The sequence below is a fragment of the Rhinoderma darwinii genome, chromosome 1 (assembly GCF_050947455.1).
Source record: "Rhinoderma darwinii isolate aRhiDar2 chromosome 1, aRhiDar2.hap1, whole genome shotgun sequence".
Taxonomy (NCBI): Eukaryota; Metazoa; Chordata; class Amphibia; order Anura; family Rhinodermatidae; genus Rhinoderma; species Rhinoderma darwinii.
This window is the reverse complement of record NC_134687.1, coordinates 17415015-17559193: the sequence shown is the minus strand read 5'-3', so window position 1 is coordinate 17559193 and position 144179 is coordinate 17415015.

Sequence of the window (144179 nt, the reverse complement as noted above, 5' to 3'; positions counted from 1 at the left end):
CAAAAAATGGAGGCAGTCACTAACCCCACATATATGAATCACATAAACAACACAAAAGTTTGAACAGCACATTCCAACAAAATTATACAAAATGTGTATACAGGCGCAAGAACGCCCGTGACTGCAAATTTATACAGCACACAAGAAAATGGCGACAGCACACTGCAAACACTAATACCACCTAAGCCACTAAATATAAATAAAATAAATATGCATTACTGCTAAATCTACTTACAATAGGGAGGTTTTTAGCCCACATTTTGATCAAATTGTGTGAGCCCACCTGCCACGACAAGGCGACCTCAATGAGGTGGGGACCTATGCTGCACATACACCCAGAACTGGGACTAAGCCTATATATACTTGGGGATTAGAGGGACAGCGCCACCTCCTCCTGCACTATAATTGTACCTGTGTCTATAGGACACAGGTACAATTAGAAGCAATGAATGGCCGGGTACGTTCCATGCCCGGCTATTCAGCGATTTTGTAACAGTGAAGCGACTGGTACCTTTTGTACCAGTGAAGCTTCCGTCCGCGCTAAATGACAGGCAAAGTCATCCTGCCCAGCTAATCAGCGCCTTTCATAGACGCTTTGTTCAACCCCCAGGAGACATGCGCATAAGAGAGCAGGTCTGCATTGCTGCCGGCCGGCGTGGGAGCGGGAATAAGGTGAGTTTGAATAGTTTTTTTTTTTTATTGTAATAAAAAAGTGTGTGGATGTATCTACAGGGGGGGCTTTATATACAAGGGGGACTTTATCTATGGGGGGACTTTATCTACGGGTGGGGGCTTTATCTATACGGGGGGGCTTTATCTACACGGGGGGGACTTTATCTACAAGGGGGGGACTTTATCTATGGGGGACTTTATCTATGGGGGGGCTTTATCTACACGCGGGGGGCTGTCTATCTACAGGGGGGGCTATATACTGGGGTGGGCTATCTATGGAGCACCATATATAGGGGTGGGCTATATCTACAGGGGGGCTATATAAAGGGGTGGGCTATCTGTGGAGCACTATATACAGGGGTGGGCTATATCTACAGGGGGCTATATACAGGGTTTGGCTATACGTGGAGCACTATATACAGGGCTGGGCTATATCTACAGGGGGCTACATACAGGGGAGGGCTATCTGTAGAACACTATAGGGGGAGATATTTGTGCGACACTATATACAGGGGTGGGCTATATGGGGGCACTATCTACAGGGGGCTCTATGGGGCACTATCTACCGGGGGCTCTATGGAAGACACTATATACAGGGGGCACGGTGTGTGTGTGTGTGTGTGTGTGTGTGTGTGTGTGTGTGGGACACAGTGTATGGTGCTATTATAATTAGAGGTGCAGTGTATGGTGCTATTATATTTAGGGGCGTAGTGTGTGGTATAATGATAACTTTATCTTTATTTATAGGTGTAGAAATGTTGGAAAAGTGAGAAGCTGAAGACATGTGAGCGACAAACTGCAGAAATGGGCTGTGACCGGGAGAAGTCATCATAGAGGTCTGGACCGGATGGAGAAAAAGAACTAGAATCTGAGACGTCACCGGTGAGTCGCTTAATGTAAATGTTCATTCTGCCTCTAATCAGCACATTAGTCACTTTATGATCTGCAGCGAGATGATGGGTGGTATGATTATGATATGATTTATTTTTTGTGAAACAGCAACTCCCAGCATAGCCTTACCATTGTTCGGGCCATGCTGGGAGCTGTAGTTTTACGCCGTACAAACCTGTACAGCAGGGGTTGCACTAGATTGAGCTGTATTTGTGCTGGTGCTGTATATATGTATTGAGCTTTGTTCTGGTGCTGTATATATGTACTGAGCTTGGTTCTGGTGTTGTGTATAGAACTATATTGCTTGTAAAATGTACAAATGTTTTTGTGTTCGCGTTACATAAAAAGAAATGTGGAAAAGAAATGACACGTCATTGATTGGTAGAGAAAACAAACACGGCGAGGGGGAAGGAGATGTCGGGAAAGAGGTTGGGGGGCCGCCAAACTGAATCTTTGCCCCGGGTGCTGGAGAACCTAGCTACGCCTCTGCTGTAGGATATACTCCTGTGTGTGGCTACAAGACCTCTAATAACACAACATGTATTAGGTCCCATATATACTGGATTAAAATAATTTTACTTGTCTATCTACATCTATCTATCTATCTATCTATCTATCTATCTATCTCTCTCTCTCTCTCTCTCTCTCTCTCTCTCTCTATCTATCTATCTATCACACAAGAAAATGGTGACAGCACTCTGTGAACACTAATGGTTTCTAAGCCACTAAATATAAATAAATATGCATTACTACTAAATCTACTTACAATAGGGAGGTTCTTAGCGCACATTTTGATCAAATTGTGTGAGCCCACCTGCCACGACAAGGCGTTCTCTATAGGTAGGAACCTACTCTGTACATACACCCAGAACTGGGACTAAGCCTACATATATCTGGGGATGGTAGGAACCAGCATTAAACTAATTAAAATCACCCAGGGCAGAATGGGAGGAGTGCAAGAACAAAAATGGAGGCAGTCACTAACCCCACATATATGGATCACATAAACACAACAAAAATTTGAACAGCACATTCCAACTAAATGATAGAAAATGTGTATGCAGGTGCAGGAATGCCCGTGACTGCAAATTTATACAGCACACAAGAAAATGGCGACAGCACACTACGAACACTAATGTCACCTAAGCCACTAAATATAAATACCAACACCACCAGACCCCTGTGCACACCTATGCCCAGACGTCTTGCCCGACAGCCCACATGGATTCCTCCCCAGTATAATGCTCCCCATAGCTGCCACCGCAGTATAATGCCCCTTATCTGCCCCCGCAGTATAATGCCCGCCATAGCTGCCCCCACAGTATAACGCCCCCATAGCTGCACCCACAGTATAATGCCCCCATAGCTGCCCCCACACATTATAATGCCCACCATAGCTGCCCCCACACAGTATAATGCCCCATAGCTGCCCCACACAGTAAAATGCCCCCATAGCTGCCCCCACAGTATATTGCCACCCATAGCTGCCCTGACAGTATTTTGCCACTCAAAGCTGCCCCATACAGTATAATGCACCCCATACAGTATAATGCCCCCCATACAGTATAATGCTCCCTCAGCAGCCATCATATCAGCCCCCTCCCATACTCAGTATAATGCCCCCATATGTGCCTAATAGAAATATAATAACATAATTACTTACCTACCCCTGTTCCCCCGACGAGTGGAGGATCCCTCTTCTCCTCTGCACTGTAGAAGAGTGTATTTAGAGGACGCAGATACAGTTGGAAGCAGGAACAGCGCTGTGTGGCAACGGGGGCCCTGTGGGTCCTCCAGGCTTAGGGGCCGGTCGCAATTGCGACCGCCGTGACCCCTATACCTATGCCACTAGTGCTACCTGTAAAATGCTTATTCTGATTGGTTGGACATCTACCAGCCAATTGCAGACGCCTCATTTCACTGATATCAGAACTTTAACCAGTGATGGATCAGAGCAGTACAAGTAAGTATTCACCTATAATTACTTACAGCAGTAGTCTGCAAGCTATGGCTCTCCAGCTGTTGCGTAACTACAACTCCCAGCATGGCCTGGCTGCACTACTGTATACAGAGCTATATCTCATGTATATAAGTGTTGAATGGTATTGAAGGGAGTCTGAGCATTTGAACTCCCAACTTTCTCAGAGGTGAGTGGACCGTAAAGGGACGCAGAAGAAATGCAGTGACAGGGAACTCATCCATGTAGATCTTGCCAAACAAAACAATATATATATATTTTTTTAAAGCAATAAATGTTACTAGTAATAATATTCCTGACCACATGGTGTGCTATCAAGGATCAGAAGGGCAGGGCCCTTTTTATAGTTCAGGGTGATCAGGGAATAATTAATGAATTATTTACATATGCGCGCGCTGGCCCTTTAAGACCGGGAACCAGCACGCGCGCCCTCTAGTGATCACTACGGGACAGAGCGGGCGCATGTGCCGACGTCTCTGGAGAGGAAGATGCTGGTAGGAAGAGGAAGATCTGCGGGAGGCAGGTAAGTGAAGGTCGCAGTCTGTATATGTAAAATAATATTGTAAAGTTCCACCTAGTGGTAAAAAAAGTGCAGTAATTTGCATTTTCTGCTTAGGGGTTGTACAGGTTTAGAAAAACATGGCTGTTTTTTTTTTTCTAAAAACAAAACCACACCTGTCCACAGGTTGTGTGTGGTATTGCAGCTGAGCCCCATTCACTTCAATGGAGATGAACTGCAATACCAGACACAACCCATAGACAGCGGTGGCACTGTTTCTGGTAGAAAGCACCCATATTTATCTAATCCTGTGAAACCTATTTCAAATACATATTCTCATGATTTACCCAATTTATGCAAAGGATAAGGATAATAACTTCTTAGTAACCAGATCAGATCACTTGTTTGTTTGTACAACTTGCCTTACAAAAAGTGTCAGACTGGGGTACATTGTGCTAACCAGAGGAATTGATTCTGAGGGCCTATCTTCTAACTATGATAACACATTGCCCAGTTAGTTCCCCTTTTCCGTACATATAAATAATGCCACCATATAGTGTATATATAAATAATACCTCCATATACATAATAACACCACATATTGTACACATAAATACCTCCATATACTGTACACATACATAATACCACCTCATACTATACACATGAATAGTGCCGCCATATACTGTGCAAATAAATAATGCCAATATATACTGTATACATAATGCTACCATATACTGTGTACATAAATAATACCCCCATAAACTGGAAATATAAATAATTCCACCATATACTCTATATATAAATAATACTTCCATATACATAATATCACCATATACTGTACACATACATAAAACCACAACATAATATACACATAAATAATGTTGCCATTTATTGTACAAATAGATAATGCCAATATATACTGTATAGATAATACCACCAGATACTATACATATGAATAATTTCACCATAAACTGTAGACAGAAATAAAACCGCTATACATGATATACATAAGTAATGTCAGTATATACTGTACACAGAAATAACACTACTTTATACTGTGCACATAAATAACACCCCCAAATGCTGTATATATGAATGATACCTTTACATGCTGTACATATAGATATATATTGTATACAGAATCCTGCCATATACTGCACATATTAATGATGCCATATAATTACAATATATTGCCAAACTTGAATAAAGAATACGCAACCACATACATATATAAATCTATATACAGTACACACACACACACACACATATATATATATATATATATATATATATATATGCACAAACACATACACACATCAATAAATACATGCCTAAGTGCACACATTTACAGTATGTATCTATACATATACACAAACATGTGTACTCCTCAATATATACACACACACATATATATACACACATACTGTATATACAGTGTGTATATATATATATATATACAACAAAAATTTGAACAGCACATTCCAACTAAATGACATAAAATGTGTATGCAGGTGCAGGACACCTGTGACTGCAAATATACAGCAGAAAAAGAAATGGCGCAGCGCACTGCGACACTAATACCACCTAAACCACTAAATATAAATAAATATGCACTAAAGCTAAATCTACTTATAATAGGGAGGTTCTTAGTGCACATTTTGATCAAAAAGTGTTTGCCCACCTGCCACGACATACAGACATCTATACATACAGACATACACGCACACATATATACTGTCACATACTTACCTAGACCTGCTCCAATTCTGCTCGCTCGTGCCGTGAGACCCCACTCTGATCCTATTGCCAGCAAAAATACTGCGCGGCGCATGTGTCGTGTGCCAGGCCACCTAGCAAATAGGAAGCTTGTAATCCTTGTTCAGTCAGCTGACAGGCAGTCCACAGGACACGGTCAGCAGCCCAATCCGTGAGCTCGGGACTCTATCTAAAACCTGGCTACACTGCTCTCCCTTGCCAGCTTTTATATTATATATCCTGGCTCCTTAGCTGTTTCCGTATATTGTATCCTGTATATTGACTCGACTTCCATTGACTACTCTCCTTGTCTGCCAGACCCGCTGTTTGCCTGCCAATCTGTCACTTACAGTACTTCTCATATCACCCGGCCCTGTTTTTGGCTTTTGAACACCCTTTGGCTTGACATACTCTCTGAATGCTAGGTATTGACCCATAGCTTTGTTTTTTATCCCTTGCTTTATTGCTCCACCAGTCAGCGGCTACTCTGCAGACGCAACCTGGGAATTTGCACCAGCAAATGTCTCCCAGAACAGGGGTTGAAGGGTGAAAACCTGTTGCCACCTTAGACTCTGCTCACCAGAGTAGCCAGCGCAAACTCACTGTGGTAGGGCGCTACTGCGAGACAGGCTGTCTGGTTCCATACACACACAGAGGATTCTCCGGTGGGCCAGTTCAATGCTGTACAGAAAGGACAATCTGATTGGTTGCTAATTACATAGTTTGTACGGTTGAAAAAAGACACATGTCCATCAAGTTCAACCAAGGGAGAGGAAAGGGGAAGGAAACATTTCTACACGTTGACATAGGAGCTGATATTTTTTTGTTCTAGAATTATCTAAGTCTTTTTTAAAGCCATCTACTGTCCCTGCTGTGACGGCTCCTGCGGTGACTATTCCATAGATTCACAGTTCTCACAGTAAAGAAGACTTGTCGCCTCTGCAGGTTGAACTGTTTTTTTCTCCAGACGGAGGGAGCGCCCCCTTGTTTTTTGAGGGGGTTTTACATGGAACAGGATTTCACCATATATTTTGTATGTGCCATTCATATATTTATATAAATTAATCATTCTTTTAATCTTTCCTCATAACTTAGATTCTCCGCGCCCCTTATTAGCGTCATTGCTCTTCTTTTATTTTTCATCCTCTCTATGAGCTGGAGCCCAGAACTGAACTGCATATTCTAGATGAGGCCTCACTAATGCTTTGTAAAGTGGTAATATTAAATCCCTGTCCCGCGAGTCCATGCCTCTTTTAATACACGACAATGTCTTGCTGGCCTTTGAAGCAGCTGATTGACATTGTGCTGTTATTTAGTTTATGATTTTCAAGTACACCCAGATCCTTCTCAACAAGTGACTCCCCCAGTGTAGCTCCCCCTAGGACATATGATGCTGCAGATTGTTGGTACCCAGGTGCATAACTTTACATTTATCTACATTAAACTTCATCTGCCAAGTGGACGCCCAAACACTTAGTGTGTCCAAATCAGCTTGCAATTCCCAAACATCTTCCATAGACTGAACTATATTACATAGCTTGGTGTCATCTGCAAAAATAGAAATAGTGCTATTAATCCCATCCTCTATATCATTAATAAATAAGTTGAATAATAGTGGTCCCAGCACTGAACCCTGGGGTCACCACTTATAACCGGGGACCATTCAGAGTAGGAATCATTGACCACAACTCTCTGGATCGGTCCTTGAGCCAATTCTCAATCCAATTATAAACAATACTTTCTAAACCTATAGTCCTTAATTTACCCATTAGACGTCTATGAGAGACAGTGTCAAATGCCTTTGCAAAGTCCAAAAACACTATATCCACAGCGGCCCCTGTGTCTTGGCTTCTGCTCACCCATCATATAAACACTATATCCACAGCGGCCCCTCTGTCTAGGCTTCTGCTCACGTCTTCAGAAAAACAAATCAGGTTGCTTTAACAAAAATAAATCCATGGTTTGCTCAGGAAAGAAATAAAATAGCCACACACACTTTGGAATTACCATCTGCAAGCTGTCAGCAAATGCTATTAGAGACTACTCCAGAGACGCGACCTGCACAACGTTCATACCATCATGAGGGTTGTTTTACAATGAAAATCACAAAATCCCTTAGATACCGGCACCGGTTTAGTCCTTAACCAAATCTAATTGTGACACCGTGGGATCACTGTCCTGTCCAGATGTCTGACCGTTTTGAAATATCTGGAAGAATCCGAGTAAAAAATAGTGTAGTACCGTGTTAGCCAGAAACAATATGCAATGTTATACCTACTATACTTTTGTCTTTTTTGACACAAAAGTATTTAACATTGGAAGAATTCCAAAAAGAGGAACTCCTGGACCTTCGGCAGAGGTCTTGTGGAGTCCATGCCTCGACGGGTCAGAGTTGTTTTGGTGGCACTAGTGGGACCTGCACAATATTAACCCGTTACGTACCTGCGCCGCAATAGTACGGCACACGCCGCTCATTGAAGCGGACCAGCGCCGTACTTTTGCGGAGCAGGAATAAACTGTCACTATGTGAAATCACATAGTGATAACGAAGAGGCGGCAGCTGTCATTGATAGCTGACCGCCTCTGTTGCTGGGCTGGGGACAAATCTGCATGCCCCCATGCCGGCGATTGCTGTGACTGGTCAGTATTTAGAGACTGACCAATTATAGCCATCTATGACGTAGGAAACAGGAGAAAGTTCCAAACACCGGCCCTTTATAGTGCCCATATGCCCTTTATAGTGCCCATCAGCCCTTTTATAGTTCCCATCAGCCCTCAGTACTAACAATAGAATATATATAATCTTCTTTACTGCCCATTATGGCCCACTATCCCTCTTTAGTGCCCACCAGCCCCCTTTAGTGCTCATTTTCAGCTCATTATAGTGCCCATCAGCCTTCAGTAGTAACAATCAAATATATATAATAATTTTCTTTAATGCCCATCAGTATATAAGCCCCCTTTAGGGCCCATCAGCCCTCTTTACGGCCCATCCTTTAGTGCTGCTATAGAGCCTACCAGCACCTTTTACTGCCCACCCTTTAGTGACGCTATAGTATCTGCCAGCACCCTTTAGTGTCCACCAGCACCCTTTACTGCCCATTCTTTAGTACTGCTATAGTCCACCAGCACCTTTTAGTGTCCAAAAGGACCCATTACTGGCCACACTTTAGTGACGCTATAGTGTCTGCCAGCACCCGTTAGTGCCCACCAGCACAGTTTACTGCCCACCCTTTAGTGCCCAACAGCACTAGTTCAACCTCACCCACTACTAACATATATTTGAGTAGTAGTTTTGTGGGGTTCTTTTTTTTTTTTTTTTTAGTTTTATCTTCATTAAAAAAAAAAGACAAAAAAATTTTTTAGTCATTTAGGTTAGCTTAATAATTTTGTAGTAATTTTGTGTGCTACTTTTGCACGTCACAGTTTCTTTGCCAATACTAATTCAGGAATTTAGTTTTGCACGTCAGGGTTAGTGCAGTGTTATTACACACCCATAATGTCTCGTCTATTTAGCGTGGAGGAGGCATATGGCATTTTATGTTCAGATACGGAAAGCGCCAGTGAGGATGAGTTTTTGTTATCCTCCTCCACTGATGATGAGGACCCCCCTCAGAAACTAAGCAGGGCTAGTGATCCGAATGAGCCCAGCACAAGTGACCCCAGCACGTGACCCCATATGGCTACCGCCTACCTCTTACACACCTCAAATTCCTGAGTTTACCTCTGCCCCTGGCATAAAAATAAATCCAACTGACTTTCAGGAAATTGATTTTATTAAATGTTTTTTTCGGATACTTTAGTTAACCTCATGGTTGTGCAAACAAATTTATATGCACAACAATTCTTAGCCAAAAACTCCACATCCCATTATGCCAGAACCCAAGCTTGGCATCCAACCAATCCAAATGAAATTGCAACCTTCTGGGGGCTCTTGCTCCACATGGGCCTTATAAAAAAAGCCAACCATAAAATCGTATTGGTCCACAGATATGTTGTATGATACACCTATATTCCGTGTTGTGGTGCCTCGAAAACGTTTTGAGGCCCATTTAAGGTGTTTACATTTTGCTGACAATGAGCAGTGCCCACCCCCCGGATCATCCAAATTTTGATCGGCTGTTCAAAATTAGGCCCATCATCACATATTTTAATTTGGTTTTTGCAGAAGTTTATGTTCCTGAAAAAAACATAGCCATTGACAAATCATTAGTCCGTTTCAAGGGAAGGCTTCATTTCCGTCAATATTTGCCAAACAAGAGAGCCAGATATGGCATAAAAATATATAAACTGGCCGAGATCCAGTCTGGATACACACACTCCTTTCGTGTGTACGAGGGGAAAGACACACAGATGAGTCCCCCAGAGTGCCCTCCAGTTCTTGGCACAAGCGGTAAAATAGTGTGGCACCTGCTGCATCCTCTGTTGGATAAGGGGTACCACGTATACTTCGACAATTTCTACACAAACGTTCCGCTTTTTAAATGCCTTGCTGAAAAGAAAACACTGGCCTGTGGCACTGCTCGCAGGAATCTAAAAAACCTTCCAAAGCTTTGCTGAAAAACTGGCAGTTGGCGAAACCAGGGCACGATACAATCAAAATGGGCTCCTGGTAAAATTCAGGGACAAAAAGGAGGTCCTCATGCTCTCCACAATCCATGAAAACGCTACAAACCCAGTTTCAGTGCGTGGAATAAGCACCACTGTTTCAAAGCCTGTATGTATACAGGCCTACAACAAACATATGGGAGGGGTGGATTTGGGAGTTCAATTAATGAAGCCATAGTGTGCCATGCAAAAGACAAAAGTATGGTACAAAAAACTGTCCGTATATTTAATTCAAATGGCCCTCCTCAATTCTTTTATTTTGCACCGAAGTGCTGTCAATCGTTCTAGGTACCTCGAGTACCTTGAAAAAGTTATTAAAAAATTAATTTTTAAAGACCAAGAGGAAGGAGCGAGTAGCAGGGCTTCAGGAAGTGAGGCAAGCAGAATTGTCCCTGGCCAACACTTCCCAAGTCAAGTACCCCCAACGGAAAAAAGGAGCCATACACAAAAACGATGTCACGTGTGCGCGAAGAGGGGTATCCGAAAGGATGCGATATATCAATGCAGCACTTGCCCCTCCAAACCAGGGCTTTGCATGAAAGAATGTTTCAGAATTTACCATTCTTCAATGGATTACTAATTTTTTTCATGCCTTTTGCCATTTTCAGGATGTCCATATAAACTTCATCTTAAATTTTATGTCACCTTCATTTAAAAATTGTCCACTTGTGCACCAATTGGATATATAAAACAAAACAAAAAAATCATTATACCTATAGATGAATACCACCATGGTGGCACAAAATCACCCAAGCAAAAACGAAGCCTTGAAGAGCCTCATGGTACACCTTCACTTCTGGGCCCCACCGTGTGCCTGTACAATACAAAAAGGTCACATATAGGGTGTCAATGAACACAGGAAAAAAACTGAATTAGTTGTGAGTTCTATTTTTTCCCCATTGGTGCTTGATACATCCCCAAGATGTTTCATCAAACTCACAAGTTTGTAAAATAAATAAAAAATAAAATTCTACCAATTTTGTTTTAATTCCTAATCTGAAAAGTCAAATTTCTCACTATACCCTTAGAAGAATATCTTGAGCGGTGTAGTTTTCTTAATTGTGTCACGTCTTGGGAGTTTCCTCTATATTGGTACCTCATGGGCTCTGAAAACACAATATGATGCCTGAAAAATATTCCAGCAGAATCTGTGATCAAAAACCAAATGGTGCTCCTTCCTTTCTGACCCTTGCCATGTGCCCATATAGCAGTTTACAACCACATATGGGATATTGCTGTAATCAGGAGAAAATGGGTAACAAATTGAGCAGTGCTCTTTCTCCTATTGCCCCTTGTATAAAAGAAAAGTTTTGGGCTTAATCAACGTTTTTTTTTTCATTTTCACGACCCAATGTTTATGACTTCTATGAAACACCTGTGGAGTCCAAATGCTCACTACACCCCTAAAACAAAATTCTCAAGGGGTGTAGTTTTCAAAATGAGGTCACTTCTTGGGAGTTTCCACTGTACTAATACCTCAGGGGCTCTTCAAATGCAACATGGCGCCTGAAAACCATTACAGCAAAATCTGTGCTCCAAAATGATGCTCCTTCCGCTCTGAGCCATGCCATGTGCTCAACCAGCAGTTTATTACCACATATGGGGTATTTATATAATCAGGAGAAAATGCTATACAAATGTTGGGGTGCTGTTTCTCATTTATTCCTTGTTAAAATTTTAAAATTCTATGTTTTTTCAGAAAAAAGGTAGATTTTCATCTTCACAGACTAATTCCAATAAATTCATACCCCTAGAAAAATTCCTTAAGGGGTATAGTTTCCAAAATGGGGTCACTTTTGGGGGGGTTTCCACTGTTTTGGTCCCTCCAGTGCGTTGCAAACGTAACATGCCACCAGAAACCATTCCAGCAAAATCTATGCTCCAAAATCCAAATGGTGCTCCTTCCCTTCTGAGCCCGGCCGTGGGTCTAAACAGCAGTTTATGACCACATATGGGGTATTTCCATAATGATGAAAAATTGCTTTACAAATGTTGGGGTGCTTTTTCTCCTTTATTGACTTGTAAAAGTTTGAAAACTCTATGTTTTTTCAGAAAAAAAGTAGATTACAGCATAAAGTGACACATGTCAGATTTGAATAAATGGGTCTGGTCCTCAAGGCCAAAATGAGCTTTGTCCTCAAGGGGTTAAGCAAGTCATTTTAATGTTATGGCTGAGCGATGTATATAACTAACTATAAAACTTGACAAAGAATCCAGCATCCCATCATTATAGTTAAAATTTAAGAATTTAATCGACATTAAATTTAATTTTGTGGAAACCACCGCTTACTCTTTAAGGTGCAAGTGGCCCTTACTAATTTATAACACTATATATAATAACTTCATAGTAGCATCTGCCATATATACGCTAAAAAACAAAGTCTGGATTAGTTTGGTGCTAATTCTCTAGCATAATTATATCATGTAATTAACATGAGATGTCATCACAACTCCACAAGCCCATCTCTGGGACAGCTGTTCTCATATGTGACAGAACATCCCCCGTGCCCCTAAGGTATAAGGGCACAGGTGTGATTACACCCCCTAAATAAAAAAAATACAAAAGAAAAGAAGGAAGCATACAAAATTATGATGGTCTAATTTGGTAAAAGGTACAAAAAAAAAAAAATATGTAAAAATAAAATAAACCCTCTTGTCATAGTCAGTGCTTAAAATTCCCTAACTATCGGTGTTAATCAAGGACAGATGGTAACTATGTAAATGTACAGCATGATAAATGCTTCTGTAAATCACACAGTAAAGCGCAGAGACGTGCTCTCCGCATAGCAATAATTGGCTAAGGGTTGAATCTCAGTAGACAGAAAATCTTGTGCTCCTATACTTTAATAAAAATGACACAAATTTGTACAGTAAGAACTGAACACCTGGATCCCCCTGACATCGAACATAAAAATAGCAGATATATAAACATGTACTGACTCTATCCAACTTTGCAAGCAAACCCGAGACAAGTCTGACACCTGGAATAATGAAGAAGAAGCCAAAAATTTCAGTCTTTGAATTTTTTTGAACTTTACATTTTGGGGTTATAAGAATATATTTTACTTTATCGGAGGTAGGAGCTGGAGATTCTGAGTTATAGGAGAACATACTTTATTATTAATTAGGTATTCCATTACATGATTATCTGACAGGTCAGTCAACTGTGTTAGAAGATCACGTTGGTGCAGTCCAAAAAACTGTCCAGAATGAGTGGGCCACAGTGAAGGTATTTCTTGTATGGACACCTCGCTATTAAAATCAATAATGTCTATAGAAATCCATTCTCTCTAATATAGGACTGGGTGCCTTAGGCCCCACCAGAGGAAATTAATCTGAGGGTCCTTCCTCAGGGGTGGGACAAGCTCTGTTGTTGCCTAAAGCAGTGGTTTCAGAACCTCCTATTGGTCCCTGAAGTTAAGAAGGAAATCTGTCAAATGGAAAATTATTCATTTAAATGTCCCCTGTTTCTCTTTTTCCCCACAATCCTTAGTGTCCTTGTTTATAGAGAAAAATACTAATTGTCAGAAAATGTAAAAACAGAACATTGTTATTTTTCTTTTTATTTATCCATAACTTGTGCACCCTTCCCCTCAATGGTGCTCTAGTAACATCCTACCCTTTATCCCACCCCTGGGGGATAAAGCTAAACAGACCATGTGCATATAAAGTTGGTTGTTAATTTTGCTATACATATAGGACATGTGGCTCTCCGAAGCTCTGCCCTCACCATCATTTGAGGGTGCCGGCTTTATTACACAGCCAATATCTTGCTCTAATGAAGGGATCAGAAAGAACTCTGATCCCAGCTGTTTAATGCATTAGATGCCACATTTAATGCTGTTTGCAGAATCTTTGTGGTTTAGAGAGGGTGGGGGCCCCCTCTGTCAGCCCTTCTACCCCCAATGCCCCCCTCCCACCCAATGTGATTGTAAAGTGCTGATTGGTTGCTATGGCAGCCGAGGTCCAAGCAATGGCCTCCAGGTCTTCCATCTTAGCACAGAGGCAGAGCCTAATAGGATGTGTTATGCTGACAGCCATATAATACACAGCAAAACAGAAATATTGCAGTGTATTATATCAGCAATCAAACGATCACATAGTCTAGTCCCCTAGTGGGCAAAAAACCCAAACTAAAACAGTTAAATAAAATGAATAAATGTTGTTTAAAAAAAAAAAAAAAAAAAGAAAATAAAGATGTAAACACAAACTCCCCAATTAAAATGTTTTATACTGTAAGGTGAAAAGATGTAAAAAAAAAAAAAAAGGACACGTTATTGGTATCGCCTCATGTTATCCGACCCATACTAAATATGATCCCGTTATTTATCCTGCAAAAGAAAGAACTAAAATACAATGCCAGAACTGAATAAAAAGCGATCAGAGACGTATGTACCCCAAAAAGGTACCAATGGAAACATCAACTCATTCTTCAAAAACTGCCCTCATACAGCTACGTCGACAAAAAAATAAACAAGATCTGGAGTATTGCAACACAAAACAAATAATTGCAAAAGTAATAAAACAAAAAAATAGATAAATTTAGTATCACCATAATCATACTGATTTGCCAAAAACATAAATTATCACCACTGGGACCCCCACTGATTGTTAGAAACCCTGTTCCTCCTCATTTCTCGACCGCAGTGAGGATGAGTTTGAACTGAGCACCGGTCGAGCAGGCGTCCACCACTCCATTGACTGTCTATGGGAATCACAGAACCAGCCGAGCGCTGTACTCGGCAGTCTGCATCATTCCATTAGACATAAAATGAAGCGGCAGCATGCAGCCTCGACCACCACCTCATTTAATCTCCTCCTCACTGCGGTCGAGCAATGAGGAGGAACGGCGGTTTGGGCCCCACGTTCTAACGATCAGTGGTGGTTCCAGCGGTGTGGGCCCCAGCGATCAGAATATTATCACTTATCCTGTGGATAGTTGATAATTTATGATGTGGGGAAGACCCCTTTAACATTTCATTTAGAGCGCATGGTGATCTGGATCCATATTGTCCCCATAGTTCCCCATGGTTTCTCTATTTGCAGAAGAATAATCCCCATCTCCGGCAAGCACGCTAAACTCCCAGCAAAACCCAAAATGGGCGATATTGTTGGCTTATAAGGTGCAAGAGGATTGGTGTCAAAATGGCTGGTTGCAATTAACTCTTTATTTTCTTTTGTTTTGCGGTAAATAAACTGGAACAACAACGATGGCAGAAATATGGTTAGCTTCAAAATGGGCGCTTGATATTATTTGCAACAATGACAGCACCAGGTTATAGCCCGGCCTAGTGGAACAGTCCAACTGTACAAAAGGTTTAAGACAGATTCTGTAATGGCTGATGTCTATATTTTCTTCTAAGTTAGGCCCCATGCACACGACCGTGCCCATAATTACGGTCCATGATTACAGGCATGGCCGGCCGCGGACAGTCATCCGACTTTTGCAGATCGTGCTACCATTATAAAGTATAGGAGCACGGTCCGTAAAATAAGAAAATATAAATATGTTCTATTTTTTACAGAAGGTTTCTAACGCACGGACACCTTCCCGTAAATATATGAGAAGGTGTCCGTCGGCCATAGAAATGAATTGGTCCATAATTACGAACAAAATCTACCGTCGGGTACATAGGGCCTTAGTCTGTACACCAGGTACACTTTATCTTTGGTCTGGTCATCGAATATTAGCTCAGAGCTCCATCTCCGTTTTCCCCAGGTACTCGGACGGACTGTAATCTCCTCTGCTGCCTCCCAGATCAGGCCGTCTCTCCCTCTGTGATGCAGCTTCTGTGGCAGGCCGTTTCTCTCCCTGCAAAGCGGCTCCTGTAAGAGGCTGTCTCCCTCTCTGTAAAGCAGCTTTTGTAGTAGGCTATTTTCATTTCTGCAAGGCTGTTTCCCACTCGGTATAACTCTTACAGCTGTCTTTCTCCCTCTCTGTAACACAGGTCTGCACATGTGACGGAACAGTTCTGTAAATCCCCTTCCTGTCTGGCGACCTTTGCTGTGCAATGCAGCTACATATGAGTTAGAAGATGCAGCCACATCTCCCTGTGTTACAGGCTCATCTCTAACTACACCTATAGTCAATTACTATATAAGTGCCACCTATCCAAAGAAACACTTAAGTATCACAGGTAAAAACTCTGCCCTTTAGGCCTCATTTACACGAGCGTAATATACGCGCGTGCGACGCGCGTGCTTTTCACGCGTGTCGTACGCACCTATATTACTCTAAGGGGCAGTGCAGACGATGCGTGAATTTTGCGAAGCGCAAGTGTGTTGCGTAAAACTCACGACATGTTCTATAATCGTGCGTTTTTCGCGCATCACGCACCCATTGAAGTAAATGGGTGCGTGAAAACCACGAAGGTCGCACGGAAGCACTTCCGTGCGAACTGCGTGATTCGCTCAAGAGCTGTCAAACTGAATGTAAACAGAAAAGCACCACGTGCTTTTCTGTTTACAAACATCCGAACGGAGTGTCTTAGACATGAGCGAACCGAACTTTACCGGGTTCGGCCGAACTCGTTTTGACCGAACCCAGCAGGAGACAGTCACTGTGCAGGGTGCTGAAAGAGTTTAAACTGTTTCAGCACCCTGGACAGTGACTTCCGATTCCAATATACGTGAACGTGTAAAAAAAGTTCTGACTTACCGATAACTCCCGGCTTCTTCCTCCAGTCTGACCTCCCGGGATGACAATTCAGTCCAAGTGACAGCTGCAGCCAATCACAAGCCAAGCACAGGCTGCAGCGGTCACATGGACTGCCGCGTCATCCAGGGAGGTGGGGCCAGATGTCAAGAGAGGCGCGTCACCAAGGACGCGTCACCAAGGCAACGGCCGGGAAGTTCTCGGTAAGTACGAACCTCTTTTTTTTTAAACAGGTTACTCTATATGGTGATTGGAATTCACTGTCGAGGGTGCTGAAAGAGTTACTGCCGATCAGTTAACTCTTTCAGCACCATGGACAGTGACTGACGTCGACTAGCCTCATCTCTATGATGGCGGCTGCGTGAAAAACACGCAGCCGCGCATCATACACGGATGACACACGGAGCTGTCAAATGCCTTTTGCGCACGCAAAACGCTGCGTTTTTTGCGCGCGCAAAACGCACACGCTCGTGTAAATGAGGCCTTATACAAAAACATTCAAGAAAAATATAACAAAACCCTACCTATCCCATTATAATCCTGCTCGCTCATGTTGTACATTGTAAAATGTGCAGATCCTATATGTCACAATATAATTAATGATGGCTAAACTGGGTCAAGTTTTGGGCCTTTCTGGGCTGGTGCACAGGTCCCCTATTGAAAACAACAGACTAGCAGATAGAAATCCAGGGTAAATGGAGTTTGATTAACTTAAAGAGCACCTGTCACTAGGTCATATAAGTTTAACTGGTTATCTGACCTGAATACCGCTGTCTCCTTGATTCCAGCACTGTTTTTCTTTTTTTCCCTGGACCCCCCCGTTCCAGAGATATGGCCCACTCTTGTGTTGACTCCCTTTATGCTAATTTGCTGTAGTTAGCCAACATGGTGTGAACTACTCTCTATCTGCCTCGCACTTATTGGTCAGCATTAGAGACAGGAAAGCTAGCTCCACCCCATTGGCTAATGACAGCAAATTAGCATAGAGGGAGCCAATACAACACTGGGCCATATCTCTCAAACGGGGAAGTCCAGGAAAAAAAGGACAACAGCTCTGGGATCAGGGAGACAGCATTAATTAGGTCAGTTAACCAGGTCAACTTATATGACCTAGTGACAAGTCCTCTTCAATCAACACACAAAATGCATTACTGGGTATAGGCAGGTTTGTCACCAGGTTGTCAGAAGTTCCCGGTTGTTCAGACAATGGAGAGTCGCCAGACCTATATATATATATATATATATATATGCAGATATTTCACGAATGATGTATCTGGATGTGCCTCAATTGTCATGCTTCTGGCCCTTTAAAAAGGTTGGCTTAATAAGATAACCCTTTTCCATATGGTCTATAAGGGCATATGGACATCATAAAAGGGAGTCAGTTGCTCAGGACTTATCCCTCTAATATCTACAGTGGACAGTCGCTAACAAAGAGCAGCTCTACGTCTGAAGGACTAGGCCTGGCTACCGATTACATGAATAAATAGTCGACATGTAATACTTCATTTCCCCTGCAGTGGCCGCTATAGGAAAAAATATGGTCAGGAGTAACTTCTCATGATGATAACAGCATATTTCAAGCAAATACTTGTATTCCCCATGAAATAGCAATCTTTTCTTAGAACACTGCATGGTGCCGTTCCTCTGTTATTCATCCTGGAAATGTATCAATAAATTGATAAACAGGTGATACCATTCCTCTTATTAATAGAGTGTGTCCCGTCTCACAAACCAAAAGACACATGTAATTAGTGTAAACACCCAAAAATAAAAAATCAGCTTAAAAAAGCTTTATAAGATAAACTGCAGGCTATTTTTAAAATCAATTAAAAACAGATACCAACTATGGATCCAATATATATATAAAACTGGTCCCACTGCAGTGTGTCCCTACGCAGTCTGAACCTGTCAGTACTGGATAACAAGGAGAATGGTAACACCCAGTTGTTAATTTATTTAAACATTTCCAGGAGGAATAACAGAGGACCAGCATAACTCAGATTTGTAAGAAAAGATTCTCCAGCATTGGTATCTCATGAGGAAGGCAAGTATCTACTAAAACAGACAGAGAGGTCCTCCTTAGGGCATACAGAACTCACTTGCCTTGTAGAAAGGTTCGGCCAACAACAAGGTGCCAGGAGGAAGCAGGCAAAGCAGCCAACAGATCAATAATTGCATCTTCCTTAATTGTGCTTTCATAGCAAAAAGTTTTTGCCACTTTGTAATTTTCCAACAGTGGATTTATCCATTTGTATTTGTTGTAATAGACTAAATACTTGTTTGTATATATCTTAGCGTGCTGGTAATTAAGAAAACCAGAACTATTACGAATGTGTCTACAAAATTACATTCTTTGAATTCATTATTAATTGTTTTCAAGTAGAAATACCATCAACATAAAAGTAACGACGGAATCATCCAGCAGATTATCATTTTCATATACAAAACACTTGATTCATCAGCCCAGGCCGCCTTCTTCCATTGCTCTACGTCAGGTCAGTATGGGCACACTTGAGGCTACGCAGACCCAAATATTTCAAGCTGCGATGCTCTTCGTGTTCTGACCCGATTCTATAATAGCCAGCAGTAACTTTTTATGCAGTTTTTGCTACAGTAGCTCTTCTGTGAGATCGGACCAGACGGGCTAGCCTTTGCTTCACATGTGCATCAATAAATCCTGGGTGCCCATAACCCCTTCGCCGGTCACCGGTTGTCCTTTCTTGGACCAGTTTTGGTAGGTACTAATCACTACATACCGGAAACACCCCACAAGACCGGCCGTTTTGGAGATGCCCTGACCCAGTTGTCTACCCTTCACAAGTTTGGCCCTTGTCAAACTCGCTCAGATCTTTACACTTGCCCAATTTTCCTGCTTCCAACACATCGACTTCAAGAACTGACTGTTCACTTGCGGCTTAATATATCCCCCCCTTGTCAGGCGCCATTGTAACCATTAATCAATGTTATTCACTTCACTCGTCAGTGGTTATAATGTAATGGCTGGACAGTGCAGATTTCTTTCTTCATAGAAGAGACTTATCCAGCAGGTATATCCACCGCTAAACTCTATTTCATAGTTGTATTTATCTTGTACTGATCCTGAGTTACAGCTTGTACTATACCTTAATGCTGCAATCACAATTCTGTAAGGCTTCAGACCTGAAATCTCCCAGCATTCCCTGCTTGTTCAGTGTCTGTACAGGTTTTTTTTTCTGGTGATTACATTCTGTGTAGTGAAATGTAGTCTGTTGTAGGATAATCTAACTTTACTATTTACAATAGTTGCTCTTCCTTGTACCAACAGTGTCTGAGGTGTGGGAGAAAGTCGCGGCTCCGGTGCAAGCGAATTCTTACGAAACGTCAGGTGGGGACCTGGAAAATGTATGTTAGCATATTTAAAAGTGGAGGCGTTCAGCTTCCATATTTTCAGTCATTTTTTAAAGCGTTTACACCCCGAAAAACTTCTGAATATAAGCCGTGTAAACATGACCTGGCTTGACTCTCGGCTTCAGAAGTCTCTACATTCCAGCAAATATAATAAGTCAGTCCGTGAGTGCCATTAATGGCCGGACACAGACAACTGAGGGTCCCTGTACAAGAACAGCCTGTAGGCCCCGCCAACTGACTTCACATGTAGTGGCCACACCGTAACCGAAGACTTCCCGACCTGCAGTTTTACCGCAAGTCATTGCACTGTTTTTAAATTGATTGCTAATAACGGTGGGGTTTTTCAGATGGCCGCTATGTTTGAACTTCACATCTTCTCATGTTTAAAATACATCACTGGAATACTAGGTAACGTTCCTAGCAGTTTGCAGTAGTGGTCTAGGGCAGTAAAGAGGTTAATGATAGCATCCCTGGTATGGCAGCGAAAGAGTTAATGACAATATTCCTGGTTGTCTATGGTAAAAGGGTTAAATCCCTGTATTGAAAACGTACCTAGCTTTTCACATTTTCAGAATAAGCTATCATATATATTTACATGTGAAATGACATTATTTCTGGCCATTATATGACTTGTAGTCTGCATTATTTAGCAGTTTTCCCCGCTGCAGGCTCGATCTCTAATTCTCAGTTGTCTCAAAACTAGTGGGTGGAGCCTACCAGCTATCATATCATTAATATACTGCACACATACTAGAGGAGAATCCTGCTATCCAATGTCTAGCTATCACACAAACATCTATCTATCTATCTATCTATCTATCTATCTATCTATCTATCTATCTATCTATCTATCTATCTATCTATCATCTATCTATCTATCTATATGTATATATATTAAAAGCTGCAGCAGCATAGAGCTTATACAGCAGTAACGGGCAGTGTAGCTGAGAGTCTGGCACTGGGTGACATAGAAATCTTACCAGCACTCTCTCTTTGTCTCTATCTCTGCTCCTACTTCCACCCCCTACTCACCATTCCCCTCTAGATAGACTTACATGGAGCATGTTTTTCTGAGTCACACTCTCTCTGCTCACTCCTCCCACTCCCCCCCTTCTACATAGACTTGTATAGCAGGTAGTGAGGTGAAACACCCTCTTATGCAGCCATTAATTCTGCTCTGTAACCAGGGACGGACTTTGCTTGACAACAGGGGTTGGACATCAAATTACAGGAAGGGAGACACCTAGTGGCAGTAACTTCACACAATATGTGCACGGATAAAACAACAACATTTTAACTACAAAGTAGTTTTTATATCAGATATACTGTTAGATTAGAATAAGTTGTTTGAAACGTAAGTGTCCATTTAAGGGTGCAGCACTCTTTCCTGTTGCCCCTGCATCTATGACTGTAGACTGTTCAGACACACAGACACTGCGTCATCAGCTATCAGCCAATCACAGAGTAGCTCAGACAATCATATAGGCTTTTTGATTGGCTGACTGAAATGATGCAGTGTCTCGGAGAGCCATGCAGACTATGAACAGACGGTGGGGACATGAGAAGCATAGTACTCGTTTGAAAAATGTAAACATTTATTCACTTTTGCCCTTTTTATGGCATCCTTGACACTTTTGTGAAAGGGGTGTGGTTGAACAAAATAGGCGGTACACCACAGCACAATAAATTCATTATAATTTACACAAAGTATAAAATTGACTACTTCTGCCGACAGCCACCACTAGGAGGAGCTTACAATCTTACTGTATACTGTTTATACATTGAACTTAATTAGAACACAGTTTGCAGTAGGCTCATAAGCTCCCCCTAGTGGTGGTGGCTGCACGTAGCCATGTTATCATTTAACTCTATGTTATGACCAGGAGGTTTGCGGACCGACTGGGCTACTCCACCGGTTTGTCTCAAGGCCACCACTAAGGGCGTTGTCTAAGTAGACTCCCCAGTTTTCACCCTTCAACCCCTATACAGGGATCTAGTCTTTGCTGCGGGGAAGTTACCAGGTCGTTATCTCTTGAGGGGGTCCTGGCAGTGTAGCAGCTGGCCAAACAGACAAGACACAGGCACCGGCACATGGTACCTTGAAGGTTGGAAGCAGACAACGGATAACTGGACACAGGCAGGTAGCTGGATACAGGCTGATAACAGACAACTGGATACAGGCTGATAACTGGTAGCAATAGCGGACTGGATACAGGATGGTAATGGACAACTAGATACAGGCTGGTAACTGGTAGCAATAGCAGACTGGATACAGGATGGTAAGGGTCAACTGGATACAGGATGATTAACTGGTAGCAATAGCAGACAGGATACAGGCTGGTAACAGACAACTGGATGCAGGCTGATAACTGATAGCAACACCAGACAGCATATATTTGCATACAGGAACCTTGGCTGCATAACACTAGGTTGTTTCAATATTGCTCAGGCACCTGGATAGCGAAGATGCCTTAAGTAGTCCTGAAGGGCAACAGGGATTGGTGAGAAACTTTTACATTTTGCACGTGCTGTCCCTTTAAGAGACTAGGAACAGTGCGGCTGCAAGCGGGGGAACACAATCAGACGCCGGTGGCCTGGAGGCTGCCAGACAAGGTACGACACCCGGCGACTGGGACTGCCAGAAGGAGCGGGACCCGCCGCCAGCGTAACACTCTATCACTATGTAGGAGATTTGAAGCTCTCTATAAAAAAAAATGGACTGTGAATGTTATTAAACTTTATCAAGAAATTAATCAGCACAGGATTTTGAAATGAAAAATGACATGATGGCAAAAGTTGGAGATTTCTGATTTTATTTCAGTATTTTGTAGCTACAATGCCCTAAACTTTCAGAAATCATGGACAGTAAATTCTACACAGTCCCTATATTAATCACAGCAAACTATTGACTTTTCGACCAATTAAAATAAAGAGTAATGGGGGGACTATGGCATCATTAGTCATTGTCCTGTGTAGATAATTATTATTTCATCATTGTGTGATGGGGACGATGCAATCAATATCTTGCTACTGAGGATCTGGCTTCGGTTTCTATGTTGGGTGTCTGTATATAACATATTGCAGCATGAACTTGTGTCATTCAGTCTTCTGTCAATAACACACTGATGGGATCATATAAAAAGATGAATAAATCCAATTCCTTGGTAGGAAAATAATGAAGTAATGATGGTTTTCTTGAGATTTTTTAGAAAACAAACCCTTAGATTTTAGATTTCCAACAAAAATATCTAATGCACCTATTTTATTTAGTCCCTTATTTTTAGTCTCCCTCAAATTTTTACTTTTATGTAATAAATGTAATTAAAAAAATGTTTCGTTTACACATTTTTTCTTATTATTATTTTACAAATTTGTTCCATTTTTTAAAGATTTTTTTGTCATTTTCGTTCAAGATTCTGGGCTTTATAATATGATATAGCTAAGCTCTAATCCTTCTAGTCGCGGCAAGTGTTTAAAGTCATGACGTATTACATACCTTCTCTATGGCAGAGCAGGAAAATATCCGCTTCCTGTTCTGCCATTCACTCCTCCTGGAGTGCCGGAATCCCCAGCCAAAGTGTTGCCGATGCCCTGGTTAGGGATTCTACTCATAGACTGAGCCCCTGACTTCACTGTCCATATAAGGGCAGTGATTTCAGGGGCACCTCCTGCAGCGGAATCCCCGACCAAAGCGACGGCAATGGTCTGGCAGGGGATTCCCCTCCTAGAGGGAGCCACAATGGCTCTATCTACAGGGTAGGGGGTGGGGGTGGCACTATCTACAGGGGGAGTATGTGGAACTAGCTACAGGGGGGCTGTGGGGCATCATCTACAGGGGGCTGTGTGGCATCATCTACAGGGGGGACTGTGTGGCATCATCTACAGGGGGGCTGTGTGGAATTATATACAGGGGGGGCTGTGTGGCTCTATCTACAGTGGGCTGTGTGGCTCTATCTACAAGGGGCCATGTGGCTCTATCTACAGGGGGCTGTGTGACACTATCTACAGGGGGTTGTGTGGCACTATCTACAGGGGTCTGTGAGGCACTATCTACAGAGGTCTGTGTGGCTCTATCTACATGGTGGCTGTGTGACATGATCTACAGGGGGGCTGGGTGTCTCTTTTTACAAAGGGGCTGTGTAGCTCTATCTAACCTTGAACTCTTTGTCATGTTCCTCATCATTCCTGAACAATGTTTACAGTGTGGCAGGGACATTATCCTGCTGAAAAACACCACTGCTATTAGAGAATGCCATGAAGGGGGGCACTTAGTCTGCAGCAATGTTTAGGTAGGTGGTGTGTCACATCCACATGAATACCAAGGCTTCCCAGCAAGATATCTTCCCATAATGCATCCTGATGTCATCTCTTTACTTAGCAAGCGACAGACACGCACCCAGCTTTCCACATGATGTTTACACCCCCAGACGAAGCCGGGCAAAACACGTGTCGGGGAGTGTAACCCGTTGGTCTATATGTTCCACTTCTCCTGTATCTGGGTATTTGATTGGCTTATTGTACGCACTTTGCACATTACACTTAACTTCAGTCCTAGTATACTTATGTGACTTACATCGATTGTAGCATTTTTTATATGGACTGTATCTGATTGACTATAGACCTTGGGGTTAATCCTTCATGGTGAGTATGTTTACATTTTCATGTATTTTTATATGTCACAATAAAGTTTTATATGAATTTATAATTATTTTGTGAGTGTTGCTGTCATTTAACATCTAGAGATGGTAAAAGTGATTTTCCAGGTTTAAGAGTTGCAGCTAATCAGAGTGATTTACTTGTTGGAGGATCAATGCAGAATAGAAATGTTATTGATTTTCTCCTCACCTTATATTACAAGGTATTTAATAGGGGGGGGGGGTAACTGGAACCACTTCACCCCTAAAGAGATTGTCCAGTTTAGAAAACCCATTTTCATATACTCCATTAGGGAATTCTCAGTTAATAGAGGGGGGTCCTCTGTCCAGGATCCTCATCGCTCGGTAGGACCTGTCCTGTACTGCGATACACAGACAAAACATTGCTATGAATGGGCACTGTGTAATGATTCATTTCCCCTGTGGTGGCGCTGCAGAGAAATGGAACACTGACAGATAACAGCTGATCGCTGGGGGTCCTAGCAGGGGGTAACTTTGTGATCTGCTTATTATCAAGAAACCCTTCTAAGACGCAGGGATTGTCCAAAGTGGAGAACACCTTTAAGGCCGCTTTAGGCACCCATGGCGCAGCAATTCTTTCTTTTTTTTTGGATAACCTTCTTTTGAGATTCATAGCTTTTTTATTTTTCAATTGATAAAGTCAAATGAGGGCTTAGATGGTTCAAAAGACAGGCTCCTCCTTCAATGCATCCTCCGCAATTAGATGGCGCTAATCATAGATATCAATACTGACTTGAAAAATATATGTTTGTGCCCTCTAATGGCTGCTCACATGCATCTTCCATGTCAGAGAGAAGGCAAAGAGCAACACTTCAGGTTTGGGTAAGTACTAATGGGGCACTGTGTGGTCAACACTGTAATGCTTGGCTGACCCTGTTATGGAGGAACTATGTGGCTGATGCTGTTATAAACGGTACTGAAAGGCTGGAAATGTTATGGGGGTGTCAGGGATCATTACCATGTATATTGTTTGAAAAATATTATCCTTACATATATATATATATATTCAGTATATTACACAAAGAGATTGGATTCATGGAGCACAAAGAGCAAGCATAACACGCCTATGGAAGACACTGCCCCCTGGAATGCAAAGAGGAGTGTGCAGAAGAATGTACAGGAGAACTTACAGCTGAGGAGCCAATGGGACTTAAGCGAGTCCCACATCTCTAGGGAGGGGCATGTGTCTTTTCTCTGTGTGTTTCTTTGTTCTGAATAAAGGGCAGTTCTCCTCCTGTCTGATCTAGGGAAAGCTGTGTACCAACATCTTTGGCTGGTTTACTTCTTTCCAGGCATGCCTACAGCTTTCAATTTACAGAGGTGGTTACTCGGTGTGAAATAACAGGGAGAAGGGAGCTACCCTGATATACGGACCTGACATTTTTGGCACCCAACGGGGACCTCACTCGAGGAAATATCAAAATCCGGATAACCGACAATCACAGGACCCAGGATTTCCCACTGATAAGGAATTTGATCACCTTCACAATAACACGGTAAGCGAGTTGATTTTATGAATCTTCGTCTTATCTGTGTTTGTGGACGGTCTTGTGGCGATCTGTAGAACCCTTTTGTTGATTTCCTGGATTATCTCAGGCGACAGAGGTGATATTTTCCGCTGTGAGGTCGAAAACCTGTGAGACCTTAGTCGCGCCCGACTAACCATCCTCTGGGTAATTAGGGACTAGATAGAAAATATAACATGTCTTATACAGGGGCACGCGGGCACAGTACATGTGTGATAAGTCGTGGATAGTATTATAACCTGTCTTATACAGGTGCACGCGGGGTGTGTCTAAACACTGATAAGTCGTGGATAGTATTATAACCTGTCTTATACAGGTGCACGCGGGGTGTGTCTAAACACTGATAAGTCGTGGATAGTATTATAACCTGTCTTATACGCGGGCATGCGGCCACGGTAAACTGTACGATAAGACGTGTGATAAGTCGTGGGACAGGCGCATGCGGGGTGCAACGCACTGATAAGTCGTGTATTAAATTGTAGGTAATATATTAACCAGGTCAGAGAGTTGTAGACCGAAAATTGATATATAAATTACGTGTATAATATAGACTGTTAGAATGGATGGTTTACGGTCCATATTCAAATCTCCAGGATCGTCCGTTTCCGGACAGTCCTATTCGTATGATTTAGTGAAGCGAAGGGAAGGGAAGCAGTATGTGAGTAAAATGAAGAAATTGATGGATGTGTGTGGGATCCATAGAGGAGGTAGGCTCCAAGCCGCAGATTGGGCAAAAGGTATTTGTGAGAAAAAAGGGAAGTTAGAAGATAGTAAGTTGATGGAAAGTGCTTTAGCATGGCAGCGAACAGCCATAGCGGTCAGCAAAGAGGGATTTGAAGAAGCAGAAGTTAGGAATAAGAAAGGCATTATATTATGTTATATGTATTATACAACAAAGGAGCAGCCCCCACCTTATAATGGCTGCAATCCCTCATTTTGGGTGTGCCCTTATTGTGGCCACCAAAACCCTCTTACAATTGAACAATGTGTTTCCTGTGGGAGAGGCCGCCCCTCACCCCCTCATGAGCTCACGTCCGGCTCAACCAAATCAGCCTGCCCAAGCCCAACCCCTAGACCAACCCCTTACGCACCCACCGACATGCCCAGTACACCCGGAACTGACATCTGTACGTCACAGGAAGTTCCCACCCCCGGCGGCCATCTTACTACTCCACATGAAGCTACCATACAGTCACCATTACCACTATACCCAGTCCTTACACCAGATGGTGCCTATTATGTCCCGAAAGATTTTGTGCCCCTTTTCCCTATTGTCCCCCCAGCCATGACTGGGCGCTTCCCATCCATAGATGACTTTCTTAATAGCCCGGCCTTTCAACGTGAAATGGCGAAGAGAAGGAGTCAGTGTGAACCGGATGAAGACAAGGAATCCCAGCATGAGTTACATGCTGTGAAAGAGGATTGTACGCTCCCCCTCCCGGTCAGTCAGATCCCGGGCCGTGTCACATTTCACAAACCAGAGTCCCCACCAGTGGAAGAGAGGGATACTTTCTCTGATGCAGGACACCCACAGTACTGGGAACCATTAGCAAAAAGACTGGTGTGGCCTACTGACACTTTGTTGATAGCAGGAATGGGCGATATTGTCACCCAGCGAGTGGATGCAATTGTCAATCCAGCTAATAGTAAGCTCCGCCATATGCGAGGGGTGGCCAGAGCAATAGTACACACCGGAGGTGTCGGAATACAACGTGACAGCGATCTCATAGTTCAGGAACAGGGCCCACTTAGAGTGACAGATCTGGTATCCACAGGCCCAGGAAATCTCCCCTGCACCCTGATAGTACATGCAGTAGGCCCTGTGTATAAGGCCGAGAATCACGAGCACTGTGTTCAACAGCTTCAAACAACTGTCCGCAGGATTCTGGATTTCGCCAATTATAAACGTCTCACAACCATAGCACTCCCAGCTATTAGTGCAGGAATTTTCGGGTTCCCACCTCAAGCATGCGCACAGGCAATTGTTCAGGCCATACTGCATCACCCAGCAGTGCCGTCCCTGGAGGAAATCAGATTAATTAGCAATGATGATGTCACTGTCCAAGCACTGAAGCAGGCCGTGCAGAACATGTCCAAGCAAGTTATCCCCTCACCTTTATTTAAGGAGATGTTCCCTTCCCATCCGGATGAACTGCTACCTGGCCTACCCCGCCCACCGGTCTACCCACCCCCTCCTACAGCCTTACCTCTAGTTCCCATATCCACACCCATCATGGTACTCCCCGATGCGGCACTGCCTCAGGAGATCGGGATTACCACAGCCGTTTCCTCTGCCATCCCCGGCTCTCCTCCAGTCCCTGACCCACCTACGACCACGACCACGTCCCAAGGTGACGCACCTAACAAATATGTGGCCTTCAATCCGACGCAAGTGAACCAGATTGTGAGCCAACTCCCGGACCCGGACAGGAATCCTATGCCGCTCTACAGGAGACTCAGACAAATTCAACAGACATACTCAGCAGCATGGAATGATTTGCAACTCATCACTAGCATCAAGGCGGGGGATAGTTTCTGGCCCATAATCCAGTCTGCCTTAGATGATACACAAGTACCAAATCAGGTAACTTATGAATCAGGAGATGTGTTTTGTCACCAAATACAAGGGTGGGCCAGGGATAGATTAACGGAATCTTCCACGAGTATTTCAGACTGCACCCAAGACACCACGGAATCAGTGGAGAAGTTCTATGCAAGGATACAATCCCTTTTCCAAGACCAGGGGTTTGATGTTAAAGTCAAAATGCAACAGGTGTTGTTAGTGACCTCCTTTGTTAATGGTCTCAAGGAGCATATCAAGAAGAAGGTGGTGGAGGGAAGGCCGGAATATGTTGACATGGATCCCAGGAAGGTCCTCCTCATAGCTAAAACTATTGAAAAGCAACCAGCCCCCACCCCACAGGAGTCTACAAAGGTGGCTGTGTGCCAGGATATCAATACAATTATGTATGCCGGACCAGCAGAGCGACGCCCCCCTCTCTACCCGCAACAGGCTTACCGTCCTCCTCAACGATCTTACGAGCCCAGACCCATACAAGCGAGACTAACAAGGAAATATCCTGATGCTCAGGGTCCCGGAAGGGCCAGTGGAGACCTCGTCTGTTATGGATGTGGGGAACTGGGGCACTTTAGGCGGCACTGCAGAACTTTTCTAGTGGACACGGGTGCAGCCAGATCAGTCATAAGAACTAAAGATCTACCTGCTGACAGTTTCATATCTGAAGATTATATCTCCTGCGTTGGTGTAGACGGCAAGCCATCTTCTTCTAGGCTCACCTACCCCCTACCTGTTGGGGCCCAGCAAAAGATTCTCTCCAGATTTGTGGTTTCCAATACCTGTCCTCTCAACCTGTTGGGAGCAGACTTGTTACAAAAACTTCACACAATTATCCGCTACGAAGACTCTGGAATGTACCTCAATTTGGACACTCCTCTGTCCCAGGAAGAGACCTGTCAGATCAGGGCTATCCCTTTGCTTCTACACCAACCCCCTCCCACCCCCATTACGGAATATTTCTACAATCAGATCCCCGATTCTTTGTGGTCCACAGGCCCGGAAGATATAGGGAGATTACCCGTTCCACCTGTTCAAGTGTTCCTCAAAGAAGGTGTGCTCCCACGATATCCTTTGAAGGCTATACAAGTAGCTTCCTTGGGACCCCAGATTCAGGGACTACCACGGAATGGCGCCCTTATCCACTGCATATCTCCAGCCAATACCCCCCTCTTCCCTGTGAAGAAGAAAACTCCGAAAGGTGAGCCCGATAAATTTCGCTTGGTCCAGGATCTGAGAGTAGTTAACGCTGCCACGGTACTAGAAACTCCAGTGGTCCCCAACCTGCATACTCTGCTGAGTAACATTCTGCCCGAATCTACATACTTCACGGTTATTGATTTGGCCAATGCTTTCTTCAGTGTCCCTCTACATCCTGATTGTCAGTATCTTTTTGCGTTCACCTACAGGGGAGCTCAGTACACTTGGACAGTTATGTCACAAGGAGCACAGAACTCACCCAATCACTTTTCTCAGGCCCTCTCCATGTGCCTGGATCCTTGGATACAAACTCACCCTGAAGCCACACTCCTTCAATACGTGGATGACCTACTCCTTTGTTGTCCGGACAAACAGACAAGTCATCATCTCTCTCTACGCCTGCTCCAGTTTCTTGCGAAAATTCATTGTAAGGTCTCTCTGAAAAAGCTCCAGTGGTGTGCCACCAAAGTTGTTTTCCTAGGACACTGCCTTTCTCAGGGGTTGCGGTACAAAGACTCAAAGACCTGATTGTCTCCGCGCCAGCCCTTGCCATCCCCGACTATCAGCGACCATTTTTCCTCTTCGTGTCAGAATACCACGGCCATGCATCCGGAGTGTTAACCGAACTCCATGGCGGGACACACCGTCCCATTGGATATTACTCTTGTAAATTGGACTCTGTCTCACAAGCGGCCCCTGTATGTCTCAAAGCTGTGCTGGCCGCCAAGGAATTGCTGGATAAAACGTCTGACATTCTTGTAGGACATTCAGTTACGATTTTGGCTCCACATGATCTCAAAGCCATCCTTGATCAAAGCCAACAAAAGCATCTCTCTACACCGCGGCATATGAGACTCCAATGTTCTCTTCTTCTCCCAGAAAATATGACCCTACAGCGATGCACAATCCTGAATCCGGCCACACTGCTTCCTCTCTCTCAAGGGGGGATTATACAGATGGGTTTTCTTCTCACACTCCTAACCCCCCGCTTATGACGGATCATGATGATCCAGATGCCCACGAACACGACTGCCTCCAGGTAATGCACCATGAAACATTGCATTTGCCCACAGTGACTGAATAGATGATAGTCAATGCTGACCTTACCCTCTTCACTGATGGATCCAGATATGAGGATGAATGGGGGTCTTTCCACACTGGATATGCCGTGGTGTCCTCTACCACGGTCATTACAGCCGGATGTCTTCCGCCGCACATGTCAGCGCAAGAGGCGGAGCTGATAGCCCTAGCTGAAGCCTGCAGACATGCAGAAGGACGAACCGTCAATATCTATACTGACTCTAGATATGCATTCGGGGTGGCGCATGATTTTGGTCAGCTATGGGCCATACGGGGCTACAAGACAGCCACCGGATCTCCTATCAAGAATGCAGAGGCGGTGGAGAATTTACTGGAGGCCCTCCAGCTCCCCCTGCAAGTGGCAGTAATCAAAGTTAAAGCACATGGGAAAACCCATACGGCAGAAGCCCAAGGAAATCTGTTTGCGGATCAAGAGGCTAAGCAAGCAGCCATAGGGCCTCGAGAGGAGGCAGGTGTGTACGTAATGACGAGGAGGGGTAAAAGCAAGGAAGAAAAGCAGGAGGGGAGAAAGTGGATAATCCAGAAGTCAGGACCCTCCAGGAATTTCCAAAACAAGCCCCGACCCACGAGAGAGAAGAATGGCTCAGAACAGGGGCAATACAATCGTTGCAGGATGAACTCTGGAGAAAAGGGAACAGAATATGTCTACCCAGAGCACTTTACCCATCTACAGTACAATGGGCCCACGGAATAGTACACAGAGGGAAGAATCAGATGATTGCTGCCATAAACAAACTATACGTAACACCCGGCATTTCCACACAAGTTAAGCAATACACCCAAAGCTGTGAAATCTGCAATACCTGCAATCCAGGAAGAACTGAACCCACTCCAAAGAAACACTTGGCAAGACCATTGTACCCGTTTCAAAGGATACAGATAGACCATATGCAATTACCAAAGAGTGGAAGGTATGAATATGTCCTGGTGGTGGTGGACATGTTCTCAGGATGGCCTGAAGCGTACCCAGTGTCCAACATGACAGCAAGAACCACGGTGAAGCGACTGCTGACAGAGTTAGTCTGCAGATTCGGCATCCCTGAAGTCATAGAAAGTGATCAGGGACCAGCATTTATTGCAGATGTGACCAGAGGCATTTGGAAGATGGTGGGTGCAGATCTCGGACTACACACCCCGTACCACCCTCAAAGCAGTGGCAAAGTGGAAAGAATGAACGGTGCTTTGAAAAGTAAAATTCTTAAAGCCACTAAGGAACTGTCCCTGCCATGGCCCGAAGTATTGCCCATTGCTTTGTACTCGGTTAGAAATACCCCCAAACAGCCAACAGGACTCTTTGGGGGTCCTCCCAGAATGGGATGTTACTACCCACAACAGCTTAGTCTAGGAAATGATAGTCTTGTTAATTTTGTTATTTCCCCCAGTAAAGAGTTGACAGTAACACATGCTGCAGTGTTTTCTTCCATTCCAGATCCAGATTCTGTCTCAGGGGTGCACAAGCTACAACCAGGAGACTGTGTACTGGTGAAAAGACACGTCAGAGGGGCCTTAGAAGCCAGATTCGAGGGCCCATACCAGGTCCTCCTGATCTGGCCCACTGCAGTTAAGCTGGAAGGAAGGCCGACATGGATCCACGCCTCGCACTGCAAGAGGGTCTTTTCCAAAGAATGACTATCCCCATGTACATCCTTATCCTTTTCCGTGTTATTGCACAGAGGGCTTAGGGGGGACATGTAGGAATCTCCCAGGCTGATTGGGTGACCACTTTTTGGTATAATTCTTCTAGTACACATGTAGCTACATACCAGTTTGAATTTGAGTCTGTAACATCCTTCAGAAACAAACATAGATGTGTCAAACAAACACGCGGATATTGGAATGCTTATCACCTGTGTGATCGAGGCACTCAATATATATGTGTAACAGACAATTATTAGGGCAATCATTGTACATCCTGGAAGGCGGTGGGCTGGAACACGTGGGACCATTGGGGATATCGTCCACAGAGTGCCTTAGAAAAGAAAGACATTAATGGGAAGTCACTTCTAACTAGAATGACGTTATCAAGGAAAGCCTGTGGTCTGTCAGGATTAGACTTGATCCTCCCTATAGAAACCCCTAGTAAAACAGACCAAGACACATACATATTAGGGACCTATGGGGGAGTAAACAGAGAAATGGGAAAATTCAAACTAAAAGATATGGTAGACTCCCAAGAATGGAGAAAGTTGAACCCTGAGAGACTGATAAAAGTGTTGCTATCCCAAATACAGATGCATAAAAAAATGATGGCCATGGCTGACCCAGGATTGGAAGACACTATGGCCGTAGAAACCGGATTTGGGGACCATAATGTCTGGTTAGAGTGGGTACAATACACAACATGGAAAGTGAATAAGTCTAACTGCTATGTGTGTGCAGGAGCCCGGCCACACCTAGGGATAGTACCACTTAATATTCCTGACGATGCTGAAGAATGTTTCCTAAGCCTATACACCAATATAACATTAGACCACACAGTATGCGAGTCCTGGAAAAAGGAATACCCCATAGTCACCACGATACCCAAACAAGCCCAGGGACTTACCATTTACAAAGGCAACTACACATGTTACACCAATACAGAAGGGAATGGCCGGCTCCTAGGGAACTTTCCGGAAGGGTACTGTTCAAAGTACAGCTCATTAAATGCATCTATCACTCAGAATCAGGTGCAGTTTTTGGGCGATATATACTGGATATGTGGGGATATGAAAATCAGAACCAGACATGAGGGGCAATGGAAAGGAGAATGTGCATTGGCTAAAGCAATTATGCCTTTCCACATTCTTGGTGAAGGTTCAGATGAAGACCCAATGAAAGGATCTTACCACCGCAGAAAGAGGGAAGCATCCCCAAGGGGCAGCTTCGATCCACATGTATATATAGATACGATTGGTGTCCGGAGGGGGGTGCCAGACGAGTTCAAGGCCAGAGATCAGGTAAAGGCAGGATTTGAGTCTCTTATCCCAATTATTAATGTTAATAAAAATGTAGACTGGATTAATTATATATATTACAACCAGCAGCGGTTTGTAAATTATACCCGAGATGCTTTACAAGGGTTAGCCGACCAACTAGGGCCCACCTCGACTATGACATTCCATAATAGAATGGCTCTTGATATGATATTGGCTGAAAAAGGTGGGGTATGCCGAATGATAGGGACAACCTGCTGTACGTATATCCCCGACAACACCGGGCCCAAAGGGAAAGTCACAATGGCCATACATAAGTTGGAGAGCTTATCTCAGGAGTTGAAAAGGAACTCAGGTATTACCGACCCATGGGACAAGTATTTTTCATGGATGACTGGATGGCAGAAAATATTAGCACAAATAGTAGTAGTAATAGTGGTCTTTTTAATACTATTCTCTGTCCTTGTGTGCTGTGTTTTCCCTTGTATCAGGAAAATGATGACGAAAGCTGTAGAACAGACTGTTCACACAAATGTTTACACAAATAGACGAGGTGACACCTACAGTCCCTTTAAAGACAACCATCCTGTATACTGAGGAGAATAGGGACAGTTAGGACCATTCAGAAACCTTGGAAGTCCAGGTACAAATGAAAAATATTATCCTTACATATATATATATATATATATATATATATATATATATATATATATATATATATTTATTTATTCAGTATATTACACAAAGAGATTGGATTCATGGAGCACAAAGAGCAAGCATAACATGCCTATGGAAGACACCACCCCCTGGAATGCAAAGAGGAGTGTGCAGAAGAATGTACAGGAGAACTTACAGCTGAGGAGCCAATGGGACTTAAGCAAGTCCCACATCTCTAGGGAGGGGCATGTGTCTTTTCTCTGTGTGTTTCTTTGTTCTGAATAAAGGGCAGTTCTCCTCCTGTCTGATCTAGGGAAAGCTGTGCACCAACATCTTTGGCTGGTTTACTTCTTTCCAGGCATGCCTTCAGCTTTCAATTTACAGAGGTGGTTATTCGGTGTGAAATAACAGGGAGAAGGGAGCTACCCTGATATATGGACCAGACAGGGGTACTGTGTGGCTGGCACTGTTACAGAGGGAACAGGTTTGGGTAAGAACTAATGGGGCACTGTGTGGCCAACACTGTAATGCTTGGCTGGCTCTGTTATGGAGGAACTATGTGGCTGATGCTGTTATAAAGGGTACTGTAAGGCTGGAAATGTTATGGGGTTACTGTGTGACTTTTACTGTAATGGAGGGAACAATGGGGCTGTAGAGCTTTATTTTAAGAAAAAAGCAAACCAGGTAAAACTATTACTGTATTATGCCTGGTACGGACCATGACTGCTATTTTCTTTGATGCTATTTGAAATCCTGAATCATGAAAAAGAATATACCATAAATGTTTCTCTATGAACTCTTCTCTGGAGTACCGAACATGATAAAGGACCGCATTCTCCTGAGATTACACATTTATGGCACATGTTGTCAATATACAAAACTTATTTCAGATGGGAATACCCTTTTGTTTTATTGTAGCACTTGGGAGTAGTATGTAATGTCCCCCAAGACATTACTTGTGAGATAATGTGTTGTAAATGTATTTCATGAAATTTTTGCACTATTAGGTACTGTCCCTTTAAAATAACAAATGTGAAGTTACAATGCACTGTGTTTACAGCCTATGCAGGAGGGGCTTAGAAGTTTCCAGAAGGTGGGAGGAGCTTAGGACATAGAGGGGTTTCCGGGTCCAGTCAGAGTGGCAGTCACAGTTGGAGTTAGGCCTCATGCACACGGCCGTGCCCGTAATAACGGCCCGCGATTGCGGCCACGGCCGGCGCACGGGCCGCAGGCCGCATTCTCAGCTTGTTCACCGATACAAAGTATGGGAGCACGGCCCGTAAAATGCAAAAGATAGGCCGTGTCCTATCCTTTGCGGTACACATTGTCGACAACTTCTATGGCATGCACATCTATCCGTAGCGATACGGAAAGGTGCCCACGGCCAATAGAAGTGGATGGGTCTGTAATTACGGAGAATTTTTACGGTTGTGTGCATAGGGTCTGAGTGAGCAGTTGGAGGCAGTTGACAGTGAGTAGTGACCAGTTCTGCTGGGACCACATTTCAGTGAAGCCCCTGAGAACAGGCAGAGCAGAGGAAAGATAAGAGAGAGAAAGAGGCGGACATTACAGGACAAGAGTCTGGATTCAGGGCCAGAAAGCCTGACAGGTCTAGGAGGTTCTGTTCTGGGTCAGGAAGCCCTACACAACTTATACTCCAGGTTCAACCACAGGTAGCCTCAGGGTATGTTCACACGGCTTACTTTCAGCCGTTTTTCGGGCCGTAAACGGCCTCCCAACGGCCAAGAAATCAGAACCAGAACGCCTCGAAACATCTGCCCATTGATTTCAATAAGAAATACTGCGTTGGTTTTTATACGTGGCCGTTTTGAACAAACGGCGCGTAAAAAGACGCCCGCGAAAAAGAAGTGCATGTCACTTCTTGATCCGTTTTTGGAGTCGTTTTTCATTGACTCTATAGAAAAACAGCTCCAAAAACGGCCGTAAAAATCGCGAGTGGCTTAAATAACTTCTGAAAATCAGGTGCTGTTTACCCTTGAAAACAGCTCAGTATTTTCAGACATTTTTTGCTAAGCGTGTGAACATAGCCTTAGGCTATGTTCACACACAGTGAGCAAAAACGTCTGAAAATACAGAGCTGTTTTCAGGCGAAAACAGCTCCTGATTTTAAGACATTATTTTAACAACTCGCGTTTTTCGCTGCATTTTTTACGGCAGTTTTTGGAGCTGTTTTTCAATGGAGTCAATGAAAAACACCTCCAAAAACGTCCCAAGAAGTGACATGCACTTATTTTGACGAGCCGTGATTTTACGCTCCGTATTTTGACAGCGGCGCGTAAATTTACACCTCGTGGGAACAGAACACCGTAAAACCCATTGCAAGCAGTGGGCAGATGTTTCTAGGCGTATTAAGGGCGTTTTTTCAGGCGTAATTCGAGGTGTAAAACGCCCAAATTACGTCTGAAAACATTGCGTGTGAACATAGCCTCAGAGTAAACTAGTGAAGGGAAGGAGCTGCCATACTTGTATTACATTGTGTTATAGAGTGACATTATCACAGTACCGTGTACCTCCATTCTGTGTGGACTCGGAACTAATATTGCACAACCAAGTAAAGTCTGCTGCAATCTGAGTCTGTTATACTGCCACTCCAGCCTCCGGTCTTATTTTGCACCCATAACATTAAGGACACCCCCCAAAACACCATCAGGACAGGAGCAGACACAGGGAGTGTCCCGGGGGATATTCAGAGACTACCATCCTCATTACCCAGTGCAAACCCCCTCATCACTAGCTGTGAGCAGCCCCTGAGAGAAAGGGAAGGCCTGTTGGCCATCGTGATCCACACTGAGAGCCGAGCCGGCTGACAATTTGTGGGCCTACGCCTTTCCCATCACTTCTCGGGTCACCCGCTCGCATGCTACAGGTACAACTGACAATGTGTCCCTCAAAGTAGAAAAGTTTGTGCCACCTTGATATAAAGGATGAATCCAAACTCTCTATATGTAGGGAATAGAATATCGCAGAGGAAGGACTGGAATTGCATGAAACACAACTTTTACTAGGAATATTTGATAAAAAGCTAAACAACACAACGTAGCAGTAATAAATAAATAATTAATAGTGAAAGCATTGTAACCCAATGGATGGTTTGTAACAAGTTACCCCAGATGACCCTGGTAAACTACGCTAATTGATAGGCAGGTAACCGCCCTGACAACGGCAACCCAACACTGCAGCACTATCACTACATTTATTTCTGAATGTCATCCCTACATGTTTAGTTATGTTCATCAGAGGACAAGGACTTCGGAAGTGGAAGGAGTCTTTTATATATAAGTATGAAATGATGCCTTGTAGTATGGACCAAAGTCCCATATTTAAAGCACAAGCCATACCCCCTGGAGGACTCCAACATGCAGACTAATCAGAAAGGGTTATCCCTTACTGGAATCGCCCCAGAGGAGCTAATAGTCACTCCCCCGAGGTGGAGCCTTTCATTGGTTATTTGCAGGTGGATTGTCGTATACATGTTCTGACATCTTCTACACCCGTGGAGCACAGGCCTTTACTATCTCCACTATAATACTGGACCATATGTCATCACAAAGATTTTTTTAACTCCACTATACAATATTGTGTTGGTATCATGTCAAAAGCCCAGCCGGATGCTTTTCAATATCCCCTTGGTTACGCCGGATCCGGACAATCAGGTTGCGTTCTCTTCCACTCCATTTGTCCCTCTTTAGGAAGCTGAGATATAGGTAGCTGTTTAGTGGGGCTCGTAGACTATAGAGATGCAGTAACTCTGCTGTAAGATGGAGGGATCATTGTGGGCACAGGGACAGCTAATGCAGCTCTACCGTGTGAGGACTCCATCAAACAGCACCACATATCTCAGCATCCTAGACCCCTGCGTACAGATGTAGCCATCTTTACCATGACTTTTAATTAATTAAATACACAGTGTCAAGAAACGGTAAAGTGATTTTTTTTAAATGGCTTTTCAATGGCTTTTGTTGTGTGATATCACGCTGCAGCAAGTTATCGGAGTCCAGATATAGATGGCTACATCCGCATGTGTGACGTCAGTGGAAGTGGGATATAGGGATTAGCCAAAGACGTCACACCTGGAATTTCCGGCTTTGAGTATAGTCAGGCATTAAGTAAATCTGAATATACATTACAAAGAGGCGCAACTAGAAGCTCCAGGACCCCAAGTCAAAATCTTCCACCTGCAATGTGCCATTAATAATACTAGTATTTTTGTGTGGCAGGGCGGCTTTTGGGCCCCCTCAGGCTCTTGACTCCCCCCCCCCCCACCACAAAGCTACCTCACTGAAGAGTTATCATAAAGTTTATTTCTTTTACTTACTGACTAAGACAACAGTAAAACCGAGGAGATAATAAGCATAATACTGAACAATACATATATATATTCCAGGCAATGGATTATTTTATAACATTATGCAAATTACTTTAAGTGCACTTAATAACATTTGACTGTATCCCTACCTGAGTATCTTTTCAGCTAAATTGTTATTTTAAAAAATTATGCGATTTTAGATGTGAGAGTAACTGTTGTTATATCATACTCCACACGCTCTTAAAGGGACAGTAAACAATATCTTCTCTATATTTGCTCTGCAGTTCAATACAGTCTAATTTTTTTTCAATGGTATACAAAGAGGAATCCCAGTAAGATCCCTGCGCCTATGGTCACCACTTAATGTCACACATCTCCAGGAATGATATCTTCCTGATACAGATGTAGCCATCTTTATCTTGACCTTTAACACATTAAATACACAGTGGCAAGAAACTTTAACTTGACTTTTTCAATGGCTTTTTTTTGTGTGATATCAGGCTGCAGCAAGTTATCAATGTCAAGATAAACATGGCTACATCTGTTCATCTACATCCATATGTGTGAGTCATATCAGCTGCTCCTCTTATTACGCTGCTGCACTATTATAAGCTGGTGATACGTATACTGTTCCTTTAAGAGGAAGCTTCTATTAGCTTTTTCATTCAATCAGGACTGAGGCATCAGAGAAATGAAGGAGATGCCCTATTTTACTTTTGATTTGGGCACAAAGAGCCTTTTCACAGGAGGGTCCCAATTTACAGGCTGCATCTGTTGGGAGAGACAGAAGGTTTGCAAGAATGCTAGACAGAAATTGTGCCAGATGTCCTGGTGGCCAAGTATCCAATGTCAGCTCAACTGTTCCGGTTTAGGTCAGTAGAATAAATCTTATCCTAATGACTTTATATATATATATATATATATATATATATATATATATATATATATATATATATATATATATATAAAAGCAATTAAAGCTTCTATAAATGTAGCTGAGCTGAGTTTGTCAATTGTTTAGCTCATTATGATATCATGATATGTAATCTTACTACAGTTTCTGAACTTAGTAAGCCCCGTAGTGTAATCGTAATGAAGGGAACCTCATGATAGAGGGAGCAGTAGCTGGAGAAAAATGTGTTATTAGAAGGGTTGTGATGTAAAGGGTTAACCTGGGGTAATGTTTTGCTTAGGCCTCATGCACACGGCCATGCCGGCCACGGACAGACACCCGCATTTTCGGCCCGTGCTCCCATGTAAAGTATAGGAGAACGGTCCGTAAAAAGGAAAATATAGGACATGTCCTATCTATTGCGAAGGTTTTCTACGGCCCGGACAACTTCCCGCAAATATATATGGGAAGGTGTCCGTGGTCAATAAGAATGGGTCCTTAATTGTGGACCGTAGGTACGGTCTGCAATTACGGACAAAATCTACGGTTGTGTGCATGGGGCCTTTAGGAGAAGTTTGAGTAGGTAATAAAATGGGGGGCAGTGGGGGATAACAGTCCTTTCGTCCAAGGAGCTGCAAAGAAGAAGATTCCCGCTCGCCCTACTACACAAAAAATGAATATATATATATACATATATAATATATTTTAGTTTGATTGTGTTATTGCATACATTTCTACGGCGAAGTATGTTTTTATGTGATTGTGCGGTTGCATTTAGTTAGATCTGTTTCTTCCTTTGCCAGAGCAGCGAGTAAGAGCGGGGTCTTTGAAGGCAAAGTGGAAATAAATTAAAGTTAAGAATGGTTGTTGGGGCGTGTCAACCCCAAACAATTGTTTTTTGGACTTTTGTGCCTCGGTGGATAATTCAGTCCTGAAGGTTTAATTCCTGTGGGCAAGGTGTCCAGGGTGGGTTACAGGTCTTAAACAAAGTTGGTGTCCTGGGGTCAGGTGCAGAATGGTTGAGGGCAAGGGTAAGACCTGTTTAAGAATAAAAGGGGGATACGCCTTCAAGGACCTCTCAGCTGTAAGATTATATAAAGTTATTTATGGTTATTTATGATTACAACTGTATTGTAATCCTTGTTATATTGTGATATTTTGCTGTATGGCACTACTATATGACAACATTCTGCTGTTTAGCACTTCTATAGGGTGGCATTCTGATGTTTGGCAATACTATATTGTGGGATTTTGCTGTTTGGCACTATTATATGGTGACATTTTGCTGTTTGGCACTACTATATTGTGACATTTTGCTCTTTGGCACTACTATATGACAACATTCTGCTGTTTAGCACTTCTATAGTGTGACATTCTGATGTTTGGCAATACTATATTGTGGGATTTTGCTGTTTGGCACTATTATATGGTGACATTCTGCTGTTTGGCACTACTATATTGTGACATTCTCCTATTTTGTACTACTATGTCATGACATTCTACTGTTTGGCACTACTATATGATGGTATTCTACTGTTTGGCACCACTATATGATGGCATTCTACTGTTTGGCAATACTATATTGTGACATTCTGCTGTTTTGTAATATTATATGATGGCATTCTGCTGTTTTGTAATACTATATGATGGCATTCTGCTATTTGGCACTATGATATGGTGACATTCTGCTGTTTTGCACTACTCTATGATAGCATTCTGCTGTTTTGCACTATTATATGGTGACATTCTGCTGTTTGGCACTACTATATTGTGACATTTGCTGTTCGCACTATTATATGATAGCATTCTGCTATTTGGCACTATGATATGGTGACATTCTGCTGTTTTGCACTACTCTATGATAGCATTCTGCTGTTTTGCACTATTATGTGGTGACATTCTGCTGATTGGCACTACTATATTGTGAAATTTGCTGTTTGTCACTATTATATGATAGCATTCTGCTGTTTGGCACTACTACATTATATTGCAACATTTTACTGTTTGGCACTATATGGGGACATTCTGCTGTCTGGCACCACTATATGATGGCATTCTGATGCTTGGCACTACTATATTGTGACATTTTGCTCTTTGGCACTACTATATGACAACATTCTGCTGTTTAGCACTTCTATAGTGTGGCATTCTGATGTTTGGCACTACTATATTGTGGGATTTTGCTGTTTCGCACTATTATATGGTGACATTATGCTGTTTGGCACTACTATATGGTGATTCTTCTGTTTGGCACTACTATATGGTGACATTCTCCTGTTTTGTACCACTATTGTAATGGCAGGAAGGAGGTGAAGGGAAAGTGAGCCCTAATCTACCCACCGCCCTGTCCCTGCCTACTTGCAACGACCCGCCCTAGGCGACGAGGTACAACTGGGCGGCGGTCCCTACGCTGTCTAAGTGCACAGGAAAACAAACAGGGAACACGCAAGGGAAGGGGCAGTAGCCACGGAACGCCACGAGGAAACGGAGCGGCGAACGAACAGTCAGGACCAGGACGAAGTGAGTACACCCGAGCGGGCACGGAGAACGAAGCAAGCCAGGGGCAAAGCAAAGCAGGTCAAGCAGAACTGCAGCAAGGCAGAAGCACGGCAGAAGCAGGCTGGAGCAAGCAGCAGTGGGGCCAGGAATCCAAAAGAATTACAAGCACTGAGGGAGAGAACAGGGCAGGTAATAAAGGACAGGGGGCGAAGCTAACTCCGACAGACCAGGCCGCGATAGGCTCTCCCACTCCTGAGCCTGCCACCCTGGTTGGTGGGAGATGGTGTCAGTCGAACAGGTCTGGCCTCAGGTGTGGATTGATTAATCCCAGGAGTATACCTAGATGAAGTACCTGGCAGATCCCTAACAGTACTCCCCCTTTTATGAGGGGCCACCGGACCCTTACTAAGGGGACCCGGTTTAGTGGGGAAGAGAAGGTGGAACCTCCTGATCAATACCCCAGCGTGAACATCACGGGCAGGTACCCAAGTCCTCTCCTCCGGCCCGTATCCTCTCCAATGGACCAGGTACTGGAGGGAGCCCTGGACCATCCTACTGTCCATAATCTTGGCCACCTCGAATTCCACCCCCTCAGGGGTGAGAACGGGAACAGGAGGTATCCTCGAGGGGGACCAGGACGGGGAGCAGCGTTTAAGGAGGGAGGCATGGAAGACGTCATGTATGCGAAAGGATGGGGGGAGCTCCAGACGGAAGGATACAGGGTTGAGGACTTCAATGATCTTATAAGGTCCAATAAATCGGGGAGCAAACTTCCTGGACGGGACCTTAAGGCGCAAGTTCCTGGACGACAACCAGACCAAATCCCCGACGACAAACCGGGGGTTAGCAGAACGTCTACTATCCGCCTGAATCTTTTGTGCGCTCTGGGACGCCTCTAGGTTCTTCTGAACCTGGGCCCAGACAGTGCACAGTTCCCGATGAACATCCTCTACCTCAGGATTATTGGAACAACCAGGGGAGACGGAGGAGAACCTTGGGTTAAACCCGAAATTACAGAAAAACGGGGAGACCCCTGACGAGTTACTGACCCGGTTATTCAGGGAAAATTCAGCAAGGGGAAGGAATGAGACCCAATCGAATTGACAGTCAGAGATGAAACACCTTAAATATTGTTCCAGGGATTGGTTGGTCCTTTCCGTTTGGCCATTAGTTTCGGGATGAAAGGCGGAGGAGAAGGACAGATCAATCTCCAACTTTTTACAAAAAGCTCTCCAAAATAAGGAAACAAATTGTACCCCTCTGTCAGAAACGATATTGACTGGGGCCCCATGGAGACGCAGGATGTGTTTCACAAACAAAGAAGCTAACGTCTTGGCGTTAGGTAGCTTCTTAAGGGGCACAAAGTGGCACATCTTGCTGAAGCGGTCGACTACCACCCACACCACCGACTTGCCCTGAGATGGAGGCAAATCGGTGATAAAATCCATGGAGATATGGGTCCAAGGTCTCTGGGGAATGGGCAAGGAACGTAGTAGGCCCGCAGGTCGGGACCTAGGGGTTTTGGACCTAGCGCAAACCTCACAAGCGGCGACGTAAGCCCTAACATCTTTAGGCAACCCAGGCCACCAATAGTTTCTGGTAATGAGGTGTTTGGTGCCCAAGATGCCAGGATGACCAGATAGAGTGGAGTCATGGTTTTCCCTGAGTACCCTCAGCCGGTATTGCAGGGGAACAAACAGTTTGTCCCCAGGGACGTTCCCGGGAGCTGCACCCTGATCAGCCGCGATATCAGAAGCTACATCAGAATCCGTGGCAGAGACGATTATACCAGGGGGTAAAATACAAGCAGGATCCTTCTCGGAAGGAGGATTGGCCATGAAACTACGTGACAGAGCGTCAGCCTTAATATTCTTGGACCCAGCCCTATAGGTAACCAAGAAATTAAATCTGGTAAAGAATAGTGCCCACCGAGCTTGTCTAGGATTAAGCCTCCGGGCCGATTCTAGGAAAACCAGATTCTTGTGATCCGTAAGGACCGTTACCTGGTGTCTGGCCCCCTCCAGGAAGTGCCGCCACTCCTCAAAAGCCCATTTAATGGCTAGAAGTTCGCGGTTGCCAATATCATAGTTACTCTCCGTGGGCGAAAACTTCCTAGAGAAGTAAGCACAGGGGCGGAGATGGGTGAGGGAGCTGGTACCCTGGGACAAGACGGCCCCCACTCCCACCTCGGAAGCGTCAACCTCCACAATAAATGGCTCCTCTTGGTTGGGCTGAATCAGCACGGGGGCCGAGATAAAGCACTTCTTGAGAGTCTCAAAGGCCTGGACGGCCTCAGGGGGCCAATGGAGGACATCAGCACCCTTGCGGGTAAGGTCCGTAAGAGGCTTAGCGACGACCGAGAAGTTGGCAATAAATCTCCTGTAATAGTTGGCGAACCCTAAAAAACACTGTAACGCCTTAAGGGAGGCAGGTTGGACCCATTCCGCCACAGCTTGAACCTTGGCAGGGTCCATGCGGAATTCATGAGGAGTGAGGATTTGCCCTAAAAATGGTATCTCCTGTACCCCAAAGACACATTTTTCAGTCTTAGCAAACAGATTATTCTCCCGAAGGACCTGGAGCACCTTCCTGACATGCTCCACGTGGGAGGACCAGTCCTTGGAAAACACCAGTATGTCATCAAGGTACACAACAAGAAAATTACCCAGGTACTCTCTCAGGATTTCATTAATAAAATTCTGGAAGACAGCAGGGGCATTACACAACCCAAAGGGCATGACCAGGTATTCGAAATGACCCTCGGGTGTGTTGAACGCAGTTTTCCACTCATCCCCCTCTTTGATGCGGATACGGTTATATGCCCCCCGTAGATCGAACTTAGAAAACCATTGGGCTCCCTGAACCTGATTAAAAAGATCCGGAATCAAAGGAAGTGGGTACTGGTTCCTTACGGTGACCTTATTCAGGTTACGATAATCAATGCACGGCCTAAGACCACCATCCTTCTTCCCCACGAAGAAGAAGCCAGCACCTACAGGAGAAGTCGAGGGGCGAATGAAACCCTTGGCCAGGCATTCTTGGATATACACCCTCATAGCTTCACGTTCAGGACATGAAAGATTAAATATCCTACCCTTAGGAAGCTTGGCACCAGGCACCAAATCGATAGCGCAATCGTAATCTCTATGGGGGGGCAACACCTCGGAGGCCTCCTTAGAAAACACATCGGCGAAGTCCTGAACAAACTCAGGAAGCGTGTTTACCTCCTCCCGGGGAGAAATAGAGTTAACAGAAAGACATGACATAAGACATTCATTACCCCATTTGGTGAGATCCCCAGTATTCCAATCAAACGTGGGATTATGCAACTGCAACCAGGGAAGGCCTAAAACCAGATCAGACGATAATCCCTGCATCACCAGTACAGAGCACTGCTCCAAATGCATGGAGCCAACCAGGAGTTCAAAAACAGGAGTATGCTGAGTAAAATAACCATTAGCAAGGGGAGTTGAGTCGATTCCTACTACAGGGATAGGATAAGGTAAATCAATACAAGGCATCTTTAGAGACATAGCAAATTCCACAGACATGATATTAGCAGATGAGCCAGAATCCATGAAAGCACTGCCCGTGGCAGACCGGCCAGCAAACGAGACCTGAAAGGGAAGCAAAATTTTATTGCGTTTCACATTAACGGGAAATACCTGTGCGCCCAAGTGACCTCCCCGATGATCACTTAGGCGCGGAAGTTTTCCGGCTTCTTATTCTTGCGCCTGGGACAGGTGTTCAGTAGATAATAATAATAATAATAATAATCTTTATTTATATAGCGCCAACATATTACGCAGCACTTTACAATTTAGAGGGAACATGAAACAAACAATATCAGACATTACATAGTGACAAAGTTCATTTACAATTCAAACCTGGGTAGTGAGGACCCTGCTCGCAAGAGCTTACAATCTATGAGGACATAAGGGAGACACAAAGTGTAACAGTGTTTGTTCTGTACAATAGTCCGGCCATTTTTATACACATGCGGTGGTAACATAAAGCTGCATGAGCCGGTCACCAGCCACTATCCGTGTATGACGGACATGAAGAGAAGGAGTGTGAGGGAATCTTATTCTGATGACTAATCTAAATGGAGGGCCATGGAAAGGAGTCAGATTAGGGAATGTTATAGGCCTGTCTAAATAGATGTGTTTTCAGGGCACGTTTAAAACTGTGGATATTGGGAATTAATCTGATTGTCTGGGGTAGCACATTCCAGAGGACGGGTGCAGCACGAGAGAAATCTTGGAGACGGGAGTGGGAGGTTCGGATTATGGAGGATTTTAATCTAAGGTCGTTGGCAGAACGTAGAGTCCGAGTAGGGTGGTAGACAGAGATGAGGGAGGAGATGTAAGGAGGTGCAGCACTGTGGAGAGCTTTGTGGGTGAGAGTAATAAGTTTGAATTTTATTCGGAAGGGGATGGGCAACCAGTGCAGTGACTGGCACAGATTAGAGGCGTTGGTGTAGCGGTTGGTCATAAAGATGAGCCTGGCTGCTGCATTGAGGATAGATTGGAGAGGGGAGAGTTTAGTGAGGGGAAGACCGACTAGTAATGAGTTACAGTAGTCAAGACGAGAGTGAATCAGAGCAACAATGAGAGTTTTGGCAGTTTCCTCCGTAAGAAAAGAGCGGATTCTGGAGATGTTTTTGAGGTGAAAATGACAGGAGCGTGAAAGTGATTGTATGTGAGGAGTAAAGGAAAGATCTGAGTCAAAAATAACCCCGAGACAGCGGGCGTGCTGCTTAGGAGTTATGATAGTGCCACACACAGAGATGGAGACATCAGGTTTAGGGAGGTTAGTAGATGGTGGGAACACAAGGAGCTCAGTTTTAGAAAGATTCAGTTTCAGATAGAGAGAGGACATGATGTTAGAGACAGCGGACAGACAATAACTGGTGTTCTGTATTAGAGCAGGGGTGATGTCACGGGAAGAGGTATATAATTGGGTGTCATCAGCGTAGAGATGGTACTGGAAGCCAAATCTGCTGATGGTTTGTCCAATAGGAGCTGTGTAGAGAGAAAAGAGGAGCGGACCTAGGACTGATCCCTGAGGAACCCCGATATCAAGGGGAAGAGGAGAAGAGGTGGAACCAGCAAATTACACACTGAACGAGCGGTCAGAGAGATAGGAGGAAAACCAAGAGAGAGCCGCGTCCTTGAGGCCAATAGAGTGGAGCATGTTAAGTAGGAGTTTGTGGTCTACAGTGTCAAAGGCTGCAGAGAGATCCAAAAGAATCAGGAGAGAGGATTTACCGTCCGATTTAGCCGCCAAGAGATCATTTGAGACTTTAGTAAGGGCAGTTTCTGTGGAGTGTAGAGTGCGGAAACCAGATTGTAAGGGGTCAAGAATGGAGTTAGCAGAGAGATAGCGGATAAGGCGAGAGTAGACCAAGCGTTCCAGGAGTTTGGAGATGAAGGGCAGATTAGAGACTGGTCGGTAGTTGGCAGCGCTGGATGGGTCAAGTGTTGGTTTTTTTCAATAATGGGTTTATAATGGCATGTTTAAAAGCGGAGGGAAAGATACCAGAGGAAAGAGAGAGGTTAAATATTTTAGTGAGGTGACTAGTGACAGCTGGGGAGAGGGACTGGAGGAGGTGTGAGGGGACAGGATCACTAGGGCAGGTAGTAGGACGAGAAGAAGAGAGGAGCCTCGAGACTTCTTCTTCAGTTATTGGGTCAAATGCTGAGAGTGAAGAAGAGGGAGTGCGGGGGGGAAGGGGATCGATGTTACTAGGGGACTGGGAGAGAATATCATGCCGGATGTTGTCAATTTTAACTTTAAAATAATTGGCCAGGTCTTCAGCACTGAGATCTGTGATTGGTGTCTGCACTTTAGGACTAAGGAGGGAGTGAAAAGTATCAAAGAGGCGTTTTGGATTATTAGATAGTGTGGAGATGAGAGAAGTGAAGTAGACTTGTTTGGCGCGGTGAAGGGCAGAGTTGTAAGTTTTGAGCATAAATTTGTAATGGAGGAAATCTGCATCCAAATGCGATTTTCTCCACAGTCGTTCGGCACATCTCAAGCACCGGTGAAGAAAGCGGGATTGAGGCGTGTGCCAGGGTTGTCGTCGTCTTTGTCGGGTGGTTCGGAGTGTAGTGGGGGCTGCTTCATCCAATGCATTTTTGAGAGTGTTATTATAAAGTTTGGCAGCCAGATTGGGACAGGAGAGGGAAGAGATAGGGGACAATGAGGACTGTAGACTGTCTATGAGTTTCACAGTGTTAATGGCATGTAGATTTCTGTATGTCTGATACGTAGGGATGACCTGAGGAGGCAGAGAATATTTGATAGTAAAGGAGAGAAGATTGTGGTCAGAAAGCGGGAGAGGAGAGTTAATAAAGTCAGAAACTGAGCAGAGCCGGAAGAAGACCAGGTCAAGTGAATGCCCGTCTTCATGTGTAGGAGAGTTAGTAAGTTGTGACAGACCGAGGGACGAGGTTAAAGATAGAAACTGGGAGGCAGATGAGGAGATTGGGTTATCAATGGGGATGTTGAAGTCACCCATGATGAGAGTGGGTGTTTCAGAGGATAGAAATTGTGGAAGCCAGGCAGCAAAATGATCCAGGAATTGGCGAGGTGAGCCCGGTGGGCGGTAGACAACTGCCACTCGGAGGGGAAAAGGGTGAAAGAGTCTGAGGGTGTGGACTTCAAAAGAGGGAAATGTGAGTGAGGGGACCGGGGGAATGACCTGGAAAGTGCAGTGTGGGGAAAGAAGTATACCTACTCCTCCACCCTGCCTGTTCTCAGTTCTGGGGGCATGAGAGAACTGGAGACCACCATAAGATAGAGCAGCAGGGGAAGCAGTGTCAGACAGGTGTAGCCATGTTTCTGTAAGAGCCAGAAGGTTGAGAGAGTTAGAAAGGAATAAGTCATGAATAAAGGTGAGTTTGTTGCACACGGACCGAGAGTTCCAGAGAGCACAGTTAAAAGAGACAGGAGAAGACATACAAGGAATGGCAAGAAGATTTGCAGGGTTTCTATGTGTGGCAGGTAAGTGGTTGAGCTTGGCAGAAGAAAAGGGAGGCCCAGGGTTGGGAGAGATGTCCCCTGCAGCTAGTAGCAGGAGAATGGAGAGAGACAGCAGATGGTTCTGTGATTTATGTGAGTGTTTTTTATGTTGGGCAGTGGGATGAGATGGGTTAAGTTGACTGAGGAAAGTGAATAGTGAATGGGAGCTGTACATGGGCGAGGCAAGGAGAGAGGGACTGATGTAGACTGTTTTTGGGCAAGTCTTAAATGGGCGATAGGATTGAAAACCAAGAGCAGCTATAATGATGAGAGCGGTGGCAAACATGTTTGTTTACAGATAGTTAGAAATCTAATATTGAGAGCGTGGGCTAGTTTGTCTGGTTTGGTAATGCAGCTTACCTGTCACTGACCCTGTCCAACTTGCCATGTATAACTGCCAGGACACTTTGACAGTATGACACTTAGACAGAGATGACTTCTGCCGTCGTGCCCCCCTGCACGAGTGCCTTCCCCATATGCTACATCTAAATTTATAGGGGAGTAGATGCTCAGATCTAGGCCTAATTAAGCTCGTTCAGCTATTAATCAAATCAACTAGACACATGAGGTGAAAAAGCTATGCAGAGATAAACAAACAAACTAGCAGGTCTGGATGATCATAAAACTTAACGACGATCAAACACTTTGACAAAACTTTGAGATAACATTAGACTATATAGCAAGACAGGAAAGCAGAGTACCATAAAATAAAAGTTTCAGCTTTTTGAAATGCAGCTACAGCAGGGATGAGGTTCATGCAGGAATGAAATGGATTATATACCTGTATGAAGAGAAGAGAGATGGATGTTAGATCTGTGCCATGTATAACTGCCAGGACACTTTGACAGTATGACACTTAGACAGAGATGACTTCTGCCGTCGTGCCCACAGTAGAAGCAGAGACCATTCATTCTGCGAAACTCCCTACGTTGTCGAGGGGACATGGAGGCCCCGAGTTGCATAGGTACCTCCGAGTCCTCCGTGGAGGGGCGAGGAGACGGGACCTCGGGGGGGATCGCAGAAAAGTCAGAGGGGAGCACACTGAAGCGTTCTAGCTGACGTTCCCTGAGACGTCGGTCAAGTCGTACTGCTAGGGCCATAACCTGGTCAAGGGAGTCAGACGAGGGGTAGCTAACCAGCAGATCCTTCAGGGCGTCAGATAATCCTAACCTAAACTGGCACCTTAGGGCCGGATCGTTCCACTGAGAAGCTACGCACCACTTCCTAAAATCAGAACAGTATTCCTCAACCGGTCTCCTACCCTGACGTAAGGTCACCAGCTGACTCTCGGCTAAAGCAGTCCTGTCAGTCTCGTCGTAAATGAGTCCGAGGGCAGAGAAAAAACGATCAACAGAGGAAAGTTCAGGGGCGTCAGGAGCCAAGGAGAAGGCCCACTCTTGGGGCCCTTCCTGGAGTCGGGATATGATGATACCCACCCGCTGGTTCTCGGAACCTGAGGAGTGGGGCTTTAGGCGGAAATACAGTCTGCAACTCTCCCGGAAGGAGAGAAACGTCTTACAGTCCCCTGAAAACCGGTCAGGTAACTTGAGGTCGGGTTCTAGAGGTGAGGTGAGGGGTACTACTAAAGCAGCGTCACCCTGATTGACCCTTTGGGCCAGGGCCTGGACCTGTAGGGAGAGGCCCTGCCTCTGCTGGGTCAGGGTCTCAAGGGGGTCCATGATAGCGTCAGCGTAGGAGAAATGGTAGACTAGGTATGGGCTTGTAATTATGTAATGGCAGGAAGGAGGTGAAGGGAAAGTGAGCCCTAATCTACCCACCGCCCTGTCCCTGCCTACTTGCAACGACCCGCCCTAGGCGACGAGGTACAACTGGGCGGCGGTCCCTACGCTGTCTAAGTGCACAGGAAAACAAACAGGGAACACGCAAGGGAAGGGGCAGTAGCCACGGAACGCCACGAGGAAACGGAGCGGCGAACGAACAGTCAGGACCAGGACGAAGTGAGTACACCCGAGCGGGCACGGAGAACGAAGCAAGCCAGGGGCAAAGCAAAGCAGGTCAAGCAGAACTGCAGCAAGGCAGAAGCACGGCAGAAGCAGGCTGGAGCAAGCAGCAGTGGGGCCAGGAATCCAAAAGAATTACAAGCACTGAGGGAGAGAACAGGGCAGGTAATAAAGGACAGGGGGCGGAGCTAACTCCGACAGACCAGGCCGCGATAGGCTCTCCCACTCCTGAGCCTGCCACCCTGGTTGGTGGGAGATGGTGTCAGTCGAACAGGTCTGGCCTCAGGTGTGGATTGATTAATCCCAGGAGTATACCTAGATGAAGTACCTGGCAGATCCCTAACAACTATATCATGGCATTCTGCTGTTTGGCAATACTATATGGTGGCATTCTGCTGTTTGGCACTACTATATGGTGGCATTCTGCTGTTTGGCACTACTATATGGTGGCATTATGCTGTTTGGCGCTACTATAAGATGGCATTCTGCTGCTTGGCACTACTATATTGTGATATTTTGCTGTATGGCACTACTATATGACAACATTCTGCTGTTTAGCACTTCTATAGTGTGGCATTCTGATGTTTGGCAATACTATATTGTGGGATTTTGCTGTTTGGCACTATTATATGGTGACATTCTGCTGTTTGGCACTACTATATGGTGATTCTTCTGTTTGGCACTACTATATGGTGACATTCTCCTATTTTGTACTACTATGTCATGGCATTCTACTGTTTGGCAATACTATATGATGGCATTCTGCTGTTTGGCAATACTATATGATGGCATTCTACTGTTTGGCACTACTATATGATGGCATTCTACTGTTTGGCAATACTATATGATGGCATTCTACTGTTTGGCAATACTATATGGTGGCATTCTGATGTTTGGCACTACTATATTGTGACATTCTGCTGTTTTGTAATATTATATGATGGCATTCTGCTGTTTTGTAATACTATATGATGGCATTCTGCTATTTGGCACTATGATATGGTGACATTCTGCTGTTTTGCACTACTCTATGATAGCATTCTGCTGTTTTGCACTATTATATGGTGACATTCTGCTGTTTGGCACTACTATATTGTGACATTTGCTGTTTGGCAATATTATATGATGGCATTCTGCTGTTTGGCACTACTACATTATATTGCAACATTTTACTGTTTGGCACTATATGGGGACATTCTGCTGTCTGGCACCACTATATGATGGCATTCTGATGCTTGGCACTACTATATTGTGACATTTTGCTCTTTGGCACTACTATATGACAACATTCTGCTGTTTAGCACTTCTATAGTGTGGCATTCTGATGTTTGGCACTACTATATTGTGGGATTTTGCTGTTTCGCACTATTATATGGTGACATTATGCTGTTTGGCACTACTATATGGTGATTCTTCTGTTTGGCACTACTATATGGTGACATTCTCCTGTTTTGTACCACTATATCATGGCATTCTGCTGTTTGGCAATACTATATGGTGGCATTCTGCTGTTTGGCACTACTATATGGTGGCATTCTGCTGTTTGGCAATACTATATGGTGGCATTCTGCTGTTTGGCACTACTATATGGTGGCATTCTGCTGTTTGGCACTACTATATGGTGGCATTATGCTGTTTGGCGCTACTATAAGATGGCATTCTGCTGCTTGGCACTACTATATTGTGATATTTTGCTGTATGGCACTACTATATGACAACATTCTGCTGTTTAGCACTTCTATAGTGTGGCATTCTGATGTTTGGCAATACTATATTGTGGGATTTTGCTGTTTGGCACTATTATATGGTGACATTCTGCTGTTTGGCACTACTATATGGTGACATTCTCCTATTTTGTACTACTATGTCATGGCATTCTACTGTTTGGCAATACTATATGATGGCATTCTGCTGTTTGGCAATACTATATGATGGCATTCTACGGTTTGGCACTACTATATGATGGCATTCTACTGTTTGGCACTACTATATGATGGCATTCTACTGTTTGGCAATACTATATGGTGGCATTCTGATGTTTGGCACTACTATATTGTGACATTCTGCTGTTTTGTAATATTATATGATGGCATTCTGCTGTTTTGTAATACTATATGATGGCATTCTGCTATTTGGCACTATGATATGGTGACATTCTGCTGTTTTGCACTACTCTATGATAGCATTCTGCTGTTTTGCACTATTATATGGTGACATTCTGCTGTTTGGCACTACTATATTGTGACATTTGCTGTTTGCACTATTATATGATAGCATTCTGCTATTTGGCACTATGATATGGTGACATTCTGCTGTTTTGCACTAGTCTATGATAGCATTCTGCTGTTTTGCACTATTATATGGTGACATTCTGCTGTTTGGCACTACTATATTGTGACATTTGCTGTTTGCACTATTATATGATAGCATTCTGCTATTTGGCACTATGATATGGTGACATTCTGCTGTTTTGCACTACTCTATGATAGCATTCTGCTGTTTTGCACTATTATATGGTGACATTCTGCTGTTTGGCACTACTATATTGTGACATTTGCTGTTTGGCACTATTATATGATGGCATTCTGCTGTTTGGCACTACTACATTATATTGCAACATTTTACTGTTTGGCACTATATGGGGACATTCTGCTGTCTGGCACCACTATATGATGGCATTCTGATGCTTGGCACTACTATATTGTGACATTTTGCTCTTTGGCACTACTATATGACAACATTCTGCTGTTTAGCACTTCTATAGTGTGGCATTCTGATGTTTGGCACTACTATATTGTGGGATTTTGCTGTTTCGCACTATTATATGGTGACATTATGCTGTTTGGCACTACTATATGGTGATTCTTCTGTTTGGCACTACTATATGGTGACATTCTCCTGTTTTGTACCACTATATCATGGCATTCTGCTGTTTGGCAATGCTATATGGTGGCATTCTGCTGTTTGGCACTACTATATGGTGGCATTCTGCTGTTTGGCAATACTATATGGTGGCATTCTGCTGTTTGGCACTACAATATGGTGGCATTCTGCTGTTTGGCACTACTATATGGTGGCATTATGCTGTTTGGCGCTACTATAAGATGGCATTCTGCTGCTTGGCACTACTATATGACAACATTCTGCTGTTTAGCACTTCTATAGTGTGGCATTCTGATGTTTGGCAATACTATATTGTGGGATTTTGCTGTTTGGCACTATTATATGGTGACATTCTTCTGTTTGGCACTACTATATGGTGATTCTTCTGTTTGGCACTACTATATGGTGACATTCTCCTATTTTGTACTACTATGTCATGGCATTCTACTGTTTGGCAATACTATATGATGGCATTCTGCTGTTTGGCAATACTATATGATGGCATTCTACTGTTTGGCACCACTATATGATGGCATTCTACTGTTTGGCAATACTATATGGTGGCATTCTGATGTTTGGCACTACTATATTGTGACATTCTGCTGTTTTGTAATATTATATGATGGCATTCTGCTGTTTTGTAATACTATATGATGGCATTCTGCTATTTTGTAATATTATATGGTGACATTCTGCTGTTTTGCACTACTCTATGATAGCATTCTGCTGTTTTGCACTATTATATGGTGACATTCTGCTGTTTGGCACTACTATATTGTGACATTTGCTGTTTGCCCTATTATATGATAGCATTCTGCTATTTGGCACTATGATATGGTGACATTCTGCTGTTTTGCACTACTCTATGATAGCATTCTGCTGTTTTGCACTATTATATGATGACATTCTGCTGTTTGGCACTACTATATTGTGACATTTGCTGTTTGCACTATTATATGATAGCATTCTGCTATTTGGCACTATGATATGGTGACATTCTGCTGTTTTGCACTACTCTATGATAGCATTCTGCTGTTTTGCACTATTATATGGTGACATTCTGCTGTTTGGCACTACTATATTGTGACATTTGCTGTTTGGCACTATTATATGATGGCATTCTGCTGTTTGGCACTACTACATTATATTGCAACATTTTACTGTTTGGCACTATATGGGGACATTCTGCTATCTGGCACCACTATATGATGGCATTCTGATGCTTGGCACTACTATATTGTGACATTTTGCTCTTTGGCACTACTATATGACAACATTCTGCTGTTTAGCACTTCTATAGTGTGGCATTCTGATGTTTGGCACTACTATATTGTGGGATTTTGCTGTTTCGCACTATTATATGGTGACATTATGCTGTTTGGCACTACTATATGGTGATTCTTCTGTTTGGCACTACTATATGGTGACATTCTCCTGTTTTGTACCACTGTATCATGGCATTCTGCTGTTTGGCAATACTATATGGTGGCATTCTGCTGTTTGGCACTACTATATGGTGGCATTCTGCTGTTTGGCAATACTATATGGTGGCATTCTGCTGTTTGGCATTACTATATGGTGGCATTCTGCTGTTTGGCACTACTATAAGATGGCATTCTGCTGTTTGGCAATACTATATGGTGGCATTCTGCTGTTTGGCACCACTATATGATGGCATTCTGCTGTTTGGCAATACTATATGGTTGCATTCTGATTTTTTGCACTACTATATGATGGCATTCTGCTGTTTGACAATACTATATGATGGCATTCTGCTGTTTGGCAATACTATATGATGGCATTCTGCTGTTTGGCATTACTATATGGTACCATTCTGCTGTTTGGCACTACTATATGGTGGCATTCTGCTGTTTGACACTACTATATGTGACCTTCTGCTGTTTGACTTTACTATGTGACGACATTCTGCTATTTGGCACTACTATATGGTGGCATACTGCTCTTTTGGTATTACTATGTGCTTGCTTCTTTGTGGGAAATATTTACTCTATAGCACTAGCATCTTGCTCTAGCTTGCTGTTCAACTTTCACGGCATAACTTCAGTTAAAATCACCATTAAAAGAGTTGTGAAGAATTAGAAAAACATGGCTGCTTTCTTTCAAAAACAGCGCCACACCTGTCCACAGGTTTTGTGTTGTATTGCAGCTCAGCCCTTTTAGCTTCACTATAGCAGAGCCGCAATGCCAGACACAACCCATGGACAGGTGTGGCGTTGTTTATAGAAGTAAGCAGCCATGTTTTTCTAATCCTGGACAACCCTTTTAACTGTAAGCAAGCTAAAGTGGAGCTCAGGAGGTTCTACTTATACCCTAGTGGAAATTAAGACATCTTAGATACACTATATGTCCACTTTATTAGAGACACTCATCTAGTAGCGGGTTGGACCTCCTTTGACCTTCAGAACCGCAGCAGCTCGTCGTGGCATAGATTCCACTAAGTGATGAAATTGTTTCAGGAATATTGGCCCATGCGGACAGGAGAGCTTCTCACAGTAAAGTGTCCTTCTCCCTCCTGTAGGGTAAACCGCTTCCATGAACGGATGAACTTGGTCGGCCACAATGCTTAGGTCAGTCCTACTGTTCCAATGTCCATCCACAAGTATCAGTGGAGCCAGGGTGTGCCAAGAAAACATTGCCCACACCATTACTCCACTGCCACAATCCTGAACTGTTCACACCTGACATCGATTCATGCTGCTTGCCCCAAATTCTGACCCTCCTATCAGCATGGCGCCACAGATATCCGGATTAATCTGACCAGGCGATGTTTTTCCACTACTCAATGATCCAATTTTTGCCCTCTGTAGTCTTGCTTTTCTGTTTCCCTTAGATAATAATGGCTAATCCATGCTAAGAAACGACGAGTTGTGCGTTCGGACACGTTAGTTTGAGCACCAGCGTTGTATTCGGCTTCAATTTGCTTGACTGTGCATCACCTTTTTGGCAGAACGATTCTTAACACCCTTCTCTGACCCCTTTCGTCAGTTAGTTGTTGACGTTCACAGGATCCCCTTTGGCTGGATGTTTTTCCTCGATCTCGGTATGCCCCCCCCCCCCCCCCCCGACACAATTGCATGAGAAAACCTCACACGTTTCTCCGTTTTTGAAAACCTGGCCGCAGCTAGCCTTGCACCTATGACCATGTCTCATTCAAAGTCGCTCAGATCGCTCGATTTTCTTTGTTATCACATCTATGTCATGGAATTCTGAAAGTGATCCACGGAAAACTTGGTCACTTGATTTTACGCTCCTGGACTAATTTCCGTACAGGGAAGCTCCACTCGTGAAAGGGCCGGGGTCTCTAAAAAAAGAGGCCATTCAGTGTATGTCCTCTATAACAATGATCCCTAACCACCAGGCCATGGACCAATACCGGACTGTGGATCATTTGGTATGGGGCTGTGGTATCTGGTATCTGCCTCGGTGGCTGTAAGGAATTTCGGGGTGAAAAAACGCACCAAATTGTGTCCGCTGCGGAAAACTGCTGAGCATTCAGCCAGCCTGCTAGCAGGCTGGCCTCCTGGGATGACGTTTTATCCCAGGAGACCGCTGCAGCGTGTGACTGTCTGCAGCGGCGGTGACATGGGATGAATTGTCATCACAGGAGGCCGCGCTAGAGGGATAAACAGACTTCTGAGTAAGTATAAGATATTTTTTTCTGAGTTGCGTTTTTTGCGGCGCAATCGCTGCAATTCCACTGCAATAAACACAACAACTGCTATTTGTTGAGGGTTATCCCTCTTTATTGAATTCAATGGGGAAAACCCGCAACAAATAAGCAGCGTTTACGCAAATATAATTAACGTGCTACGGAAAAAAACTCGGCACCGCAGGTCAATATCTAAGTGTTTTTTCTGATCACTATTTACGCAGCGTGCGGATGAGATTTGTTCTATCTCATCCACTTTGCTGCTACTGGATTATGCTGCAGATTTCCCACAACTAATTCTGTTGCGGAAAATCTGCAGTATTTACGCAACATGTGAACTGAACCTAAACCCTGAACCCCCCGCCTGCCGGTCCGTTAAAAAATTGTCTTGCATGAAACTGATCCTTGGCTAAAAAAAACGCTGCTCTATACCACAGTTCATCAATGCCTCCTCATGATAGGTGGAGTGGGATATCAAGAATGGAAATACCCAATAACGAAAATATCCATTGTATCGATCCTGCGAAGAAACATATTACAAAGTTTTTAAAAGTTTACTTTTTAAACGCCAAAAAATAAAAAGTGTCGGCAAAGATAAGAACGCTAATAGAAAACATTACAATTGTAATATCAGTAAAATCTGGAGAGAGGGGGAAGAATTACAGCGGGAATCCATAGATCGTTAATTATCTCTGAATAGCTCCTGAAAGAAGTTTATACTCATTGTTGTGCGTTGCTGGAAGCATTGTATTTTACATTTTATTATGGCGGCTCGGCTCATTAATATCCGCCAGATTGATTAAACTATTGGAGGTGGCAGCAGCTATTGTAAATTAGAGAAACTTGCCCAGGTAGATTAGTCATCCCCCAGATGTGTATGGAATAAACCATTGCAGGATAAATGGTCTTTGTAGTGATTTTCTATTAAATATGCCCCATTAATGATCTTAGTTTTATGTTGCTGTAGGTGAGGAAAGAGGAAATGGTGTGGAGCGAATGCGTTATTGCAGCCCTATAGCAATTGTATATTCTCAAAGACGAATATGTATAAATCAGAAGTAGAAACTTTCAGTGTTTGAAGTGTATTCTCTACGGGGTTTAGACTTCAAACTCTGGTGTACTTTTCCTTTGATTGATGCCTTATATACTTCCTAGAGGGAAGGCCTAGTGTCTGCATGAGAAGGGGGGACAAACTGTGGATTGGAGAAGCTGATCTTCCGAACACAGACATAGGGCTGCTTAATCAGAATGTCAACATAAAGTTTAAAGGGATTCTCCACTTTAGACAATCTGTACTTGTTAAAAGGGTCTCTCGACAATAAGCAGATCACAAAATGTCTCCCTGATGGGATCCGAGCGATCAGTTGTAATCTGTGGGGAAACCAGACAGTAAGTATTGTTTCCCTGCAGCGCCACCACAGGAGAAATTAAGTATTACATTGTGCCCATTGAATGGATTGTCTGTGTAATGCAGGACAGGACAAGTCCTCCAGAGCGAGAGATGCTCTTTGTAACCGCTCTCCACTCTGGCCAGGAAATAAGGATCCTGAACACGATTCCCTAATAGGTTGTATAAAATAGCATTTCTACACAGACACTCCCTTGTAAAGAAGAGGTCAATTAATTGGCTGTCATTTGTTTGGTGCCATCATATTCCATAGCTCTGTACAGGGAATATATTCATTCCCATCACACCTTGTCCTCAGTGGGGCTCATTATCTAATTTCCACCTCAGCCATACATATACCATTGGGACAATTTTGCAGAATTATTATTTTTTTGGTGCAAGCCGCTCAAACATGACAAGAACAAGTTTTCGCCAATGATTGTCTTTAAACCTGAAACCTCAATGCGGGAAGGTAATGGCTGCCCAGTGACCATGCTGCTCATGAAATTAAATAGAAACTTGGTGGGCAACTATCAGATCTCTGATATAGTGTTATATGATAGGAGCGGCAAATGGGGCATTGCCCTACGGCTTCCAACTTCTAGGGGCCTCCAATTTCTGCAGCCCACAAAAGCAGGCATCTATTTTATCAGGAGACAAAAGCCATAGAGAAAGTGGGATCTGTCGGATCTGGACCCTCACCAGTAATTTTCGGGACCTATACAACATTGTACTATGGTATTGTTTGGGTAATGGGCAGAACTGTTATTTGCATGGTGGCGTTATGTGGGTACAAATTACACTGCTATATGGAGGCACTTTTAGGTATTCTCTATCTCTTATTCCAGTAAATGCTTTTATCAATGAAGATGTTTCAGCTCTGTTTAGTCTTGAAATAAAAGTTTATCACAGGGCGTAAAGATTACATTTTTGACTGGAGAAGCGGGATTATTGCCAAAGTCCACAAGGGGCATCTGTTTCTGCTAAGGCTAATAGCCTTAGGCCCCATGCACACGACCGTAAAAATCGTCCGTAATTGCAGACCACAATTACGGACCCATTCACTTCTATTGACCACGGACACCTTCCCGTTTATTTATGGGAAGGTGTCCGGGTCGTGGAAGGACGCTGCAAAAGATAGGACTTTTGCTTTCCATGGACCATGCTCCCATACTTTATATGGAAGCACGACCCGCAAATGCAGGTGGCTGTCTGCGGACGTCGATGGCCGGCAGTGATTATGGATAACGGCTGTGTGCATGGGGCCTTAGTCATGAATTAGTTCTTAATGCTTAAATATTATCCAGGAATGTATTAAAAAGTATGTTTAGAATGGTGACCGCAATATATAAATTATGGTTCCTCAAGAAAGAAATGGATTAAGATCTTCCAGCCTCCCCCCCCCAAAAAAAAAATTTAGAGCGATTGTCTGCCTTGTATCACTTTTTGTTAGAATGGTCCCCCAAAAGTAGACACGTTACAGGATGTTCCGCTGCTATAATCCCCAGCAATCAGCTGTAGTCTGCAAGAAAATCTAGCAGTGTGTGTTACATTTTCCTACAGTGTCATCACAGGGGAAATTAAGTATTACATGGTGCTCATTCAAACCAATGTCCTGTCCCTGTCCACCATGGCCTACCTGGTCCTCCAGAAAGAGACATGATCTTTATAGATGCTCTCTTCTCTGGCTAATGGATGAAGGTCTCCAATGAGGGACTCATTTCTTATCTCATGTAAGATAAGCAACTTTCATGCCTAGTATCAAGTGTCGTTCCATATTCAAACTCACATCCCATTTTAAATATGAAGTGACTTTCAAGCTACTTTCCGCAATTTTGTTGACATGTATACATGCATTTGTGCTTTCAGAAATGGCAGGAAAAAGTTTTAGGCATTTAGTTGCTTGATTTACATTATTTTGTTCAATTGTCAGAATTTCTATTGTGCAAAAACACTGAAAGGCCGATGAGAAATCCAACAAGATCCTCATTGTCTGGCTGAAAGAAAAACATCATTTCTCAGGTTTTTATTCTTCTCCCATGGAACATATTTAAAAATAATACTGTAAAAACATCAGCTATTCTCATGACGAACAGTCGACAAGGCAGCATCAATATTTATAACCTGTGGTCACTGGTGGCCGTACTCAGGTTCTAGCAGTCATACGCTGGACATTGTGCATTTTTAAGGACCAAACTGAAGAGAAATATAATCTTGTACATTAAGCTGCGTATGACAAGCTGACTTGCAGGACAAGACGCACTTCTCCAGATTTCCCTAAATCCACCTTAAGGGCTCGTTCGAGAAGAACTATTTTGCATATTTTTTCCCAGGGAGCATAGCTGTTAAGTCTCTCTACCTTTTGCTAGATCTCCCCAAGGAGGATTAGTACTTTCAGGGAGTCTTCAGCTTGTCTTCTTACACCTATACTCTGACCATGCTCCATCTTCTCGTATGAACCTGGTGCCTCAACCACTGACCATCGGTTATGTTATTAAGGGGGGATTTCTTGCCTTCATTCCTTGCCAGAGCGTGGCCGAGCATGCATGTTATTTTTTAAATTAACACAAGGTCATAAATCCAACATGTCCGTTCTATCTGTTCCCCAACATCTGGGAGTAAAGAGACCCCTATACACGTTAGATAGTTGGTCATTCCCACCGACTACCACTTTATTCCAGTTCCTCCTCACTGCAGAGGCGCAGTGAGGAGATTTCGTAGGCTCGCAAACCCTGATTTAGTGATCAGTGGAAATCCCAATGGGGGACCCCAGCAATTAGACATATATCACCTATTCCGGATAGGTGATAAATGTTGATCATGGGAGAATCCCTTTAAGAATTGGTCTCATTCATGGGTACTATATCTCATCAACTCAGGTTGTCCTTGATTTTGTCTTGACTACCCTCAGGATTCAAGAACTCATTACTTCTGAGATCAACAGTCACTACTGGGGAAAAATTAAGGAACTATCAATGAGCTCTGAGCTACGTCCAGTCCGTCTTACATGAATTGGGGGGAACCCAAGTCTACAAGAATCAACCAGAAGATGCCACATTCCTCCTTAAGACAGAGTCTGATGTTCTCAGTCATGTCTGTCCAGTTTAGGCCATTTTCACGAGCCTATCTGTGATTTCTTGTCTTGACTCACGTAATTTCTGACTAACGTGTTTTTAAGACGTGAATCCAAGAGTCATCTATGGCCCCAGTGTTTATATCTTACTCTAAGAGCACGATTAGCCTATTGTTTCATTTCCCGACCTCGAGGTTATTACAGGTATTTAAAAAAAATGTTAGATCTATTTTTGAGACATCTATAGAAATATATTATCTGCTCTGTAGTCACTTTATTGTAAATTTCCTAGTTTCTATGCTGCAGACATTGACATTTCAAAGTTTTCTCCATTCATTCAGAAAGTTTCAAATGTCAGTGTCAAGTAGAAATAAAATGAAGCCGAGCTTAGAGGTGGTAGATTAACCGACTTGGAGAGGTCCTGGAAATGCCAGGCAAATGATAGCATTGACCAAATGACTTTCCTTTTTTTTTTGCCCCATGCTCCAGATACTACGTTATAATGTCATCTGGACTGGCTTACCGCTCATAGTCCTCAGTTTGTATCATACTATATTGGAAATGTATCATGAAAAAAAAAAGCAATATAAAAACTGAAATATTTAAAATATTTTCTATATATATGCCACAGTAATATTAATATATTTACTACAGCCATAAAGTGAGATACTCTAGAAAAAAAAAAATATTTCCTTGGGCACATTGTTTTTAAACTGTGTATTTTAAGTGGATTTCCAAAAAATAGAATTTTTATTGGACCAGTTGTATCCCAAGGATAGGTAGGTCCTGTCCTACAATGCAGAGTTGGCTGTACAGGAGTAGTCTTCTCTTCTTGTATGGTCATTCTCTGATAAGATGCATGGGAGTTGTGGAAACAAGCAAGAAAACGTGGAGGTTTCCATGAACGCTATGAATTAAAATGGATTCAATTCCCTGTTGGTCAGTGGTGTTCCTCCAATCAGCATTGCTGGGGGTCCCGGTAATGCTGATTGGAGGAGAGATGATGACGGGACTCTCCTTCTGCTGTGCCACTTTAATTCAATGGGACAGTGGAAACAGTTAACTGAACCCCAAAATTCAGTTTAAGCATAATGAAAGTCTATCCCCAGAGGATCTCTCACAGATCTACAGTTGTCACCAAATGTATGTACAGATGTAGCCAAGTTTATCTTGACTCTGATAACTTGCTGCAGCGTGATATCACACAACAAAAGCCATTGATGTCATTGAAAAAGTCAAGTTAAAGTTTCTTGCCACTGTGTATTTAATGCGTTAAGAGTCAAGATAAATTTGTCTACATCTGTACATATTTTTGCTATATAATGGTCAATGAAAATGCTGGCCAATGATGTACTTACTATTGAGGCAGGGAACACAACAGCTATGGAGCCTATGGTGGGAGGGAACCCGGCAATGAACTGCTTCTACTGCTGTCAATGTGCTACCTGCAGTTGCCAATAGGGGGCGCACACTCCATGTAGATTTTTTTAAAACGACAATTGCATTCAATACAAGCAGTTAGATTCAATTCTTCAGTTAGATCCCCCAAAATACAGAAGCTATAGGGGGTGTAGATGTAGCTGTTGCACCTGTGCCCTGGTGACTGAGGGGCCCAAAGGTCTCCCTGACACATGAGAAGACTCTTGTATTATAAATAGCACATGATAGCAGAGGGGCCGCCTTACAGATTTTGCATTGGGGAACAGGAGCTTAACGTAACACCCCGGCTTACTTTATTTACTATATTACCTTATTGTAATAATTCTACTGGACTATAGGGGGCAGGGTCTTGGAACTAAGAGCAGGGACCCCAACCATGAATACAGTCCCGATATAGCTATTATGTATCTGTCTAGTAGATTGTAAGAGACATTAACCCCTTAGTGACCAGCCTATTTTACGCCTTAATGACCAACTATTTTTTACATTTTTCCATCGCCTCATTCAAAATGCTATAACTTTTTTATTTTTGCGTCGGCATAGCTGTATAAAATCTTGTTTTTTGTAGGATAAGTTGTATTTTTTAATAGCACCATTTTGGGGTATATATAATTTATTGATTACATATTAAAAAAACTTTTTTGGGGAGAATACAAAAAAAAACAGGAATTTTGCCACTCTTTTTTTTGCATCCTAAATTTACGGCGTTTACCGTGTGGTATAAATAACACAATAACGTTATTCAGCGGGTTGTTGCAACGGTACCAAATTTTTAGTTTTCTCATGTTTTACTACTTTTACACAGTAAAAACACTTTTTTTTAAAAAATATTTATGTTTGTGTCTCCAGATTTGAAGAGCCAAAACTTTTTTATATTTCAGCCGATTTATTTTTACGGACGACTCGTATTTTTTATTGGTACCATTTTGGAGTACATGCGACTTTTTGATCACTTTTTATGACATTTTTTTAAGGCAGGATGCACAGAAAACAGAAATGTTTGCATTGTTTTTTATTTATTTTTTTACGGGGTTCGCCAAGCAGGTTAACCCCTTAATGACCAGCCTATTTTAGACCTTAATGACCAAGCTAAGCTATGTTTTAAATTTTTCCATCGTCTCATTCAAAGAGCTATAACTTTTTTATTTTTGTGTCGACATAGCTGTATAAGGTCTTGTTTTTTGCGGGACAAGTTGTAATTTTGAATAGCACCATTTTGGTTACATAGAATTTATTGATGAACTTTTATTAACTTTTTTTGAGGGGGAAATAGAAAAAAAACAGCAATTTCTCCACACTTTTTTGCGTCCTAAATTTACGCCGTTTACCGTGTGGTATAAATAACACAATAACTTTATTCAGCGGGTTGTTGCGATTGCAATGATACCAAATGTATATAGATTTTGTATGTTTTACTACTTTTACACAGTAAAAACACTTTTTTTTCAAAATTGTTTTTGTGTCTCCATATTTGAAGAGCCGTAACGTTTTTATTTTTTCGCCGATGCGGTTGTATGAGGGCTTTTTTTTGCGGGAAGACTTGTAGTTTTTATTGGTACCATTTTGGAGTAGATTCGACTTTTTGATCACTTTTTATCACATTTTTTTTAAGGGCGGATTCAAAGAAAACAGCAATTTTTGCATTGTTTTTTATTTTATTTGTTACGACGTTCACCGTGCGGGTTAAATGATGTAGTAAGTATATAGTCGGGGTCGTTACGGATGTGGCAATGCCAAATATGTGTAACTTTTTAACTTTATTTTGTTTTTAAATAATAAAGCATTTTTTTTTAACTTTTTTTTTTTTTTACTTTTTATTAAGCTTTTTTTTAAACTTTTTTACTAGTCCCACTAAGGGTCTTCACTATGCGATCGGGATGGGATGGTGGTGGGATGAGAGGGAGCTCCCTTCCTATCTCCAAAACCACTCAGATGCGGTGTTAAATACTGATATCGATCTCACCCGTTAGAGCAGGGACACCCCCAGCCCTCAGCTACCTCTGGTGGCTGAGAGCAGGGAAATTTAACGGCTCCCTGCTCTGTTTATTTATTTATTCCGCTTGCATCGGAATAAAGGCCGTTATTGGCTGCCGTAAAAACACTATGGGGCGGTCACTAACGGGTTAAAGAGGCTCTGTCACCACATTATAAGTGCCCTGTCTCCTACATAAGGAGATGGGCGCTGTAATGTAGGTGACAGTAATGCTTTTTATTTAGAAAAACGATCTATTTTCACCACGTTATGAGTGATTTTAGCTTTATGCTAATTAGTTTCTTAATGCCCAAGTGGGCGTGTTTTTACTTTAGACCAAGTAGGTGTGTAAGGGGTGCACTTACCTGTCCTCTTGGAGGGGGAACCCCGCAGGAAATCACCGCCGGTCTTTGGCACAGGAGTCGGGCGGAGGAGCGTCCTGGTCGCCATGGAAACGGCCGCGGTGCCGACGGCCATCGCAGACGCTCCAGCAGAGAGAGAAGAAGGCAGGAGGAGGAGGGGCCGTGACGGGAGCAAGACGGAGGCCAGAGGAGGAGAGTGTGTGCACGCGGGAAGGAGAAAGCAAGCGAGAGAGCGCGCCAAAAAAGAGGGGGCGGAGCAAGCGAGTGGCGCGAAGAGGAGGGAGGGAGAGAGCAGTAGTGAGGGGGTGAAGAAGGGGCGGTACGGAGAGGGAACGAGAGAGGAGAGGTGTACTGCGAAGTGAGAGGTGCAGGAAGGCACCAGAATAGAGAAGGCAGGAGCCTGACAGCACGTGGGCTCTCAGCTGCAGCCTCAGAATAGAGAAAGAAGGACAGCACGGGTGTCTGAGGAAATCCAGGAGGAGGACAGAGGACCGGCCAAAGCACCAGGAGTGTGCCAACAACCACAGGTACCGTGACCAGACCTTAAGACCCCTGACCAAGAACTAGATTGCCGCCATGACCAAAGTGCCCGTGTCCTAGTCTGTGACCGTTTCTGGCGTGACGTCCCTCGCTAACTACCGCCACCTTACTCCCACCTTACTCTCAAAAGAATAGTCTCAAAAGGGACAAACAACACTTTCACAGAAAGGCCCAAAGGCAGAGGACTTGCTATCTCAGTCACCGCGTGTCACTTTTGCATGGAACTGTTATAGATAAAGCACCGCGTGTCACTCTAGCATGAAACTGTTATAGATAAAACACCGCGTGTCACTTTTGCATGGAACTGTTATAGATAAAGCACCGCGTGTCACTCTTGCATGGAACTGTTATAGATAAAGCACCGCATGTAACCCTTGCATGGAACTGTTATAGCTAGAGCGCCGCATGTAATACTTGCATGGAACTGTTGTTTATGAATCTTGTTGGAATAGGAGCAGACAGAAGGAACGGTCGGGTTGACGGGACTTTGTTGGACTATTAGCTGGACTTCGTGTAACCCTTAGCGTCAGCCCGCCAGTTCAGTTGCATCCTAGGGTGTCCACCGTTCGGCCTACCGACTGAGGAGAGAGAGGCTTGTCATGAAAGGTTGCGGATAGCTCCGCAAGGACCCGTGACGGTGCTAGTAGGTACGTTAGTCGCTGATTCCCACGACGCAATCCGTGGGCCGAGAGTGTGACTCTTACCCTAGGATAGGCTGTCAGTAGTGGGTAGCTCCCGCCGTGACTGACAGCGGCGTATCCTTAGCCAAGCCGGCAACGTGGGGTCAGGCACAACCTCTCTTCGGGGGACTTCCAGCAGGATCGAAGTCCTCAACCTCAGGATTCCTGTCTGCTCCATAAAGAAGAAGTTGTTGTTATTTGCTCGCTACAGTAAAGAAGTTACCCAAAAGACAGTGTGTCTTGTTCATTTAATTCCTATCGCGGTAGTCCCTCCTACAGGCGTTGTACAGAGGAGTGTATGACGCTGACCAATCAGTGAGCAATCAGCGTCATACACTTCTCCCCATTCATTTACACAGCAGATAGCGATATAGTTATATCGCTATGTGCAGCCACATAAACACACTATAATGTTACTGCAGTGTCCTGATAATGAATATACATTACCTCCAGCCAGGACGTGATGTCTATTCATCACGTCCTGGCTGGGGGTAATATATATTCATTGTCAGGACACTGCAGTAATGTTAGTGTTTGTGTATGTAGCTGCACATAGTGATACAGCTGTGTCGCTATCTGCTGTGTAAATGAATGGAGAGGAGTGAATGACGCTGATTGCTCACTGATTGGTCAGCATCATACACTCCTCTGTACAACGCCTACTTGGTCTAAAGTAAAAACACGCCGACTTGGGCATTAAGAAACTAATTAGCATAAAGCTAAAATCACTCATAACGTGGTGAAAATAGATCGTTTTTCTAAATAAAAAGCATTAGTGTCACCTACATTACAGCGCCGATCTCCTTATATAAGTAAATAAAGTAATAGCTTTATAGTTAGGGTGGTTACAGATATAGCGATACCAAATATTAAATTTTTTTTTTTAACTATACATAGTTACATAGTACGGTTGAAAAAAGACACAGGTTCAAGTTCAACCAAGGGATGGGAAAAGGGAAGGTAAATATTTCTACACATTGACATAGGAGTTGATAAGTTTTCATTCTAGGAAATTATCTAAGTCTTGTTTGCAGCATCTCCTGTCCCTGCTGTGACGGCTCCTGCGGTGACTATTCCATAGATTCACAGTTCTCACAGTAAAGAAGACTTGTCGCCTCTGCAGGTTGAACTTTTTTTTTCTCCAGACGGAGGGAGCGCCCCCTTGTTTTTTGAGGGGGTTTTACAAGGAACAGGATTTCACCATATTTTTTGTATGTGCCATTAATATATTTGTATAAGTTAATCATGTCCCCCCCTTAGTCGTCTTTTCTCAAGGCTAAATAGGTTTAATTCTTTCAATCTTTCCTCATAACTTAGATTTTCCATGCCCCTTATTAGCTTCGTTGCTCTTCTTTGTATTTTTTACAACTCCAGGGCATCCTTTCTATGAACTGGAGCCCAGAACTGAACTGCATATTCTAGATGAGACCTCACTAATGCTTTGTAAAGTGGTAATATTACATCCCTGTCCCGCGAGTCCATGCCTCTTTTAATACACGACAATATCCTGCTGGCCTTTGAAGCAGCTGATTGACACTGCATGCTGTTATTTAGTTTATGATTTACAAGTGCACCCAGATCCTTCTCAACAAGTGACACCCCCAGTGTAGATCCCCCTAGGACATATGATGCATGCAGGTTGTTCGTACCCAGGTGCATAACTTTACATTTATCTACATTAAACCTCATTTGCCAAGTGGACGCCCAAATACTTAGTGCGTCCAAATCAGCTTGTAATTTACGAACATCTTCTATAGTCTGAACTATATTGCATAGCTTGGTGTCATCTGCAAAAATAGAAATAGTGCTATTAATCCCATCTTCTATATCATTAATAAATAAGTTGAATAATAGTGGTCCCAGCACTGAACCCTGGGGTACACCACTTATAACCGGTGACCGTTCAGAATAGGAATCATTGACCACAACTCTCTGGATATGGTCCTTGAGCCAATTCTCAATCCAATTTTTATTAATGTATAATAAAATTTATTTTTCTTTTAGGTTATTTGCACATATTGGAGTTTGTGAACCCTGTGAGAATGGAGCCCCGGACTGAGTTGATATACTGTTAATATTTTTTTGTGTTGCTCAATTTTCCCTCTGCCAAATTGCTCTCCATTGTTGTCCTGTAGAATAATAAAATGGTATCAAGATGCAGGTTTTGGTTTGGTCCATCAGTTAATATATTAACGTTCTCTTTAATTTTTTTTTATATTGTAACTATATCTCCATTTTTTGTATTTGTTGACATCCATTGGGTAGATTATTTTATCTTTCCCAATGTTTGTTGGTCCTCAAGCGGCTTTCTCGTTGCATGATAGGTATGTAAATAGAGTTTTTTTTACTCAGCGCCTAGCCTTGTATTCACAGATGTTTAGTAATGTGAATTTTCTGAATATGCCCCCTTTGTATACAGGTAAAAATATGGTGGAGTGTATTATCTTGCATGTAACCAATGTTAGTGTACTGTTTGATACCATTTATTCATCTTGCTAGGGAGATAATAAACATCACGATACTTACCGTGGAGTGGAGAGCGGGTTACCATGGTAGCGACACTTGATGACGCGCCATGGTTCTTGCAGTCATGTGATCAGGGTTACTAGGTTACGTCACTTTGTTGTCATGACGTCTAGTGAATCCCGCGCATGGGCAGAAGGGAGAGACGAAAACCGACACATTACTAATGCCGAATTTTGGCAGCTTGTTTCAACTAAGTCCGGTTATCCACTCATTCGGGTATTGTACACTTTTATTCACATGTATATGTATTTTTATTGTTGTACTTCTATTTGCCTGTTTTTCCTACATGTGCATCTGTTTATTCAATCACTGCTGTGATGTCATTTCTCCTATATAAATCTCACATTTGCACTTGATTTACTGCTTGAGAAAGAACCTCACTTGGGTCGAAACGTCGCTATTTATGGTGGAATAAAGATTCTCCTTTTGATACTTTGATACCTGTGTGTGCTGCGGTTGTACTGATGTCTATCTGGAGTTGGACTGGCTACAACTTGACACTGCTTGCACTGATTGAAACCTTTTCCTGTTTAATGCCCCTCATAAATTCTTCTGGGACTGTGATGTGCTGCTGATTTCTCTTTCTGTTTATAGTCACTTATTAGCCACTCAAACATTTTCCCCACAATGGATGTTAAGCTTACTGGTCTATAATTACCCGGGGAAGACCTAGAGCCCTTTTTGAAAATAGGCACCACATTTGCCCTGCGCCAGTGCCTTGGCACTATACCAGTCACTAGAGAATCGCTGAATATTATGAAAAGGGGGCAGAAATAACTGAACTAAGCTCTTTAAGAACTCTAGGGTGTAACCCATCTGGTCCCGGGGCCTTGTGTACATTTATTTTATTTAATTTAGCTTGGACCATATCTACATTCATCCAATTCAGTATATCAACTGATATATTAACAGCACTGGCACCGGCTACATCAGCTGCTCTTTCTTCTGTTGTATATACAGAGCTGAAGAACCCATTTAGTAACTCTGCCTTCTCTTGATCCCCTGTGACCAACTCCCCATTACCATTATCTAGGGGTCCTACATGTTCAGACCTTGGTTTTTTTACATTTACGTACTTGAATAATTTTTGGGGGATTTGTTTTACTATCCTGGGCCACCTGCCTTTCATTTTGTATTTTTGCTGATTTTATTACTTTTTTGCAGATTTTATTAAGCTCTTTATAATTTACAAAGGCTACAGCTGTACCCTCAGATTTGTATTTTTCAAATTCCCTTTTTTTTTACATGTATTGCCCTTTTTACAGAAGGTATAAGCCATGTGGGCAGGGCCAGACTGGGACTTAAAATCAGCCCTGGCATTTTTAAGCACACAGGCCCACCGCGGGCCATACGCAGCCACCAGTGTTGGGCTGGAGTACATGGGACTACCTTTCATATATACAAGATATGGGGAGATTTATTAAAACAGGTGTAAATGGAAAGAGGAATAGTTCTTGATAGCCCCAACTCCAACGAATCCACTGCTTTTCCACGAGAATAATGTACATGCTCGTTATTCTAGAGGATTTTTTTTGTATATAGTGCCCCACATATAGCCCCCCTGTAGATTGTGACCCACATATAGCCCCCTGTATATGGTGTCCCACATATGGCCCCCCTGTAGATAGTGACTCACATATAGCCTCTCTTTTCTGAGCCCCGTCAATCAGCGCCTTTTAACAACCGAAGCGGTGCGATAACGTCATCGCGCTGCTACCATCGTTGAAAGGCGCTGATTGGCAGAGCAAGTCTTTCTGCCCTGCCAATCAGCGTCATTGTAAGGCAGGTACAATTAGTGCATGAGGGGGTGTCGGCAGCTGGTTTCAGTAGCACCGCCGTCCCAGGGCCAATTCTAGCTTTTCTTCTGCCCGAGGCAAAAATTGAAATGCCCAGATCTTGATTTGCATCCCCCCTACATTACTACCAGCCTTCTCCTTTGCCATGTACTCCCCTGACATGCGCCGTGCAGTGATGATGCCGAGCAGAGTACAACTCGCTGAACGGTGCGTGTTCATGGAGTACAAGGCAATGGTGCATCCAAGAAAGTTGAAGGAGACTGGTAGTGATGTATAACTGCGAAGGGGAATGTCAACCAAGCATGGAAAGGTAGGTTTGCAGTGAGGACTGTGTGACTCTACAGGATAGTGTCACCGACCCATGACCCTTTATAGAGTAATTAGCATATAGCGTGCACTATTTTAAAAGTTGATTTTAAAGATTTTGCTGCATCTGAAACAAACATACAGGGGAATGTTTGGAAATATTGTCAGGTCATGTATTACCAAATGTTGGCGGTTCAAGGGGTTAAAACTACCAGACAGGTTCTGATTAAATATACAATGAATTGCAACAATGCCATCTGCTCTACACCAGAACAAAGCTTATTACATATAAACACCACCAGAACAAAGCTCAGTACATATATATACGGCACCAGAACCAAGCTCATTACATATATACAGTACCAGAACAAAGCTCAGTATATATATACAACACCATAACCAAGCTCATACATATATACAGCACCAGGACCAAGCTCAGTACAAATACATTTCAGCACAGAGATCATTTGCAAAGTCAGGTTATCAGCTTTCAGTATGACCTAAACAATGGTAATGATATACTGTGAGTTGCTTATACCCCAAAAAATAGTACCCTCCATCATCTGTACAGATCATACAGTAATAGTTAGGCTTCATTCAGACTTGCGTCGGGGGGTTCCGTTCATGGGTTCCATCAGACCTTTCCGTCAGGGGAACCCACGAACGGAAACCAAACAGAAACCATAGCTTTCCGTTTCCATTACCATTGATTTCAATGGTAACGCTTCCGTTGCTAATGGTTTCCGTTTGCCTCTGTTTCGCAAGGTTTACGTTTTTTGGCGGAATCAATAGAGTAGTCGACTGTATCCACCTGTAATGTATCACATTTAAGTAACTTAGATGTGATCTATTATAGGTGGAACCTGCGTGTCAGAGACACACAGGACACGCTGACACTGAACCCATCAGTCCCACGCACCTGACGTGTTCAGGATTCAGCGTAAGATACAGCTGCTCTGTATACAGGATACAAAGCAGCTGTATCTCAAAAAGTAAAAAGATTTTTTAATAAAAACGAATTATAAAGTTGCACAAAACAAACTGATTCACATTTTATAAAAAAAAAAACTCCACTTCAAATGGGTACACAGCCTTTAATGCAAACAATCAGTTCTTTACTAACAATCATCGTCCAGTACAACACGTAGCACACGCAGTTTTACCAAAAGTCGGTGCGGTTTTCAAATGATTGTTATGGTTTGCAAAAAACTGCATGAACATTAACAATCATTTGAAAACTGCGCTGACTCGTGGGAATGCAGCATGTTGACGTGGTTTGCAGCTGTTTAGTTGTAAGACAGCAGCTACTATATGTATATACTGTACGAGTATGATCACACAGGACGGATACGTTGTGTAAAAGCATACAGCGTGTACGCCCTGTGCGCCGCAGGGAATTCAAGCTGAAAAACCGCACCAAATTGTGGTGCAGTTTTTTGGCCAGGAATGGCCGCAGCTGAGCAGAAAAAGTGAATACTTACCATGATGACGCTTCCCTCCTACATCCTGCAGCCCTGGGATGATGTTTCATCCCATGTGACCGCTGCAGCCTGCGATTGGCTGCAGCTGTCACATGGATGAAACGACATCCAAGGGGGCCGGCCCGGACAAAAAAAACTGAATTCTGGGTAAGTATAAGATTTAAATTTTTCCTGAGTTGCGATCTTTGGCATCGGAATCGCTGCATTTCTGCTGTAAAAAACCACAACATCTGCTATTTGTTGCAAGTTTTACCTCCTCATCGAATTAAATGGGGAAAACCCGAAACAAATAAGCAGTGTTTATGCACATACAATTGACATGATGCGGATTAAAAAAACGGACCGCAGGTCAGTCTCTGAGATTTTTTTTCTGCTCATCGTGTGGGTGAGATTTGTTCAAGTCTCACCCACTCTGCTGCAACTGCATTAGGGCTTGTCCACACGTAACGGAATTGCTGCATATTTTCCATCCGAAATTGCGGGTGGAAAATACGCAGAATACAGTAGCAGCAAAGTGGGTGATACTTATCAAATCCTATCCACACGCTGCGTAAAATTTCTGACAAGAAGTTTACCTGCGGTGCGTATTTTCCATACTGCAGTATGTCAATTCCTGCTGCGGAAAGTGGACTGAATTGCTGCGTTTTTCATAGGAGACGTCTCCATCCCCCAACATTGAGAAAAATGCAGCAAAATCCGCTCCATTTTCTGCAGCAATTTCAATACGTGTGGAGAAGCCCTTATGCTACGGATTTAGGGCTTGTCCACACACAATGGAATTGTTGCAGAAAATATCTGCAGCAATTCCGTTTGAAAGTGAAAGTCTTTCCGCTGTGGCAAAAACGCACCATTTCCTGCGGCGTTTGCGACAGAAAATGGTGCGTAAATTGCTGCATTTTTCTCAATGTTGGGAGATGGAGACGTCTCCTATGAAAAACGCAGCAATTCTGCACACTTTCCGTGGCGGGAATTGACATGCTGCGGTCTGTAAATTACGCACCGCAGGTCAATTTTGGCTCAGAAATTTTACGCAGCGTGTGGGTGAGATTTGTTAAATGTCCCCCACTATGCTGCTACTGTAATCTGGAAAAATATGGCCGGAAAAAACGCAGCAATTCAGGAGCCTGTGGTCAAGCCCTTACCACAATGAAATCCATTGGTAAAATCTGCAGTGTTTAAACTACGAGTGAAATAAATACAGCTATAGCGCTCTCCACCTATATATATATACACACACACACACACACACACACACATACACATCAAACACACGCACACACACGTACACATCAAACACACTATATACACACATGTACACTTCACATACACTATATATGCACACACACACACACACACACGTACACATCACATACACACACACACACACACACACACACGTACACATCACATACACTATATAAAACCCACACATGTACACATCACATACACCATATCTACACACACATGTACACATCACATACACTATATATACATCACACACACTATATATATATATATATATATATATATATATATATATACCCATGTACACCACATCACAGACACACAAATATGCACATTACATGCACATATTATACACATACTGTATAAAGTACCCATTGTGAACACACATCCACTTACTTTTGTGTAGGATAATTATGAAGGGAGTTCAGCAGTTGATGGGGAGATTCTTCACTCCAGCACTTCTGCTCACAGCCCGACACAGAGCCTGCCGACAGTCTCCCCTCCCCCTCCCTCACGTCCCGACTGGTAACCCCAGCAGCAGCAGGAGGAGGAGAGTTTGTGTGAAGAGCAGGGAAGGGGGGCCGGAGGGGGAGATTGAACACAGGGAGAATTAGTAATAGCAGCACAGACCACAGCTGCTATTATAGTCGAACGGCAGTTCTTAGCTGCTGTGCCGGCTGTGCCCTTACAAATGCTGTACCCTTCTGCCTGAGCCGATACTGATTGTTTGGACGGCCAGCAATCAGTATCGGCTCAGGCAGCAGATGGCCAGTCCGGCCCTGCATGTGGGGTTTAATTTTAGTCGTTTATACTTGTTATCTATATGAATACATTTTGCACTATAATTGCCCACAGTAGATTTTAAGATCTCCCATTTATCATTTGTCCCATTATTTAACATTAGTTCTTCCCAGTCTATATCCTGAATTGCAGCCCTCATCCTGGGGAAATTGGCCTTCCTAAAATTAAGGCTGGGTTCACACGACCTATTTTCAGGCGTAAACGAGGCGTATTATGCCTCATTTTACGCCTGAAAATAGGGCTACAATACGTCGGCAAACATCTGCCCATTCATTTGAATGGGTTTGCCGACGTACTGTGCAGACGACCTGTCATTTACGCGTCGTCGTTTGACAGCTGTCAAACGACGACGCGTAAATTGACTGCCTCGGCAAAGAAGTGCAGGGCACTTATATACATTATATGCAGGACAGTTATATACATTATATGCGGGACACTTATATACATTATATGCAGGACACTTATATACAGGACACTTATATACATTATATTCAGGGCACTTCTTTGCAATGTAATTTGAGCTGTTCTTCATTGAACTCAATGAAGAGCAGCTCAAGATTTACGAGCGTCACAGACGCCTCGTATATTACGAGGAGGAGCATTTACGGCTGAAACGACGCATCTGTTTTCTTCTGAAAACAGGCTGTCATTTCAGCCGTAAATGACAGCTAGCGTGTGAACATACCCTAAGTGTTTTTGCCCTCCCAGCCTGTGTTTGTTTTTTACAGTATAGGTAAAATGTAACTATATTATGATCACTGTTACCGAGGTTTTCACGAACATTGACATTCCCAACAAGCTCTGCATTATTAGAAATGACCAGATCCAACAGAAGCCATGCGCCCCTGGATTTTTATTTATTTATTATAAACTTTATTAAACTTTTTTATTAGTACCACTAGGGAACTTTACTGTGCGATCACCTGTTCGCTTTTATAATACTGGTGGGGTATAGAATTATAGTATATAATAGTGTCGGTGCGGTGAGAGAGGGAGCACCCTCCCTATAAAACCACTCAGATGCGTCGCTCACTATTGTGTAAGCCGTATCTGAGGGGTTAAACGGCGGGACCTATTGATTTTGATCTCGCCCCTTCTAGCAGGTCTGCTCCAAGCCCTCAGTTACCTCCGGTAGATGAGAGCAGGGAGATTTACCTGCTGAAACACAAAAAATAAAAAAATAAAAAAAGGTATTGGTCTGCACATCCTTACAAAATGAAAAATATGCAGGTGCACGTACGCTGTGACCGTAAAAACTACATGTGAATTAGAAAAAACTGTGACAGCACTCTGCGAACGCCAAGACTAGCTAATACACTAAATATAAATAAATATGCATTATTGCTGAATCTACTTACAATAGTGAGGTTCTTAGTGCACATTTTGATCAAATTGTGTGAGTCCACCTGCCACGACAAGGCAACCTGTTATGAGGTCGGCAGAATTATCGGGCTTGTATAATGGAGACTAGTGCGGATCTAGAGTTGTACACAGATGCGACAGGGGCGCATGACTTCGGGCGAGTGGTGTGCAGGTGAATGGCCGCCATCTTGGAGGGAGGCATGTTTGGTGACGAATTTTGCACTCTTAGAATTGTTCCGGATTGTGATGGTGGCAGAGATTTGGGGTGACTGCTTTCGCAACAAAAGAGTGCGTTTTTGTTGCGATAATCTGTGAGTGGAGCAGGCCATTAATAAGCAGACAATTCCCCCCCAGAGGTGCGCTCTTTGCGTCGGTTGATGTTGAGGTGTTTGCAGCTGAATGCTTGTTTTGTGGCTGTTCGCGTGCCAGGCATTGTTTTTCTCGGTTTCAGTGGGACAGGTTTCGCCCGGTTTTGTGAGGATTTTTTTTTTCCCTTGTCCCTTTTAATCTCCCTCTCATTTCTATCTCCCCTTTGCCTTCTAAGTATATGGTTGTACCCTGGCCTATCATGATATCATTGATATATTTAATAGGACTACTATGTATACACATTTTATTGTTGCCCACTAGTCACAATGGTATGCGTATAGCGGTTCTGGCAATTTGTCTGGTACCTCTATGGTCTATATTGACATATGAATAAGCTTCCAGGGTTTAAAGTCCACAGGCATGCACAGTAAATCCTTTCTCTCAGGGGCTTCTAAGTATTCGGACATTCACATTCATTTTGGCACTGAGAGCCTGACCCATCACTCATAACTTATGCCGGTATCGAGCAGTGAGCTTTCAAGAACCAAGTCCCTGAGCATTCGCAACGTACTGGTTACAGATTTCTAAGTGTCCCAATATGCACATGAGACTTTTCTATACTTAGACGCCGTGCACATCTTTAACTCTTGTGCGCATGCGCACCTGGAGACTTTTGGTTGGACGGACGTGTAGTCCTTTGATTAGACAGTTTACCAGTCCAACCTACTCCACAGGGGCTCAATCCCCTGTATGCATTCCTATTTACTCCACATGGAGACAAATCTATTTACACGTCACCCAGAGGTCATAAAAGAAGTTAACTTTGAGCACGCCATCATTAGCCCCTATAAACCCCTGGATACGCAACATATGTAGCTAAACATGTCGGGGGCTGACTGCTTTTAGTGCAATGGAGCATTGCTGATAGATAGTCCTAATATTACCAGTGTAGACATGCGTACTGCAGTCGCTGTCTTAGACACCTGGAGATACTTACCCTCCAGTAATGCAGTATGTCTAGGCATTTTGCCTTATAGGTTATATACTGCCAGGTAGCATTGATATTTTTTATTTTAATAATTTGTGGTTTTACTACTTTGTTCTAAACCAAACTAATAAATGTAAATTTTTTAACTAAAAAAATTCTCTTGTACATGTAGGTAGTTGGCAAGAAGTGTTTAGTTAGGTTTTGCCCGTTGGCACCGGACGCGGAGCAGCTGGGGAAGTCTTATCCGCTGCGGCTGTGGGACGTGGTGTTGGGGTGCCGGCAGCATTGATTCAACGGTCTGTGAGTAAGGGTACCTGGGCGGCATATTCTAGGGTGTGGGCGCAGTGAGAAGAATTGATGTTGCAGGTTGGAGCGGATGAATCGGAGGATGCTTTGATTTTTTTGTTGCTATACTTTGTTAGTTTGTCTTTGATGGGGCGTCTTTTTCTCTTGCATCTCAGTGGGTGGCCGCTGTGGCGTTTTGGTGTAAACTGTGAGGTCTTGTGGATGTTTCCAAATAATTTTTAGTGAAACTCTCGTCGGCCTGTGTCGTTTGAGCTGTTGGATAGTTTGTGTGTGCGATTGGGTACAGTGTGTGTGTCAGAGTATGAGATATGTTTTTTCCGGGCCGCGTTCTCCTTGGCATTTTTTGTTATGTTTCTTATTTCTGAATTGGTTTCTCTGTGTGGAGTGGTATATGGTGGGCCACAGGTCCGAGATGTGGCGGTTTTCGGCGGGGCATGTGATAAGGTGGTCAAAAACTCATCAATATGGTAAGGGGTTGCGTGTCGTTTTGGCCCATCTTGCGGGATCTGATTTGTATCCAGTTTCCTATGTTGAGAAGTTTTGGTCTGTGTGGCCTGCTGGTGATTCGCCTCTGTTAGTTCATGCGAATGGAAAATTTTTGTCACGTTACCAAATAGCTGTGTTTCGTAATTGTGTGGTTGCTTTGGGTTTGGATGCTCGGGAATTTTGCTCTCATTACTTTCGTATTGGAGCTGCCACGGAGAAAGCTCGTTGAGTGTTGATGGATTTGGTAATTAAGAAAATTGAGCGGTGGGAATCTGCCGGGTTTAAAGGGTAAGTTCGCCCTCAGTTGTTGTGTTAATAATGGGGTCTGGGTGTTTGGGGTTCTACTGTCGGTATGTTACATGTTGTTTTCAAATTCCTGCTGTCTTTCAGGCTCCACGGCGTGCCTTGCATGGATTGTCGGCCACTCCTTTGTTTATTGGGGTGCCTTCTGGGCTGACGTTCGCCCTGATTGTCAGCAATTATACTTTGATAGGTCGGTTATGCAGGTGCGGTGGTTGGGGCTTAGGGGAATGTTATGGAACAGGGTCCATTCTGAGGCTCAGTTTTATGCTGCCATGGATAGACCCCCAGACGTTTTAGTGATACACGTGGGGGATAATGATTTGAGTAGGCAGCCTCCTAGAGAAATTGTTAGGGATATTAATTTGGATCTCCCGAGGCTTTGGTCTCCCTGACGATATAGTGGTTTGGTCGGATGAGGTTGCTAGACGGGCTTGGCAGCAAGCGCGGTCCATGGATGGTGTGAATAAGGTATGGGTAAAAATTAACAAGGACGTTGCCCATTTTGTAAAGAGGAATGGTGGTTTGGTGGTACAGCATCGGGACTTAGAGCGTCCTTCTCCAGAGTTCAGGAGGAGTGATGGTGTGCACTTTAATGCTATCGGCATGGATATATGAGCCTCTGGTTTGCAGGATGGGCTAGAACTTGCCCTGCAGGTGTGGTGGGACGGACGACAGCAAGGTGTCACTGTAGTCCGTCTGTGGTGGGGAGAAGGGGTCCTTGGAGGCAGAAAATAATGGACAGTTGAACGTAAATTCGTCATGCATCTGAAATGTTGTGAATATACAACAAGTGGAGCTTTGGTCAGGTGTTGACGACCAAGGGTAACATGATTTAAATCACATAACAAGTGGGGCAAGAATGGACACTGCCTTCAAGGATCAATATTCTCCCACAGGTTCTAGACAGGATAGTTTATAAGGGGAGAGCAGAGCAAACGTTTTATTTCAATGTGTTTGTAATATTTGCATAATATTGGTGCATATGTTATTATATGTTATTATTTATTTTTTTCCTAACGTTATTTATGAAAATATTGTTTAATAAATGCGGCTGCTATGGCCCTTCACCACAACAAGAGTTTGGGTTTTATTACTAGGGGAAGAGGGTGATGGTCATGGTAAGCCGAATGACAGTCTTCTATCCTTAAATTCAAGTGTAAAGGAGGTTATCACCCTTGAGTAAAGAACTACATTCTCATTCGTAAATTCTGTAATATCACCTTCCGGACTAAGCTTGAAATTTTATTAAATGTTTGCAGAACGGCACTGGGAATGCGGCTTTACATATTGAAGGTCACAGGGGATTTTGTAAGTGATTCACGTCCACAAATACACAGCTACAATGTTGCTATGACAAGGATACTGTATAATGTTATTCAGGATAAATGTTAGAACTGCAATGACGGGATGCGGAAAATGTTACAATGTATCCAAATCACTATAACTAAAAAGGCCAATTTGGATATGAATTTTGTGTGTAAAGTATAATTAAAGGGTATGTTTACCTTTTAACACATTTTTACAGCTTATATATGGATATAGGATAACTTTGTAAATACATGACATTACTTATCCTGTACTGATCCTGAGTTACAAAGTGTATTATACTCAGGGGCGTAATTGGGAAAGACTGGGCCCCATAGCAAACTTTTGACTGGGCCCCCACCCTGGGTGTCACACACAGCCCTCCCTTGTAGATAGTGCCCCCCTGTAGATTGTGCCAGACAGCCCCCCATGCAGATAGTGCCCCACCTCCCTCTTGAAGACAGCGCCATACAGCCCCCTGTAGATAGTACCCTCCACCTCACCCTTGTAGATAGCGCCATACAGCCCCCATGCAGATAGTGCCCCAACCTCCCTCTTGTAGATGGTGCCATACAGCCACCCCTGCTATACAGCCACCCCAACCTCTGCCTTGTAGATAGTGCCCCCAACTACCTCTTGTAGACAGTGCCATGCAGCCCCCTGTAGATAGTACCCTCCACCTTAACCTTGTAGATAGTGCCATACAGCCACCATGCAGATAGTGCCCCAACCTCCCTCTTGTAGATAGTGCCATACAGCCACCCCTGTTATACAGCCACCCCAACCTCCGCCTTGTAGATAGTGCCCCCAACTCCATCTTGTAGACAGTGACATACACCCCATTTGTAGATAGTACCCCCACCTCTGCCTTGTAGATATTGCCATACACACCCCGTCTAGATAGTGCCCCCAACTCCACCTTGTAAACAGTGCCATACAGCCGCCCCAGTAGATAGTGCTCCCCACCTCCCCATTGTAGATAGCACCCCCCCACCTCCCCCTTGTATCTAGTGACATACGGCTCCCCTGTACATAGCGTTCCCACCTCCTCCTTGTAGATAGCGCCCCCCAAAAAATAAAAAACAACAGTATCGTCAACGCCGAAGGGAACCTTGTGTAGGCCGATGTGATCAAGTGGTGTCATCACGCCGGCCTGTGCAGGAATCCTGTCCTTGCGCCTGATAGGCTGCAGGCTGAATGATGCCTGTAACCTAGTAAACAGCAGAGAAGGGAGAAACCTCCCCGTACCAGCTGCTATGGCGGTAGTTACGCCACTGATTATGCTCCAGAACTGTAGTCACTATTCTGCTAGTAAAGTTACTGTGTACATACATTACATTACTTATCATGTACTGATCCTGAGTTACATCCTGTTTTATACTCCAGAGCTGGACTCACTATTCTGCTGGTGGAGTCATGGTGTACATACATTACATTACTTATCCTGTACTGATTCTGAGTTTCAGCCTGTATTATACTCCAAAGCTGCACTCACTATTGTGCTGGTGGAGTCACTGTGTACATACATTACATTACTTATCCTGTACTGATCCTGAGTTTCAGCCTGTATTATACTCCAAAGCTGCACTCACTATTGTGCTGGTGGAGTCACTGTGTACATACATTACATTACTTATCCTGTACTGATCCTGAGTTACATCCTATATTATACTCCAGAGCTGCACTCACTATTCTACTGGTGGAGTCACTGTGTACATACATTACATTACTTATCCTGTACTGATCCTGAGTTATATCCTGTATCTCTTTATTTTATATAAATGTACAGAACATATCATACTCAATAATCAAAACAAGTTCTTACACCATACACATTACTATACACGTTACTATATTCAGAAACAAGCCAGACCTGGCCACACACAACCCACGCGTCAGATATTCCCTCACCAACATATCATATTATAACAAGAAATAAAACATATACCGACCTTATCAACCAGGGGCCAATCACTGATACACAAGAAAGAAATTCAAATAATAATACTAATAACAACAACAACATTACTAATATTTTATATATTTTTTTGTCTTTTTGTATTTTTTTTCCACACAATTACTAGCTAACTCTCCCTAACCATCCTTATCTACCCCTCACCACCCTAGCCAGCATCTCGCCTCATGTCCTCCCATGTCCACATAGTCCAGATGCTGGCCCCTCTACCACACCCGACACCCCAGCCCAACCTCTCGACCCATGTCTTCCTCATGTCCGCATAGTCTAGGGTTGGGCTAGGCACACACCCCACCCACCCCAGTCCCCCTCCCAACCTATTTTTTCCCCATCTAACCCTAATCTAACAGTTTTTATTATATACAAAACTACAATCAGCACAAATATATACAATTTACCACAGCAATCCTATCCAATCCATACCCGAAAGCACCAAGTTCAGCCTCTTGTAAACCCTTCTTCCTGTCAACTCAAAACAAAAACAAAAATTCTACTGTTTCATGCCAGCCCACCACCAGATAGAGAGAAGGGGAGAGCCCCCCCAGAGGCCGAGGTCCACGCCCACCGACGCACCATCCCTTTTGCTTGCCCTATCGCCTTGCCCTACTGCTAGCCTTCCATCTTGCCTTTCAGAAAAAAACTAACCCTATGCTGACCCTCCCTTTCCCTATCCTGACCCTATTGCTTACTTTAAGATGCCCGGGAGGAACGCAGACCCCTACCACCAGTGGAGCATAGGCGACGACCCCCCCTCCCCCTCATGGAAACCGACACATTAGGGCACCCTAAAGGAGAAGCCCCTCCACAGGCGAGAGGCTCTAGATGCACCCAATCTGCCGACCTCCAAAGATTTAACCTTCACCAGGTCACCCAGGATGTTGCTAACGACCTCTTCCTTGAGAAGGATTTTATATTTTATAAAGTGCCTAACTACTATGCTAACTAAAAACATAGTGCACCGGTCCCTTCCACCAAGGTCTCTGAACACCCCATAGGCCCATCGAGTATAAGAGAGGCTGGTTAGGCCAGGCCAACTTATGGAGGCCCCTACCCTTTTGTATACCTCTGTATTAAAGGGGCAATGAAGCAGAAAATGCTCCATGCTTTACAGCATTCCGCCGCACTCCTCCCGGGGGCAACCCCTATCATCAGAGTTCCTGCACTTTAGATTGCCCTTCACATACAGTCTCCCATGGAAGCAACGCCAAGCCAGATCCCGAAACTTCTGGGGAATCCTCTTCTAATTCAAAAGTCTTAATCCCACCCCGAGGTCACTACTTGGGCAGTCTTTGCGCGCCAGGGGCTTCTGGAAGTGAGTCATCAGGACCCTCCTGTCAAGAAATTTTCTCGACATGGTCCTGATCTCCCACACTCCCAGACCCCACCAACGAACAACCTTCAGAAGCAAGGTGGCATAAGCCGGGAGATGTCCATGGGGTGTACGCAGGTCTTTCACTTGCCCTCCTCTCTCCCATTCCTGGAAGAAGGGCCGAAACCACCCCCTGCAGGAGGATATCCACCAAGGAGGCCTCTCTTGCCAGAGGTTTGCCAGGTTGATCTTAATAAAGGTGTTCACTAGGAACACCACTGGGTTAACCATACCTAACCCGCCTAGTGTCCTTGGTAGGTAAGTAACCTCCCTCTTGATTAGGTTAAGCCTGCTCCCCCATAACAGCTGGAAGAACAGGCTGTAAACCCGAGTCCAGAGCGGTTCTGGCAGAACGCACACACTGCCCAGGTAAAGCAACATGGGCACCAGGTAGGCCTTGGCAAAGTGAACCCTTTCCCTCAGGGTTAAGGACCAACCCTTCCATTGGTCGACCTTCTGGGCAACTAGAGTCAGCCTACTCTCCCAGTTTTTCTTGGGGTAATCACCTGGGCCAAATTCCACTCCTAAAATTTTAGCAGACCCTTGAGGCTCTGAAAGGGTGTCCAGGAGATCAAAACCAGGGCCTCCTCCTCCCAGCCAGAGACTTTTGCACTTATCCCGGTTGATCTTGGACCCAGATGCCAACGAGTAACGCTCCACTTCCGACAACACCCATTCTGCCTCCCCTTTCGAGGAGACAAAGATGAACACGTCGTCCGCGTACGCAACCACACTCTGAGCGGCCTCTGGCCCTACCAGGCTAGCCCTGACTCCCGCCAATGGTCCACGATCAAGCCATCTGAGAAAAGGATCGATAGCGTACACATATAGCAAAGGGCTCAATGGACAACCCTGGCGGACACCAGACCCAACCTCAAAGGGGGTTCCAACCCAACCGTTCACTAGCGCAAAAGTCTCTGCCCCAGCATATAGGGTCTGGAGCCAATTTACAAACCCTTCCAGTAGGCCGTACCTCAGATGGACCGACCAGAGGTACTCAAGATTCACCCAGTCAAATGCTTTAGCTTGGTACAAGGGCAGAATGTACCCCTCCCACCGACCAGAATTCCCCTGCTCCACTGCCTCTCTGACACTGAAGACAGCACTAAATGTGCTGCGGCCTAGAACAGAGCAATGCTGGATCGGCGAGAGGAGCCGGGATGCAAACTTCACCGGCCGATTAAACAGTACTTTTGCAAGAACCTTTCTGTCTGTATTGAGAAGCGCTATGGGACGCCAATTCTCAATACAGGTCGAGTCTTTACCCTTTGATAAAATGATCAAGGCCGACCTCCTCATTGACATTGGCAAAGTACCCGAGGAAAGGCACTCATTAAACACCTCAGTCAAGAGGGCCTTGAAGGTTTTATAGAACTCGGATGTTAAGCCATCCGGCCCTGGCAATTTTTTGAGGGCAAGCCCATCAATCGCCAGTCCCAATTCCTCCTCGTTGATCAAATCCATCAAAACACCAAGAGAGGGGTCTACCCCTTGCTCAGGGATGGTTTCAGCCAGGAAAGCCGACATCTCATCTCGGTTTGGATCTTGCTTCCCCAAGAGGTGCGAGTAGAAGGATCTGACGACCTCCAAGATCCCTGATTTGGATCTCTTCAGAGATCCTGTACTATCAATCAGTCCTGTCACAACCTTACGACTCACTGACATCTTACAGTTCCTGTAGGGGTCGGGCGAGCGGTACCTCCCGAAATCCCTCTCAAGAACTAAAGATGCGTGCCTATCATACTGACACCTCCTGAGCATAGCTTTCACCCTGGAGATCTCCTCCCCACTACCCCCGGTTGAGACCAGATGTTCGAGTTTCCTCCTCAGTTCCTGATATAGGCGGTACCTACTCATGGACCTGAGGCTCGAGAGCCTGTGGAAGAATCCAGCCTTTAAACAACTCCCCCCACTCAGACTTAGTACCACTGAGATCCAACAAAGGTACCTGGCTCTGAAGAAAATCCTCAAAGGCCTGTCTTATCTCCGCTTCTTCCAAGAGAGTAGAATTCAACCTCCATATACCTCTTCCCATCTGGAGGGACTCTGCAATGTTCAAAGAGAAAATAATCATACAGTGATCGGAGAACTCCACCTCAACAACGGACACTGGTGAAGAGATGGCCCCCTCCTTCAAAAAAAACCTGTCTATCCTAGACCTACAACTACCTCTACGATAGGTGAAATCCGAGTGGCCTGGGGTATGCCTGATGTGGATATCCACCAGGTGAGCATCGCTAACTATACTTTTTAATGCTACACTATCATAGGTCAATTTTTTTATCTCCGGAACTTCCTCTATTTTAGGGCCTCATGACAGTATTGAAGTCTCCTCGAAAGATAACTTGTCGACCTGAAAAAAGGAAAGGCTTAATCCTCATGAAGAGACTTTTACAGGTCCCATTTGCTCTGGGGTCCGTATATATTAATTAATCTTAATTCCTGTCCCCTCATGCGGACATCTAAGATCAAGCACCTCCCCATTTCTAACTCAATCATCCGTCGGCATGTTACCGGTGCAGTGAAAAGGACCGCCACTCCGCTATAGGGCTCAGCCGCAAGAGACCAGTAGGAGGGCCCGCGTCGCCTCTCCCTCCTAGATTTAATGATGTCTGACAAAAGTGACAGCCTGGTCTCCTGCAAAAACAAAATGTCGGCTTCAACTCGGCCAAGAAAATCAAAGGCTACAAATCTCACCCTATCTGACTTAATGCTGGCAACGTGAATTGATGCGTTAGACGGCTTTCTTCTTCCCACCCCCCCTCTATCTGATGAGGACCCCCCTTCTTTGCCTCGCTTCTTCCAAACTGAGGAGTCCATACTCATCACCCTATTCCCATCTTCATCCCCAAGTTCCGGGTCAACCTCCCCTTCTGGGGGCAACGACCCCTGCAGCAGTGGAGGCTCAACGACTCTAGGGTGCCCTACCATGCCCTCCCTCTTAGTATGAGAGGCTGGAACATCCGCGAGAGCATGGTATCGATCAGTATAGCGCACCAGGGGGGTACAGGATTTACCTTCCTGGGCCAGGGCGGGCCAGATGTATTTGGCCCTTGGGTTTTGCCCAGTGTCCCTTTTGCTGTAGGCTGAGTCCTCTCCTCCTCCCCCACACTTTCATAGTGGGAGGACTGAGAGTCCCCAGCCCTCTGCTCTCTTTGGATCCTCCTCATTCAATTCGGCCTCCCCAGGGGCATCAGCTTCAGGGGGGGCATCCAGATCCGAATCAGAGGTCGTCCCAGTTTCCTGGAGCGCCCTCCGCTCCCTCTCCTTCCTTCGCTTCTCCGCCCTTCTCCGGCGAGAAGGGGGACCCTTCTTTGTGTTCTTCCCTTGCCCCTGTGCCCCGTCATCTCTGCCCGCACCCTCACACACGGAGACCTCCCTCCTTTCATCCTCCGCAGGTTTGGAACAAGCATTGACAACAGAGCGAGGACACCGACTGAACGGGTGACCTAAGTCACCACACAGTTTGCAGCGAATCCGGTCACACGATGCGGCTAGATGACCAAGCACACTTCTGCACTTTGCAGCCTGCACTCAAATGTGAGGGGTCGCCACACCGGTGACATAGCTTTGGCTGCCCCTGGTAGAAGACAAGGATCCGATCTCTTCCCGGGAAAGCAGAGGATGGTATGTGGGACACCGTCTGTCCCAAACGCTTTCGTTTAACCATGAACGTCCAGGCCCCTGACCAGATGCTAAACTCGTCTAAGTTCTTCCGTGGCATCTCTATTACCTCTCGGTACCTTCCCAACCAGGTCATGATATCAATACAAAGGAGTGACTCGTTACGGGTAAGAACGGTCACTCTCTTGGGACCACTTTGGCGAGAAATTGCTTGTGCAGCAAAGTCTCGACAGCCAGGCTCGTCCTTCACCAGCTCGTAGTTCCCCCAGAAGAACTCAAGGGCCTCCGGGTGAACAAAGCTGATGTCAAACTCGACCGAGCCATGAGGATGTATCAAGGCAAAGATGTCACTCGCCTTGAAGCCCATCCCCAGCAGCAGCTCCACCACCCTCTTTCTGGGAGGGCACGCATCATTGCCACGCCACCGGAGACGGACCACATTCCTCCTGGCTACAGCCTGCCCGGCTGTTGGGAGCGACCACTGATCTCCTCGTTGCTCTCGGAAGGCATTTAGACCATATCTGTCTATCCAGAAAGACATGTCCTTCTGCACTCCCCCTATGGTTAGGGTTTGCTTTCCCTCTCTTAAAGCGTCCAAGAGACGTTGTTGCAAATTACCGTCCCCGGATCTTGAGGATGAAGATGGGTGGGCCCGCTGTCCCCCCGCTGCGACACCAGCATAAGACCTACCGGATGTCACAGCAAGAGGAGCGCCAGGCCCATTGCCCCTGGTTGATACCCCATCCCCACCACCCACTACCTCACCACCTACAGACACAGCACTCAACACCCCATTACCAGCAGACACTCCAACAACTTTATTTACAGGCACCTGCATACCCCCAGCAGTTCCCACATCCACAGCCGCAACTTTTTTATTTAACCCACCAGGTCCCCCTGCAGTCATCCTTCTGGCCAGACCTGGTTCTATATTATGCATTTTTGATGCACATTTTGTGTGGGTAGACATTGCTTCAGTCCCCGCATCATCAGGCACCTTTGCAGGGACGCCACCAGATGTTATAAGCGGTGTCCCCGCAGTGCCCTCCGCCTCATTAACCTCCATCTGTTCTATGCGCTGAACATTTTTGGGAAAGGGGCCACAGTCGCCCCCGACGCCAGCAGCTCCCTTCTCGCCTACACTGCTTTTCAGCGATGCGGACGAAGGAGCCACTGACGTCACTGGAGTCGCCTCCGGCGCCGGATCACTCCCCCCTCCCACAGAGGAGTGGCCAACAGAGCCGGAGCCCCCTCTGTGACTGTCCTTACCGGAACATCTGCCGGCTTTACTGCGACACCGACAGACTTCCGGCTTTCAGACACCACTTCCGGTTTCTGGTTTACCCGTTCTCCCAACCCCTGACTCGCATCAGAGACCAGTTCCCGGGCTCGCCATTCACCGGACACGGGGACACACCCCCTGGCGTCACCAGGCCACCATCACTGCCCCCTTTGCAGGGGTTGGCGCCCGGCGCCATTTTGACCACCACGTGTTCTAATGCCGGACCCGTAACACTCTCCCCGCATTTCCGCTCCAGCCCCACTGCAGAGGCTGGAGCCGGGGGTCTTGCGGGACCTGTGCCCTGATCCTGACTTTCATCTGGCTCAGAGAACAGGAAGGATCTTGCTGTATACACCAGTTTAAATGAACCTTTAGCAGGTTTTTTTTCCTTTTCCTTTTTTTTTCTTCTTACATTTTTTTTTCTTTTTCTTTTCCTCCTCTGCGGGTAACTCCGCACCGAAACAAAATCCCTGCAAGGATACCAGCGACTCCACATCACGGATCTGAGTGAGTAATCCTGGAGGTTGCTCACTGTCAGTTTCAAAACTCTCCTGATTTTTCCAAGCTGTGTCTCCACCCTCCTCCTCACTGTTTCTTGGTGCCTCAGAATCTGTCTCTTCTCTGGACTTTACATTTTTACTCTCCATTTCCTCCACCACATTTTCCTTTGCTGTGTCTTCCTCCATACATTCTATTTTTATAGGTGCTGCCATCTCGGCAAACCTCTCTTCGTTTTTTTAATTTTTCTCCAAACACCCCTCCGCCTGCCACAATCTCCTCACGTCTCTCTTCCACTTCTTTTATTTCCTCCAACAAAGATTTTACATTTAAACGGTATTGGGACCTCTTACCTCCTGAGGCCTTTGCAGCCCTTCCTCTGGCGACCGCCAAGTCCGCTCGGAGCCGTTGCAGCGACTTCTTGAGGTCCCGATACTCATCCAACCGCATGGCCAGACGGGAGCTGAAGTTCTCCACTGTCTCTCCGGTCCTCAGCTGTCCCCATTCCTCCACATGTCTGCCATCCAAATGTCCGGACAGTGCTGGTCCTTCTCCAGACGACAACACCTCTATCACCCTGCCGGACCGCGTCTCCATACCCTTACCCAGGAGTCCAGCCTCAGGGGGAGCCAGGACAGCCTTGCCCCGAGATGATCTCCTCACCCCCGCGACCGTTTGCATATTCTCAGCCAGCTGGGATGACCCTCTACCCCCCCCCCCCCCCGCTGGCATGCTCTGGGAAGTAGAGGTCTGAGGCTCCATCCTAGGATGGAAACCCCCTCAGGGTACTTTCCAAGCCCAGGCAGATGTTATGAGGCCTGGACAGATAGGATAAGGAAAGTCCCTGGATCCAAGGCCTGCACGGAAGTCTCAGCAGCTCTCTCCACACGTCCTACTCCACCCACTCCAGAGCTGCACTGACTATTCTGCTGGTGGAGTCACTATGTACATAGATTACATTACTTATCCTGTACTGATCCTGAGTTACATCCTGTATTATACACCAGAGCTGTACTCACTATTCTGCTGGTGGGGGTCACTGTGCACATACATTAGATTACTTATCCTGTACTGATCCTGAGTTAAATCCTGTATTATACTCCAGAGCTGCACTGACTATTCTTCTGGTGGAGTCACTGTGTACCTATATTACATTACTTATCCTGTACTGATCCTGAGTTATATCCTGTATTATACTCCAGAGCTGCACTCACTATTCTGCTGGTGGAGTCACTGTGCACATACATTAGATTACTTATCCTGTACTGATCCTGAGTTACATCCTGTATTATACTCCAGAGCTGCACTCACTATTCTGCTGGTGCAGTCACTGTGTACATACATTACATTACATCACTTATCCTGTACTGATCCTGAGTTACAGCCTGTATTTTTCTACAGAGCTGCACTGACTATTCTGCTGGTGGAGTCACTGTGTACATACATTACTTATCCTGTACTGATCCTGAGTTACATCCTGTATTATACTCCAGAGCTGCACTCACTATTCTTCTGGTGGAGACACTGCGTACATACTTTACTTATCCTGTACTGATCCTGAGTTACATCCTATATTATACTCCAGAGCTGCACTCACTATTCTTTGGGTGGAGACACTGTGTACATACATGACATTACTTATCTTGTACTGATCCTGAGTTACATCCTATATTATACTCCAGAGCTGCACTCACTATTCTTCTGGTGGAGACACTGTGTACATACATGTACAATACTGGTGTCTTATGTCAGAGAGGCCTTCAGGCCACCAAATTCTCAAGGCCAAAGTGAAACAGCCACATCTGCACCCTCTGTAGCTGTGCCCCTGTGTAATCACTTCATCCTTGTTTTACGCACTGTAGCTACTCTTGAGGCACTAAATCAAATAGAGAAAGTGCCTGGGACTGTATGTGATAGGGGGAAAGAAGGGGGGGAAAGTGCTGGAAAAATCAGGAGCAGGGATTGGTGGGACAAGGGGATGGAGGAGGGGTTAGGAGCAGATAAATAGTTGAGGTCAAGGGCAGTTCACCATCTTACCTGCTGGAGCTGCAAACGTCCCTCCCGCCCTCCCTCTTTAGGTCAAATTTGGGTGTGTAGTTATGGTGTTTCTCTGTCTTTCAATTTCTTTGCTTTGCTTTGCCATGTCTCTTATGGCTCGTCAGCTTCTTGCCTTTTTTCTTTGCGTAGGCGTGTTTCTGTGGTTTTTCTTGTTTTTTTCAGATGTCACAGCAGGCGGAGATAGGCTCTGAAGAGTAAAATCCGGAGAAGAACCTACATGCGCGCCGCTTCACAGTGGGCGGCATCACAGGAGATGTGAATAAATTAAGTGGTTACTTCAGGGCCATGTGATACAAAAATGTTTGGTTGTGTTAAATAAAGCTGTGGCCATTCCCACATTCTCCAAGAAACAGGTTTCGTTGCTTTATTTGTTTATTAAATTGGGTAATGATGCATCAGCGACACTTAATATGGGGATAACATTAGTACATGCAGTCTATAAACCTCTGTATGGTGCCTATGTAAAGCACCGTAGTTTTCCGCTAAAGCAAGGATTCTAGAAAAGAATAGCTCCATATTCTGTATGATCCTTGAGAAAAAAACTCATGCAGAGGCACATGAAGGTACAGTATGCGTGTATAGCAGACTATGTGCAACATATTATAGACCCATTCAACACAGATCTGTGATATGACGCTGGCATGGGCCCTAACTGTTATCTGAGCTTCCAGTATAATTTTGAATGCAGCTCTGGATGTGACTGGAGTGTAAGACATGATTCAACTCAAAACAAGAAAGGTAAAGTGAAATATTTAAAAGACAAATCCCCCCAACCCCTGAAATAGTTCTTGTTTGTCTTTAAGTCTCATTTCTAAAAGGACATTTTTAGTCTGGTCGCCTTCATCTGTTTTCACAATCCTTCCAGCAAGACGGTAAACAGCAGAATACTATCCGTTGTGTGTTAAAGCCGCCACTCCCCAGGGACCTCCTTGGGGCCTTTATCATGCATTGTACGCAGCACCGTCTCCCAGCTGTCACGAAGAATTCAGACGTCTTGATGCACTTAAGACGATCGTGGATGTTGGCACAGCCTGGCGTAGCAGATTTCATTTAACTTTACAAAAAAGTTTCATTTCAACTTTATGTTCTTGACAGTTATTATTATTTATGTGGCTTTGTGTTTATGGGATAGGACTGCAGCCATATTGTCATGCACAATATAGTCTGTCCCGTTTACTGCAAAGGCAGTAAAGTAAATGTAGAAGAAGAACACTCTAAATAAAAGGACTGAGGATTTTCATTCATCGCTGAGCCTCTGGGGTGCTAATAAATTCTTCTTACGCCCGTAATTCCCAGTGTTACATTATAGTTTAGATTTAAAAGGCCCACATTAACCCTTTCCCTTCACATCCATTTTTCGTTTTTTCTGTTTCGATCCCCCACCTTCCAAAAGCCATAACTTTTTTATTTTTCCATCGATATACTGTAGCGGTACAAGGGCTTGTTTTTTTGCAAGGACGAGTTGTGATTTTTTTTAGGGCACAATTTATATTACCATATAATCGACAGGGAAAGTAGAAAAATCTTTGGTAGAATGGGAAAAACAGTTATTCCTCCCATAGTTCTTGGGATTTTGTTTTTACGGCGTTAAACGTGTAAAATTAATTCTGTGGATCAATACCGGCGATACCAAATTTATTTATGTTTTTTTTATGTTTTACTACTTTACAAGGAAAAAAGTAATTGTTAAAAATAAAATTGGTTTTGTGTCAACATATTCTGAGAGCCATAACTTTTTTATTTTTACGGCAACTAACCTGTTTCAGGGCTTGTGTTTTGCGGGGCTAGCTGTTTTTATTGGTACCATTTTGGGTTACATATGACTTTTGAATCACTTTTATTAAAAAATTTTGTGGGAGACAAGGTGACCAAAAAACCGCGATTCTGGCATTTTATTTATTTTTACAGCCTTCATTACAGCCTTTATTAAATAATATTATATTGTAATAGTTCCGACTTTTACGGACGTGGCGATACCAGTTACATTAATTGTTTTCATTTTTTTTACATTATTTTGGGGGAAAATGGGAAACATTACATTTTTTTTAGATGTAAATAAAACTTTAACTGTTTATAACTTTTTTTTAGCAGTCCCCCTATGTACTGCAATACTAATGTATTGTGGTATATTGTGATTTTTACAGGCTCCTATTAAGCCCTGCCTCTGGCTTAATAGGAGCACACAGATGGCAGACCTGGTGGCCTTCATGAGGACCCCTGGCTGCCATGACAACGATCGGCATCCCACAATAGAGTCACAGGGGAAGGTGATGGGACGTCAAAGGGTGTCGGCCTCCTGTTTCTAATGGCTCAGATACCGCGGTCGCTATTCACTGTGTCATCAAAAGAGATAAACAAGCGGGATTCCGCTCGTTGCAGTGAAGTGTCGGCTGTTTCATACAACACGCTCAACCGACATGCTCAACTTATGAAGCGGGCTCAGCCCGTAACCCTGCCCCATACTCCCCCCTCCCCACTGGCCTCTGCCTAATATACTGTATACGACGGATGTCGAAAAGGGGTTAAAGACTATCTCCATCTTTATAACCATTTTCTGTTGCTTCAATGTATCTAAAATAAAAATCTCCCACAGTTTGTGCCTACAGGTCCTATGCAGATCTATGTGTCTCCATGGTAACAGACTACAAAGAAACCTTGTGTAGTCTGATCCTGCAGTCATACTCCCTTCCATCTGTAATCTAGCGTGAATAAGTAATACTCATCCTAATATGAAAGATTTTTTGAGGTATTACATTTATTATGGACTTTTACTCTTTTTTTTTTTTGTTATTTGGTATTTTTTGCTCTCTCCCATCTACTACCGGGTCTCCAGTGGGTAGGTAATGGGAGGTAATATAAGTATTCTGTATGTATACATAGTATGATAAAAAAAAAAAAACAACAAAGCTTATAATGTTAATATATAAGTATATAATGACTTTATTAAGCTTTATTGACTTATCCCTGAAAAAAAAAAACTGCTGTTGTTTATCAACATTCGCAAATTAGGCAATTGTTTCAAAGACAGCCCCCTGTTTAGATAGATCCCATTTCTTTGATAGACCCTGATCCACAAAAATAACTTATAGTGGAAGAAAGAGAAGATCCTGCTGATTTGACATGTTAACAGCAGGGAAACCCAAGGTTCATTACTTCTTTCTCATACATCAAAAATTAAGGGCATACATACAATAAAGGTAGACACTATGGTGCACTTGGAAAGAGAAGGTTTAGCCCTGGTTGATCCTATTGTTATTAGGTGGAGTGAACTTGTAAAGGACTCCCCTCTCTAGAGGAACTGCAATGTTTGCAAAATCGGATTTGGCCCAGGGTTATGGAAAGGACATGGAAGGGAAAACAAGTCTCAAGACCCTTTTACTCCTGGTGGCAAACGGCCAGGGGTCCCATTTTTGCAATTAGATACAGGCAAAACAATATTTAAAACAATGAATGAAATTACGTCTGTATCATCTGGCAGCGGCACGTTATCAGCACCAGGAATAATATTATTAAAGAAGACTTATGAATGATGTGATGAAGATTTGTAATTCACAAATAATGTAAAAATTGTATAGCTGCAGCAGCACCCACTCACAGCAATGGCTGCCTGTCCTGCCTAACTAACACACTGACACGAGTCCTAACACTCTCTAAAATCTCTCTATCAAATTATTGTAAAAATCTAACTATGTATTCCCTTCTCACTATGAAACACTCTCACTGACACTAATCCACTATCTATCCGTATTCTGTGTTTTACTATCTCTCACTCTCTGTCTTACGTCCTCTCTCTCCTATCTGTATTCCCACAAAGCAGCAGCATTTCCAGGTCGGGCTGTTTATAGTGGCTATTACTCATATGACAGTCATCCACTGTCATCAGTGACTCATGCCTATACCCCTCATGATTGACTGTGCTAGATGGAGGGCAGCCTGCAAGGCATTATGGGTGTAACGTCTATGGCCGCGGACCGTCGTCCTGACTTACCCTCTGACGGCCGTGGCCATGGACGAGCGAGTTCCCGGTGGCATCTCCCTCCTGAGATACTGTCTCCTGCAGGGCGCGCGGGCCCACACGTGCACAGCCTTAAAGGGCCAGTACGCGCACATTTGCAGAGTACTGCAATTAGCCCAGAACGCTTCTGGACTATAAAAGGGGCTCTTGCCTGAGCGTTGTTGTGTTACCTTAAGTTTGTCCCTGCAAATGGTCTCCTAGTTTTTTCCAGTTCACAGTGTTACCTGTTCCTGCTGCCTGTACTCTGTATCCCGTGCTACCGTGCCTCTGTGCCTTCAAGAGTAGGAGTCGTGTTGTACCCTCCGCTGCATCTATTGTGTCGCTTCCCGCTGGCTGTCTGTCTGCTGTCGGAGCCTCATCTTAGCCTGAATCCACCGCTACTGTCTACATTGCCTCAGGTACCCTTTCTGAACTATAGACATTGCATTATACCTGTTTGGCCAGCTGCTATCCCGCTATGCGGTACGGCCTAGTGGGTCCACACCCCGCTCCGTGACAGTGGGAAAGCCCGCCGAGCCGCTGCCCGAGGTCATGTCATCCTTCTTTTCCATCTTCTGATGTATCCAAAACATTTGGGAAGTTCGTAACAAATTTGATTTGTGTACAATAGATACGCTCATCTCTAATTGCTTTGTATAGTAGTAGCGCACTATTGTCCCTGACTGAAAAAGAATGTACGCCTACCCTTGACCGTGTGATTAAGGGTTTCTTCATTACACCTTTTTTTTCCTTCTTTTGCTGATGGTGTCGTGTACTTATTTAACAAACTGGTAATTGGCGTGACTGAAAAAAGAAAAATTTGCAGAAGTGCGCAATGCATGCCGCTCTTTTATACCCCCCTAGATTTTAATCCTGTATCCCCCATAGAGGGCGTCACAATGTTTATGCATATCAATGCCTATGTATATTCTCTTAACCCGTTAGTGACCGCCCCATAGTGTTTTTACCGCGGCCACTAACGGGCTTTATTCCGATGCAATAGCCTTTTTACTGTGCTGCATCGGAATAAATAAACAGAGTGGAGAGCCGTTAAATCTCCCTGCTCTCAGCTGCCAGAGGCAGCTGAGGGCTGGGGGCGTCCCTGCTCTAACGGGTGAGATCGATATCCGTATCGATCTCACACGTTTAACCCCTCAGATGCAGCACTCAATAGCGAGCACCACATCTGAGTGGTTTTGGAAAGAGGGAGCTCCCTCTCTTCCCAATGGCACCCGGCGTTAAGATCGCCGAGTGTCTGTGTCTCCTATGGCAGCCGGGGGCTTAAAAAAGGCCCGCAGGACTGCCTGTAGTGTATGCCTGCTAGGTCATGCCAGAGGCATGGCCTAGCATATGCCTGTCTGTTTTACACGCGGGACTAGTAAAAAAGTAAAAAAAAAAGCTTAATAAAAAGTTTAAAAAAAAATAATTAAAAAAAAATAATTAAAAACCCACTTTTTCACCTTACAAACTGCTTTATTATTAAAAAAACTAAATAAAGTTAAAAAGTTACACATATTAGGTATCGCCGCATCCGTAACAACCCCAACTATAATGTTATTACGTCATAAAAAATAAAATAAAAAACAATGCAAAAATTGCTGTTTTCCTTGAATCCAGCCTTAAAAAGTCGCATCTACTCCAAAATGGTACCAATAAAAAAACTACAAGTCGTCCCGCAAAAGAAAAGCCCTCATATAACCGCATCGGCGAAAAAATAAAAAAGTTATGGCTCTTCAAATATGGAGACACAAAAACTAATATTTTTGAAAAAAATAATTTTTTACTGCGTAAAAGTAGTGAAAAATACAAAATCTATATAAATTTGGTATCATTGAAAATCGCAACAACCCGCTGAATAAAGTTATTGTGTTATTTATACCACACGGTAAACGGCGTAAATTTAGGATGCAAAAACGTGTGGCGAAATAGCAGTTTTTTTCTATTCCACCCCCCCCCCCAATTTTTTTTATAAAAGTTAATCAATAAATTCTATTTACCCCAAAATGCTGCTATTAAAAATTACAACTTGCCCCGCAAAAAAACAAGACCTTATACAGCTATGTCGACGCAAATTTTTTTTTTTTATAGCTCTTGGAATGGAACGATGGAAAAACTTAAAAAATAGCTTGGTCATTGAGGTCTAAAATAGGCTGGTCACTAATTGTTTAAGCATCCATCAATATTTACCAGTGAGCACTGTAATTGTGGCCTCTTATAGTGATCACCTAGGATCTGTAACCAATTGATAGATAAAAGAAAAAAGGACACGGCGCCAGATGGAAGTGATAGAAGCGGTTTGTTTTTCCAGGGAAACAAAATATGTGCTTCCTTTTCCAAATTGCAAATACTGGCAGGTAAATGCAAAGAGGTGCAAGCTGCTGCCGATCCCCAAATGCAAACAACTAAACGAGTTGCCTTGATGAAAATTGTAAAGAAAATAAAATAAAAAAGAGGGATACTGTAGGCGCTGCTTGGTTGATAAAAGTTGGTTTATTGCATAAAGCAAGGTAAACAGATTGCTACGCGTTTCAACGCCGGACTGGCGTCTTCCTCAGGCAGATAACACATACAGTACAAGATCATGCATATATATACACATACAAGTGAACAGTGATAGGGCCAATTCAGTAAAAAAAACGCCAAAAACGGGGAAAGGTCAAAGGTCACAGAAACAACTCTTGTTTATAAAGTTGGAAAAAAAAAAGTTGGAGTAAAAAAAAATAAAAAATGGCCAATGTGGCATATGGATGGTCCGTGTGTAGCAGTGTGACCTAACCGACATAGATCATGTGCTAGGTAGGAAGCCTGTAAGTAACAGTCAGTTCATGTTAAAAAGCTAAAATAATTCATATTTAATATTTCATAAATTTCATCGGAAAAATGAGGTAAATAGCGTATGTGATTAGATGAATATGATATAAATATGGAACATATAATATCAAAGACTCCTTACTGTTTATCGGATAGAGGGAGGTCACGCCTCCGGGAGCCATCACAAACAAGGACCTTGGAACGCACCATGAAACGCACAAACAAATGGCGTTGTATGGGCGTCATGACAACCATCATGGCAACTCATGACCAGATGTCCATGAAACGCACGGTGGACCGCAAACCGCACCACACGGAGCAAAGTACAGAGGGGAGATGAATGGTAGGTGCAAACCTATCTTTTTATATTAATAAACATTTGTGCTTCATAATCATCGCAATTAATAGAATATTAGATACTAGGCTATTAAAATATCAAATTATTAAACTATTAAAATATTGACATGCTCCGTTGAGAGAGAGATAAGTGTAGGCATAAAATATAGTATTACGATAGTCATTTGTTTGGAAAACAGAATAATAAAACAATGATAATACAAGGGTAATAATAATATATAAATAGTATAGTAATAATATATAAAGAGTATAGTAATAATATATAAATAGTATAGTAATAATATATAAAGAGTATAGTAATAATATATAAATAGTATAGTAATAATATATAAACAGTATAGTAATAATATATAAATAGTATAGTAATAATATATAAATAGTATAGTAATAATAATATAGTTGCTGAAATACAATTTAGACAAGATGTATTATTAGATTGACAATGGGATGATAAGTACAATGAAAATATAATGAAAATATGCCAAGAAAAGATTGTTTAAAAAATAAGACAGTTGTTAAGATACAGTTGCTGGGGCCGGGGATATTATTAGATTGACAATGGGAAGGGAGATAGAATTGCGGAATTAATCTAATGAAGATTCCGTGATGTCATTAAGCCCATTAGGATGTAAGGTCCCCAATTTATAGATCCAGAAATTCTCCCTCTGTTTAAGTCTGGTAAATCTGTCAGAAAGTTCACACGGTATGCTTTCAATGGGAGTGACTGTCAGGACATCAAAATTGCATTTATGTTCCAGAGCGCAATGTCGGGATACGCTATGTTTCAGATAACCATTTTTAACATTAAACCTATGTTTATTCATCCTATCCCTAAGGGTTTGGGTTGTGCGCCCTACATATTGGAGGTTGCATGTGCATTGTAGTAAGTAGACCACATCGCTGCTGCCGCAATTCAAAAAGCTTTTTATTGCGAAACTTTCATTAGTTACCAAAGATGTAAAATGGGATGTCTTGGTATTAATATTCAAACAACATAGGCATCTTGTTTTAAAACTTTTTAATCTAATCCCTGATACCACACCTAACTCTCCATTTTTTAACGACTCCATTGAAAGCAACATTATGTCACCCCTTCCACGCTCCCTTCTGAATCTATCCCTACATGACAGCATAGTCCCAGATGCACCTGCAACAGTTCAAAATCTAACCATAGATGAGTTAGGACCTGCATTTGATAATACTATGGCTACGGTATCTTTTTTAGGACTCCCCACACAATTCACCATGCCCCCAATTACTCCAAGTTCCCACACACGGGACATCCTTCTACCTATATTGAAAAGTCAGAAATCCAGGATTCTAACGGCCTTTTTCACAAAAATCCAAAAAGTCACGTCAAAAAGAAAACTAGAGGCAGAACCAGAGGGTGCAGAGGGGGTAGATCTAAACTTCCCCCTCCTCCCCAAAAAACACAAACAGAGACAGTAAAATTATTCAATTTATCCACATACAAACTCAGTAATGAAGAAATCAACTTATTGTCCAAGGGCCTTTCCTTTTGTCCAACTACATTGCCTAATGTCTTTGACATTTTTATGGACCTGAATAGGTTCATACGTAAATTAACCTTGCTGCGACATTTCGCAATCTCCCCTCCCGTTATTCCACCTGTTCCTGACACATGTCCGAGTTCACCTATGCCGGTTAGAGTTGATGTATGCCCAAAATCTTCTTTCTATCCACTACACCATCGTGGTCCTGCCCTCGAAACTTTTTTTAATCTGGTCAGTAATGACTTTAAAACAATTGAAAAACCAATCATCACGACAATCTCACCAAGTCGGAACGCACTTCCCTCAAAAATATACAGAAAAAGCAACAAATTATTATACGTTCAGCCGACAAGGGGGGTGGTATTATCATACAGGACCACATCGATTACATCAATGAAGCTTACAGACTATTGTCAGACACCAACTACTATGAGAGACTGCAGTCTAATCCCATCCCTACATTTCTAAACAAATACAAAACACACATTGAGGAAGCATTCCAGGACAACATTCTGAGTAAGAAAGAGAAAGCATTCTTAACAGTTCCATTTCCCACCATCCCGTTCCTATATCATTTGCCTAAAATCCATAAATCCCTATCCAACCCCCCTGGCCGACAAATTATTTCAGGGATCGGGTCACTTACCAGCAAACTGTCCCACTACATTGACATGCATCTCCAACCTTTCGTCATTAAATTACCATCCTACCTCAAAGACTCCACACATCTTATTAGGGAATTATTTGCGCTACAAACCACTTATGATCTAACTGACCACTTGTTCCTAACTGCAGACGTATCATCCTTGTACACTAATATTCCACATGATTTAGGTACAGAGGCAATTTTGTTGTTTCTGATAACGGATGCACGTCTCCTGAACAAACAAATCAATTTTTTTATAAATAGCATTGATTTTATACTCACTCATAACATCTTCACTTTCGAAGGAAAAATTTTCTAAACAGACCAAAGGTTGTGCGATGGGATCACGTTTTGCCCCATCGTATGCTAATTTGTACATGGGAACTTTTGAAAACATATACATTTTTGGTGATCATATGTATAAAGACAATATAATCTTCTATAAGCGTTATATTGACGACCTCATTTTCATCATAAAAGGTGATCCAACCGTGATTACCAATTTCATGAAACACTTAAATGACAACACCTTTGGAATCTCTTTTTCACATGAGTGCTCTGTCAGCAAAATTGACTTCTTGGATCTCACAATTGAGAAAAAGGGTCGCGTGTTAACCACAAAAACCCACTTTAAAGGGGTTGATGTAAACAGCTACCTGAACTTCAGGAGTGCCCACTACCTCACCCTGGCTGAAGAATGTACCCTTTGGCCAGTTTAAGAGGATTAGAAAGAATTGTTCCAATAACCAAGATTTCCAAAAAGAATGTAATTTACTGAGGAAAAGGTTCAAAGAAAAGAACTTCCCTTCCAGCCTGATCATAGGCGCTGAAACCAGAGCAAAATCACTTACACAACTGGATTGCCTAAACCCTCGAACCATTACCACAAATAAGTCAGGTGACTTCAGATGCAATTTCGTCACTACTTTCAATAAAGGGAGTAAACTGATCAGCTCCACATTGCAAAAACATTGGCACATTCTCACTAATGACCAATACATGAAAGATCTTATTCCAACAAGACCCAAGATCACCTATAGGAGGGCAAAAACGTTGAGGAACCTCATTGCACCCAGCAAATTACGCACTGTCCAACAGCACCCCCCTAAAACACCTCTGACTACCTAAACAGTAAGGAGTCTTTGATATTATATGTTCCATATTTATATCATATTCATCTAATCACATACGCTATTTACCTCATTTTTTCGATGAAATTTATTAAATATTAAATATGAATTATTTTAGCTTTTTAACATGAACTGACTGTTACTTATGGGCTTCCTACCTAGCACATGATCTATGTCGGTTAGGTCACACTGCTTCACACGGACCATCCATATGCCACCTTGGCCTTTTTTTATTTTTTTTCTCCAACTTTTTTTATTTTTTTTCCAACTTTATAAACAAGAGTTGTTTCTGTGACATTTGACCTTTCCCCGTTTTTGGCGGTTTTTTACTGAATTGGCCCTATCACTGTTCACTTGTATGTGTATATATATGCATGATCTTGTACTGTATGTGTTATCTGCCTGAGGAAGGCGCCAGTCCGGCGTTGAAACGCGTAGCAATCTGTTTACCTTGCTTTATGCAATAAACCAACTTTTATCAATCAAGCAGCGCCTACAGTATCCCTCTTTTTTATTTTATTTTCTTTACAATTTTCTGTAAACAATTGGGGAGGAAAGGGTTCACTCAAAATGTCAGTCTTTCTATAAAAATTTTTTTTAGAAATTACCCATAAGTGTAGTAACAGGATATAAAAACATCCATAAGACCATATTACTATGTCTGTATCCTTTAAGTTCTGGTTGCCATTCCATAGGTTAAGTCTACATTGGTCCTGGAAATACACCTTTGGTATGGCCTAATAGGTATAAAGCCATGGCTCCTGGCTGCCATGGTAACCCATCGGCAGCCCACAATTGCAATGGCTACACCGAGGGGTTTAATGTCTGGTAGTGGAGTTATCTCTGTGCCGGGTCGTTGCAGCGGGCCACAGCTGGCCCCCGCCGTGGATAGTGTAGGAACAGCTCCTATGCCCATGCCAGCTAATGGACGTAACTATACGCCCAATTGTAGGAAAGGGTCAAATACATTATTTGACACATTTAAACATGACCGGTTCACTTTAACCCTTTCACTGCCGCAAACTTAGTTTTCAATTGTATCTGCGTCCTGAGGATGCAGACACAATTGAGTGTAGCAGTTGCCAGGACAAGTCCCGGGACAGTAATTTGCCGGGACTGACTCCGTAAATTCGGGACAGTCCCGGCAAGTATGCCACAGGAACCTTCAGAGATCTTGTGGAGTCCATACCTCAACGGGTCAGAGCTGTTTTGGCGGCACGAGAGGAAACAACATAATATTAGGCAGGTGGTCTTAATGAAATTTTTTAATGAAAGTATGCTGTAGGGAAGCAACAGAAAAGTCAGATGGATATTATCATACTCAGGTCTTCCGTAAACATAATGTCCCGGGCTCAGCATAACAAGCATCGCCTCCAGGTTTATCTAAACTGCTGACATTTGCCTCCACGTTTGTGCTAATAAATGTTACAGTATATTTAAGCTCTCCATAAGAGTGAAGACCATCTCCGTACCGCTGCCGCACAACACCCCCCCCCCATCACCCCGTCCTTCCTCTGCCTGCCTCATAAAGCCTCAATAGTTGGAGGTCATTTACAGCCCCTCTGTTTAGGACGAAGCATCCGCTCTTCATTGTCTCATCAGTGTTTTCCCTTCATAACTTATTTGCTGACACCTCTCCTCAGCACCGCCGGTAAACGATATAGTGGCGGCACAAATTGTACAGTCATTTAAATTTAGTAGCATTTTGGTCAAGGCAGTCGTCTGTGAAATGGGAGACCCTGGTCTGAAATCAGCTCCAATTATTTGTGACCTTCGGCAAATCGCCTTATTCCGTTTATCACTGGGCAATAAAAATAAAAATTTTAGATCTTTATTGTGGTGATTAAGTATTTGGAAATTTAAAAGTTGAAAATAACGTGTGTTTTGGGCATGCATGGACCATTTGTAGAAAATGGGGTCCTGGGCAAATATGGGTCCCCCTTACTTGCCATTTTCAGTCAGTTTTTCTCATAATTTTCACAATCACTGGTAGCCTTAAGGGTTAATTATAAAGTCCTTGGTAGTCTAAGGCAGTAAACGGGTCAATCATAAATTCAGGTTGCTCCAAGTTGGTCTTGTCTTCAGTTAGCTCCCTAAGAGCTTGGGGCACTGGACAAGTGATACCCACCCTCTAAAACCGGCTCAGTGGGAATGGGCATGTATGGACATACATAGATGGTTTGCCCCTGATCTCTTCATGGTTTTCAGTTTATTCTGATTTATTTTTTAAAGAACTGTACCCCATTGTCATAGTAGGACTCTATGATGCTGTATACCGTGGCAAAATGTACAATTATGGTAAATCTATTATCTATAATATGTAAGTTGTTGCCTTTGGGTAATGCTTAGCAGTATTTTCTTCATTGCTTGCCTGCTTTTTAGTTATTCTCCCTTAGGAGATGATTATGAACAGTGACTCCAGCTCAGCTGCATTGCCTATTGGAGTCTGAGGTAGACAGAAATCCACCTCCTGTCTCATCAGAATCTCAGAAGCCCTATGCTTTACATTGCGGCTTTGGTTTTGCAAATTGACTGCTGTATATAAGCACATCAAAAAGTCAGTACATTGTGAGTTGTCTTCTGTTAGGCCTAATGCGCATCACATAATCATGTGTAGAAGGCCGTATGGCGGCACATGGAGTCCCAGTGGCTTCAAACTAGAGATCTGAAGGCCCCCCGTGTGCCATGCAGCGCCATATTACAAAAATATTCTCCTCCAGAAGCAAAGTTTCTATGGGAGACTACATCCCGTATGACATTGAAGACGTGAGGTAAGGGGGGCACGGTGGCTCACTGGTTGTCTTTCAACACTGGAGTACTGGGTTTAATTCCGACCATAGACATCATCTGCGAGGAGCTTGCATGTTCTCTGCGTGACAGAGACTGATGTGAGTGATAACAATCTCCGTAGAGGGGTGCGTCATATATTGGCGCTGTATAAGAAATGGAAAATAAATAAATACAGTAGGACCCCATAGACGTCTATGAGTAGCTTATTGCGGCTTTCTACAACTCCGAGGTTGTGATTGTTTGCATGAGGCATCACAGCAAGGAAACAATGATTATAAACTACAAGCAACTAAATTGCCCGTTGAGAGAATTTTTGGGTACCTGCTGCACATATACCGAGAAAATCCCATGTCAACCTTCAGAGATGATGATGGTACAGGCATATTGTAGCAGATCTGCTCTAGAAAAATGTCAAGTAATGTGTTTAGAAATGTGTAATTGTAAAATCTTAGCACTGGACTTATAATGGACACTAGGAGGTGAAAAGAGTCCGCAAATTGACCAAATTTAGAGAAATTTTGATAAGGTGGGAATCAATCTCCAGAGGGGACAGTTTCTTAGGGTGAAAACTTTAAATATAGTATTTGATTCTTGGCTAAGTCTTGTCTGAAAAATGCATGATGAGCCTGAGAAGATTTATAGTTATGAAACATCAACACCCTCAATGGGCAGATGCGCAACTTGAAGCTCCCGGGCCGTAAAGGCCAAAGGTGGAATAAGAACCTTGTAGAAGTTCTCACTAGATGTATTCGTCCGCACAGAAACCAAGATGAAATTCTGATTATTTGCTTTGGTGTAGACCACCTTGGTAGCAGTCACACTCAAGCCCAGGTACCTGAGAAGATCAAAGGCCCCTCTGCTACATAAAAGACGCCAGATGGGGGGCCCTGTAACCGACTTTGCATTGGGGCCCAGGAGCTTTAAGAAATGCCACCATTGAAGCAATATTGCTCTCAGTGTTGAGTTTCCAGTTGTGAAGATCCAGATCCACATCTCTTCTAAGCTTAACTGTTTGTTCTCCAAGCACCTTCTACCTTTAGGTTCTAGCACAAGAAAATGCCACTTCCTGTCAGCCATCTTACCTGTCATAGGGCTAATATTTTAGTCACCTGCTAAACTTTGTGTTTGTATGTAATATTTTTACCCACCCATCAGCCACTCTGCCAACCAGTTACTATAAGACCACCCATCCCAACATCTCCCCATATGACTGTGCAGAGTTCCTGTTAAATCTATGCTTGGAGCTGTAGAACATTAATAAGTCCCTGCTAATCTCTACAAAAGAACATTTGCAACGTTTCACTGTTTCTAAGACCAAAGTGCGCTGGTAATATAAAATGCCATAAACGGGAATGCATATCCCTTAAATACAGAAAATGTACCCATAAACACTTGAAGGAACACTCCAGACGAGACCATCGTTCCCTTAGTAATTGTACTAGGCGAGACACGGTATCATTTTTGCTTATACTGCAGCTATATTTTTTTATTACATACAGTAAATGAATGCCGCTGTTGATATGAACTTCACTGTGATACATGGACAGGCCGGGTCCTCAAGAATGAGAGCCATTCTTACTTAGCAGCTGTCCCCTCTGGCTATTAGTGGGAGAGATCACCCTCCATGATGCCCATATGTCCTAATTTAAATATTACAACTGTTACATTTATTGTAACATTCTTGCCAGAATCAGGTAAAAAATGTGAGACCTCCCGAAAGAGAAGTCAATTCTCCCGCATCCTCTAAAATATACTCAACCTTCCCCGTTCCAGCAATCCTTTCCCGCTCCCGGGCGCTGCTGCAGGCAACAGTCTGACCTAAGACCGGCATCATAACATTGTCTGCAGAGGCGCCTGGTTGTGAAGAGGACTGCAGAAACGGGAGGCCTGTATTTAGGGTGTCTGGTGTCTGTTTTTAGGGGGTCTAGTGTGCTTTTAGGGGGTCTGGTGTAGGTTCGATATTTATTTAGGGGTCTAGGGTCTGTAGTTATGGGCTTTGTTTCAGGATCTTGACTTATTTAGGTAGCCTGGGGTCTTTTTATTTAGGGGGTCTGATGTGCTTTTAGGGGGCCTGGTGTAGAATCTGTATTTATTTAGGGGGTCTAGGGTCTGTATTTATGGGATCTTTCTTAGGATCTTGACTTATTTAGGTGGTCTGGGGTCTATATTTAGTGGGGCCTGGGGTCTGTATTTGTTTAGGGGGTCTGATTTTGCTTAGGAAGTCTGGTCTTTGTCTGTATTTATTTAGGGGTCTGTATTTGATAGGAGGTCTTATCTGGTGTTTTTATTTGCTTAGTGGTCTGTATTTCTTTAGTTAGTCTGGGTCTGTAATAATATTGGGGGGTTGTATTTATTTTAGGGTGTGATGGAGGGAGGTCATACTTTATTCCCTATTTGTGAGTCAAGTGCTGTAGTTTGGCGTCATGTTTTATATAAATTGGCGCGGCATAAGGAAAAAAATTTGTGCAACACTTCAGGCAATGCTAGTCTGAATCTCACTAATTTCCCTTCTCAAAAGCTGGCTAGTATGAGTTATAATAATATAACGCACCGGGCATTTATAAAGTATAGAGTTAAATTATAGACAGTTTCCATACGAACAACAATAGTACATAGTAAAAAAAAAAAACACCATAATACTCTGTGTATCTTTTGCTTATATCTCGTCCTTTATTGTTAAATACACCGGCCCAGTATAATGTGAATGTACCGGCCCAGGATAGAGATAATTTTGTTTGTGTATTGAATACTCCGCAATACAAAGAGCAATTCAATTATTTTTAACCCATCTAAACTTCCATCAGCAGTGCGGCGGCTGAATGTGTTCTTATCATACACAGAAATAGGACTTCGAAGAGGCTGGGATGAAACCTAGAATTACAGATAAAATGTATGTAACTTTATAGTCTAGAATCCCATATTATACATTAGGCCAGTGAAAAGGATTATCACATTCTGAGTTAAGAATATTGTTTTTTTAAAGTTAGAAATAGAAGAAAAGTTTGCAATTATTACAGTATTCCACCTTAAAGTTTAAAAAATGAATAAATAAAGTAGGCTGCTCTGACCATTTACGCAGCAAAACCCCCCTCCTCCCATAACGATGCATTATTAGTCACGTGTGGCATTCAGTGAGGAAAGCTGGGTAATAGTCCCTATATGAGCTGTGCTGTCTGACTTTAGTGATTTCTAAAAAATAAAAAATAATTGAATGGAAAAAAGAAGCAGTAGGAATTATTTTGGAGAAACTATCTTTTTTTTTTAATAGAAACAGCGCCACTTTGTCCATGGGTTGTGTATGGTACGGCAGCTCAGCCACATTATTTTTTTCTACTCTTATACTACCTTCTTTAACCTGTGGCGGAATTGTAGATAAATTAAACAGTCGCGGCCGGCTTCACCTGCAGATTAAAATTATTTTTTTTTTAGTCTAAATAGTGGGACACTCTGTGATGAGTGTGTCAGAGAACTGTACAAGAGATGTCCAGCTTTCAAAAAACACAACAAATTTAGCATTACCCAGCCGGCCATTATTGACGTAGAAGATTTAGTTTTTTTAATTTTGCACAACTCATAATGAGAGATTTGGAACAAAGGGATATCTCAAATGTAAGGAGCGATCTGTATGTACAAGATTATAACTATTATAAAACTGCACCCTTTATACAAGAATATAACTACTATAATATTGCTCCCATATACAAGAATATAACTACTATATTACTGCCCCTATATACAAGAATATAACTACTATAATATTGCTCCCATATACAAGAATATAACTACTATAATAATGCCTCCTATATACAAGAATAGAACTACTATAATACTGCCCCCTATATACAAGAATATAACTACTATAATACTGCCCCTATATACAAGAATATAACTACTATAATACTGCCCCCTATGTACAAGAATATAACTACTATAATACTGCCCCTATATACAAGAATATAACTACTATAATACTGCCCCTATATACAAGAATATAACTACTATAATATTGCTCCCATATACAAGAATATAACTACTATATTACTGCCCCTATATACAAGAATATAACTACTATAATATTGCTCCCATATACAAGAATATAACTACTATAATAATGCCTCCTATATACAAGAATAGAACTACTATAATACTGCCCCCTATATACAAGAATATAACTACTATAATACTGCCCCTATATACAAGAATATAACTACTATAATACTGCCCCCTATGTACAAGAATATAACTACTATAATACTGCCCCTATATACAAGAATATAACTACTATAATACTGCTCCTATATACAAGAATATAACTCCTATAATACCGCCCCCTATATATAAGAATATAACTACTATAATACTGCCAAAATATACAAGAATATAACTACTATAATACTGCCCCTATATACAAGAATATAACTACTATAATACTGCTCCTATATACAAGAATATAACTCCTATAATACTGCCCCTATATATAAGAATATAACTACTATAATACTGCCCCTATATATAAGTATATAACTACTATAATACTTCCCCCTATGTACAAGAATATAACTACTATAATACTGCCCCTATATACAAGAATATAACTGCTATTATACAGCCCTATATACAAGAATATAACTACTATAATACTGCTCTTATATACAAGAATATAACTACTATAATACTACCCCTATATACAAGAATATAATTACTATAACACTGCCTCCTATATACAAGAATATAACTACTATAATACTACCCCTATATACAAGAATGTAACTACTATATTACTGTCTCCTATATACAAGAATACAACTGCTGTAATACTGTTCCTATGTACAAGAAAATAACTACTATAATACTGCCCCTATATACAAGAATATAAATACTATAATACTGCCTCCTATATACAAGAATATAACTACTATAATACTGCCTCCTATATACAAGAATATATCTACTATAATACTGCCCCTATATACAAGAATATAACTACTATAATACTGCCCCCTATATACAAGAATATAACTACTACAATACTGCACCTATATACAAGAATATAACTACTATAATACTATCCCTATATACAAGAATATAACTACTATAATACTGCCTCCTATATACAAGAATATAACTACTATAATACTTCCGCCTATGTGCAAGAATATAACTACTATAATACTGCCCCTATATACAAGAATATAACTACTATAATACTGCCCTGTATACACAACAATATAACTACTATAATACTGCCCAAATATACAAGAATATAACTACTATAATACTGCCCCTATATACAAGAATATAACTACTATAATACTGCCCCCTATGTACAAGAATATAACTACTATAATACTGCCCCTATATACAAGAATATAACTACTATAATGCTGCCCCTATGTGCAGGAATATAACTACTATAATAATGCCCCCCTATATACAAGAATATAACTACTATAATACTGCCTCCTATATACAAGAATATAACTACTATAATACTGCCTCCTATATACAAGAATATAACTACTATACTACTTCCGCCTATGTGCAAGAATATAACTACTATAATACTGCCCCTATATACAAGAATATAACTACTATAATACTGCCCCTATATACAAGAATATAACTACTGTAATACTGCCCCCTATATACAAGAATATAACTACTATAATACTGCCCCTATATACAAGAATATAACTACTATAATACTTCCGCCTATGTGCCAGAATATAACTACTATAATACTGCCCCTATATACAAGAATATAACTACTATAATACTGCCCTGTATACACAACAATATAACTACTATAATACTGCCCAAATATACAAGAATATAACTACTATAATACTGCCACTATATACAAGAATATAACTACTATAATACTGCCCCCTATGTACAAGAATATAACTACTATAATACTGCCCCTATATACAAGAATATAACTACTATAATGCTGCCCCTATGTGCAGGAATATAACTACAATAATAATGCCCCCTATATACAAGAATATAACTACTATAATACCGCCTCCTATATACAAGAATATAACTACTATAATACTGCCTCCTATATACAAGAATATAACTACTATACTACTTCCGCCTATGTGCAAGAATATAACTACTATAATACTGCCCCTATATACAAGAATATAACTACTATAATACTGCCCCTATATACAAGAATATAACTACTATAATACTGCCCCCTATGTACAATAATATAACTGCTATAATACTACCCCTATATACAAGAATATAACTACTATAATACTGTCCCTATATACAAGAATATAACTACTGTAATACCGCCTCCTATATACAAGACTATAACTACTATAATACTGCCCCCTATATATAAGAATATAACTACTATAATACGGCTACTATATACAAGATTATAACTACTATAATACTGCCCCTATATACAAGAATATAACTACTATAATACTGCCCCTATATACAAGAATATAACTACTATAATACTGCCCCTATATACAAGAATATAACTACTATAATACTGCCTCCTATATACAAGAATATAACTATAATACTTCCACCTATGTACACGAATATAACTACTATAATACTGCAATAGTGGTGTATAGTGAAGGTATATCCAGCACTCGAAATAAAATTTGTAAGGTTTATTTGGTCATATTTAAAACAAGGAATTTAAAATGAAAAAAAAACCTGTGACCACGCTTACGCGTTTCAGACCAGTTGGGTCCTTAATCAAGCTATGATTAAGGACCCCACTAGTCTGAAACGCGTATGCGTGGTCCCGGGATTTTTTGTTTTAAATTCCTTGTTCTAAATATGACCAAATAAACCGTACAACTTTTATTTCGAGTGCTGGTTATACCTTCACTATACACCACTATTGCCTTGATCACCTGCTGTCGATACAGGACCAGTTTGGGTATATCTACGAGCACCAGCAGCACTTGGATTTATTCACACAAGCTTGCATCAATCAAATGCAATAGAAACACAGTGGAAACGCAACAGAAACGCAGTGGGTATGTGGTGAGCGAAAAAAAATTGTAACACTTCCCCTATTTTTGTACTATAATACTGCCCCTATATACAAGAATATAACTACTATAATACTGCCCCTATATACAAGAATATATCTACTATAATACCGCCTCCTATATACAAGAATATAACTACTATAGTACTGCTCCTATATACCAGAATATAACTACTATAATACTGCCCCCTATATACAAGAATATAACCACTATAATACTGCTCCTATATACAAGAATATAACTACTATAATACTGCCCCCTATATACAAGAATATAACTACTATAATACTGCCCCTATATATAAGAATATATCTACTATAATACTGCTCCCTATATACAAGAATATAACTACTATAATACTGCCCCCTATATACAAGAATATAACTACTATAATACTGCTCCTATATACAAGAATATAAATACTATAATACTGCCCCCTATATACAAGAATATAACTACTATAATATTGCCCCTATATACAAGAATATAACTACTATAATACTGCTCCTATACACAAGAATATAACTACTATAATTATATTTTTTATTTGAAAACTTGCAAAAAAATATTACAATACCTTTGCAATACACTCATAACAGATAAAGAAAATAAACGTATGCATTAAACAAACCATAATATATGAATATTGCTCCAGTATTGATTGTTTCAACTATTTTCCATGATATTATTCTAGACAGTATTACAGGAGAGTTCTTCTTTATTGGTGACCGGGCAGCATCGCGCACACCACAGAGGGTACACGGTCACCACATTTATGACATATAGTGAACCTCTATGATATAAACTGAGTTCGGGGTAGAAGTCTCCATACAGCAGCTGAGAGTTTCACTGTCCCAATAGATGTGGAGACTGCAGGGACAGGGACACAGCAGGGACATTACTCTGTAGATAAGTCTCTTGTATAAAGAGGACATTGGTTTTGTCGTCAGACAGACGCTGGAATATTGCCTGCCGCCTGCTCCTATTCTTCACACTGTTCACATTGATGGAGGTGATTTTCAGCCTCATCCTGGTTACATGTCTTTCCTACTTTTTTTCCTTCTTCCACTGCTATGTCCTGTAACACCCCATCTTTTGGTGGACATTGGGGGGTCAGCATATTCATCCTGGGGTTCGTCATCTGGGTTGTGTGAGGAGACTTGCTCCATCTCTGCTTCTTCTTCCTGGTCATCTTCTCCCAGCGCACAGTAACGTCCCCCAGTTATCGCCAGCACTGGAGACTCCGGTGATTTCTTTGCAGTAGTGATTTTTTTTCCTAGAAGAATCATCTGTTTTACTTCTCCTTTTAACCGTCTGAAATCCCTCCTCATCCATACTGGTCGCTGCGGCTGGATGAGCTGGTTTTTTACTGGTCGCTGCGGCTGGATCAGCTGGTTTTTTACTGGTCGCTGCAGCTAGATCTGCTGGTTTTTTACTGGCCGTTGCGGCCGGATCAGCTGGTTCCTTACTGGTCGCTGCGGCTGGATCAGCTGGTTTTTTACTGGTCGCTGCGGCTAGATCAGCTGGTTCTTTACTGGTGTTGGGCAGATGTTTAGATGTTTTGGTGACAGAGCGACTGGATATTTTGCTTTTAGCATGACCTCTCTTTTCAGTGGCTGGTGACACTTGTGCAGCATCAACAGATGGGACATTCGTCTCTGGAGCAGGGTCTCTGCTACTTTGGCTCACATCATCGTTGGGACTTCCAGGTTCTGGGGTTTTATCTACACATATGGAGACATCCTCCTGCTCTTCCTCCATGGCTTCTTTAAAGGTCTCCTCCTTATTATGTTCTGCATGCGGACACTCCCGGAATGTATGTCCAGGTCCTAAGCACAGGTTACAGATGACAGGTCCTGTACAATCGTCCTTCACATGCCCAAACTGACCACATAGTGAGCACTTAATACGGAAACAGTTGAATGCCAGGTGCCTGCCCCCACATCTATGGCACAGTCGCAGTTGACCAGGGTAGTAACATACGCCTCTCTCCGAGCCCAGGTAGAAGGAGTGCGGCAGATGTCTGGTCACTCAATTCTCCTGAACCAGCTGGATCTTGACAGAATATCCTCCATTCCAGATCTCCTCCTCATCATAGATCTTTGTTGGCAGTCTCTTCACCTCACAATATCTGCTCAACCAGTGCTGCAAATCTGCCAGAGCCACCACCTCAGACTGGAACAGGACGGTGGCGGTGACTACCTGGGGTTTAGTCAGCTGGATGACATGTAGATGCTCCCACATCGCGTGCTCCTTTTTATCGTTATAAATACTCCAGAACAAGTCTAGACTATATTGCAGCTTGAAACTGATGTCATAATTCCTGCTGGAGGGAACGTGGATCAGAGCGAACACCTCAGAAGCTTTAAACTTCATAAACTCCTTCAACAAAACTTTCCCAATGTAGAGTCTGGAGGGGAGGTTTTCCTCTGGTCCTGAGTACCTGATTCTGACCGCGTTCCTCCTCTGAGGTGTGGGGTTAGTCGGTCTTGTGACGCTGGAGAACAGTCTCCTGTACTGAGGTCTGTCAGCAGGTGGGTCAGGACTGGACCTCTCCTCAGCTGATTGTACTGCAGATCCTCCTGTGTCTGCTCCTGATCGCTGTGTAACCTGCACTCCATTCACTGACACTGCGGACGGCTGAACCTCCAGAACAGGGTCTGCAATGTCCGCCTCAGCCTGTGCCGCTGGTTCATCCGATATCAGACTGTCAATCACCGCGCTGAGCGAGGTCTCACTTATAATATCAGGACATGAGGCACTTTCTTGCTCACTCCCAGGAGTGCCACTCGCATTCACTTCATCAGTACTGCACATAGAGTCTACTGCAGTTAACCCCTCGTCAGCTGCCACACATTTCTCTGCAGCTTTAGCAGCATTTTTGTTGACTGATTGCACAGACCCCACACATGATGAGAGATGTGATCCTCCAGCCACTGCACACTGATATCTTCCAGGGTTTCCCTGTGCCACAATATTATAGTCAGTGTCTTTTTTTGCAATGATATTTTTTCTCTTCACAGTTTGGGCTCTGGTCTCCCTTTTGTTCTCAATTGCCCAGTTCTTTATTTTGGGTACTGTGCATGATTCTTTCTGCAATCTCTCCTTCAATATCACCAGCTCACGTGTGCAAACATCCAGACACTCACATTTCATCAGCTTTGCCTTTGGATCAGTCTCTTGGTTAATTTCAGTTCTCAATTTGCGAACTTGCATTTCCATTTTAAAGATATTTTTCTTTGTCATTTTTGTGCACAATTCACCAACATCATGAGATTCAGTTGACTCACCAGCCACCATTTCCAGATCATCACCTCCACCATCTCCATGCTGCAGGCCAAACTCCAGACTCTGGGCTTTCCCAGGATCATCAGCCCAGGACCCCTCCCCTCCACCTGGGTCAGAAGCCATGCATAGTCCTAACAGGGAGCTCACAAGCACACGTCTATCCTCTCCTATGGACAAGAATATAACTACTATAATACTGCTCCTTATATACAGGAATATAACTACTATAATACTGCTCCTACATACAAGAATATAACTACTATAATACTACCCCCTATATACAAGAATATAACTACTATAATACTGCTCCTATATACAAGAATATAACTACTATAATACTGCCCCTATATACAAGAATATAACTACTATAATACTGCCCCCTATATACAAGAATATAACTACTATAATACTGCACCTATATACAAGAATATAAATATAATACTTCCACCTATGTACACGAATATAACTACTATAATACTGCAATAGTGGTGTATAGTGAAGGTATATCCAGCACTCGAAATAAAAGTTGTAAGGTTTATTTGGTCATATTTAAAACAAGGAATTTAAAATGAAAAAAACCTGTGACCATGCTTACGCGTTTCAGACCAGTTGGGTCCTTAATCAAGCTATGATTAAGGACCCCACTGGTCTGAAACGCGTATGCGTGGTCCCGGGATTTTTTGTTTTAAATTCCTTGTTCTAAATATGACCAAATAAACCGTACAACTTTTATTTCGAGTGCTGGTTATACCTTCACTATACACAACTATTGCCTAGATCACCTGTTGTCGATACAGGACCAGTTTGGGTATATCTACGAGCACCAGCAGCACTTGGATTTATTCACACAAGCTTGCATTAATCAAATGCAATAGAAACACAGTGGAAACGCAACAGAAACGCAGTGGGTATGTGGTGAGCGAAAAAAAAAATTGTAACACTTCCCCTATTTTTGTACTATAATACTGCCCCTATATACAATAATATAACTACTATAATACTGCCCCTATATACAAGAATATATCTACTATAATACTGCCTCCTATATACAAGAATATAACTACTATAGTACTGCTCCTATATACCAGAATATAACTACTATAATACTGCCCCCTATATACAAGAATATAACCACTATAATACTGCTCCTATATACAAGAATATAACTACTATAATACTGCCCCCTATATACAAGAATATAACTACTATAATACTGCCCCTATATACAAGAATATATCTACTATAATACTGCTCCCTATATACAAGAATATAAATACTATAATACTGCCCCCTATATACAAGAATATAACTACTATAATATTGCCCCCTATATACAAGAATATAACTACTATAATACTGCTCCTATACACAAGAATATAACTACTATAATACTGCCCCCTATATACAAGGATATAACTACTATAATACTGCTCCTATATACAAGAATATAACTACTATAATACTGCCTCCTATATACAAGAATATAACTACTATAATACTGCCCCAATATACAAGAATATAACTACTATAATACTTCCCCCTATATACAAGACTATAACTACTATAATACTGCTCCTATATACAAGCATATAACCACTATAATATTGCTCCTATATACAAGTATATAACTACTATAATACTGCGCATTATGTACAAGAATATAATTATTATAATACTGCCCCCTATGTACAAGAATATAACTATTATAATACTGCCCCCTATATATAGGAATACAACTATTATAATACTGCCCCTATATACAAGAATATAACTACTATAATACTGCCCCCTATATACCAGAATATAACTACTATAATACTGCCCCTATATACAAGAATATAACTACTATAATATTGCTCCCTATATACAAGAATATAACTACTATAATACTGCTCCTATACACAAGAATATAACTACTATAATACTGCCCCCTATATACAAGGATATAACTACTATAATACTGCTCCTATATACAAGAATATAACTACTATAATACTGCCTCCTATATACAAGAATATAACTACTATAATACTGCCCCAATATGCAAGAATATAACTACTATAATACTTCCCCCTATATACAAGACTATAACTACTATAATACTGCTCCTATATACAAGCATATAACTACTATAATACTGCCCCCTATATACAAGAATATAATTACTATAATACTGCCCCTATATACAAGAATATAACTACTATAATATTGCTCCCATATACAAGAATATAACTACTATAATACTGCTCCTATATACAAGTATATATTTACTATAATACTGCCCATTATGTACAAGAATATAACTATTATAATACTGCCCCCTATGTATAGGAATACAACTATTATAATACTGCCTCTATATACAAGAATATAACTACTATAATACTGCCAACTTATGTAGAAGAATAACCAATCCTTATGACTTCCATGAATCGCTGTATATTTTCCATTGTCATTGGTGGGTTAGACTTGTTAATTATCTTAATATTCTCTTAGACTTTTTGATTCCTCCTTCCGATTTTCCAGCTGAAATATTTTTCTAAGTTTCTTAAAAATTTAGCTTGACACGTATGTTTTGAAATCAACTGACTGGTCAGACAATCTGATATTTGATGGTGACAGCAATCAGGCGACACACGGCCCTGCAGGAGACAGCGAATATTTCCATAACAAGGACTTCTGAAATCCTCATTGCGGCCCGGAATTAAGGTCCATTCTTATAGATTACAATAATAGCAACAGGAGGCAAAATCAGAAACATGTTAAGTACAGAGAATGGCGGATTAAACAGCTTGATCCCTCGGCAATGGGAGTGTAAAGACTTTAAAGCACTAGGTATTTCTAATTTTATGGCACTCAGGGATGAAGATTAAAATAACTGGATCATGAAGGAATGAAGAGTGATATACAGCGGCAATATATCCTTTATAGTCATGATATAAAAACCAGGAACAAGAATATAAATTACAGAAAGTAAAGTTCTAGGTTGGATGAAATTAGATGGGACAATATTTTTCCTCCCGTCGTGGCATTACCTTGTTATAAGGCAAAAAATGCAGTAAAACATTACGTCAATACATAAAACCATCGTTGATCACGCCAAATTAGATCCCAAGTTTACAGCTTTACTAGATTTGATGGTTTTAATTTACATAAAATATTAGGCAACATTGTAAATACTTTGGTTTAGCTGCGCTGTACTGAATAGGATTTACTGCATATCTGTAGTCACATCCAAAGCTGCTTTCAAAATTGTGCAGGAAGTCCTTGAACACAGGCAGTGTTTTATTTCCACTCAGAGATGGGACCTTTTAGTTCTGCTGAACCATACTTGCCAACCTTGAGAACGAGCATAAGGGAAATTCTGAAAAGCATTGAATCATGTCGCAAGTTTTTTAACCTTATGCCCCCCCCCCCCGCCCCCATTTATATTGGACATGCCCTCAAACTATGGCATTTGAATCACAAATGTTGCATAAAGTAACACAGTTCGTAAGGCTGAAAAAAAAGAGTCCATCCAGTTCAGCCCACTCTCCTGCAAAGTTAATCCAGAGAAAGGCTAAAATTCCCATGTGGCAAAAGTCAATTTTCTTGTTAGGGAAGAGATTCCCTCCCGACTTTAATTTGGCAATGCCCCGGATGAACAATCCATCTACCGTAATCTAGTGCCCATGACTTATTATATTATTAAGCTCAAAAATTCTTTAAGACCCCTTTTTAATTAATATAGTGAATTCACCATAACAACTTCCTCCGGCAGAGAGTTCCATAGTGTCGCTGCTCTTACAGTAAAGAATCCCTTTCTATACAAAGAGGATTCCCCCTTGTTATAGTTACAGTCCTGGATATATATAGACTAGCTTTTATACCCAGGGTTGCTCGGGAGGTTGACTTACGGTATAGATAGAGTAAAAGCTCACTATTTAAAGACCTCTCAGTATGAATTTAATTGCTACGTCTCGATATGAATTTAATTGCTAAGGCTAGGCGTACTGGGAACTGTTGCCGCTTGAACTAGAAAGGAACATCATTTGGAATGAGGGGAATGCGAGGAATAAAGACAACTTCGGCCTCATGCACACGAACATATTTTTTTCCTCCCGTAAATACTGGTGTAAATACGGGTCCTTGGTCACACATATTCGACCTGTATTCCACCAGTATTTACGGACCCGTGCCCGTAAATACGGGTCCGGTGTCACCAGTATTTCACCCGTATTTATGGACCCGTTTTCTCTGCACTAATTGGCAGCCCCTTCTCTCTATCAGTTCGGAATAGAGAGAAGGGGCAGCCCTTTCGGGCAGAGTTTCCGCAGCAATTGAAAGTTAAAGAAGTAAAGTAAAATAAGTTCATACGTACCCCGGCCGTTGCCTTGGTGACGCGTCCCTCTTTTGACATCCAGTCCGACTTCCTTGGATGACGCGGCAGTCCATGTGACCGCTGCAGCCTGTGATTGGCCTGTGATTGGCTGCAGTGGAAACGTCATCCCGGAAGGCCGGACTGGAGGAAGAAGCAGGTAAGTTAACATTTAATACTATTAACTCCAGCGGTAGTCACTGTCCCGGGTGCTGAAAGAGTTACCGCCGATCAGTTAACTCTTTCAGCACCCTGGACAGTGACTATACCTTGACTTCGCCTAGCAACGCTCCCGTAATCACGGGAGCCCTATAAACTACTATGGGCCTGCCCGTGCCGTAATTACGGCCTGAAATAGGACATGTTCTATATTTTTCAATGGCACGGGCACCTTCCCGTAAGCAAACGGGGAGGTACCCGTGGCCAATAGAAGTCTACAGCCTGGGGGACCAGGCTGCTTTCATGTTCGGATTCCATCTCTTTATGAGAGTTCATTCTTTTTACTGTGTATAGTTGTAATGTGTTTTTTCGGTGTATTTTTGACTGAAATAAAGATTGTTTGTCATTTTGCAAATACTTGGTCGTGACTTTTCTTCTCTTTCTGGCTTATGTGAAGACAATACAGCGCTACTGTCACCCCCTGCTGGTCAAAATAACAGCAAACTCATGACCTTACTGAAGAATGCCACAATTGGTTTGGTCAATCATCTCCCTTTAGAGGTCGTCTCCAGTTTGTTACCACTATTACAACCTTCTTCCCAAGTTGACTTTCATTTTGTAGTCTGCAAGTCCTAATGTGAAGTGGATTCTGGTTTATCTACTGGACTCTGTGATGGTGAACCCTCAATGCCAGAAAGGAAAAACATGATTTCAACTATTACCCCCTCACGGAGGTATAGTCTGCTGCAATGAACTCCCTAGGTCGAGGTCATATAGTAGTTATGAAAAAGGTACAGAGAAATGGAAAATCATTGACTTATGTTCGACTGGACCCTTCCCACTGTAAAACATTATTCAGACTCTCCTGTACCTTGTAGGGAATTTCCTCGACCTAAACCCATACAACTACTTAGGCAATAACATTTCCCTCAAAAAACACTAATTCACCTTATCTTGGTCTTCCACTAAATATTTCTTTGCATTGAACAGATCAGTGAAAAAAGACAGGGGTAGCTGTTAGATGACAGCCTCTCCTTTATCTGTGATGGTATGGACAGCATTTCCACTACTGGGTAAGGGCTTTTAGGAGCCTTATATAAATGTATGGCGACAATTAATTGCTTTCTTAAATCCTCTCTATGTTGGCCATTCCAGCTACGCATCAATTCAGTGGGCTCTTGGCTATATTGCCTAATGGAAAACCTGGCCTTAGACTTCTCAGTAATGGCATCACGTCTATAACCAGTTGAGTGTTCATGGTGTAGGCAGACGGACCATCTGGGTTAGGAAATCATTGAAAATTGTGTGGGTTAAGTCGTAAGCCCACACTTATTTGAGAACAACCCCTTTGCAAATGTCCTATTCCACCATTATTAGTTGATAGCGTTTGGGACCGTAATGTACGGAACGTATTTCGGCCGGAAGACCCGGACCGAACACAGTGCAAGGAGCCGGGCTCCTAGCATCATAGTGATGTACGATGCTAGGAGACCCTGCCTCGCTGCAGGACAACTGTCCCGTACTGTAATCATGATTACAGTACGGGACAGTAGTTCCACGCAGAGGCAGGGACTCCTAGCGTCGTACATCACTATGATGCTAGGAGCCCGGCTCCCTGCACTGAGTTCGGTCCGGGTCTTCCGGCCGAAATACGTTCCGTACATTACGGACGTAACATGGTCGTGTGAACCCAGCCTTACTCTATGTAAGTCTTTAAGACTCAGAACGTGAACTCTGGAACTCTAGGGAGCACTATTATTTATGGGGGAACTTTAGAGGACCATTATTACTTATGGAGGCACTGTAATGGATCTGCCTGACACAGCTTCTGTGTCGACGCCCATGGTTACTCACTCTGCACCTGCTCCTAAGTCTGGTCGAGTGACCCCTTCTTCCACCAATCAGTCGGGGAGGCTGAGGAGTGGGAGAGCCTATCACAGCCTGGCCAGACAGAGCTAGCTCCTGCCCTCTGTCTATTTATACCTTCATTCCTGCTCCTCCTTTGCCTGTGATTCTTTCAGTCTGTTTCCTGGCTCTGCTGCTGCTGCTTACTACTTGTCTTCTGCTTCATATTGACCCTAGCTTGACTGACTATTCTCCTGCTCTGCGTTTTGTACCTCGTCCACTCCTGGTTTGACTCGGCTCGTTCACTATTCTCCTGTTCTGCGTTTTGTACCTCGTCCACTCCTGGTTTGACTCGACTCGTTCACTATTCTTCTTGCTCACGGGGTTGCCGTGGGCAACAGCCCCATTTCCCTTAGCTTCTGTGTACCCTTGTCTGTTTGTCTGTCGTGCACTTAGTGAGCGTAGGGACCGTCGCCCGGTTGTACGCCGTCGCTTAGGACGGGCCGTTGCAAGTAGGCAGAGACTGAGTGGCGGGTAGATTAGGGCTCACCTGTCTGTCTCCCTACCCCGCCATTACATAATCACAGGCCCATATACCTTTTCTACCCTGGTCCCTGTCTCAACTATGGACCCCCTTGAGACCCTGGCTCAGCAAATGCAGGGCCTCTCCCTACAGGTCCAAGCCCTGGCTCAGAGCGGCAACCAGCAAGATGCTACCCTGGTAGTGCCCCCCACCTCACCTCTTGAACCCCACCTCAAGTTGCCGCCTGACCGGTTCTCAAGGGACCGGAAGACTTTTTTCTCCTTTTCGGGAGAGTTGTAGGCTCTATTTCCGTCTAAAGCCCCACTCCTCAGGTTCTGAGAGCCAGCGAGTGGGTATAATTATGTCCCGGCTCCAGGACGGGCACCTAGAATGGGCCTTCTCCTTGGCTCCCGACGCCCCTGAACTTTCCTTTGTTGACCTTTTTTTTTCTGCTCTCGGGCTCATATATGACGAGACTGACAAGACTGCCTTTGCCAAGAGTCAGCTGGTGACCTTATGTCAGGGTAAGAGTCCCGTTGAGGAGTACTGTTCGGACTTTAGGAAGTGGTGTGTAGCTTCTCGGTGGAATGACCCTGCCTTGAGGTGCCAGTTTAGATTGGGTCTGTCGAACGCCCTGAAGGACCTGTTAGTTAGCTACCCCTCTTCTGACTCTCTAGATCAGGTTATGGCTTTAGCGGTACGACTTGACCGACGTCTCAGGGAACGACGACTTGAATGTTTTGTGCCTTCTCCTCTGGCTCCCCCATGATGGCTCCCGAAGTTCCGTTGCTTCGTTCTTCCACGGAAAACTCGAATGAACCAATGCAACTCGGGGCCTCCGTGTCTCCCCAACAACGTAGAGACTTCCGCAGGAAGAATGGTCTCTGCTTCTACTGTGGGGAGGACAAGCATCAAGTGAACAACTGTCCTAGGCGTAAGAATAAGCAGCCGGAAGAACTTCCGCGCCTAAGTCATCATCGGGGAGGTCACTTGGGCGCACAGGTATTTCCCGTAAATATGAAACCTAATAAGATCTTGCTTCCCTTTCAGGTCTCTTTTGGTGGTAGTTCAGTGCCTTCGTGGATTCAGGGACTTCTGGTAATATTATGTCTGTGGAATTTGCTATGTGTCTAGCTATGCCATTGATTGATTTGCCTAAACCTGTTCCGGTAGTGGGTATCGACTCCACTCCTCTTGCTAATGGTTATTTTACGCAGCATACCCCTGTTTTTGAACTCCTTGTTGGCTCCATGCATTTGGAGCAGTGCTCTGTACTGGTTATGCAGGGATTATCGTCCGATTTGGTTTTAGGCCTTCCCTGGTTGCAGTTGCATAATCCCAGGTTTAACTGGAATACTGGGGATATAACCAAATGGGGTAATGAATGCATGACGTCATGTTTTTCTGTTAATTTTATTTCTCTCCCTGAGGAGGTGAACACTCTACCTGAGTTTATTCAGGACTTCGCTGATGTTTTTTCTAAAAAGGCATCTGAAGCGTTACCTCCTCATAGAGAATACGATTGCGCAATCGATTAGGTACCAGGAGCTAAGCTCCCTAATGGTAGGATTTTTAATCTCTCTTGTCCCGAACGTGAAGCCATGAGAGAGTATATGCAGGAAGGCCTGGCCAAGGGTTACATTCGCCCCTCTACTTCTCCGGTAGGTGCTGGCTTCTTCTCCGTAGGGAAGAAGGATGGTGGTCTTAGGCCGTGCATTGATTACCAAAACTTGAATAAGGTCACTGTAAGGAACCAGTATCCCCTTCCTTTGATTCCTGATCTCTTCAATCAGGTTCAGGGGGCCCAATGGTTCTCTAAGTTTGATCTACGGGGGGCTTATAACCTTATCCGCATCAATGAGGGGGATGAGTGGAAGACTGCGTTTAACACACCCGAAGGTCATTTCGAATACCTCGTCATGCCCTTTGGGTTGTGTAATGCTCCCGCGGTCTTCCAGAATTTCATAAATGAGATTTTAAGAGACTACCTGGGGGTATTTCTTGTAGTGTACCTTGATGACATCCTAGTTGTTTCCAAGGACTGGTCCTCCCACATTGAGCATGTCAGGAAGGTGCTCCAGGCGCTTCGGGAAAACAAGCTGTTTGCTAAAACTGAAAAATGTGTGTTTGGGGTGCAGGAGATACCATTTTTGTGTCAAATCCTCACTCCTCATGAATTCCAAGGTTCAGGCTGTGGCGGAATGGGTCCAACCTGCCTCCCTGAAGGCGTTGCAGTGTTTCCTGGGATTTGCTAATTATTACAGGAGATTTATTGCTAACTTCTCGGTCATCGCTAAGCCTCTTACGGATCTCACTCGCAAAGGTGCTGATCTCCTCCATTGGCCTCCAGAGGCGGTCCAGGCTTTTGAGATCCTTAAGAAGTGCTTTATCTCGGCCCCAGTGCTGATTCAGCCTAACCAAATGGAGCCATTTATCGTGGAGGTTGACGCCTCCGAGGTGGGAGTGGGTGCTGTCTTGTCCCAGGGTACCAGGTCCCTCACCCATCTCCGTCCCTGTGCCTACTTCTCCAGGAAGTTCTCACCTACTGAGAGTAACTACGACATTGGCAACCGCAAACTCTTAGCCATTAAATGGGCATTTGAAGAGTGGTGCCACTTCCTGGAGGGCGCTAGGCACCAGGTTACGGTCCTTACCGACCACAAGAATCTGGTTTTCCTAGAATCTGCCCGGAGGCTAAACCCGAGACAAGCTCGATGGGCGTTATTTTTTACCAGATTCAATTTTTTGGTTACCTATAGGGCTGGGTCTTAAAATATTAAGGCTGATGCACTGTCGCGTAGCTTCATGGCCAGCCCTCCTTCGGAGGAAGATCCTGCTTGTGTTTTGCCCCCAGGTATAATCATTTCCTCTGTTGATTCTGACTTAGTCTCCGAAATTGCGGCTGATCAAGGTTCAGCTCCCGGGAGCCTTCCTGAGAACAAGCTGTTTGTTCCCCTGCAATTCCGGCTAAGGGTACTTAGGGAAAATCATGACTCCGCACTATCTGGTCATCCAGGCATCCTGGGTACCAAGCACCTCATTGCCAGAGACTATTGGTGGCCTGGGTTGCTTAAAGACGTTAAGGCCTACGTCGCCGCTTGTGAAATTTGTGCCAGGTCCAAGACTCCCAGGTCCCGACGAGCGGGTTTACTATGTTCTTTGCCCATTCCCCAGAGACCTTGGACCCATATCTCCATGGATTTGATCACCGATCTGCCTCCATCTCAAGGCAAGTCAGTGGTATGGGTGCTAGTGGACCGCTTCAGTAAGATGTGCCACTTTGTGCCCTTCAAGAAACTACCCAATGCTAAGACGTTGGCTACCTTGTTTATCAAACACATCCTGCGTCTCCATGGGGTTCCTGTCAATATTGTTTCTGACAGAGGGGTACAATTTGTTTAATTGTTTTGGAGAGCCTTCTGTAAATAGTTGGAGATTGATCTGTCCTTCTCCTCGGCCTTCCATCCTGAAACTAATGGCCAAACTGAGAGGACTAATCAGTCTCTAGAACAATATTTAAGGTGTTTTATGATTGGGTCTCCTTCATTTCCCTCGCTGAATTTTCCCTTAATAACCGGGTCAGTAACTCGTCAGGGGTCTCCCCCTTTTTCTGTAATTTTGGGTTCAATCCACGGTTCTCCTCTGTTTCACCTGGTGGTTCCAACAATCCTGAGGTAGATGTCGTTCACCGGGAACTGTGCACAGTCTGTGCCCAGGTTCAGAAGAACCTAGAGGTGTCCCAGAGCATACAAAAGACCAAGGCAGATAGAAGACTTTCTGCTAACCCCTTGTTTGCGGTCGGGGATCTGGTGTGGCTGTCTTCAAGAAATTTGCGCCTTAAAGTCCCGTCCAAAAAATTTGCTCCCAGGTATATAGGGCCGTACAAGGTAATTGAAGTCCTTAACCCTGTCTCCTTCCGACTGGAGTTCCCCCCGTCTTTTCGAATACACGACGTGTTTCATGCCTCCCTCCTGAAACGTAGCCCCATTTCCCTTAGCTTCTGTGTACCCTTGTCTGTCGTGCACTTAGTGAGCCTAGGGACCGTCGCCCAGTTGTACACCGTCGCTTAGGACGGGCTGTTGCAAGTAGGCAGGGACTGAGTGGCGGATATATTAGGGCTCACCTGTCTGTCTCCCTACCCCGCCATTACAGGCACTCTGAAGGATCATTATTATAATAGAGGGCACTATGAAGGGAACTGTTACTAATGGGGGCACGTTAGGAGCATTTTTACAATAAAGGGAACTAAGAAGCACACTGTTAATAATGGAAACACTGTGGGGGAGCATTATTACTATAGGGGAGCACTATTGTAACGGCCGCCGCCCCCCGTGGCTGCCGTTTGCTTACTTCTCCAGGACGTGCTCTGGCTCCTAGCAGCCTATGCGACCCTCCATTACTCTGGTCTAATTTCGGACACCACCGCCACCATTCTCCTCCTGCATTTCATAGTGTGCGTGCGCTGACTCTCCTTCTCTTAAAGGGTCAGTGCACATTTAATTATCAATAGAAGGAATGCCTGCAGGCAGACAGAACCCTTTTTCCTGACCACCCAAAAGTTAATAGAGAGTAAATTTTTATTTTCAAATTTTATTAAGCTACGTATAGCAAGGAACAGACCACATATAACAGTTTAAAATTATCACTGCCAAAGACCGAAGTTATAATGAAGGCAACCAGCTGGAGGAGCCAGCAAGGTATTAGACAGCCAATCATTAGTAATCATTAGCCCCGTGTACCCCTGAGGACGCTACAAGTTAGCGAAACATGTCGGGGGGGGGCTCTAAGTGTTTTTAATTCCTGCCTAACCGAATCTATTGCCCTACTTGAAGTGTGGCTTGCTGCCTCCTGACTGACTGTCAGCCGGCATTTACTCTTGGCTGTCTAATACCTTGCTGGCTCCTCCAGCTGGTTGCCTTCATTATAACTTCGGTCTTTGGCAGTGATAATTTTAAACTGTTATATGTGGTCTGTTCCTTGCTATACGTAGCTTAATAAAATTTGAAAATAAAAATTTACTCTCTATTAACTTTTGGGTGGTCAGGAAAAAGGGTTCTGTCTGCCTGCAGGCATTCCTTCTATTGACTTTATGTAATGTACCTGCTGACTACCCAGGGTCAAAATTTGTTGTTTTTTTTCACACTTAATTATCCACCCAGTTTTCCAAGGTATGGGCCTCTCCCTCGTTTAATCATTACCTGAACAATTAAGTCCCTCTTAGCTTGCTAGAGATACACTGCTGATAATTTGTTTGGATTTTCTATGTTTGACTCTGCCTGTACCTTTTACTATTTTTGCCTGCCGCTTGCCCTGAACTTTTACTTGGTTATTGTGACAAACCTCTTCCGCTTGCCCTGACCTTTTGTTTAACCAACTGTGAGTGCAGGTCTGCCACCTCACTTAACCTATGCTTTACCTCACCTTGTGTTTCATCTTCTGTATTCGTACAATGCCTGTTGATGTCAGTCATTGCAAGGGAGCGACCTGAGGATCCCCAGCATTGATGTGCAAATCCCTGTATAGGGTTTAAAGGGAAAAAAACTTGGGTCCCCTTAGACTTTGCTCCCCAGTTTAGCCCCAAGGCAAATCCCTTGGTGACACAATGGGTCCACACTTTGCCCTGCTGGCCCTTTGGCAGTCTCATTTTCCACTACTATTTTCCACAACTATTTTTAATAGGGGGACTATGGTGAGCACTATTACTAATGGGGAAACTCTGGAGAAGAATTATAGCAATCCAGGGGATCTATGGGGGGGGGGGGGGCACTGCTACTAATGGGAGCACTATGGGGTAGCACTATAACTAATGGGGTAAATCTGGGGAAGTATTATTACAATTGATGGCACTATAGGAAGCACTGATATCAATGGGGCTATCTGGGGAGCATTATTAATAAGGAAGCAATGTGGGGGAACACTATTGCTAAGGGGCCACTGGTAGGGAGCACTATTGCTAATTGTAGAACTGTGGGGATACATTACTACTATAGGGGAGTACTATTAGTATTGAGGGCACTATGGGGGCACTGTTAGTAATGGGGTCACTCTTAGCTAGCAGTTTTACTATTGGAACCACTATTACTAATTGGGGCACTGTGGGGGAAATTAAAACAAATACAGTACTAATACTAATGGGACACTGTAGGAAAGCATTATTACTATTGTGGCACTATTATTAATGGGGCTCTATGGGGAGCATTATTACTATTATGGGGAGCACTATTACTAATGAGAGAACTCTTCCTTTTACAATTATTTTTGGAAGCTCTGCTTGACCACTATCACTGTTAGGGGCATAATCTACATCGGTATGGCACAAATATTTCTGCAGTACAATATTTCAGGCCATTGGGCAGCACAGCAGGCACAGTATCAGGGGTAGCAGCAGGGTGAAACTGTTAGGCTGCCAGGATGGGGAGTTTATGTTGAGAAGGAGAGTAGGATGATGGAAAAGTGAGGAGCCTAAGATGTCCGGAGAACAAATGCTGCAGAGACAAGCCGTGACTGAAAGAAGCGTCGATTCCGGTATTGGCTGGTGGAAAAAATGAGAAAAGAGAAAATGCCTGCATTCAGAGAAGACATCACCTGTGAGTCAGTGGATGTCATTGCTGTGTATTTTGCCTGTGACTTTGTCTTATTAGTGCTTGATTCTCCTATATGTTCTGCAATAAATTTAAAAAGTAATACCCCTCCGGATAGGTCATCAGTATGTCATCGATGCACATCCGACACCCGGACCCTGCACCGATAAGCCGCTCCGGTGGCCTGCGGGAACCGGATGTTGTGGCACATAATGCTATGTACGGAGCCCGGAAGCAGTTGGCTCCATGCATAGCATAGCGGCCGTGCTGCAGAACTGCAGGTCTGCTCCTATTCACTTGAATAGGAGCAGAGCTGCAGTACTGCAACTCGGCCGCTATTCCGTGGCCGGAGCGAACTGCTTCCGACTTGTATGTCTAGTGCACGTTGGCACCAGACCAGCTGATCTGTGTGGGGCCCAGGTGTCGGACCCCCACAGATCATGTACTGATGACCTATCCGGTGGATAGATCATCAGTTGTCAGAAGCTGGAAAACCCCTTTAAGACCCTAACAGCACCGCTGCTAACTTACACACCATTCCCTTATTGTCCCGTTACACTTTGGTACCGTACCAAGTAGATTTCAAGATCCCCTCATATTACTGCAGTAGATCTCCACCACATTGCGAAGGTTGCCTCCCCCTGCTGTAGAGTTTGTGTAGCTCTTATAAATAGCTTCCTGTGCTGTTGCTCCTAACATAAATCTGACAACATACTGCTCCTGGCTACTGTTGGCTCAAGTGCAGTTGTACACGACCTAATTCCACCATGGCCATTTTTCACGGCATCTGAGTGGCACCCGATAGTTTTCATGGACCCATTCACTTTAGCAGGTGAATCGGGTCTGTGAAAACTGACTCGACACTCTGATCTGTGGAAAGATACAAAAAGGTGCTATCTTTCCACGGATCACGGATGGGACCCGGCCAGCACACAACGGTAGTGTGCATTAGGCATAAGACTGATTCCATCTGCTTTCTCTATTCTTTCAATGTTGAAGGTACCAGAAGGGAGATAAGGAAGTTGCACTTAGCAGAGTAAACTGTATTAGAGAGGAAGGAGAGAACCCACACAGAATCTTCAGGTGGGGGGATCACACAAGCTGTAGATAGGGTGGAGAGAACCCACAGCAGAGTGTGCAGGAGGGAATCACACTAGTTGTATTGTATCATAGTGTAGATAGGTAGGAATGACTTACAGGCAGAATCAGTGTCTGTGTTAGCACAAGGAAGAATAGATCCCTCATGGGTTGTAGAAGAAGAAAGCAATACAGGGATGAAACTGTGCTCATACATGAGAGCTAATGAGCGCAGCAACATCCTGGATCCACACAACTCACATCCAGCATGTATTACTGGGAGGGATTCGCACACATGAGCCAAGTCTAAAACTAGGAGCAGATTGTAAGCTGGATATCAGGGAAGTTGATAATAAATTAAGGAATGAAGATTGCAGCATGAAATTGCAACTTTTACTGCAGGTAACCACTACCATACTGTATATATGAAAATCATTTTTCTATGTCAAAGGTGTCCAAAGTCTTTAAGATGTCCTACCAAGTCTAGCAGTTAAAGGAAGACTCCACACTCTAAAACCAGCAATTACACAAAAGATAGAATAATAAATAACAGAAATAGACGAAAAATAAGATTAAACAGCAAATCTTACGTTTATTTTACGGGGATTTTTTGGGCTATGGCTCTTTATGGAGTTGTCCAAAATGGACATTCTCTTTAATTTTAGAATTATTAAACACATCAAAGAGGATGAATTTAGGCCTTTTTATTAAGCTTTTACCAAGTCAGGGGGAGGGGTATTATGTAGTAAAGACCTGTCCTTATAAACCATTGCAGTTTTCATTTGTTCCCCGTGAGAATGGGATTTTCTCATCTCTATTTGCTCCTTCTAGTTTCTACATTTTGGTAGCTCCTGGTGTTTTCTTAGTGCAGCTTGAACCTGAAATACGATAATGATAAATACATTCTTTCTGCTCGGTTATAGTTCTTTTTATTTTCGTTTTGACATTTTGAGAGTGAATTATTATTTTTGTATTCAGCCGAGGACAATTTATTTTTATTTTTTTCCTGAAGATTGGATATAATAAAAATGGGTTCTTGAAGCGTGGTTGCATTTGTTCAGAAGTTACCGCAGGGCTGTGCCTCAGGGTGCGCTAATAAATCACTATGGGGCATATTGATTAACCCCTTAAGGAGTGGCCTATTTTGGGCTCTCGGGACACAGCATTTTTTTTTTTTTTTTGCATTGATGCATTTCGACAAGCGCTATAAGTTTTTTATTTTCCGGTCTATGTAACTGTATGATGACTTGTTGTTTTTTTGTAAGAAGTTGTAGTATTACTTGGTACCATTTTAGGATACATCCAACAAACTGATTAACTTTTTGTAAAAAATCCGCCATAGTTTTTGGGTATTTTTTTTAATGCCATTTACTGTGCTGTATAAATAATATGTTAGCTTTAATCTACGATTCATTTATTTTGCGGCAAAACCAAATATGTATTTTATTTTTAAATACTTTTGCACAATATATATATATATATATATATATATATATTTTTTTTTTTTTACTTTGGAAAATGGTTTTCCTCTTAAATAATATTTTTTTTTGTTTACTCCCAATAGGGGACTTGAAGTTGCAATTCTTCAATTGGTTCTATAATGTACGGCAATACTTCTTTAGGCCCCATGCACACCACCGTATTTTTCATCCGTAATTATGGACCACAATTACGGACCTATTCATTTCTATGGGCTATGGACACCTTTCCGTATTTTATGGATAGGTGTCCTTGCCGTAGAAATTATAGAACATGTCCTTTTTTTTGCTCTATGGGAGCATGATACTGTGTGGGCTGAACCGGGTGTGTATGGGCGAGGATTTGGTGGGATTACAGGCGTGGCTTAAAAGAAAAAAAAAACTTGCCGGTTGTCCCTATTTTGCGTTGCTTGAAAGTTGAGGGGTATAGCTATAGGTAACGTCCCTGGTGGTTTAGGGCAGTGATGGGGTTCATGATAACGTTCCTGGTGGTGGTGGGTAGTGTAGTGAAGTGGTTAACGACTTTCACTTTATTCTGCAGAACTTTCTCTTGCTGCTCCATCTGTGGCGGTAAACTACTCAGACACTGCATCATCAGCTATCAGCCAATCATGGAGCAGTTAAGCCAATTATAGAATCTCTGTGATTGGCTGACTGCGATGACGCAGTGTCTGTGTAATCTCTGATAGAGACTTGTGGAAAGAGTGAGAAGGGGGTATGGGGGAAGCAGAAAACGTATAAAAAAAATCCCCTGTGTCCGGAGTACGCCCCTCCCTCTAGACCCCTGTGCAGCCAACAGGATGCCCATGTCCGCCATTATATGTATGGTCCGGTGTCCGCATGACAACACTTTCTGTCCTTTGTTCTGGCAGTTCATTGTTGTCATAGGGACAATGTGTGAATTCAAATCCTAACCCACATCAATGCCCCTGTCCTAAGTACCTAAGGTTTTCACGTCTTTAATGAGCGGTAGAAGGAGTTTTTTATATAAAGTTTTTGATCCGGAAATGTTCTTTGTGTACTGATAAACAGAACATATTTGTAGGAGGACACGATATTCTAGAGCAGGATATTTGAGATGTGAGAGGCCGGTCATATGGATGTTATAATGGTGTATAATGGAGTCGCTGCTGCGCACAGTCAGGTTACATTAGTGAAGCACTTTCATGTTTGAGTTTCATGCGGCAGTGAGCTAAAACCAGAAAAGCAAAATATATGCAACTTACAACTTATTATTAAAAGAAAGACATTTTATTTTGTGATATTTCAGCTGAAAACAGTGAAATTTAATGTGAAGCTCCAGATTTGACTTTTGCAAAGTTTGTCATGTGTCTTCAGAATTAAAGCAACTTTTTAAAGTTTCTTGTAGATATGTGTTCCGGGGCACTCACTTTCTATTAAATCTATCTATCTATCTATCATGACTCGGGGTAGGGAGACGGAGAGGTGAGCCCTAATCTACCCGCAACTCAGTCCCTGCCTACTTGTACGGCCTGTCCTAAGTGACGGCGTACAACTGGACGGTCCCTACGCTCAATACAAGACAAGGGCACACAGAAGCAAGGGGAAGTAGGGGCAGTTGCCCACGGAAACCCCGTGAGAAACAGGCAGTGGTGAACGAGCCGAGTCAAACCAGGAGAGTACGTAGTAGCAAAATCGGAGCAGGAGAATAGTCAGTCAAGCCAGGGTCAAAAGTAACAGCGGTCAATCAGGTAAATAGCAGGAATAGCAGAGCCGGGAAACCAGACAATCACAGGCAAGGAACAACTGCAAGTGAGAGCAGAAAAAAAAAGGTCAACAGAAGAAAGTTCAGGGGCGTCAGGAGCCAAGGAGAAGGCCCATTCCTGGGGGCCGTCCTGGAGCCGGGACCTAATTATACCCACTCGCTGGCTCTCAGAACCTGAGGAGTGGGGTCTTAATCGGAAATAGAGTCTACAACTCTCCCGAAAATAGAAAAAAAAATTCCGGTCCCCTGAGAACCGGTCAGGCAACTTGAGGTGGGGTTCAAGAGGTAAGGTGAAGGGCACTACCTGGGTAGCATCACGCTGGTTGAGCCTCTGAGCCAGGTCTTGGACCTGTAGGGAGAGACCCTGCATTTGCTGAGCCAGGGCCTCAAGGGGGTCCATAGTAGAGTCAGGGACCAGGGTAAGAAAAGGTATAGGGCCTGTGATTATGTAATGACTCGGGGTAGGGAGACGACAGGTGAGCCCTAATCTACCCGCAACTCAGTCCCTGCCTACTTGAACGGCCCGTCCTAAGTGACGGCGTACAACTGGGCGACGGTCCATACGCTCAATAAGTGCAAGACAGACAACACAAGACAAGGGCACACAGAAGCAAGGGGAAGTAGGGGCAGTTGCCCACGGAAACCCCGTGAGCAACAGGCAGTGGTGAACGAGCCGAGTCAAACCAGGAGAGTACATAGTAGCAAAATCAGAGCAGGAGAATAGTCAGTCAAGCCAGGGTCAAAAGTAACAGCGGTCAATAATGTAAATAGCAGGAATCGCAGAGCCGGGAAACCAGACAATCACAGGCAAGGAACAACTGCAAGTGAGGGTATAAATAGACCAAGGGTGGAAGCTAGAACCATTAGGCCAGGCTGTGATAGGTTCTCCCTCTCCTCAGCCTGCCAGCCTGAGTTGTTAAGGATCTGCCAGGCACAGCTTCTGTATCCATGCCCATAGGTAATCAGTCTGCACCTGCTTCTATGTCTGTGAGACTGACTCCATCTTCCACCACTCAGGATGGCAGGCTTAGGAGTGGGAGAGCCTATCACAGCCTGGCCAGACGGAGCTAGCTCCCGCCCTCTGTCTATTTATACCTGCCTTTCCTGATCCTCCTTGCTTGTGATTCTTCTCTGTTGGTTTCCTGGCCCTGCTGCAGCTTCTTGAACTACTTGTCCCTGCTTCGTATTGACCCTGGCTTACTGACTACTCTTCTGCTCTGCGTTTGGTACCTCGTACACTCCTGGTTTGACTCGGCTTGTTCACTACTCTCCTGCTCAGCGTTTGGCACCTCGTACTCTCCTGGTTTGACTCTGCTCGTTTACTACTCTTGTTGCTCACGGTGTTGCCGTGGGCAAATGCCCCGTTTCCCTTTGTTCTGTGTTTCCTTGTCTGGTTGTCTGTCGTGCACTTACTGAGTGTAGGGACCGTCGCCCAGTTGTACCCCGTCGCCTAGGGCGGGTCGTTGCAAGTAGGCAGGGACTGAGTGGCGGGTAGATTAGGGCTCACTTCTCTGTTTCCCTATCCCTGTCATTACATGAGTGGTAACAGATCGCGTCACTCTAGCAGACCTTGGAGCAGATGAAGGCTGATTAACCCGGGCGTCGACACAGAACCTGTATCTGGCAAACCCTTTACACTATCTATATCGTCTCATATCTATCTATCTATCTATCTATCTATCTATTTATCCTCCTGTATCATATGAAAAAGGGACAGAAAAACTGAGAATATTTTGTTGTGCATGTGGGCGCTTCTAGGGAAGTATTGAAGTGCCTTCTCACTGTAGATTAATCCAAGTAAGCACAGAATTCGCTCAGTAACTATTGCAGCAATTGGCTGTGATATTCACAAATACAATCATTGGATAGGGACATATGTGGTTGGCGCATTAACACCACAGCTGCCAACACAGCATTTTTTGTAAAAACAATATTTAGTTTGTGCAATCTCCTGATGGTCTTGGCTCAACTATAAATTGAAACACATATGTAAATCTTTACAGTCTGCGTGTTAGGGCGCTCTTGTCAGAGTGAACATCAGACCATCCTACTAATAAATTAAACAATTCAGGACTACTAGAATCTTCTTGTCTTGAAGGCATGATCATCAACCTGAAGGGGCAGCGAGATGTGTGACCCTACACAATGTTTGTTTTTGTAAATAAAACCACCAATCAGTGGCAGGAGAAGTTAGCTTCTTGTCCAAGGCAGAGGTTTGATAATGCCCCTATCCCCTTTACCTTCGTGCTCAGCATGCAGCAAGTAAATAGTCAGTTCTTGAAGTTGTTGAAATGGGAGCAGGAAAAAATGGGCAAAGTGTAAGGATCTGAGCGACTGTGACAAGGGCCAAATTGTAATGTCTAGACAACTGGGTCAGAGCATCTCCAAAATGGCCGGTCTTGTTGGGTGTTCCCGGTATGCAGTAATTAGAACCTACCAAAAGTGGTCCAAGGAAGAACAACCAGTGACCAGATACAGGGTCATGGATGCCCCAACTCTAACTGATTTATGTTGGGATTGAAGGCTAGCCCATCTGGTCTGATCTCACAGAAGAGCTACTGTAAAACAAATTGCTAAACAAGTGACTCCTGGCTATGATAGTCAGAGCATCGCAACATGTTGCGTTTTGGGCTGTGTAGCCGGAGACCCATGCTGACCCCTGTTCACTGCCAAAGCACCTACAATGGACATGTGAACATCAGAATTGGAGCATGGAGCAATGGAAGAAAGTGAATCTCGTCTTCGTTTACCTAATGTGGACCACCGAGTGCATGTACGGTGCTTACCTGGGGAGGAGATGGGACCAGGATGCATTATGGGAAGAATACAAGCCGGCGGAGGTAGTGTGATGCTCTGGGCAATGTTCTGCTGGGGAACCTTGTGTAGTGACATTCATATGGATGTAACACGTACCACCCACCTAAACATTGCTGCAGACAAGTGCCCCCTTCATGGCAGTGCTATTCCCTAATGGCAGTGCCCTCTTTCAGCAGGCTAATACCCCCACTACACTGCAGACATAGTTCAGGAATGGTGAGGAACATGACAAATAGTTCAAAGTGTTCACTTGTCTCCTAATTCCCCAGATCTCAATCCGATCGATCATCTGTGGGATGTGCTGGGAAAACAAGTCCGATCCATGGAGGCCGCACCTCACAATTTACAGGACATAAAGGATCTGCTTATAACATATTGATGCCAGAAACCACAGGAACCTTCAGAGATCTTGTGGAGTTCATGCTTCAACGGGTCAGAGCTGTTTTGGTGGCACGAGGCCAACCTACACAATAATAGGCAGGTGTTTCTTATGTTATGGCTGAATATCTATACTGTATGTATGTAAATAGAAAAAAATAATGGCTGTCGGAACACAGAAAAGCCAAAACGAAAACATTTTCTGCATCAAGCCCAAAATTGGCTGCGTCCTTCAAGGGTTAAGGAAGCATTATTTAAATACTAAATATTATTTGGGCACTATACACTCTATGGACAGGATATGTGATAAATGTCAGGATATGTCATAAGTGTCAGATAGATGCGGGTCCCACCTCTGGGACCTGCACCTATCTCTAGAACAGGGCTCCCTAAACAGCGTTCTACCTCTCTGTGTTCCGGCTGATTTCCAACCATGAGGAAGAAAACAGCGTAACTCTCATACTCTTTCCGTAACTCTCATATCGTTGAATGGCAGTTATGGAAGCAGCACAGAATGCGAGTTACGCTGTTTCCGTAACTACTATTCAGTTCTATGGGACTTACGCTGTTTTCTTCTTCATGGTCATAAATCACAAACTTCAGCCAAAACACAAAGAGGTAGAACGGGGTTTAGGGGCCAGTTCTAGAGATAGATCTGGGACCCATAGGTGGGACCCACATCTATCAGACATTTATGGCATATCCTATGGATATATCATAAATGTCCTTGATGAAAAAAAAACCTTTAAGTCACCTGGACCTCACTTAGAGTAAGTAGGGCGGGCGGACTGAGCCAAGGCTGGAATGACGCAGCGGCGGTCAGAGTGAGGTCGGGGCGTGCTGTGACGGGAGTGGACCAGTCCAGTCACCTGACCTCAAATCACTGACTTGAGATAAGATGACTAGACTGTGACGGCCCGGGAGCCCAGACTGGTCCACTCTTGACCGGCACGCACCGAGCTCGCTCAGACCACCGCCGCCTCCATACATGGCTCTTCTACTAAATGTGAGTGAGTAGGGCGGATGGAGACAAGAAGGGAATGACAGAGCGGCAGCGGCGGTCAGAGTGAGGTCGGGGCGTGCTGTGACAGGAGTGGACCAGTCTAGTCACCTGAACTCACGTCACTGATGTGAAGTCAGGTGATTGAACTGTTGTGGCCCAGGAGTGACTCAGGTCAAGTGACTGGACTGATCCACTCTTGGGCCGGCACGCACCGACCTCACTCTGCCGTCACCATACTTGGCTTCGTCCACCCTTCTCCTGCTCCTATATGTGAGTGATTAGAGCGGACTCATGGCGGCTGCGGCGGTCAGAATGAGGTCGGGTATGACCAATATATGGAGGCACAGCCAATGGGAAAGAAGGTAAAGATTGTCTGATGCCTTGTAATTTACGGACAGTTGGTAACCCCAGTTCTTTGGTTTGGAATGGGTATTAGTGAAGGCGGTGGTTTAGATCTGGTACCTAAAAGATAATTCTTATAAATCGAACTTAAAGAGGCTCTGTCACCAGATTCTCAAATCCCTATCTCCTATTGCATGTGATCGGCGCTGCAATGTAGATAACAGTAACGTTTTTGTTTTTTTAAAACGTTCATTTTTGGCCAAGTTATGAGCTATTTTATATATATGCAAATGAGCTTTGAAATGGACAACTGGGCGTTTTTTTTCTTATGTCCAACTGGGCGTGTATTGTGTTTTTAACTGGGCGTGTTTATGTGTATGACGCTGACCAATCAGTGACCAGTCAGCATCTTACACTCCTCTACATTCATTTACACAGCAGCGATGTGCAGCCACATAAACAGAGATTAACGTTAATCAAGTGTCCTGATAATGAATACACATGAAATCCAGCCTGGACGTCATGTGTACTCAGAATCCTGACACTTCTGAATCTTTTCTGTGAGATTGCAGCAAGGGAAACGAAATCTCGCGAGATTACGGAGGTAAACGAGATTTTGTTTCCCTTGCTGGAAATCTCAAAGAAAAGATTCAGAAGTGTCAGGATTCTGAGTACACATGACGTCCAGGCTGGATTTCATGTGTATTCATTATCAGGACACTTGATTAACGTTAATCTCTGTTTATGTGGCTGCACATCGCTGCTGTGTAAATCAATGGAGATGAGTTTATGACGCTGACTGGTCACTTATTGGTCAGCGTCATACACGTAAACACGCCCAGTTAAAAACACAATACACGCCCAGTTGGACATAACGAAAAAAAAACGCCCAATTGTCCATTTCAAAGGTCATTTGCATATATATAAAATAGCTCATAACTTGGCCAAAAATGAACGTTTTAAAAATAAAATAAAAATTGTATTGTTATCTACATTGCAGCGCCGATCACATGCAATAGGAGATAGGGATTTGAGAATCTGGTGACAGAGCCTCTTTAATTTTTTAACTTGGCTCAGAGCGAAAGATGAGTAAATTTCCCCAAATTAGTTAAATAAAAAAAAATTCTGCGAATCTCAAATGCGCCGATTGTCCTGTCTGATTCTACGATAGATACTTCCTAGAAGACATCAGAGAGTCAGGCAGGGCAATCACATATATTCACCCTCCCCTGGTTTTTCGTAGCAATGCATCCCTGCCGACTTCCTGAGATGACGTTGTTTTGTCTCATGTGACCGCTGCAACAAATCACAGGCTGCAACGGTCACATGGGACAAAACAACGTTATCTCAGCAGAGATGTGTCGCTATTGGAGACCAGGTCTGGTGGTAGGTATGGTCTTTATTTTGTTTTATTCCCTTCTCCCCTCTTGTTTCTGTCCAAATGGCGCTTGTGGCCACCATTTTGTCAATTAGTGCGAAGTGAATACTAAAAATTTAGGATTTCTGCAAAACCTTTGGGAAATTCGGACCGAATTCCATTTGTGCTGAATCGGTTTTCTCATCTCTTGTCAGAGCTCTATATTCCATACTTTCACTCAGAGTTACATGATCAAATTCTGTCCACCGGAAGTCACCACTAGGGGTAGCTCACTGCATAGATTGATACAGCTCCCAGTGAGCTCCCTCTAGTGGCAGCTCAAAGATTGTCATCATTTAACTCATCATCTCAAAGGCTCAGAGGAAATCCCCTCTAAGTGCACCCCTGATGAGAATGCCCCCTTAAGATTTTGTATTACAAGGTTACCTCTTTTTTTTTTTTTACTTCGTTTTGATACCGCTTTATTCATATAAAGGTTCAGAATCGGTTTAATGAAGATAATTGTCCTTAAAATGAAGTGTCCCGATTCCAGTTTTCTCATAATGAGCTGGCTCTCTGAAGAGCAGAGCTACATGCAGTTAATATTCTACAGTATCAAACGGTATTTAGAGTCACCTGGGATTTCCCGGAAATTTCCTCTGAATCTTTGCTGGGAAAGAGTAAGAAAAGGTTCTATTCGATTTCTGGTCTTATTATGAGTTTTATTCTTCTGTTCCATTAAGTTCCTTAACGCAAAATCGTAAAATAAAAATGAAAACTGAGCAAATATTTACTTACATTCTCTTTGTCAAGTCATTAAATGGAAATTTTCAGACCTTTCTGCATTTATATTACATTTAGGAGATCCCGTACGTAAAGGGGAAGGAAATCGTTCCAGAAGGAAATATTTGAGAATATTTCGGGCAGAGACGTAAGTTGAAGCTTCTGTATCATAGTTGTAGTCAGGGGAAGTAGTGAGCAAATACTAACCCCTTCCTGTATCCTGATGTACATGTATGTCCTGGTGGTCGAGAGGGCGCTGTAGCAGGTGGGCGACTTTTATTAACAGTCAAATTTGCACAATAACGACCATGATCAGAGAAACCTTCTGTCTTGACCATTTTAACCCCTTCAGAGGGATATTTTTGTTACTAAAAAATGAACCCAGCATCTGGATCACCATGGTTCACCTTTATATAGTGAAAGCTCAACACCTTACGAAGTCCCCGAGGGCCAGAAATTCTTCCCTTGATATCATATTCTTCTTATATTCTATCCTCTCATATAGCAACTGTGAATTCTTCTATGTGTGACATCAGCCACCTCCTTCTCTTTCTTATAAAAATTCAGATCATACTGGTCTCTGGCTGCAAGGCCACTGACTTCAGCAGAAGCTCTCCCCCTCCCCCCCCCCCGCACTGTTCAGTAATTGGAGACAACTTGGCATGCTAGGTCCTGACCACTAGGTGGAGTTCTGCCCCTTCAGCCGTCTGTGAGGCAAAAATGGAAGGTATCAAGAAGAAATTTACGGATGTTTTCTGCACAAGACTTTTTCTTAGGAGCGTACAATAAATCCTGCAAACTGGCAGATAATGTGGGCACATTTTTCTTCTGTTTACTTTTTAGGTTTAGGGCCCATTCACACGAACGTGTATCTCGTCCGTCTGACGCGGCCCCATTGATTTTAATGGGGCCATTCTCACATAAGTAAGTTTTCACACAGCGAACAGTGTGACTGTGCATATGTCATATATTGTTATGTATTGGTGCGTTTTCACGAACCTATCCGCCTATTGAAGTCAATCAGTGCATGAAAACCACGGACAGCACATAGATGCACATCCGTGTGCTGTCCGTGTTTTACGCAACAATTACATTAAAAAAAAAGAAGTACTTGCAAGTGCGTGAAAAACGCATGCCACTCGCAATGCTCACCGGTGCATAACGCAACGCACACTGACAGATTTACGCACATTTAGCAGTCACGCTCGTGTGAATGTAGCCTCAGTGTCCTGTTTAGACGTGGCGGATTTTGTCAGCAATTTTTGGTGTAAATTCTGCAGCTAAAATTACCGACAAATTACCGTACAATATCTGTGAATGATTTTTCAAAACCTGTCCGCATGGAGCAGAAAAAATCAGCGCAGAATTCAGGGCATGCTGCAGATTTTCAAATCCACAAAAATGCCTATTATACCGCAGATTCGGGAGATCCATGAAACAAAACTTGCTTGTAATATGTGCGAATTTTGCTGCAGCTTCACAAAATCACCGTAATACAACACAATCTTTCCCAGACACAGGTGCCTGAACCTTGGCTCATCTGACTACTCTCCTGTGTACCAAAACTGTATTGCATACCCAGCTCTGCTAGATCAGATTACTGAACCTTATCCCGACTAACTACTTTCCTGTATACTGAAACTGTATTGCATACCCGGATCTGCTACATCATGTTACTGAACCTTAGCTTCTCTGACTACTCTCCTGACTATGCCAACAGGATTGCATACCGGTCCTGCTACATCACCGCCACTGAATCTTAGCTCGTCTGACTACTCTACTTTATACTGAAACTGTATTCCATACCCAGCTCTGCTACATCAACATCACTGAATTTTAGCTCGTCTGACTACTCTTCTGTGTACTGAAACTGTATTGCATACGCGGCTCTGCTACATCACACATGTGAACCTTATCTCATCTGATTACTTCCTGACTGCTGCTACTCTGCCGAGTATCCTTCCTGAGTATATTTAATCTCACCCCTGGTACCGCATCTGTCTCTGCCTGACACCCATTGCCAACTTCTGAACTTGTTTCATCCCTGTCCGTGATTCCTTTCCTGGTAAGTATACAGATGTGTCCACTCGTATCTTCACTTGAATTTGGTTAAGGACTCCAATTTTTATGAAACATATTCAATACAATATCGCGACATGCTAGCAAAACCTTTGACAGTCTGCAATTCACATCACAACCACTGGGTGGCCATATATAGACACATATTGCATAGACATCTCGTGACAGAGTATCGTGAAACCATGTTTTGTTTTTTTTCAAAGCTTCTCATCTCGCACCAAACATGTCAGGATATCTTGAAATAAGAGGAAAGGTAAGGAAGGACACATCTGTATGTAGATTTTATCTGCCATTTCCCATACTAGCCATATTTTCAATCCCTCCTAATTTATGTATGGTTTCTCATCAGCTAATGTTATGCAGAGAATCAACTACAGGGCTAGGTAGGGGCACCCCAAGTCCTGGGGCCAGCTGAGTACCCTGACCCTAAGCCATTTGATTAGTTCTTTCCCTGGGTATCCAAAGTAACAAATTATTTTAGGAGATCTGTTATTCTGACTTGATACATTATATAATTAATTTTTTTTTGCTGCCACCACTAGGGGGAACTAACTAAAATGGATTTAGACAGCTCCACTGTAACTCAATGGGAGCAGTCTAAATCTGTATGCAGTGAGCTCCCCCTGGTGGTGGCTTCAGGTAGCTGATATGACAGTGTCATGTCTTACAGTTTATTCCCTTCCCCCATAGCAGTCACATGCTCCGCCTCTATGGTAGATGCGCCACTGGGTTGACACCATTGACTTTCCAATTTGCATATTCTACAGTGAGGAAGATTTAAAAATGTAAAGAAAAGGGACACGGCTAAGAGAAGATTAAAAGTGCGGCATATTTATGAAAGACGTGCACCATTTATTTGGTCCTAATTATTCTGTATGTATGCCTGTATGCCCTTATGCTACGTGAGTAGCATAAGGAATATTTTCCAGCCTTCATGCATCTTACGACACTATTGATAAATCTCCCCTAGTGAGTTAGAACTGGATGTTCAGAGTGGAATAAAATATATTCACAGGATTTCGAAATAACTTCAGTCACATCTGTTAATGGACCTCGGAAGGTACTGCCGCGTGCAATCTGTCCCTGTCCTCTGTACCTGACTAATCAAATCCAGAATCATAACAGCTTTATCCTCTAATAGCGGGTCCCTGAAGTGCTGCACACGTGGGAAGTCCTCGCTCAAGTAGAGAATTAACCCCTTATTCCAGCCTGGACAATGTTCCTTTAACTCCTTCGTGCACCTCGACGTGCTATTACGTTCTGGTGCCGGGGGTGATGTATGGAGCACGCTCCATATGCCGCGGGTGTTAGCTGTGTTTTACAGCTGACACCCGGGACTAACGGCCAGGTACAGCGATTGCGCTGTTCCTCGCTGTTTAACCCCTCGAATTTTCTTCTAAAGTAATGTAAAATATTAAAAAAGTAAACAAAATTGGTATCGCTGCGTCCATAAAAGTCTGAACTATTACAATATAGCGTTATTTAACTGGCACGGGGAATGCCGTAATAAATTAACATAAAATAAATGAAAATGCCAAAATCTCCGTTTTTTGGTGAACTTTAGCTCTCAAATTTTTTTTTATAAAAAGTGATAAAAAAGTTGTATGTGCAAAAAAACGCTACCGATAAAAACAACAGCTCGTGCTGGAAAAAATAAGCCCTCACACCGCTCAAACAACAGAAAAATAAAAAAGTTATGGTTCTCAGAATGTGGCAACACAAAAAATAATTATTAAAATAATTTTTTTAACAAAGAATTTTTTCTTTAAAAGTAGTAAAGTATAAAAAAAAACATAGAAAATTTTGGTATCACCGTAATCGTATTGAGTCACAGAATAAAGTTAAGTTGTAGTTTTTACCGTACAGTGAAAGCCGTAAAAATTAAACCCAAAAAACAATCAAGGAATCACTGTTTTTTCCAATTTCAGCCCACAAATAATTTATTTTTCAGTTTCCCAGTACATAATATGGTCCTTTAAATGCTACCAATAGAAACTACAATTCCTCCCGCAAAAAAAATAAACCCTCACACCGCTCTATTGACAAAAAACAAAATAGTTTGGGCTCTTGGAAAGCGGCGAGTGAAAAACGAAAAGGAAAACTTTAAAAATGGCTATGACCCGAAATTGGAAAAAAACTTCCCGAAAGTATCATTTTTTTAATATAGATATTTAATTTAAGTCTCATGTTTGGCACATCATTCGGGACCCTTTAGTACGAATTAACCTCTTAACTATGTCGCTGATTTTGGCTTTAAAGACCCGTAAATGGTTTGCC